The 114,585-nt window shown below is 40.7% G+C and overlaps 6 protein-coding genes across 15 annotated transcripts; 1 reads left to right on the forward strand and 5 right to left on the reverse strand.

Annotated features, from left to right (window-relative positions):
- Positions 1-3,096: 3,096 nt before the first annotated feature.
- On the reverse strand, positions 3,097-35,291 carry ATP6V0A2 (ATPase H+ transporting V0 subunit a2). 2 transcript variants are annotated; one of them, XM_050923510.1, is made up of 20 exons: positions 34,965-35,291; positions 29,362-29,440; positions 27,255-27,352; positions 24,606-24,743; positions 23,982-24,082; positions 22,945-23,071; positions 21,985-22,067; positions 20,592-20,685; positions 18,857-19,069; positions 17,974-18,124; positions 16,907-17,046; positions 13,996-14,153; positions 11,536-11,626; positions 10,885-11,003; positions 9,875-10,085; positions 9,061-9,180; positions 7,669-7,788; positions 6,220-6,337; positions 4,755-4,954; positions 3,097-4,482 (listed from the first exon to the last, which is right to left on the reverse strand). In XM_050923510.1, the coding sequence occupies exons 1-20, from the start codon at positions 35,079-35,081 to the stop codon at positions 4,420-4,422; spliced, it is 2,541 nt and encodes an 846-aa protein (XP_050779467.1). In that variant the 5' UTR covers positions 35,082-35,291; the 3' UTR covers positions 3,097-4,419. The 2 variants fall into 2 exon arrangements, with proteins under 2 accessions (XP_050779467.1, XP_050779466.1); XM_050923509.1 differs by having other exon boundaries at positions 4,755-4,926; positions 34,965-35,290.
- A 2,899-nt stretch (positions 35,292-38,190) lies between these two features.
- On the reverse strand, positions 38,191-55,259 carry TCTN2 (tectonic family member 2). Of its 4 annotated transcripts, XM_050923511.1 has the most exons (18): positions 55,107-55,259; positions 53,647-53,760; positions 52,643-52,716; positions 51,612-51,807; positions 50,915-51,015; positions 50,193-50,389; positions 49,791-49,914; positions 48,950-49,085; positions 47,858-47,923; positions 47,034-47,162; positions 46,441-46,518; positions 45,407-45,484; positions 44,761-44,872; positions 43,465-43,568; positions 42,857-43,013; positions 41,567-41,692; positions 40,538-40,626; positions 38,191-39,007 (listed from the first exon to the last, which is right to left on the reverse strand). In XM_050923511.1, exons 1-18 carry the CDS (start codon positions 55,195-55,197, stop codon positions 38,904-38,906), a joined length of 2,076 nt encoding a protein of 691 aa, XP_050779468.1. In that variant the 5' UTR covers positions 55,198-55,259; the 3' UTR covers positions 38,191-38,903. The 4 variants fall into 4 exon arrangements, with proteins under 4 accessions (XP_050779468.1, XP_050779469.1, XP_050779470.1 ...); XM_050923512.1 differs by lacking the exon at positions 40,538-40,626; XM_050923513.1 differs by lacking the exon at positions 55,107-55,259 and having other exon boundaries at positions 52,648-52,716; positions 53,647-53,741.
- A 2,669-nt stretch (positions 55,260-57,928) lies between these two features.
- Positions 57,929-69,547, reverse strand: GTF2H3 (general transcription factor IIH subunit 3). 3 transcript variants are annotated; one of them, XM_050923545.1, is made up of 13 exons: positions 69,441-69,544; positions 68,357-68,436; positions 66,128-66,234; positions 65,359-65,522; positions 64,614-64,676; positions 64,296-64,325; positions 63,219-63,247; positions 63,055-63,129; positions 62,260-62,313; positions 61,279-61,347; positions 59,483-59,618; positions 59,352-59,388; positions 57,929-59,258 (listed from the first exon to the last, which is right to left on the reverse strand). In XM_050923545.1, exons 1-13 carry the CDS (start codon positions 69,448-69,450, stop codon positions 59,189-59,191), a joined length of 924 nt encoding a protein of 307 aa, XP_050779502.1. In that variant the 5' UTR covers positions 69,451-69,544; the 3' UTR covers positions 57,929-59,188. The 3 variants fall into 3 exon arrangements, with proteins under 3 accessions (XP_050779502.1, XP_050779504.1, XP_050779503.1); XM_050923547.1 differs by lacking the exon at positions 59,483-59,618 and having other exon boundaries at positions 59,352-59,429; positions 69,441-69,547; XM_050923546.1 differs by lacking the exon at positions 59,483-59,618 and having other exon boundaries at positions 69,441-69,546.
- A 62-nt stretch (positions 69,548-69,609) lies between these two features.
- Positions 69,610-78,017, forward strand: EIF2B1 (eukaryotic translation initiation factor 2B subunit alpha). Its single transcript, XM_050923548.1, has 9 exons — positions 69,610-69,731; positions 69,975-70,076; positions 72,114-72,250; positions 72,351-72,467; positions 73,065-73,177; positions 74,668-74,736; positions 76,103-76,178; positions 77,114-77,239; positions 77,844-78,017. The coding sequence occupies exons 1-9, from the start codon at positions 69,719-69,721 to the stop codon at positions 77,997-77,999; spliced, it is 909 nt and encodes a 302-aa protein (XP_050779505.1). The 5' UTR covers positions 69,610-69,718; the 3' UTR covers positions 78,000-78,017.
- A 384-nt stretch (positions 78,018-78,401) lies between these two features.
- Positions 78,402-92,969, reverse strand: DDX55 (DEAD-box helicase 55). 3 transcript variants are annotated; one of them, XM_050923516.1, is made up of 14 exons: positions 92,843-92,969; positions 91,875-91,925; positions 91,698-91,784; positions 90,885-90,976; positions 90,737-90,799; positions 89,294-89,443; positions 87,779-87,968; positions 86,924-87,006; positions 85,345-85,476; positions 84,265-84,357; positions 83,399-83,513; positions 81,593-81,761; positions 79,882-80,174; positions 78,402-78,902 (listed from the first exon to the last, which is right to left on the reverse strand). In XM_050923516.1, exons 1-14 carry the CDS (start codon positions 92,948-92,950, stop codon positions 78,741-78,743), a joined length of 1,788 nt encoding a protein of 595 aa, XP_050779473.1. In that variant the 5' UTR covers positions 92,951-92,969; the 3' UTR covers positions 78,402-78,740. The 3 variants fall into 3 exon arrangements, with proteins under 3 accessions (XP_050779473.1, XP_050779475.1, XP_050779474.1); XM_050923518.1 differs by having other exon boundaries at positions 91,698-91,777; positions 92,843-92,863; XM_050923517.1 differs by lacking the exon at positions 91,875-91,925.
- A 1,951-nt stretch (positions 92,970-94,920) lies between these two features.
- Positions 94,921-105,810, reverse strand: TMED2 (transmembrane p24 trafficking protein 2). Of its 2 annotated transcripts, XM_050923564.1 has the most exons (5): positions 105,582-105,810; positions 102,924-103,116; positions 102,464-102,484; positions 100,209-100,316; positions 94,921-96,441 (listed from the first exon to the last, which is right to left on the reverse strand). In XM_050923564.1, the coding sequence occupies exons 1-5, from the start codon at positions 105,759-105,761 to the stop codon at positions 96,317-96,319; spliced, it is 627 nt and encodes a 208-aa protein (XP_050779521.1). In that variant the 5' UTR covers positions 105,762-105,810; the 3' UTR covers positions 94,921-96,316. The 2 variants fall into 2 exon arrangements, with proteins under 2 accessions (XP_050779521.1, XP_050779522.1); XM_050923565.1 differs by lacking the exon at positions 102,464-102,484 and having other exon boundaries at positions 105,582-105,809.
- Positions 105,811-114,585: the final 8,775 nt, after the last annotated feature.

Raw genomic sequence — 114,585 nt, forward strand, 5'->3', positions numbered from 1 at the left:
GCACCTTCCCCCACTCACCCTCATTCCCACCCCACTGCTCCCAACCAGCACCTTCCCCCACTCACCCTCATTCCTACCCCACTGCTCCCACCCAGCACCTTCCCCCACTCACCCTCATTCCCACCCCACTGCCCCCACCCAGCACCTTCCCCCACTCACCCTCATTCCCACCCCACTGCCCCCACCCAGCACCTTCCCCCGCTCACCCTCACTCCCACCCCACTGCCCCCACCCAGCACCTTCCCCCACTCACCCTCATTCCCACCCCACTGCTCCCACCCAGCACCTTCCCCCACTCACCCTCATTCCTACCCCCCTGCTCCCACCCAGCACCTTCCCCCACTCACCCTCATTCCCACCCCACTGCCCCCACCCAGCACCTTCCCCCACTCACCCTCATTCCCACCTCACTGCCCCCACCCAGCACCTTCCGCCACTCACCCTCATTCCTACCCCACTGCCGCCACCCAGCACCTTCCCCCTCTCAGCCTCATTCCCACCCCCCTGCCCCCACCCAGCACCTTCCCCCACTCACCCTCATTCCCACCCCACTGCTCCCAACCAGCACCTTCCCCCACTCACCCTCATTCCCACCCCCCTGCCCCCACCCAGCACCTTCCCCCACTCACCCTCATTCCTACCCCACTGCTCCCACCCAGCACCTTCCCCCACTCACCCTCATTCCCACCCCACTGCTCCCACCCAGCACCTTCCCCCACTCACCCTCATTCCCATCCCCCCCTGCTGACAGCCAGCACCTTCCCCCACTCACCCTCATTCCCACCCCCACTGCCCCCACCCAGCACCTTCCCCCACTCACCCTCATTCCCACCCCACTGCCCCCACCCAGCACCTTCCCCCACTCACCCTCATTCCCACCCCACTGCCCCCACCCAGCACCTTCCCCCACTCACCCTCATTCCCACCTCCACTACCCCCACCCAGCACCTTCCCCCACTCACCCTCATTCCCACCCCACTGCTCCCACCCAGCACCTTCCCCCACTCACCCTCATTCCCACCCCACTGCTCCCACCCAGCACCTTCCCCCACTCACCCTCATTCCCACCCCACTGCCCCCACCCAGCTCCTTCCCCCACTCACCCTCATTCCCACCCCCCTGCTCCCAGCCAGCACCTTCCCCCACTCACCCTCATTCCCCCCCCCTGCTCCCAGCCAGCACCTTCCCCCACTCACACCCCCAAACCACCTTACCTTCCTCTCCTCCTTGTACTCTCCCTCCTTTTGCTCCCCCCACCCAGGGAAGGCTATCCCATGAGGTTCAGTACAACCCCACTGAACCTAGGGTACCACGAATAGTGCCACTCAGGAGTCAGTTTCAGAGGGTTAGCTGTTTGTATCAGCAAAACACAAATGCTTATGCCCAAATAAATGTGTTAGGCTCTAAGGTGCCATAAGTACTCCTAGTTGTTTTTATTCACAAGTCAGGTTTCCCCGCCCCCCATAACCCTCCCCCACAGCTTTGGGCCTGCCACCAGAGGCAAGGAAGTTTTTATTTTTAAAAAGAAACAGGGCTGAAAGGGCAGAAGCAGCAGTAGTACCTGGAGAGGTGGGGGGCAGGAAGAGTATAGGCAGCAGTACTAATTTTGGCCCATGCAACCTGCACCATGCTGGTGTTCCCTAGCTGACCTGGGGCAGGCTGGCAGCGTGCAGGGGAAGGATAATCCTGTACAGAATCGGCCTCGTTCCTACCAGTCTCTGCAACATTTGTCAGTTGTCGCTTTTAGGGAGTGGGCCACTCCTGGGGGTTATGTTTCTGTGCTGTATGTGCGTGCGCCTAAGAACAGTGATTATTTTTACTTCTGCTCACTCAAGGCCACTGCTCCAACAGAGAACAGCAGCGTTAGAACCAGCCTATTCCCATACAGTACTGGTTTAGTGCCTTCCAAAGCAAGTAGTTAGAAGCAACTGTGCCGGTAGAAGACACAAGATGAGAAGAGAGGAAAGGGGGATGGAAGACAGAAAGCAGCAGCAAAGGGAACAGGACAGTTTATCCCCAATCCAAACCCAACAGCAGGCAGTGTTATCAGTTAAAGTGGATTGACAGTAGCCCCATTACCTACCACAGCATGTTCCAATTTTTTCCCCAGAATCCTCCCTTTTGGAATCTTTTCACACTTTATTAGTAATAAACACTAATTCCTCAAGAAGGATTTTTCCTTCACTGTTTTACTTGGTTCTCAAAACAACCTGAATTAGTACAAAATGTCAACAAAATTCCACATAAAAATATTTTCACTGTACTGGTCTTTAACTGTCAAGTAATTTTTGTTTCATAGCAATAAAGTTTGGGGACGGGGAGTTCATTTTCTAAATTCCAGGTTATGACACTGCATGTTTAGGGAATCTATTAAAAGAATGAAAATGTAAACTAACAATCAGTTACTAACTCCAGAGTGTATTTTCAGGCCTTAATCCAACAAAGAGCTCAGCCTCTCCCGTAAAAGTAACTGGAGTTTGCAGGACTGGGTCCTGACACACACCCTGATGCAGCAAGAACTTTAAATATGTGCTTAACTTCAAGCACTGAGGTCCCATTGAAGTCAAGCAAACTACTCAAACACATATGTAACTTCAAGACTTTAAGTGCCTTGTTGAACCACAGCCAGAATGTTTTCAGATAGGCTGCTCAATGAAAGTTCAGACCCTACAATTCGAGTTAAAGCAAAAATCTTGTGTGGGATTTACCTATGTGATCTTATGTCTCCACTCAAATAATTTTGAATTTAACACAAAAAAAAGTAGATCTTTAGTCAAAAATATGAAAATATTCTCAATTAAAATAAAATTTAGAGATAGAACGTAATGCATATGCAGGCTCTCATTAAGTGAAGCTTTATTCTTGGAAGAGGCCAAGTGGCCTGATTGGGGTTGCACAAGATGTGGTCTAATAGAAGTAAGAAATGAAAAGACTTAAGATTTAGTAACAAATGTAACTTTTTACAATAGTGGGAACCTCTTAAAATATTGTAAACAGGAAATTGAAATATTACATAGGACAAAACTTTAGTGGTATAGTTTAAGAGCTGCAGGAGTTCATTTTAAAGAATTAAATACAACCAAACACGGCAGAATATTAATTCTGCAAATGGCAATTATATTTTATTTGGAATCAGTATGAAAGAAAAATGTAAACGTTAACTTATGCTGTTCTTATGGCACAAATGTCAAACATCCTAATTTTCATTTTGACATAAAAAAATGCAAAAGCACCGTCTCTTCCCCTCACGTATATGCTTTTAAGTAACATTTCTTAACTCAGTATAAACAACTTTGGTTCAGTAACATCAGATAAACCAGTCACTCCAGTCAAGTTATATCCATAAATGTCTTTAAAGCCAAATATATACAGTATACATTTAAGGCCTGATTCTGCACTGGCCATAAAGATACAGTTCTCATTAATGGGAACTTTGCATGTGAAAGGTCTGTAGAATGAGCATTTAATACAATATATTCTGCTATACAATTTGAGTCACCTGTTAAAGACATCATAAAGGCCCTGATCCTGCAAAATGGTTTGGATGAGCAATCCCTGAACCCAATGGAGTTCCACACAAGTATAGGAGTCCACCCACACAGATCATTTAGCAAAATTGGGGCATAAGACTATAAACTCCTCAATGCAGGGAGACAAAAAGAACCATAGTTGGGTTCCCCCATCTGCCCTTAATTTTTCTTTTATCAAATGAAGCTTCAGGATGTGCACTTGCAAAGAGTAAAGTAATAATTCTGGACACAATTCGAAACACAAGGTTTTTTAAAAATTAAAAACAAAAAAAATGTTGGTGTACTTTTAAAAATAGCCCCACAAGAGCATTTTATATTAGTATTTACCGGTTTATACTATTTTTGGTAATCTCCTGGGAACAAGTACTGAAAACATACACTGTTCAATGTTAACTGCTTCCAGATTCCATTAGGTGGTAATTTAAGTTTATGAGGGGGTGTGATCACATGAGTAATATACAGTAATCTTGCTGTGTATTTTATATGACGGAAAGGAAATTAAGGTATTTAAGATCATTTAAAAGTATTCATTAAAGAATATAAACAGTCTCTTCTGGAAATAAAATACCTTTCTTATTTTTAGAACAAACAATAAGATTATTTTTAGAATTATCTTAAAATTAATGTACAACATTAGTTTATTATGAAAAAAACATACATTTGATGCCTATATATATTACAAGAGGCTCCAGATCGGCAATGTATTTGTCTGAAGGAGGTATATATTACAGAATTATTTGGTTACATAAGGCAATCAGTGATAAACATTTTTCTACAAATTGTACATCAGTGAGATCTAATTACATGATTTGCAGACAACTCTGAACACCTCTGCTTATGCCAATAAAATTATGCAATATCATCTTTATTAAAATGTAAAAAAATGTGCTTAAAGGAAAAAGGAGTAAACTTGTAACCTCCACCGGTGTAGAACTTGTTCTGAAATTCCACCCTGTAATGAGGAGAAAAAAAAAATATCCACACATTAATACACAACAACTCAGAGAACAAGACTAGGAGCCAGGAATTAATGAGATCTAATTCTGGCTCTAACACTGATGCTTTTAGGCTAGTTACTTAAATTTTCTGCCAGAGTCATTTGTTTTCAAAATACACATTCTAAATTTTGGGCCTATCCTACCCAATAATGTCCCTTTAACAAACCAATGCACATTTAAAAAAAAAAAAAAAGGCAGTTTTTTTAAATTAAAAGTTAGCACTTACCAATGAAGTCGTACAGCATGTAGAAAAGCCGAAAGACCTTCCATGACCAAAAGAATGAATACTGTTAACACAGCAAAGAAGGCTAAAACTGGAACTAACAGCAAGATTCCATATTCTGCATCCACACGAAGGCCCACTCTCATTATCATTGCCCACAGCACTTCTGATAACTCTACAAAACAAATAGTTTCCAAAATTACCTTTGGAAACATACATGTACCCAGTGAGTCTTTTTAACCAGTCTGCACTCCAGTTTCAATTATGTTACTGTGCTAGAATCTCTGGATCAGAAAATGGAGCAAAAAATATACACTGGATTCCTTCAAAGGGGCACATCACAAGACGCTCAAGGAACTAAACGTTGCACAATAATTAATATTTTTGTAACAAGTGGTAATTTGCATTCACCAGAACACTGAATGACTAGTCTGTTTACTGTATAATCATATGTAATCAGGGCAGAATTATCTGGAGCTGCATAGGCTATTTTGTTCTCTCAGGAAATAGCGTGTTTATAATTATAAACAGTCTCAGAATAAAATCTACTACTTATGACATCTAATTTATTAAAACCACAAATCCACTAACCAATACTTAATAGTTACAATTGCAAGTGAACCCAAGACACAGACCAGTGTTCACTACATTAAGATTTAAGTACTCAGATGCATATTGGTCACATAGTTCGTTTTCTAGCTGCTTTAATTTCACACTGCAGAGCCAGCATACCTTTTCAGACAAGGGTTTTTTAAAAAATGTTTAGAAACAATATCACACTCAATAAGATTTTAATAAGCTCACATGCATACAACACATCACTACTTCATCTGTATTAATTCAGTGTAGCATAAAATACCTATATAATTTGGCTGTGAAACACATTCCTGAAATCTGAACAAGAATATAAAATATGAAAAGGTTGGTGGTTTTTGTGGTAACTCTCTCGTGATCTCTTACTGAATAATTACAGGGAAATGGGCAGTGTTTTTGGAACATAAATGCCCAGGTTCTAATTTAGAATGACACAAATTTAGAAATATACTAGTCCTGATTTAGGAAAGCATCCCTATTCAGGATAGCTCTTAAGCACATACTTAACTTTAAGCCCATACTTAAGTCCATCTGTATTCAGGAGAATATTTAAGTGCTTTCTCAAATCCTGGCCACTAAAGGGGAAGACTTTAAATATCACATGACATAATATCACCATCTACAGAACCATTTTACTAGCTGACAGCCCTTCACATAATCAGGAGTGAACAATGAAGCCATATACTACATGCAGCACTCCAAGTCACAAATCCACTTTTCAGTATAATGTGCTTTTCTATTAGTCCAGGTCAGTTAACTAGGGATTTTTTTTTAAATGACCAATCAGATAATTTCATAGCTAGGATATTCTAAAATGATCAGACAACAAAACCTGCAAACAATATTAAAGTTACATTGGAATATGAAGACTTACGTGCATGAGCAAGACTTAGTGCCCACAGTCTCAGGTATGAAGCAGTATTGGAGATGCATCCTAGACAGTATTCAATGGTATGAATAGTCTGATTCATAAAAACATCTGCAAAGTTAAACTAACAACACATATATGTCAATACACTTGCACACATTAAATCCATACTGTGGTGTGTGACACCGTACAACATGCATTTGCAAATCCACTATAGGCGTCAGATCGTTAAAAAAAAAAAAAATCAATGTAAAGGTCAAATAATTTTTTTATATAATTAAACCAGTGTATAAACTCTAAAAGTTTACTTGCTGATTGCACTGATGATAAATAAATAGTCTAACAATGCAAGTAGGCATGTCAATTACTCTGAATGCATCTTCTATGATCATATAGTTCTGCCATACTATAATGTGGTCTAACGAAGACCTGAGTTCTAATCCCAGCTAGGCTGTTCATTTACTATGTTAAGTTTGGGCAAATCACAAACTCTCTCTGCCTCAGCTTTTCCTGTCTCTAAAAGGGGGATAATTATTACTTTCAACCGTTGTAAAGCACTCTGAAATCCTCAGATGAAGAGAGCTATATAATGGTAAAGGATAATTATTAGTGTAGTAATCTTGAGTTATGTTGGCTAGTACTAACAAACCCAAGATCAGTAATTTTTACTGTAAATCTTGATATCATTTCTCATGAAACTGTGGTACAATTTGTGCAATGTCTTTCAGTAGAGCTCTCCTATTTCCTAGATACATTAGCCCTACAGAGGTTAAGTCTCAAATTTCCCAATGAGATAAGTATTACACTAATTTAGCAGATAAGTAAATTGAGGGACAGAGAGTTTAGGAGTGTTAATCAACTCCTATTAAAGTCAAAAGCACTCAGATAAAGCCTTAAGTGATTTGCCCAAGATTATATTATATCAGTGTCAGGAACTTGGAGTACAGCTCAAGACTCCAGATTTCCAGTTCCCACTAACGACAAGAGCACCTTGCCTTCCCACTGTCAAACTATATAACATACTATTCAAAAAATTACAATCAAGAGCCTTTTCTCTAGAGAAGAATCCAAGATGAAAAGAAAAGGAGAAAGTTAGAGTATATTCTCCTCTTTGTCTTGACTAAAGGCACCCAAAATCAAGTACCCATAAAACTATGCAAGAGAGCTTTGATGTTGCTTGATTAATTGTACTTTAAAAGGAATAATTGTAGTCTCAGACAAAGTGCCTCATGCAGCTATTTCCCATTATATCAAAACCCAGGAACTCTAGTAAGCTGAACTGATACATTTTTGTGATAAGAAATGCAGCGCAGAACAATCACAAATAACAGAATGTAAATTGTATGCAGCCAACCAATCGGGCCAGCTTTATAAAAGTCCCCTAGATGGCATTTTTAGAGATTCCAGGAATTCAACCTGGTTTAGTGTATTACAGATGGTAGCTGAAAGTGTTACCTCTTCTCCACCCCCTTCTCTGTGCCCACTGTCTGAAGGGCTGCTTCCTTCCTCCACATCATGTGATCTCAATAGAGAAAGTTCTTCTTCACTTTCTTTTCGAACAAGTCTGTAGCCACTCTGCACAAAATGGAAACAGTATCAGTGTCAGTCACTAATAAGAATTTTTGATGTCACTATGACAGTTGCAGGTTTTTTTTGTATTTATTTAAAGCAGACATTGCAAAAAAATTAGGACTCTCAGTGTAGTCTATACTGCAATTAAAAGCCCACAGTTGGCCTGTGCCAGCTGACTCAGGCTCCCGAGGCTTGGGCTAGGGAGCAGTTTAATTACAGTACAGACATCTGAGCTTGGCCTAGAGCCCGGCCTCTGGGACTCTGCAAGGCAGGACTCTGTGAGGTGGGTGGGTCCCAGAGCCCAGGACAAGCTCGGAAGTCTACACGGCAATTAAACAGCTCCACAGCTCAAGATCCGCAAGCCTGAGTCTGCGGTCATGGGCCAGCCATGAGTGTCTGTCTGCAGTGTAGATATACCCTCGGGACAATAGAAGCTGAGAAAGCTGAAGTGAAAAGGCCCTATTATGCAAAAATAGACATCAATTTTTCTAATTTGCATGGTCATATCAAGCTATAGGACATTTTAGAGCTCAATGCTTCTAGATACTTTCTTAATCTAAGAGAATTATTTATTTACCCATATTAACAAATTTAAATGTATCTTACATCTAATGTAGTTAAAAGAATTTTGACAAATATAATTTGTGAAAATATCTAATTAGTGAGTTTCCCGCTGTGGTTTTAAAACTTTATTGTACATAATTAGTAAAAGTTTTATTCACACATCTATGACCAAGAAAGTGTTACAGGAACAGCCAACAAATATAGCAACAAAGTGTTTCCTCTACTGATTTTGCAGCAGCAGCTAAGTGCAGTTCCCTGAGCTGCACTAATATCTGCAGTGCAGCTAGCAGACAAACACAGAAAAGGCTCAATTCTGCAAATACTCAGATATCATGCATGTGAGTGTTTGTAGCACTGAGCCTATAGTTTGGAATGACAAATTGCTATGCAAGTTGAAATCGTTGTAGTCCGATTAAATTAACTTTGCTGTTTTTTAAACATTTAGGAAATCTATTTGTTAGAAAGGGAAAGGTGGCAAAAATCATAAGAAAAGAAATTCTATGTTCAGGTTTCTAAAGGCTATTTCAAGCAATGAGTAAAGTGAAACAGTTGCTGGATAATGCCTTTTTAGGGCTTCCCCAGTATAGACGATAATGCTTTTTTTGTTTAATTAATTTTAGCCAAAAGGATTTATAATAAAACACCCTTTAATACAATGCTTGTCAATTTAGAAAACGCATGCTACAGGTATACAGTTCTTTCAATACGTACTCTATACATTCCAATGCCTCGGCCTCCATTGTGCAACCAATACAAATAAAGTGGTTTTCCAAAAAGCATTACAGGAACAGAAAGCAAAGCAACAATAAATAAAAATCTCTGTAAAATAACCTGGTAGTGGGAGGGAAAAAAGAAAAGATATTTAAAGATGAGTTCAGACGACCTCCCCCGAATTACTTAAATCATTTTTTTATTAATGAGGAAGCAGCAACTGATTTCCTTTAAGGCCCTGATTCAGCATTTGAGAAGTCACACCTGATTTCAGTGGATCTTAAAGACATGCTTAAAGTTAAACATGCACCTAGGTGTTTTGCTGATTCAGGACCTTAAATAGCAGTTGTGGGAGCTCATCTTCCAGATTGGCCCCAAAAGGCAGGCAAGCTTGCCAATTTCCAAGTTTAAAAAGATTCTTTTGGTACACAAAATAGCATTAAAAACTAAAAGAGAAGAGAGACTCTGTGCTCTGTTCTGCGTCCCTTTTATTAAAGAGAATCAAAGCTAGCCTAAGCAAGGAGTACAGGATTTTGTTCTAGAAATAGCAAGTGTGTTGGGTTTTTTTAAATCTACACAAAAGCTTAGATGAAGTTTAAGAGCAAAATGCTCAGTCAGTCATGATGGATGTGCTTTTTATTTATTTATCTTTTAAAAGACTCCTGATACAACCTCTTTACTGTCCCCACACTAGAGTCAGACATTAGCTTAATTTAGCATTCAGATAATACTTTTTGCTCAATCACACTATTAAAGAACATGTGATCTTCTGAATTCTATCAACCTCTTTTCAGTTTATAAGAGTAGTACTAACCTGTCCTGTATAAAAGGTGTCCACTCCACTAGTGGGAAATAGAAACATGTTAATAAACTGAATCAGAATGCTGGGAGCAGATCTGGAGTTTTCTGCAGAATAAGCTAGCCATTTAAAGATGATCATAAATACAAGATATCCGAAGATGCACAGCATGAATAAAAGTTCAGGAAGGAAAACCAAATAAACATTGTGCCTCTTCCTGAAATATCTAAAAAAAATAAAAAAGGAAAAAGAATTGATGATGAACAACCTTTACATAGAAAGATCACATATAGTGTCCAATTCTATAAGCTGCTGAGAACCCTTAACACCTGTAGCATCAATGGAAGTTCAGAGTGTTCAGAAATAGAAACTGTATTAGAAATTATGAGCCAAATCCTGATTCTTTGAACTCAATGGAAATTTTACCATGGATGTCAATGGTTTCAGGGCCTTAACAGAGGAAATTAAAGTCTTTTCAATTAAAAGAAAACAAAAAATATTGCAAAATAGGGGCCTGAATCATGCATACACTTATTCAAATACTTAACTTTAAAGAACTGAATCATCAAATTGATTTCAATGAGACTACTCATGCCTTTAGTTCAGCATATGCATATTTGTAGGATTGGGGCCCGAGTAACAAAAAAAAAAATTTATATTTCAAATAAAACCAAGGCATTAACAATGTTACACAGAAGAGGTTAAGAGGGGCCCAAAAGTGGCAGCTACAAACCCATCCTTCTCTAGAAGCACAACACAAAATCTCACTTCTCAAAGGCTGCAGATTTTTCTGTGTAACACTAGCCTTCCTATATTTTTCCAAGGAAATCAGGATCTCAAGCAAAAACTGACTTGTTTTTGTAAAGCAATTTTCATAGTGAATTCACATTGCCTTTGCTCAGTTCTCAAAAACATTCCAATTCCTTCAAATATCAGATAATAAACGATGATCAGAAAAATGTCACATGTATTTGCTTGCATGTGTTTATTGCCACATTCATTTAACTTTAACTTCCCATACTTACAAGTGGTTAAAGACCCCCAAAATAACTCCAAAAGTCATGTGAGTCACTCCAAAAATCACAGACATTTTCATTTTGAAAGAATTTAAAAAACTGAGACGGTTGCTGGCCAGGTTCCAGATCTGAAGGAAAAATAAAAAATAAAAGAGAAATCAGTAAGATTAAATAGACTTTCCTAAAATGACTAGTTTGGGGTGTAACACAATCTCTCCTCAGGAAACCTGCGATATGTCTACATTACAATTAAAAACCTGCAGCTGACTCAGGCTAAGGGGTTACTTAATTGTGGCACAGATGTTTGGGTTTGTCTATACCTCAATTCAACAGCCCCGCAAGCCCAAACCCAAGCCCAGGTCAGCTGACACAGGCCATCCAAGGGTATTTATTTAACTGCTGTGTAGACATACCCCTGGATTCTAATTCCAGCTAAGATCCTAGGCAAAAATGAGTTTGAATAAACTAGTTAAATCTCTCTCTGAATCACTAGAAGAGGATATCATCCTCCCTGGAAAAAGGGGAAATGGACATCTCCACTTACTCATAATATGTCCCCTTATGTTTTGCCTGTATACTACGCAGGTGTCACATTTTTAACTTATGAGCTGTAAAGCACTGATCATCACAAATAGATAAATTTAAAGAAAAAGCACCAACCGGATCTATGCCAAAGGGATAAACTCCATTGAACACTCCAGTAACATTTGGATCCAATGTCAAATATCGATTAGACTTCAAATCATCAAGACTGTGGCAAAAGAAACACAATCAGATCCTGTTGCTTAAAAATAGTAAGCATGTATTGCCTTCACCTCTGCAGAATGTCCTTCCTACTTTCTTGTTTAGCAGAGAGAGAGAAAATAAATGGCTGATCTGAGGGTTGAGGGAAGCATAAAGGGATTTCTAAGCACAATAATAGTAAGATAAACCGTCAACATATTAAACTGTTCCCAGGTAAATTAAGTACTGATGATAGTTGCCAGGATGGCAACCCCTGAAAATGCTTTTCTATTTATTCACAGAACAGATGCAGTATGTGCAGTGTCAGCATAAGCTCCCTCATACAATGTAGGTCAACTCTGACCAGAAAGGACACCACTATAGGTGAGACACAAGTAGTTCAATAACCATTCAGTTCTTGGCTTCTGTTGAAACTGTCAACAAAGCAGCTGGTTGTGGTGGTGGTTGTTTAATATGGCTAAATGTGCCCAAGAAATTTGGCTGAGGCTACCAATTTATTGCACATAACCCTCCAAACAGATATCACACAGCAACAACTTATGATCACTCTCAACCTGAGTGGACTCATACTGGTGATCTAGACAGATTTTATTTCAAATCCCATAGCCATCCGAAGAGGAGAAGACCACAATGATTGTGGCCATATTAGCCTAACCAGTCTCATAGCACTGAAAGACCCTGCCAGCATAAGGTACTTGACAACTCTGTCATTACCGGGCATCTTGACTGCAGTGACAGTTCTAATACCATGTGATTTGAAGACTACAAGAGCTGAAGAGTTCAAACTCCATTTTATCTTAAGCATTTCATTTTCTCCTTTTTCGGTTTTGAAAACAAGGAGACATCCTTGTTTTTTTTTTTTTTCTATTTTAAGTGTGTGAATGTGTGCTGAGTGTATTTATGAATATTAGTACTTTATGAATATTTATTAGAATTTTATGAATATTAACCACATGGTGAGGTGCCGAATAACCCTCAGACTATAGTTACCCTAGATATTCTGCTTTGTAAAAAAAAATCAGAGCCTGCGTGCATTCTTAATTTTGGTAACAGCATTTACAAACTGCCATCTATAATTCTTGCTTATCAAAAGTTGCTGAGTATTGCATATTAGAAGAGAGATGTTGAAGTCTGTGTTCAGAAAGGAAACAGAGCAACCACTGTTGAAGTCTAAAGAAGAAATTCCAATTTACTTTGAGGACATGGCTTAAAAGTAACAGTAATTTGGCTTTGATAACCAAAATATTCAACCTGCTAAACTGACTGCGCTGCCATGGGCAAAATCTTAATTGGGGTTTATAAGGGCTTGTCTACATTACCTGCTGGATTGATGGGCAGCAATTGATCCAGCGGGGGTCAATTTATCGTGTCTAGTCTAGACATAATAAATCGACCGCCGAGCGCTCTCCTGTCAACTCTGGTACTCCACCAGGGCGAGAGGCGCAGGCGGAGTCGGAGTCGACAGGAGAGCATCAGCTGTCAATGTATCGCAGTGAAGACACCGCAGTAAGTAGATGTAAGTACATCGGCTTCAGCTACATTATTCACATAGCTGAAGTTGCGTAACTTAGATCGATTCCCTCCCCCCGCAATGTTTGTCAATTTTTTTCTTTGACCCTATTTTGATCTTAATTTGATCATTGTATTGTTTAATCCTTAGTTTAATAGAGTGTGTAATAGTGTAGCCTTAGTTATGTTTTTGTTGGTTTTAATTTTGTTTGCTTATCGCTTTTAAGAAAATTTTATAAAAAGTATACCAAGCCATATTTCTTTCAATAAACAACCGAGCCAGAACCACTAAAAATCCTAGTGGATCATCTGACCCAAAAGGAGTGTAATCAGCTGCCCACTAAATTACTCTTTGGTTCTTACTGCTGTTTTGTTATTCTGGGGTTACTCATAAATGTTGGGCTGCTGTCATTGGTACAGATGCATGTATTTAAGACAATAAGCATTGATGTATTTTTTCTGAAGGGAAAGAGACCAGTCTCCCAGCAGTTACATAAATTTTGCAAAGAAAGAAAGAGGTGCGATTGGTCAAGAAACATTTTCCAGGAGGGTCATCAACTTGAATGCAGTATAAAATACTGAAATGATCCCAAATGACTAGAATTATTGTTTATACTGCACCATAATTGCGCATGGTGCTTTCCAGACAAAATAATGTCTCTCTGCCCCCAAATAATTTCTCAAGTACTGCTGTTCAAAATAAGCGCATTTTACTCCTTTAGGAAGGATTTGGAACCTTTTAATAACAACATATTATGAAGGAATTAATACAGCCTATTTAAAAAGGCAAAACAGAGGGGAATTAGAGTCTTTTCTAAACATTGTATATTTGTTTTAATGGTATAGTAAACAAAGCATACTACTCACCGCCAGATATTTTGTTCAAACATTGCAGAAATTTTCCATCCAGAACCAAATATATTTATTGACTTTGAAAAACAGTCATTATAAATCAAGCCAGTGTATACAGAAAATAGACCCATCAACAAAATTATGTATCTCCCTTCAAAGAACATTTTCACGATCTGTAAGTATTGAAGTACAGCACTGTTAGCGAGAGCTGTGGACTTTCATTATCTGCACATTTCCAACAGAAGCACAGGATCACATTAAAGTTACTATAAGTTAAAAATCCATATGAACAATTATTACAGGGTATAAAGAAAACTAAGACAAAACCAGGAGAAAAAAAAAATAAGACAATCTAGATTGAAGACATTGTTTTATAAATTAGTGCCTCTCTTTAAAGATACAAACTGTGTATCTCACCTTTCACACCTTTAATATCACATGATAGATTAAAAGAGTTTTGTCACTATCACTACTGAAGATTTTTACAACAAATGTAGTCTGAAAGTCACATTTTTGCTTTAAACTAAACTAAACATGTATATTTGAGGAACCTATATAGACTCATACATAGATTCTAATAGACTCACAGAATAGAAACCTAGACCTTCTCTCTATCCTGGAGTCATAATATACCACCAAATACTCTACTAAGAGCTTAGTTTATTGCTATGACCATTTTTTCAAAATGCTAACGTGTTCATTTTTTGTGGTTGTCATTCATTTAATATCACCCTAAAGGGTCTTGCAGGCCATATCAAGTCCATCCCTTACCCTGAACTAAGTCTGTCTCTGACAAGGCATGCACTCTCCATACACAAAAAAAGTGAGTCAACATTATACATGCAAATTGGCTTCATATTTTTGAGGATAATCTTTTTTTTTTTTAATTAATTAGATTTCAAGTTGACAATCTCTTTAAAACTATCCTGCAGCAAGTTTCATTTATGAGTAATGAAAATTTACAAAAACAATGGAAGAAATTAGCATTTAAAGTTTTCATTCTGCCCTCAAGTCAGCCCATTATGACTAGGTGCTCCAGCACACATTGAGCAAAAATCAACACAACTGAAAGTGACTGCAATTCCACTAAAGACAATGAACTTTTGCACAAGTATAGCAGAGCAGAATTTGACCCATAATATGCTATTTAAAATTTCACAACATTCTACTATGGCTGAGTGAATTAGAGATATAGCAGCAGTCTTTAATTCACAATTTGATTGGCTCAGCTCTTGTCATAAGAACAGCCATACTGGGTGACACCAATGGTCCACTGAGCCCAGTATCCTCTTCCAACAGTGGCCAATGCCAAGTGCTTCAGAGGGAACAAACAGAACAGGCTATCATCAAGCAATCCACCTCGTCGTCCACTCCCAGCTTCTGGCAAACAGAGGCTAGAGACAGAGGATGGTGTTGCATACCTGACCATCCTGGCTAATAGCCATTGATGGACCTATCCTCCATGAAATTATCTAGTCTTCTTTTGAACTCTGTCAGAGTTTTGGTCTTCACATAGCCTGGCAACGAATTCCACAGATTAACTCTGCACTGTGTGAAGTAGTACTTCCTTTTGTTTGTTTTAAACCTGCCTGCCATTGGTTTCATTGGGTATCCCCTAGTTCCTGTATTATGTGAAGAAGTACATAACATTGCCTTATTCACTTTCTTCACATCAGTCAAGATTTTATAGACCTCTATCATATCTCCTCTCAGTTGTCTCTTTTCTAAGCTGAAAAGTCACAGTCGTTAATCTCACCTCATAAGGAAGAGGTTCCATACCTCTAATCCTTTTTGTTGCCCTTCTCTGTACCTTTCCCAATTCTAATACACCTCTACCCTGATATAATGAGGCCTGATATAACATGAATTCGGATATAACATGGTAAAGCAGCCCTCCGGGGGGCTGGGTTGCGCACTCCAGCGGATCAAAGCAAGTTCGATATAACATGGTTTCACCTATAACGCGGTTAAGATTTTTTGGCTCCCGAGGACAGCGTTATAGCGGGGTAGAGGTGTATATGTTTTTTGAAATGAGGGAAACCAGATCTGGACACAGTGTTCAAGATGTGGGCCTACCATGGATTTATATATAGAAGCCTTATATTTTGTGTCTTATTATCTATCCCTTTCCTAACGGCTCCTAACATTGTTAGCTTTTTTGACTGCTGCTGCACATTCAGCGGATGTTTTCAGAGAACTATCCACAGTGACTCCAAGATCTCTTTTTTGAATAGTAACCGCCAATTTAGTTCCAATCATTTTGTACATATAGTTGAGATTATGTTTTCCAGTGTGCACTCCTTTGCGTTTATCAACACTGAATTTCATCTGCCATTTTGTTGCCCAGTCACGCAATTTTGTGAGATCCCTTTGTATCTCTTTGCAATCTGCTTTAGACTTGACTATCTTGATTAATTTTGTACTGTCTGTAAATTTTGGCACCAGTTTACCCCTTTTTCCTGATTATTTATGAATATATCGAACAGTACTGGTCCCAGTACAGACCCCTGGGAGACCCCACTATTTATCTCTCCATTCTGAAAACTGACCATTTATTCCTAGCCTGCAAATTAAAATGTGTTTATTATTTATTTATATTCCATGTAAATAATTATATTTTGAAAAGATATCATATGCCTCTAGAAGGGGATTATCACAACATGCAAGCTAGGAAATCCCAAGACTAATGATCACTACTGCCATCAGTACCACTACACATTTTTAGGAGCTGGTAAACTGTCCTCTTGTAGCTAGTTTCTGTCCAAGTTTCCTTATCCATCTGGACCAGAGTGAATAGTAGCCTTATCAACCAAAATTAGTATCTTATATATGCGCAAAGAACAAAGTTTTCGGAAAGACAATAAATTGTCCTCTTAAAATTATCTAAATACTGTTTTGTTTGGGATGTGGGGGGGGGGAAGCTTACCTCATCTTGTGATCGAGTTAGTCGAGGGTGGTTTTCATAAAGTACCATCAAGAGGGCAAAGATAAACATTAGAAGACCATGTCCAAAGTCTCCAAACATAACAGCAAATAAGAAGGGGAAGGTGATGATGGTGTAGAGGGCTGGAAAAAAATAAAATAAAGCAATACAACAGACTCGGGTCAATTGCAACCATATTTATTGTGATATCACAATTATCTGAATTTTGCCTAATACAGTTATACTAAATTAATAAAGAGGAAGTTACATTCTCTAATGTAATCCTAAAAATGATATGATGGAGTTCTATTTTTATCATCTCACAGTCATTCCATATCAAGTTTGTTGAGTTTACATATTCAAAGATGCTCGAGCTCCCAGCCCTGCACACTTGAACTGGGTTGGTTCTGGCTCATGCTGGACCACACTAATGAGGATTCTGCAATTGGAAATTAGTTAACAATTCTGATTATAATGATGCATGAGCAAGAAGAGACTCCAGCTCTTTCCCCCATTGTTGCATTGACGCTATACTGCTAACACGAGTAAAAAATAAAGATTTATTTTTATCCGTAAAGCTAAAAGAATCTTATCCTCATTGTCATGCCAGAGATGGCTGCAGCAATGCATGCACAGACTCTGTATAGTTATTAAAGTACTTTGGGATCCTTCTGGATGAGCGGCTCCATATTTGTGTAAGATCAATACCATAACTAAGGTTTCCCATTTTCATGATTATCTTTTCTTTCCAATTCTTCTCTCACAAAAGCAAACAAAATCACCAAGACTATGGGTGGAGATACCATAATTAGCTATTGCCATCTTTTGAGGTGCTAAGAGAAAACATTGGAAATCAAATCCTTCCTTGTTCCTCAAAGCACTATTTGCATTCTTGATAAAATACTGAAAATTAAAATTGGCCATTAACAATGGAACGTAGAAGTCCCCATTTCCCCCTTTACTAAGGGCTTGATTCAGCTAGATACTTAAGTACATGCCCTTTTACTGCTGGGAGAAACTAATAAAAAATTAATGCAGTGCAAGATTTCATCAACTGTCAGTGGGCAAACCTGGATTAACTTCTCTGTAGTTCCCAACTCCATAAGCATCAACAATGTTTTGGAACCCTGAAGTGAATTTATTGGTACGTATTAAAGTTGGAGGCGTTTCTGTTGTTGGTATGGTGTTCATGAATGAAGAGATTGCAGCTCCGCTCTTTCTCTAGTTATAAAATGAAATGGGACAAAAAATAAATTATATTAAATCATACTGGACATGTACTTTGCTAACCCAGAAAAGAAATTATTTTGATTTTGACAATGTCCACTGAAACAGAAATTGTAAGGTACTTATCTTCAGAACAGAAACTTACTCTCTTATATCTGAGGTACACTGCAGTTTGAGTAACTTTCAAATCTGCAACAATCTTCTCAAGTGCACTAAGTCTAACACAGGCCTCTCTTTGGACTAGAAATATCTACAATGACCATTTTATACTTAAATCTTTTTAAAGAAAACAAATAGTTACAAAATATGAAATTAGATAAGTAATAGATACTTATAAAACAAAGTCAAGATTTGCTATTACAAATAGTCTAATTTACTGTAACGCCAAGCTTATTCTGACAAAGCTAATTTTATCATTTTTATAGTAGGGCCAAATCAGTGCCTTCTAGGGTGATTTCATATGGCCTTGTGAGCCAACTCATTCCTTGAGCCCAATCCTGCAGTTCATACGCTCGAAAAACTCCCACTGATACCAACAGAGGTTCTACCCAATTACAGTGTTGGAGAGGGGCCATAAGGGCCCTTTAACCTCTGTAGGGAGTTTCCTATGTCCAGCTATTTTCCCTCTCAAGAAACATTGTTTTATTTATTTCCTTATCTTTATTTTTGGCTCAAAACATTCAAAGTTTTGAATTTGTGTGCACATAATCATATAAAATAACTTACTGATCCTTCCTCGAGTGCTCGACGCAAGTTTGGCAGATCAGCTACCGGGCACCAAACCTCAGCAATTAAACACTTATTTGTGACATCAAAACTGCACTGGTTTAGTACATGATGAATGGCTTTCATCTTCTTCACTTGGATAACCCAAGTATAAATGGATTCTGATGCTTTACATAATACTTGTCGTAAGTAATCCTCAGTTTTATGCAGCACCTTTGTCAAAGGAAAAATTAGTGGTAATTGAGAATGTAGATGAAAGTTTGACTACAGGAGGAGCACCGAAACTTTGCTCAACTATGGATCATATTGTTAACTTGCTAGGAGCCCCAAGGACAGACCTAACCTACATAAAGTGGAAGGAATTGCATCTGCCTTGATTTTAATACAGAGATGCAGACCACAGAGACTATAGTTCTTACCGAATAATATGCCATTCATGATACAAGCAATCCATCACTTGGATCAAGATGCAGCATTGCATGGTGGAACTTGTCATCTGCACAAGTCACATTTATGTAAAAGAGGTGACCAGCTGCAAGTCAGAATGGAATTGCTGCTGAAAGTGGTAGTTAATATTATTATGGCTGCCCTTGAACTACAATAAACAGAACCGACAAGATTAAGGTAAATCTGCATGGGTGGGACATTGGTACCCATGTGAAACTTCAGTGAAGTTAGCAGAGCACCAGACTGGCATAACGGTAAGATCGGATAAAGCAGAATACATTAGTGGCGTCTAAGTTTTATTTCCTCAGCCCCCTCGTGCTGAACATTCTGAAAGTGAAGCCCAATTTACAGAAGCTCATGCAAGGCCTTGGAAAAAGTGTTATTTTTCTTTTTCAAGCATGACAACATCAACTCAGTCTTTCACAGTACTACGGAAAGCTAGCTATTTTGCAAAAAAAGAGAGAAGAGAGCCTGAAGAGAGGCTTCATCACTGACCTTTTCTTTACTCCCTTTATTTAACACATCAAAATAAATATGTCACAATGTAATTAATAAATAAAAACAACTCATTACAAAAGAATTAAAAGATAAAGGTTTTTGAAAAGGTAGGTTTAAATCTTGAAGTATATTTGTCATATTTTTAGTCAGAGTCTAGTATTTAAACAGTATTTAAAGTTTGGCAAAGCACTCTGGATATATGCAATTTGCTATCAAACATTTATCAACCATCGAAGCACAGTACAACATTAACTAATTTAATCTCTAACATCCTGTGATAGTACATAAGTATTAACATCTCGATTTTACAGAAAGGGAATTAGATGAAGTGGTTAAGCTTCCTGCCAAACGACACTGCCAGTGCAAGATCATAGATAGGAATTTAGGAACCCCTGGGCTCACAATCCCGTGCTCTAACAACTAGAGCATGTTTCTCCTTCTAGAACCTTGTTACCATCGTCCTTTTTTTTTTAAATAAGGTTTTTACGCAGGTCAACTCAACTCAGGTACAATATCTAGTTTTGAACCAGGTCATGCTTTTCAAGTGACTTGCTCCTGGTCACATCCTACTGTCTCATAGTCCTTTGTTCTGACTGCTTTACCACACAACTACTACATATCTAAAAACCTCCAGTACCTTTTACCAACAAAAGTTTGGGAACTTGAAAAAAAAAGTGCACAGCATCAAGTTATAGATGTATCAACAAAATTAATACAGCAACTATGGGCTAAGTAGTTATCTATGCTCCAATATCTTCAATGAAAAAGTTACTAGTTACTTTTTACTCACAACATGAAGATCCTGAATGCGAACGTTTAGTCCTTCAATAACATCTCTGCGCTCCTCGGTAGTATTGGGATAGGGGTATACATGACAATGATAGCTGAAGGGAAAAAAAATACAGATGCTTGATAAACATCCAAGCACTTGAAAAAGATCTGTACGGTGAAGATCAGCCTTTATGGGTGAGAGTCATACCTCACCAAGAAAACACATGAAAAATATTGAGAAGCCATAGACAGGTGATGAATTAGGTTGCTGTACTCACCACCTTTCCCTTTCACATATCTTGGATCTATCTTGGGTCACAAGAAGTTTGGTCTCAGTCCCCATGTGCACTACAACACATCACCACATAATGTGGCATGATTGGCAGTCACTGCCCAGAAGAGGGTCAGGACTAGAGAAGGACACTGCAGGTAAGGGCTAAGGATTGGTGTGGTTCTGGATCACCCTGCATAGAACTTTGACATGCCATTGTTGTTACTCCCTCCCTCATTCTCAGAATTCACTCCATTCAACTATCCAAATCACCTGAATATTTTCATTAATTTCAGACAATTCACTCAATCTATTTTATTGATGGTTTTAAAACAGCTCTCTGTATTTTTGATTTAATCATAGTCTAGTAGATCATACTCCCAGTCCGGTGAACTGAGATCTAAGTTCTCTTCAGAGCTCTACCTCACACCATGTATGACCTTGGTCAAATCACTAAACCTCGCTTCTGTTTCCATTTTACAGATAGGGAAACTAATGTACTTATCCCTCCCTTGTAAAGTTCTTCGAGAACTACAAATGAAAAAGCATTAGGTATTATTTGTTCCCCTTCTATTGTTATTTGGCCTACTTAAAGGCAGAGATAGATACTGAACCAAAGTACTGCCAGTGAATGGTTTTAAAACTAAAACAGGAAACTTCAAAATTAGTCAAAAGACTGCTGCTTACATTTAACAAAGAAAAAAATAAACAGGATTTGTGAAAACAGAATACAATTTGACCCATTAAAGGCCTAATTCAAATCCCACTGAAGTCAACGGAAAGACTGGCATTTGACCTTAATGGAAGGTGACTGGCTCTAAGTCCTTTAGTCAAAATTCAAACAGGAAACAATAGAAATGTTAGCATATATCCAGTTGATAAGGTCACCCTTTAGTTGCATACTTAAACTAAATACTTGAATAGGGATCTTAGATAGAAGGATTTGGGCATTTCTTTATATATTACATAATTATAAAACTAGATTACAATTGGAAAAATAACAAGCAGAAATAATGAAAACTAAATCTTCAAAAATGTCCTATGAAATCCGCATACACAAGTAATGAAATAGTCACCATAAGCAAAAACTAAACAACATTATTCAATATTCAGTAAAAATGAAATTAATTTTATTTCTCACCAGTCACATATTTTCTTAACCTTCTGGCCAATCTGTTCACCCCAAAAGGATATTAAAAACACAAACCATTTTCTGATTTCACCCTAAAGATAAACAAACACATGGATGTTGTTCATTTTAATTATGATTTGTAATTCCACCACAATTTGACAATATTTGGTTGCCAGTTACTCTTATTGGTTGAAAAGGCAAAATTTTACAAAATTTCTGAAGCAAAATAATGAATTTTGATAACAGGAGAAACACTATTAGCAGCATAAAATTCACATACTCTTAAAAGAGACCTAAAAAGGAAAATGTGTTAGTGCCTTTTTTTAATTCATGTTGGATTAACACACACCTTTTGGGAGGGGATAAAAGAGAAATCAATTTTTTTCTACTCTTTTTCTTATTCACCTTAGAAATACCTGTAGTACAAGAAAAGCTCACCCTTTAAGAATTATAGTGTTACAAATTAGATCCATAACAATATTTTCAATAGAGAAAACAGTACAGCAGTGTGAAACAGTCTTAACTTGCCTAGAATCTTTTAATGTTTAAAGTTTAGAAAAAAAAATCTTTGCAGATGATCAAACATTCCTTTATTATTGTAATAGCAGATAAAATGACTATATAATATTTAAAGTACTGTACGTGACTGGTTAATAAATAGCTAAGTAGTCATTAATGCCATGTACCTTACTCAAGATATCCTGCCATAAAACCCTCACCATTTCACAATAAGACTCCACATATGTCAAGCTGAACTACAGAAACTGCTGATTCTTACTCCTGCAGTGATAACAGGATCAGGACCAACACCTGTTTTGGTTTTTTTTAAATTCACAAGGATATTGAAAACTCATTAACATTCCCTTTTTATCTACTGCTGGACAACTTATGACCCTTCTCCTGAGAATCATCTTATCTAATTGTATGATGAGTAAACATAATGAAATGCTAGCTATGACGTTTACTCACTGTATCTGGATCTTCCAGACATTCATCCAGCTCTGCATAAGTAAGAATGGTATATCCTTTGCAGACTCTCCATAGCATTTTTTCAAATGCTTCAATTTTTGCTTGGTGAACTAAACCAGATATAAATCTATATAAAAACAGACATGTTATAAGAGTAAACCAAAGCCCACAGGAAAAGTCAAAACTTAACAATATAGCTTCTCTAAGACAACTCTAATTATAAGAGTTTAGCATCAGAATTTTTATAGAACAAAATGTCATATCAAACAAATGCTGACCAATTTTCTTTTATTTCCACTCTACAATGTATAATACGCAAGCTTATACCCAAATAAATTTGTTAGTCTTTAAGGTGCCACAAGGATTCCTCGTTGTTTTTACTGATACAGACTAACACAGCAACCTCTCTGAAACCAATACGCAAACAGTACATTCTACATCGGGAAGAAAAATGTAGAGTACTGGTCTGAGCACACATCTCTGAATCAACAAATTCCCTCTGTACCCAGGTGCAAATTACTCAATTGTTCTGCTCCTCATAGATTTTCCATTTGCAAAATGTGATATTACCTACTTCACAGAGGAGAGGTGAGGATTTGTGTTGTATATCACTTTGAAAATATGTATGTGTTAAGTATTAAACATGTTATTATCTTTACAGCTTTCATGTTGTCATTACTAGTTCATTAAAATTCTACCTTGGGATAAAAAAGGCACCACACTAGATCATTACATTCTATTATTATAAGCATACATTGTGCGTAATACAAATGTTTTATCAGTTTAATGAAGATTTTTGGTAGTATTTTGGGGGCAATCCTGCTGCTATTAAGTTGATGTCAAAATCTGGCCCGGTAAGTCTAAGACACAGCTAATATAAATTGGCATTGCTCACTTGAAGTAAATGGAGCTACACCAATTTACACCAGCAGAGGATCTGGCCCAATATTTAGAGTAGTTTTACAACAGAGCATCAAGACTTGATCTGCCACACTTGACCAATAAGACTTCTGTTCACATATTCTATCGTTACCTACCCTAGCTTGGCACCCAGTCTATGCATACAAGTGTAGTCCACCAAAGGGTCATTTTCTAAAGACGGGAATTCCTCATAATTGGCATGTAAACAGGATTCATACTGAGAAACAAAAGATACAGATTCTTTCAGGAAGTTCAATATTTTAGTCAATTTGATATGGTAAAACCAACTAAAAATTCAATGAAAAAATGTCCCATAGAGGATTTCAGACAAGAGGTTTCAGGATCTCAGGTGAATGGTCTTTTGTCAGCATTCAAAAATACTGTTGCAAAGATTCTACGATAGTATTGTAACCGCAACTCGTGTATATAAAAAGTCAAGTCATTCCTTCATCCAATTTCTACTAGGTTGCGCTAAAAGCATTTAAATGACTGGATTCTTAGATGGTTAATTCTTTAGCGCGGGACTGCCTTTTCATTGTGTATGAGTAAACAGAGTCTGGCACAATGGTTTCACAATCCCTGACTGGGATCTACAGGAGCTACACAATAGCAAAAATAATAAAGGACAAGACACTGCATGTTGTTGTAAAGACTGCCAAGTTATATAATGACTAATATTATACTTATAAGACAAAATTTTACATGAAAATACAATCTTCCCTATGTAGTATACACAGTACCTCAACGGGTCTTTTGACAAAGGCTTGTGTGATCCGCAACATGTATGTATACTCTGTCAACTCAAGAAGGTTTTTCTTCAACTTTTCTTTGTTTTTAGTCACCTCCCTCAATTCTGTCTCGAGCTTCTGCAACTGTTCCTAAAAAATGGAAAAAGACACTGTATCCCTTTCCTTCTCCACTGAAAGTTGGGGATTGTTGTTTCTAATTATTTAATGTTTTTTACCAAACATGATCATTTAAATATATATTTTCAGTCTGGTCAAATTAAACAATATACGCATCTAAAATAAGGAATGTTTGACCATTTATTCTGATAATAAACACAGTCTGTTTTTTACAACTTGTTCTAGAATTGACATTTTGGCAGGCCATTTAATTCATTTGAAAGTAAGAGCAAAGGAAACATTCAAAATATTATTTGCTATCGCTTATATATTTTAAATTAAGTAAGAGCTACAATAAATCTTGTAATCTAAATCATCTGTGAAAAATGCTTATTAGTACATTTGGCAGAAGATGATAAGATACTGAAATCAGAATAATTTTCAGCAGAGATGGAAGTTATTTAAATCCTCAAAGAAGAAAGCTATTTTCAGTTGCAGAATAAATACAAAGACACGTCCTTTATTTTCCTTCCTTTTCTCCCACATTCACTATCCACCAGTTTCCAACTTGTTTTCCAACCACTCTTTTGTTTTCATATTACATAGTCTGGGGCTCCTTTTGAAAAAAGTGTCTAATGTTATACTCAGATCCTGTAAATACACCCATGCATAACTTTATTCATGAGTATTCCCATCAAAATCAATGGGACTAACAAAGTGAGTAACATTACATACATGCTTAAATGTTTACAGGATCGGGGCCTTTGTCACTGGAGTCAAGGCCAGCCCTAGACCAAATGGCACCACAGACGAGGCGCGTCTTCAGCTCCTCCACCCCCACCATTTCTTAAACTTCTGAATACCTTATTTTTTATTGCAGTTTTAGACTATTTCACTACTTTGTCTCACAATTTGCATGCATGATTTATCCTGGTCATATACAACACTGACAACAAAAACAGTACCCCAAGCCCAGCACCCAAGGCAGCCTCCTGCCCCTAAATCCAGCCCTGACTGGAGTTACACCGGAAAATCTGACCAGCTATCTTTTTCTAGCCCAGGATCTCTTTTGTTTTGTTTTATCTATACAAAGTACTGAATGCTTTCAATTCCCAGATTTCTCAATGCAAACTCTGCATGTTTAGGCGCTTGCAGAGTCCTAGTTCAATCCCTACTTAGCTTGCAAGGAAAGATAAGACAATCTCATATTTTACTAGCTTTTTTCAGAAAAAGATCTAACATCTATATTCACACAATAAGAAATTTTTGAAACTTGATTAGTTTGCCTCACTGATGCAAGAGATTCCCAATTTTTTAATTATTAAGCACTAAGGTTTGGATCCTTCAGTCTGCCTACACCACTTTGCATTGTGTAAGCTTGATACCCCACTGGCATCAGTACCGTAAATTAGGGCTGCCTCTGTGCATCCTTCGCTTGTACCAGAGCTGGACAGCTCTTAATCAGAATTAGGTCCTAAAAGCTTTTACAGTATGAATGACTGACTTTTGAACGAGACTATAAAACATATACCAGGGGTGGTCAAACTGCAGCTCACAAGCTGCATGCAGCTCTTTTACAGTTAAATTGTGGTTCACAGAGCCCTTTGCCCCTCCCCTCACTTTCTGCCTACCAGACTTGGGGAGGGAGGAGCTCAGGGCTTCTGCCCTGCAGTGGGATGGCAGGGCTTCAGTCCCATGGGGTGCATCTGTGGGGGCTTGGGGCTTCAGCCCCAGCAGGCGCCTCCAGTGGGACTGACACCTCGGGCCCCAGCAGGCTTGCCCCACTCTCAAGCTTCTGAAGATTTTTGTACGTGGCTTGAAAGGCCAGTAAGTTTGGCCACCCCTGACATTCAACTCATCTCTGCATTTTACAAACAATTGTTTCTACCACGATACTGTAAATAGAAATCAATTCAACAGCATCTAAATAAAACAGCTGCCTGCTTTCTGTGCATTCAGTGCCTGCTCAGCTTTTACATTCAGAACTGCCACCGACCACCCCTGGAGTTATATATGCTAAAGGACTGCAATATTGGGTATATTCTCAAAGTGACTTACAAGACTAAAAGATTACAGTCACAGTAGTTAACAGTTTGTTTGGGAATCCTGACAAGCCAGGTAAACCAGCATACTCAGTGTGTCAAAACAAGAGATGTAAACAAGCTCTGAGTTAAAAAGACAAAAAATTAAGAGTTAACTTTAGCTCTGCCACAGAAAAGCCCACATCAATACCACATCTTCACTCCAGTCTCTAGTATATCACGGACTGAAAGAGAAAAAGCCACAGAAGGGAAAGCTTGAGCGCAAAGTAAAGAAATATTTTTTTCTAAGTTATGCCAACCTGAGAGCAGCATTAAGCACAGAACTGTTAGGTTAAAAACAATTAAAGGTCAAATACCAAAAGGCGCTGAGCACCTGCAGCATTCGGTTTAGTAAAGGTGAACAGCAAATTCTCAGGATTTGTTCCAAAATGAAGGAAATCAAAATTCAGTTCCAAGATCCAATCATACCCTTTCATTTCTGTAAAATTATTTAAAGAGTTACCTGGATTTCTAACATGTGTTTAAGATGAGGGGCAGCAGGAGCAGTATCTCCTTCAGGAAGAGGAATATCAGCTTTCTTAATTTCTTGAACTAGAAATCCTGGAGTAAGAACAGAAAAAAAATTGGAAAAAGAATTGTATTATGCAACATTTTTTAAAACATATTGCCTAGATAACTTACTTAAAGGTCAAAACTTGACTGAACACCCCCTGAAAGCTACGGAGTACCCTGTCAGCAGCATTGAGGGTGCTAAGGATATTGCAAAATCAGGCTCTAGAGACCTTATCTTTTTCTGATTCTGATATAGTTTTTTGAGCTATTGAGCACTAAGGACCTTTAAAAGGGATACAAGGTGATGGAGCTATCGGGGGGGGGGAAAGGTCATTTAAAATACAAGGCATATTTTTAAGTATTTGTGGAATTATATATCTTCAGCCATTAAGTCTTTGCAGAAAAAATGTCAGTCACAAGGACCTTGAGAAACTTTTAACATTTCATGATATCTCTTCAGGAGACTCCCTTCCCCTAATCATGCCTTCTGCAAAAACTGATGTCCTGCTCACTGATCCATATGTGCAGTGAAGATCCTTCAAAGTAGGTGGGGCAAGGGTAGCCTTGACAATAAATGCAAAACATGCAGAGCAATGGAAGAGTTGAGACAGCTACAAAAAGAATGTGGGTTTTACATGACCTAAACAAACAGCTCATAAGAGGTTAGCAAAAACATTTCCATAAAGAGAATTCACGATATTTTTCCAACAACATATGGAAGCAAGCTGAAACTCAATTTAAAAAACCAAGTTACCACTAATCCACTAGCACGTGAACATAATTATGGGCACAGAAGGCTATTTTTCAGGAGTGCTTGAAAGTTCAATAGCTGAAGGTCACCTTGTGCACTAATATACTTAATTCCTAAGGAATTCATTCTAGAGAGAAAGTTCCGTTTTCCTAAACAGAATTTATGTTGAAACAGTTGCAGTAATTTACCAGCAATAGGGTTTAGCAACTCTTCTACCACCCCAGGTATTTTATTAAAAATATTTACAGCTGGCCCTCAGTCTCTGGTGGCTTGTCTATATTTAAAATGCTGTAGCACTTCATAGAAGACACTGCATACCCTGACGAGAGATAAACAGACATCACTAAACTAGGGCCAGCACTTGCATTTAGGCGGCTTAGGCAATTGCCTAGGGCACCAGCATTATTAGGGGGCGGCATTTTGCCGGAGGGGGTGGCAGGCGGCTCCGGTGGACTTGCCGCAGTCGTGTCTGCAGAGGATCCGCTGGTCCTGCGCAGCTCCGGTGGACCTCTCGCAGGCATGGCTGTGGTAGCTCCACTGGAGCAGCAGACTAATGGACCTTCCGCAGAAATGGCTGCGGCAGTTCCACCGGAGCTGCGGGAGCGGCGCGCGGGGTGGTGAAATGGCCGTGCGCCTAGGACGCGAGAAACCCTGGCGCCAGTCCTGCACTAAACTCATTATACAGCTGGAGAAATGGAGGCACAGAGAGGTTAAATGACTTGCCCAAGGTAACACAAAGTGTCAACAGCAAAATAAGGCCTGGTTAACACCTAAAAATTAGATTGGCTAGCTATATCACTCAGGCCAGTAAAAAATTTTACACCCTGACCAACATACATAGGTTGACCTAACCCTCAGTGTAGATGTAGCTAGGTCAATAGAAGAACTCTTCTATTGATCTCTCAGAGGGGTGGATTAACTACACCAATGGAAAAAATCCTTCTGCCAATGGAGGAAGCATCTACTACGATACTACAATGGCACAGCTGCAGCACAGTAGCTGTCATCGTAGCAACTGTAGCATAGACTCAGTTTAAGAAACATCTATTTGTTTTCACTCTCAGTACAGTGACCAATTCCCTGAACCCATTCTGATTCCCAAATTTCTAACCATCATAGACGCTACAGAATATATAAAAGAAAGTCTCAGATTTCGAAGTGCTCAGATTCTGTTGTGATCAGCATAATAAAAGAACACAGATAAATAAGATCTCTAATGTAGCTGTACTCTGATAATTAAAGTTTACATAAAGACAATAGCTTAAGAGATTAGTCTGAGAAAGAAAAATATTAAAACAAAGCTTACCAAGTATCCTTTCCATTTCTTCACACTTCTTCACTTCACTCACAAATTTTCTCTGAAATACACTTACACTGGGGTTGAGCTGAGGGTGAAGGAGGAAAAATACTCATTAAATATTTATCACAACTGTAATTCTGCCAAACACAACTGGTTCATCGACTTTAGAGCCCCAATATTACAAACACTTGTGCTCAACAATTTTGCAAACATGAACAATCCAAATGCACTCAACGAAACTAATACCATGTGTAAGAGTTTGCAGGATCAGGGCCCATGAATGCCAACCAGCACTTTCATTTGAAGTCTGTTGTTGTGATACTAAAACTGAATTAGAACCACGGAAGGTAATTCCTCCCAGCAGATGCTCCTCTTCATTTAGGAAGATGTAAAAGGATTTCAAACAACTAAATTCAATTAAAACAGATCAAAACCTTCTGCCTCTTTTTTGGCAGACTGTAGAAATAATTACATCCAATAGAGAAACCATTCCAATTTTTATTTATTTTTTAATTTAGGGCCCTATGACTCCAAATTAAAGAGACAGATTTAGGATTCAACCCTTCACCCACTGCAGTGAATGGGAGTTTTGTCACTGAACTTCAGTAGAATCTGAAAGTGAATTCAAGTACAAAAACTTCATTTTACTACAAAGCTACTCTCCCAATGTTGTAAGTTGTATGTGCAGTGTTCATGAATTTGTATTCAACTTTACGGCTGGAATTATCATCATGGTTTTTGTATTATCGGCTTGAAAATATGTATGTATAGTATTTTCCTTTTCTCTGCAGCACTAAAAATTAAGGGCCTGACAATAATACCCTTAATCATGCAAGCAGTCCTTTCAGGATTGACTTCAATGGTACTACTCACAAAAACAAGAGTTTCAGAATCACACCCTAAAATGGTGTTTCAATGACAGAACACAAGTAGTCTTTAAACACAGTTTTAGTGTTAATAATAATTATTATAAATAATTTTCTTCCTATCTACCATGTTTACTTTCCAGTTTCCCTTCAGAAGTTACATCTAATTAAAAAATCTGAAAGGCAGTTGGAAAAAAAAATTCTGAAGTTTCAGCCATTAAGCAAAGATCACCTAGATAATCACAACAAATCAGACAAACAACAAAACAAAATTTACTATTGACCACCTCTATTTTACATTAGGTAGGGACTTGGTTTCACCTGCTGAAGGAAATTCTGCCTATACCTCCAGAAACAGGTATGCTTTAAAACTGGCAAAAAAAGACCATCTGCAATACTGATGTGATCAGAAAATGAACTCTGCATCTTTTTAAACAGTTTAGATGCTTCCACTGGCCTACCACTTGGATGTGCATTCATAATAATTGAGACCATATACTCCAAGACTGAAGTTCAAGGGGTTCCAAATTGATGTGAGGGTTCACCCACCTAGATCTGATTACAAAATCAAGGCCTAAATGACCTCCAGGCCAGAGTTAGGAAAAAATCTCCCCTGGATGTGTTGACACATACTTTGAAAGGTTTGAGGCATTCCTTTGCTGACCTTCCCTTAGAATTAAATGGGTGTTTCTCATACAGTCACTTTAAAGCAACTGTGGGATGAGGAGAGAGGCATTGGTGGTCCTCACCAATCTAGGTAGTTTTGCCATATGCACAAATTTTCCCTCCAGTGGCAGGGAAATGGAGTGAATTATCTAATCAGTCTTCTCCATCTCTAATTTATGATCTGCCTCAGGAGATTATGGAGCTACTACAGACAATTAAAGAGGAAATTTATCTGCCAGTGTGTGTTGAAATTTCAATGATTAGTTACACCATAAGTGGATCTTTGAGTTGCCACCCAACCCAACATCTCTGAGACTATTCCTATTTTCCAAGCATTATCCCACCTCTTGGAAGCCTATTACGCTAACATTTTATAACGTTCTAACTTGCTGACTCAGGGGTGTGAAAAATTACCCCTCTGAGCGCAACAAGTCTGAGCACTTTAAAGCGCTAGTGTAGACAGGCTCTCAGCGCTCAGAGCTAATCCCCTCATGGACACGGATCATCAGGAGCACTGGGAGAGAGCTCGGGCGCGACCACACTCGCACTTCAAAGCGCTGCCCCAGGAGCATTCCCATAGCAATGCTTGGAAGTTTCTAGTGTAGACATACCCTATGTTGCATGACATTAACAGATAACAATATCTATTTAGAGGCCCATCATCAAATCACAATATGGTTGTCTCTTCTCACAGCAAAAGCATAAAATAAATGTCAGCTGCCCCTCAGTCTCTGGTGGCTTGTGTATACTTAAAATGCTGTAGCACTTCATAGAAGACACCGAATACCATGATGAGAGGGCTTCTCCTGTCAGTGTAGATAATCCACCTCCCTAAGAGGCAGTAGCTAGGTTGACAGAAGAATTTTCCTATCTGCCTAGACCTGTTTTCACCAGGGTAGGTTGGTTTAAGTGTATCGTTCACGGATGTGGATTTTTCACACCCCGGAGTAACTAGAGTTATACTGACTTAATTTCCTAGCGTAGACCAGACCTGAGATTGTTGCTCACATCCTGGTATTTCCAGAATCAGACTCATTTTCTCTGAAAAATCCCATAACCCATAGGGATGGCGCATGAGAAGGAACGGTGGGGAGTCAGGAGTAGTCGTCTTGGGATGAAGGGATAGGGGCAGGAGTCAGGAAGGGAGTCTCAGGGTGAGGGGATGGAGGAGGAGGAGGAATCGGGGGGGATGGGGGCAGGAGTCAGGAGGGGAGTCTCAGGGTGAGGGGATGGGGAGGAGGAGGAGGAATGGGGCAGGAGTCAGGAGGGGAGTCTCAGGGTGAGGGGATGGGGAGGGGGAGGAGGAATGGGGCAGGAGTCAGGAGGGGAGTCTCAGAGTGAGGGGATGGGGAGGGGGAGGAGGGATGGGGAGGGGGAGGAGGAATGGGGTAGGAGTCAGGAGGGGAGTCTCAGGGTGAGGGGATGGGAGAGGAGGAGTAGGAATGGGGGGGAATGAGTCAAGAGGGGAGGAGTGTCAGGGTGAGGGGATGGGGGAGGAGGAGGAATCGGGGGGGAGGAGTCAGGAGGGAAGGAGTGTCAGGGTGAGGGGATGGGGGAGGAGAGGAATCGGGGGGGGGAATGGGGGCAGGAGTCAGGAGTGTCAGGGTGAGGGGATGGGGGAGGAGAGGAATCGGGGGGGAGGAGTCAGGAGGGAAGGAGTGTCAGGGTGAGGGGATGGGGGAGGAGAGGAATCGGGGGGGATGGAGGCAGGAGTCAGGAGTGTCAGGGTGAGGGGATGGGGGAGGAGAGGAATCGGGGGGGATGGAGGCAGGAGGGGAGTCTGGAGGTGAGGGGATGGGGAATGGGGGCAGGAGTCAGAAGGCGAGTCTCGGGGGAGGGGTCGGGGCAGGAAGAGGAATCGGGGGGGATGGAGGCAGGAGTGTCAGGGTGAGGGGATGGGGGAGGAGAGGAATCGGGGGGGATGGAAGCAGGAGTGTCAGGGTGAGGGGATGGGGGAGGAGGAGGAATTGGGGAGTGGGGGCAGGAATCAGGAGGGAAGGAGTGTCAGGGTGAGGGGATGGGAAGGAGAGGAATCCGGGGGGATTGGGGCAGGAGTCAGGAATGTCAGGGTGAGGGGATGGGGAGGAGAGGAATCGGGGGGGATGGAGGCAGGAGTGTCAGGGTGAGGGGATGGGGGAGGAGAGGAATCGGGGGGGATGGGGGCGAGAGTCAGGAGGGGAGTCTGGAGGTGAGGGGATGGGGAATGGGGGCAGGAGTCAGAAGGCGAGTCTCGGGGGAGGGGTCGGGGCAGGAAGAGGAATCGGGGGGGATGGAGGCAGGAGTGTCAGGGTGAGGGGATGGGGGAGGAGAGGAATCGGGGGGGGATGGAAGCAGGAGTGTCAGGGTGAGGGGATGGGGGAGGAGGAGGAATTGGGGAGTGGGGGCAGGAATCAGGAGGGAAGGAGTGTCAGGGTGAGGGGATGGGAAGGAGAGGAATCCGGGGGGATTGGGGCAGGAGTCAGGAATGTCAGGGTGAGGGGATGGGGAGGAGAGGAATCGGGGGGGAATGGGGGCAGGAGTCAGGAGTGTCAGGGTGAGGGGATGGGGGAGGAGAGGAATCGGGGGGGGATGGAAGCAGGAGTGTCAGGGTGAGGGGATGGGGGAGGAGGAGGAATTGGGGAGTGGGGGCAGGAATCAGGAGGGAAGGAGTGTCAGGGTGAGGGGATGGGAAGGAGAGGAATGGGGGGGATTGGGGGCAGGAGTCAGGAGTGTCAGGGTGAGGGGATGGGGAGGAGAGGAATCGGGGGGGATGGAGGCAGGAGTGTCAGGGTGAGGGGATGGGGGAGGAGAGGAATCCGGGGGGATTGAGGCAGGAGTCAGGAATGTCAGGGTGAGGGGATGGGGGAGGAGAGGAATCGGGGGGGATGGAGGCAGGAGTGTCAGGGTGAGGGGATGGGGGAGGAGAGGAATCGGGGGGGGGATGGAAGCAGGAGTGTCAGGGTGAGGGGATGGGAAGGAGAGGAATCCGGGGGGATTGAGGCAGGAGTCAGGAATGTCAGGGTGAGGGGATGGGGGAGGAGAGGAATCGGGGGGGATGGAGGCAGGAGTGTCAGGGTGAGGGGATGGGGGAGGAGAGGAATCGGGGGGGATGGAGGCAGGAGTGTCAGGGTGAGGGGATGGGGGAGGAGAGGAATCGGGGGGGATGGAGGCAGGAATGTCAGGGTGAGGGGATGGGGGAGGAGAGGAATCGGGGGGGATGGAGGCAGGAGTGTCAGGGTGAGGGGATGGGGGAGGAGAGGAATCGGGGGGGATGGAGGCAGGAATGTCAGGGTGAGGGGATGGGGGAGGAGAGGAATCGGGGGGGATGGAGGCAGGAGTGTCAGGGTGAGGGGATGGGGGAGGAGAGGAATCGGGGAGTGGGGGCAGGAATCAGGAGGGAAGGAGTGTCAGGGTGAGGGGATGGGAAGGAGAGGAATCCGGGGGGATTGGGGCAGGAGTCAGGAATGTCAGGGTGAGGGGATGGGGAGGAGAGGAATCGGGGGGGATGGAGGCAGGAGTGTCAGGGTGAGGGGATGGGGAGGAGAGGAATCCGGGGGGATTGGGGCAGGAGTCAGGAATGTCAGGGTGAGGGGATGGGGAGGAGAGGAATCGGGGGGGATGGAGGCAGGAGTGTCAGGGTGAGGGGATGGGGGAGGAGAGGAATCGGGGGGGGGATGGAAGCAGGAGTGTCAGGGTGAGGGGATGGGGAGGAGAGGAATCGGGGGGGATGGAGGCAGGAGTGTCAGGGTGAGGGGATGGGGGAGGAGAGGAATCGGGGGGGATGGGGGCGGGAGTCAGGAATGTCAGGGTGAGGGGATGGGGAGGAGAGGAATCGGGGGGGATGGAGGCAGGAGTGTCAGGGTGAGGGGATGGGGGAGGAGAGGAATCGGGGGGGATGGGGGCGGGAGTCAGGAGGGGAGTCTGGAGGTGAGGGGATGAGGAATGGGGGGGGAATGGGGGCAGGAGTCAGAAGGCGAGTCTCGGGGGCGGGGACGGGGCAGGCAGAGGAATCTGGGGGAGCAGAGGACAGGAAGCGGGGGGTGTCTCGGGCGAGAAGATGGGCAGGAGGGGATAGGAAGTCCCCCCACCCATACTCACGTCTCTGAACTCGGCCAGGCCCCTCTCGCCCAGCTCGCTGAGACACTCATAGGCCGAGCCCGCCTGCAGGAAGAGCTGGGCCAGGCACATCCTTTCGCTGCGGAACAGGGAGCCCATGATGAGCCCTGGGCCGGAGTGGGGTGGAGGCTGCGGCCACCCGGCACCCACACGCCAAAGGGGCTGAAGAGATCACCGGGCCCTGGAGCGCGCCCGCCTCCCGCGGGACTCGGCGGGCTCCCCCATCCCCGGGGCCATGGAGAGAGCTCGGCTCCTGCGTCCGCGAGCAGCAACTCGCGCCGCTTCCGGTGTCTAACCCTTCCCCTCAGCAGGCCGGGCGGCGGCGAACCCGGCGCTCCTCCGCCCCGGGCCGAGCGGCAGAGCGCGCGGGGAAAGGGGCCAGGGCGCCGAGCTAGGGCGGAGGCGCCTCTCAGAGCAGCCCCCAGCCGGGCTCAGGCGAGCGGCCTGCGAAGGAGCACTGCGGGCCGGGGCTCAGGGCTCGCTCGGCGCTTTGGCTGGGGAGCGAGGTGGAGTAATTCGCTACCCAGGCGGGGTGAGGCGTTCAAACGAGTTCACCAGGCCGCCTGCACCACAGAGCGCAGCCAGCTCACCGCCATTCTCCTCCGGGGGCTGATGTCCCTTCGCTACATCCCGCTGAAGACTACTGAGCCTTGGCTCCTTTCAGGGTTTACAGCCACACCCCTGAGCCGGGTCAGTTCTCTCATAAAACCCCAAAGATTTTGGCAGAGAAGAGCGCGCCTTGAAACTGTAGGGGGCCTGCTAACTGTGTGAAAACCACAGCTCCCCTGTCTTCAGCAGGCGTTTATCTTCTATTATCAGAGGGGTAACCCTGGTAGACTGGAGCCGTAAAAAGCAACAAAGAGTCCTGTGGCACCTTATAGACTAAACAGATGTATTGGAGCATGAGCTTTCGTGGGTGAATATCCACTTCGTCAGATGCATGTCAGAAGAAGTGGGTATTCACCCACAAAAGCTCATGCTCCAATACATGTTAGTCTATAAGGTGCCACAGGACTCTTTGTTGCTTTTTATTCTTGTATTAGTTACCTCAAGGTAAGAACACATCTTTTCTCCCTACTAAAGGCACCCTCAATTGAGACAACTTCCATGGAAAGTTTCACTAGACCCCCCCAGGCAGCTTCCATCTGAGTCACATTTTATTCTCTCCCCTTTAAAGGAAGTTCAGATTAACCACTGAAGTTTGGGCCTATTATGTCTAACAAAGAGGGGACTGAAAAATAGCAGCTTGGTTTGGAAAACCTCATTAGCCAGCTTTGGGTTTTGCAAAATGTAAATCAGGGATGGTTGTGGGCTTGACTAATCCCCAAGGATGTGGCAAATGGATCCAGTCCTCAGCAAACTACAAAACACTTTCCTTCACCTCAAAGGGGAGGACTTTGAAACTAGCATTAAAGTAAATCCCCAGGCCCTTTGGAGGGAGATGCAAGGACAGAAAATCTGCTTCAGCAGCAAAGAAATAAACTGCTCCCTTCTTTCCTCATAATCTTGGATTGTCTTTACCTTTCAGGCCTGCTCTAAGTCTCATCCATTGGAGGTAAGGAAACTCCTTAACTGGGAAAATTCAGTCATTTTTAAAGCCTCTCCCTTATGAAAATGAGATTTTAAGACATGTATTTTAATGAGATAATTACTATTTTTATTCATGAGGCATTTACTGTCATATCCATTACTCAATCATTTTTCTTTACAATCTCATTCAAATTGTCCAAGCTTGAAACAGATGCCTCTACCTCTGCCTCTAAAATGATCCAGTAGCTATGACAGATGGCAAAACTTCCATACAAGATCAGATTTAGAAGAGCAAAATATTTTTGCTTAGAAAGAGTGGGGAGAGATTATAAGGACTATATACTTTTAGACAGATGAGATAAGTAAACTGTAATTTTTTATCATGTGCCATAAGATAAGAGCACTTAAATTTTAAATTGTTCCTGGCAATTTTTAATATATCCCACTTAAAAAAAAAAATACCTAGACTTAATTCCTGCTTTTATGCAGTAACTGGATATTTCTAAATGTATCTACTTCAAACCACAACACACAGCACATACATATTTTTGTAAAGAAGTCACCTGTGAAGGGGGGGAGGAGGTGGAATTTATGTCTGCAAGAGGTTTTGGGTGAGAAAACTGTTCTAGCCAGGTGTTAAGTCTAGTCTCTAGAAATCATGTATTGATTTTGTTTTATATGTAACCCTTCTGTTTCCATTATCCTGTTGGTGTCACTAGGCATAAATCTAGGCCTCAGTGAACCAAAGCTCCTCTATGTTGAACTCTACTTGATCTAGAAAGCTAGCAGCTGTGAAATTAAATGTGTAATAGTAAGTTATCAGTTGCAGCACAGCTAAAACCGGTCTAGAGCAGTAGTGATAAGGCCTGTGCACCTTTAGCAGAAGGACAAGATAACTTGTAGAAGGAAAACTTACTAACGAGTTGCCACGGCCAAGATTACTTAATGCACCTGCGCTTACGTAACTGCTACGGGGGAGAAGGGGGGGGGGGGAAGAAAAAGGAAAAAAAAAAACTTATAAAAAGGGAAAAGCCGCTTGTGTAGGTGTGCATGATTTGAGGCGTTCGTCTCCTTGCACCGCTTTGAGATCTCAAATAAACTTTGCTTGCTTCTCTACCCTGGTGTGTTTATTGGCGCTACGCACTCTGGGCAACGAACCACTGTTGCTTGCCTCAGGCACCCTCTGTGCCTGCAACAATCCTTACTCACTATTTCTTGAATCTTGATCTTTGATAATAAATTTATGATTGTTTTCACTACAAATATATCTCAGTGCTGAGGTATTGTACAAGGAGCTGATCCTGAGTTGAATCATTCAAGATGGTGTGTATACTGTTTTCTGGGAGTATTCAGTGCATAAAGGGCTGAACACTACATGGGAACTCTTCAGAGGGGCTTGAGGACTGGAATACACCTAAGATTAACCTGTAAAACAGAGTAAGAGCTAGGATGACTCAGAGAAGATTGTCTGGATGGCTAACAGACTGGTGGTATCAAGGCACTGACCCCCAGTTAAGCACAAGCAAGCCTCTGTCTCACTGGAGGCAATGGGGTAAAAGGTGACTCTCAGTCCCAGGCAAGTTGAGAACATCACATTCCCACACTGGTTATACACAGCATCATCCAGCAAAAGCAAGAAAAACAAGACTTGATCTTAAGAAAATAAAAAAACAGCCAATTCTTTTTTTTTTTTAAATAATTCTTGTTAACATGTACAGAAGGAGAAATGGTTTTCCTTTGCAGATATATTTTTAAACAACAATTAGCATCACAAAGGGAAATAAACACAGTGACTACTACTGTAAATCTGATAAGGCATTTATAGCAACTTTTTAGATGATGCTTTTTAAAATGGGAAACCAACTCCATTGGGATTATTGCTACTATTTCAAATGATTTATTTCCAGAGTGATCCAGCAAACTGGAAAAACTAAATTAACTGTAAAGCTCAATCTTAAATTGCTTAGAGAACACTAGTTGTGTACTTGAATTAATCATTAACTGAAGTTTTTATCTTTAATCGGTAAATACTCAAACGTCTTACAGTTTAAGTATAATTCCACCCAGGCACATTTCTGCACCCATGCAGTGTACCTCCTAAATCAATATCACAGGAATGCACTCTGGCAGATCCATTTACAGAATCTAGCCCTTAATTAACAGATTATCGTTTTTAAAAAAACTAATGCAACCATTTTCTTTATAGAACAGACATTAATTTTACATCTGAGTATTTATATAAAAATATACAAAATCCAAAAATTACTTTTTTCACAAGATTTATAATAAAAATACTACTTATTGAAACATTGGTTGAATACAAAAGTGTAAAAAAACACATTAGTAAAATGGTTCTCTTTATACTCTCAAATTTTAAACTGTAGTATTATTTCACACTTTAAGGATTCTGCTCCAAGGATTACTCAGAACAGCTGCGAGTAGAAAGAAAAATGCCAGTATCAAGCCTTTGGCAAGACGCTGAGAGTATGGTTCTCCTGAAAGAAAAAAAAAATCTAAATAAATATAAGGATTTATTATAGCCTGGCCCTAAAGTTTTATTTTTATACTGAATTAAAAATTAGCTAAAGATAAAAAGCTACAGACTACAACTGAACATGGACCTGAACAAAATAATGTAGTACAAAACAACTTGAGGCCTCAATCTCGTGCTGAGAACAGTAGGGGCAGTCCTCTGTACCCTTGCAGTTCTCATTGCAGGAGCAGTGCCTTAGTGTGCTTTACAAACATCAGCTATTTAATCCTCACAACCCCCTATTAAGCAGATCATACTCATCTTTTACAAGTGGAAAAACTGAAAAGTTAACTGATCTACCAAAATGGCAAAGCCTGGATTGGAACACAGGAGTTCCTAACTCAATTAGCTGAAAGATGCCAAATGCTACAGGCAAAGGCAGAATACAGAGCTTGACAGACTAACAGGCCAGTATTATAGCGCAAGCCATGCATTCTTTTTATAAAGTAGGTTGGCCAGAAAGAAAAGTAAACAGAATGGGGATGTAGCTGGGTAGTCACCCCGCTCCTGCCTTGAGGGGGTTAAAGCAGCCCTGGAGAGGACTATGGTGGAGAAATGCGAGGCTGACTGGAGGAAGCAACCACAGGTGGGGCCATGTCCCAACCAGGCCACAGCTGGCCCTGTAAGACGGCTGAGGGCCACAGACTAAGAAACACACTCTCTCTAGCTCTCTAGAGAGAGAACGACCTGGATGCCTGGGAAGCTGAGGAGGGTACCTAGGGTGGATCATGCTGGGGAAGAGCAGAGGGAGTTAGGGATCCCCAGGCTGCAGGCCGAGTTAAGGGCCCACAAAAGGGTACTAGGGTTCAAAAGGGCAGCCAAGGAATAGGCAGAGACAGCTGATCCAACCCCCCTTGCCAATGATTAGTAGTTTACAGACTGCCATCTGCCCCAGTGAGCGGGGCTAAATGGAGACTGGTGGTAGCCACTCAGGCAAAGTAGGGATAGAGGGTGAGGTTCCCCTGGGAGGGGAGACCCAGAGTGTGGGGCACTGCCAGGGGGCAGCACCCCAAGATAAAGGGGCACCAAGGTCCAAGAGGAACATGAGGGGCCAGTGGCAGGCAAGACACTGGCCTGCAGAGGGTGCTCAGGGCTGCAAGAGTTAATTCCTAGGACAATCAGCAGAAGGCGCTGTGCTGGTGAGTCATCAACCCGCCACAGGGGGATAGAGAGCTTTGAAAGGGGCTAGAAAAGGAACCTTACTCTCCCTAAAACAACATTTAAAAAATAGCAATAAAATCCCAAGTGAACTGACATAGTACTGAGTCTGGTAACTATTCATTTTTTCCCTATTTATCTGCCAAGATGCAATATAAATCCAATCATGGACAGTAAAGAACAATTTAACAAACATACTTTACAGCTTGCAATTTCCAAAAGACAGGAGAACTTCACTTCCCTATTACAAAGCATCATGTAATTTTACTGATTTTTTTTAATATTTGAAGAAATCCTGATAATACATTATACTCCACACACACTACTTTTTTACCTGTGTAATACCATGTCAATGGATAAAAGAGTTGTGGCCAGCAAACTTCATTTCGATTGCAGTCATATTCTGTATAGTTAATCTGAAATCTACAAGCACAAGTTTAAAAAAACCTTAAATTGCAACTATGGTACAACCAGGCACCAGTGCAAATAAAGGGAAAAACAAATTAGAAAGCTGTTTGGATTAAATAATCTTGCAGCTGTTTCTTCATGAAATTATTTTTTCATGAAAGATCAATTAAAACAGGAGCATGAAACCTGAAGACTTCCTTTCTAATCAATATCTCTCATTTTTAGCCATGGGATGATTTAAGGGAATGTTCCTTCTTGTGATGAGCACAGATTTACACCAACAAAGAGGATTCTTTTGGGGGTAGTACTAAGGTTTTAAACCAGAAGAACTGGGATGAAAGAGACAGGAAAATTTAGGTTGAATATAATGGGAAAAAAATTATAGTAGAATTTTTAGTCCATAACATAGTTTCCTGAAAAAGTCTCATCTCTTAAGAAACTTAAAACTAGACTGGACAAAGCAATACACAGTTTACTGTAAGAAACAAGCTTGACTTGCTGTGACTGACCTAACAGACCTTTCCATATATAATTCTATGGTTCTAGTAGCAAGAGAACAAACACTATGCTTTAGAAATAACATAATTGTTTGACTGTATCTACAAAGCAATTGTCAGTTTAGGGGCTGATCCAGCACCCATTATCCATTTGAGAGAATCTCACACAAATAATTCTACTGAGGGACTTGTCACATGAGTAAACGTTGCAGGATGAGGCCCTACATGCTGAGTACTCTTCAACTCCCATTGAGATTCTACTGATTTAGTGGGATTTAAGGCACTTCACAGAAGCTGACACTTAACTGATAAAACAGCTATGATTCAGTGCAGTCTAACCAGGCCTGAAACCTAATGACTATTTTCTGGCAAACCAAATTTACTATTTTATTATTGCTATTTTAATTTGGTATTTCTTCATAGTCAATGTTAGATATCTGATTTCTATAAAAAGTTACCTTGTCATTGGAATGGGTGGTTGAGCTGGTACTTTAATAAACTGGACTGAAGCAGTGATAGGAAGAGAACTGGACTTATTTTCACAGATAATTCCACACTGGAATTGCCATATCACTGTTGAAAAACTGAAAGAAAATTAACATACAGTCAGTGTAATTTATATGGGAAATATCAAATATACTCTTTGACAGTATCTTATATAGGGTTTTTAATAATGTTTACAGTGTATCTATAGCTGTATTCTTGCACTGCACTTTCATAATTTTATTAATTATTCTCTATTTTAATCAGAGCTAGGCAATATCATTCTCCTTGATCCTAATTAAAATTTCAATACACTGAGTTTAATACAAATGCTTTTCATGTTTATATTGTCTTTTCATCATAGCTAACAAAGTATTTAATAAATATTGATGGAAGCCTCACATCACACTGTGATTCAGGTAAGTATCATGCCAATGTCACCTAGCAGTAAACTGAATTGCAGAGAAGTTAAATGGCTTGCCCTCGGTAACTCAGCCAGTCAGTATCAGAGCTATGACCAGTACTCAGAATAGCAGTTAGGTAGGATCCCTAAGCAACAATGCACATTTGCCAGTCCAAACAAATGCTCATTTTGCATGGACAGTGAGTAAATTTTTTTATTTTTATTTTTGCTGACACAACTTTGGCATACATACAATAGAAAATTTTACCTATGAAGATTTATATTATCTTCATCTAATGAGATGGAATGTATAAAACTTACTGCTAACATGAGCTTTTGATATTTGAAACTTATGAGTTTTGGTTATTTTCTTTCAGAGTTTTTCCACTTATCAGGCTACAAATGTGTATCAAGTGATGTTACACAAGTAAAGTTATTTACAAGCAGAGAGAAACATGGCTGCTAATTAAAAAAGACTGTCAGGTTAAAATAATATTTTAAAGTAATACATTTCCTTACTGCTGTTGCTAGCAACACTGGAGGAGACTTTTTTTTTTAATTGTTTCAGTTTTAATAAGTCTATTTTATCTTTCACCAATAATTTACTTTTTGCACATTTCACCTTGGAAATGAAAACAAGCTAACCAGAAAGCAAAACTGATTATGTACTAGAGCATTTGGATTTGGGTTGCAAACACTGTGGAGAAGAGGAAACCCAAACAAAACCCTAGATAATCATGAAAAACCTGTAAGCAATTTTTTTTTTAATCTACATATTTTTGGTCTCATTTACCCAACAGTGTCCAACTATACTTGAACACAATATTAATGAAATATAACAACCACCATGATTCTGATGTACCTGATCTGTACACCGAGTATCTCTTCCTGTGCAATCCCTTCTACTGCACCCACATCAGCAGTGATGATGTGAATATTAAGGTTAGCAGGAATATCTGAGCAGATGCCATTCAAATTTCCAACACTTGCATTTGCACTAGGATTAGGTGGATCTAAACCTATTCAGGAAAACTGAGTTACTTAGATTTGAAAAAAAAATATTAAACACATTTTAAACATTATCACAATGCAGTGAGATACTACTAAATATTGCATAGGAATATAACAAAAATGCCTTTTCATCCTAAAAGAGATGTTCCACATGAAATGCTGAAATTGGCAGTAAAAGGAAAATTTTACCAATCTGTACATGACACAAATTGACATTTTTTATTTCTTCATTGTCAATTTTTTTTCATAGTATCAGTATTTATATTTAATGTGGGGAGGATGGCATTGCATGTACACAGAAAAAGAGGATTTCGCATCACTTGAAATTAAAATAGTTACCATACACCTACCTTTACTATGATTTTATAAGAGAAACTACAATATGATTAGAATATTTTAAAGTAAAACTAAAATATATATAAATCTAAGATACAGATAACAGATGAAGCTTTGACTTACGTATTATTTCCACCAAGTCATTTAGATCACTGTAACTTGAGTTGCCTCTCTTCCCAACATGAGTAGCTTGTATTAATGAATTAAATCTATCAGTTACATCCTCCCTGCAAAACACTCATGTTGTAATACATTACAAATAAACCTATATCTACAGCATTCTGAGCTGTGATTTTATTAGATCTTGTCAGTACTTGTACAGGAGATCCAATATGAAAATCCAAGTGCTGCTGGAATTGATGTGGATGACTCAGGAAGGTGACACTTTCTTTTGAACCAGTAAACTCCATGCCCAGGTATGATGCAATAAGTTGCTATACTACTGGAGGGGCCATTTTCTGAATGAGATGTAAAACAAGGGTATCCAGCATTTGTGGTAATTAAGTACCCATCACTAGAGAGGAAGGCTAGTCCAGTGCTTTGAACATTAATGTGGGACTTTGGAGACCTAGGTTTGACTCCTAACTCTCTCGCAGATTTCCTGTGTGCTTCCATTTCCCATTGGTAAAATGGGGATAAAAGCATTGCCTTAACTCCAAACAGTGTTGTGAGGATAAATACATTCAAGATTGTGGAGTCCTCAGAGATTATAGAAATGGGGCCCCACGGGGATTTTTAACAAGAGATATTTATTCGTAGTTTGAAGTTTTAAAATTCTCAGTGCAGGCACTTAACAAAAAACAAATTTCAGCTATTTGAGTTATTCCAGGGGGGAAAAAAAAATAGGTCTTTTTTTTTTAAATGGAGAAAATTCATTTTATTGACATTCTCCCAACTCCAAAACAACTTTAAAGATTTTGCTGAAACTACTAAAAAATCTCCTTTAAAAAGGCACTAAAAATAGCCATTTTCATAGAATCATAGAGTATCAGGGTTGGAAGGGACCTCAGGAGGTCATCTAGTCCAACCCTCTTCTCAAACCAGGACCAATCCCCCAGACAGATCTTTACTCCAGTTCCCTAAATGGCCCCCTCAAGGACTGAACTCACAACCTTGCATTTAGCAGGCCAATGCTCAAACCACTAAGCTATCCCTCCCCTCGCCCAAAGTTACATACCGGTAATTAGAAAAATATGAACGTATGGATATAAGAGGCTTGTATGGGAACTGTTTTGCACCATGGACTATAGTAAGACAAAACAAAACCCCACCACTATAATAATATCAAGTTTAGTTAAAGTGTATCGGTTTCTTATTTTGAATACTCAGATAAGAGTTCTATAAATATTTAAAGCCACAAATGAATAGGTCGGGTGGGGGTGCGACGACACGGGACAGGACAACCCACATATACCTCACCTTAACTGACCGCAATCTTCATTAATATTCACTTCTAAAATGCATCCAGATAAAGAATTTAATCCAAACAGAACTGGTGTGAAAGTTGCTGATGTACACAAACCATTGCCAGCTACAAAATGAAAACATCCATTTGTGTTTCTCATATCAACTTTTCAGTCTCTAGCTAGCAAATTTGTAGAAAGCTACTTTGATTTAGAATGCTAAAACAGTTTAGCTCAAATACAGTACTGCTAAAATTCTATTTATCTTAAGCGTCCATCCATTTTCATTTGTAGCATCTTAAAAATCACAGATTCTTCAATTCTGTTTTATTGCTTATGTCTTGCACTTCCATATAAATGACAATACTTCATATTACCTGTTAGTACATTTTTCCAGTATTTCAGTAGTGGTCTTTTATTCAAGAGAGCATTATATACAAAATATAATTATGATACAGGAAAATCTGATTTATACTTGTATATTTCATTGTATTTGGAGTTTCTATTATAAATTTATTTAAATTCCAAGAAACATTAGATTACCAACTCAGAGCAGTCTGGGAAGGCCAACATCCAAAAAGATGAAGCAAAACATAATAAAGTTAGAGTATTTTTGGTTTATATTGCAGTTGTGATTAAAACAGCATATCAAAAGGTAGTACCTGGCTGCCAAAGTTTTAGAGTGGTAATAGTATCAGAAGAAATATTTACCGCTCTAACAGGTTTGCCAACTTGGTAACCTAAACACAAAGAGAAACTGTGAAAGTTTTATAAGAATTAATCAGCATTGACAAACATTTTATAATACATAAAACTCCCCAAGTTCTTAAAAGGTGCCATAGTCTAGTGAACGGAGTTCAGAAATGAAGGCTAGGAACTACTGGATTCTAATCTTGGCTCCTTGGCTACTCTGTGACCTTAAGGATAATGATACAGACCTCCTTTGTAAAGCGCTTTGAGATCTACTGCTGAAAAGCACTGTATAAGAGCTAGATATTATTGTTAGTCTCAATTACTCTCTCATCAGACTGTTGTGAGGATTAGTTAGTGTTTGTAAAATGCTTTCTAAAAGTGCCGAGTAGTATAATCATGAAGCCTTCTCATTCTGCTAGAAGTACTGTCTCCTACAGTTCTGTGGAACCTTAATTGACTGATTAGGTACTCAGTTTCACATCTAAACAGAACTTTTCATTACAGCAAGAATGGTGAACTTCAAACAGAGTATTAATGACTTTCAGAAAACAGTAAGAGCCAAATTCTTCCTTGTGTTAGCTGGCTGCACTATGGAAGAGAGGAAAGAGGGCAAAGAAAGCCTCTTCTCTTCTATCCTCCTATGCCGCCACAGAACAAGATTCTAATTCAACATTCAAGGGAGCATTAGGATGAAAACTGCTAATGCATCATTTCAATGGGAATACTCATTGTAGCAAGCACTATACCTGGTAGTGTTTTCAGAATCAGACCCTAATATTTTAGTTCCACAATATCTGATGATACTTTTCAGCATTATCAATATTATCAGTGACAGGGTAGAAAACAGGGAGGCTGTGAGGATCAATATTAGGACAACAATGAGGGGGATCCAGTAAATAGAATTGGGCATAACTGGTTATGGCTATCAATAAAAAAAAGATTCCCCCTTCCCCCCTCCCCACCATCAGCCACTAGAAGCTAAAGTAAAACAGAGTAGTATTACCTGGATTTCCAGATAGTTCTGTTGTATTAGTACTATTGAAGCTTACAAAGTTTACTGAAAATCTCTGTGTCAGTATTTCTATTAAAAGAAGAAAAAGTAAATAATTTCTTAGCAAAAAAAGTAGTCCATTGCAATACTTTTGTTACTTAAAAAAGCAATGCATCAAAAATTGAACTCCTTCCCCGCCACCCTCACAGTCAAAAAAGTCTTTTTAACTGACATATACACATCAACCAGCAGCTGCCATTTAGACCCACACTCTTGGATTGTGCATGCTCATATATGATTTCAGAAGATGATTAACACCTTTTGTGAAGCTTCTCAAATCCAGCAATGCAGGCCACTGACACACCTTTTTGTGTGTAAACAGTACATTGAATATCAACTTCCAATCGTTGATTAAGAAATAATTACCCTAAAATAAATAATATACGAACCAGACACCACCTGGCTCTTCTTAGCCCAATGGAAAATTCTATTTCAAACTGCATTGTCTTCTGATGTTTGATTAAAAGTATTTTTCACAAAACTTGTATGCTGCAAGAAAAAAACTATTTCTGAATAAGCAATTTTGTAGAGATGCATTACAGTACCTCCATCACATAATTTTCCAATGAGGACTGTGACATTTATTTCCTCTATTGTCTTGCCTTTCCATATGAACATGTAATATTCTGCAAAGGTCACATTTATACATAAAACTTCAGTATTCTGAATGTCTTCTGCAAAGAAAAGAAGAGTTCAAATGATGGAAACCATATTAATGAAAGAGGTTATTATGCCTTAAGGAAGCTTTTTTTAAAAAATTGCATTTTATAGAAAATCTATCTTTAACAAAATCTTGGGCATAACAGCCTTCATTCTAACTTTTTTTGAAAAACAAAAACACCTCCGTTTTAGTGTTTAGTTACTATGATACCATACCAGTGCTGAGCATCCATGATGCACTCTTCTAGCCTGGAGATCTTCTACATGAAAGTGTAGATCAACTGGCTGTAAGATGCATTTAATGAGAAAAGATTGGTACTTTGAAAGACCTCCTTACATCTGTATGTGGATGGGGCTCAACTATTATACTTGAGTGTAAACTTTAAATTTGGCCAAATGGATCCTTACATCTTAACTCCATTACAACTGTTCATTTTTTGTTCTATAAAATTACTTTTGCTATTGGCTAAGATGTATAAGGACTAGAGGTCTGATCCAACTCCCACTAAAGTCAATAGACTTCTTTACATAGATTTCAAAGGGAGATGGATAAGACTAAGATTTTTCAATTTGCATAACACAAAAGTTTTTTTGTTTTGTTTTTTAAAGTTTCAGGTAATTGCAAAGATTTCTTTCAACATCTTAACTTAATCATCAACTCCTTGTCTCTTTAAGGATGGTAAGAATAACATGAGTACAGAAAACATACCTGGTTCAGTGATGAAGTTATGTACATCAGTTACATTCCCATAGATCACATTTTGTTGGATGGTGTCTGACAAGAAAAAACAGTAAATGCAGCTGGTCTAACTAGCAAGTGAGACATAGCCTCATACTGTTTCCTCATCCAAAGTAGAGGATTTATTAAACTATAAAAAATGAGTTAGAAAATAAACCAGCAGCTCTCAGTAAAAGACTATACAGTCGTTACACCACAACAGGTTCCTCTGAAAGAGCATGCTTTACATGACTACAAAATAAGCTATTTTTGCTGAGTTGCTCTACTAAGATCCAGAGCAACATAACGGACCCAAGCAATGCCCTCAGATACACAAGCACAACAGGAAGACTGAATTAGGCCCAAACACTTTAAGCCATTAGTTGTACAAATACACAATTCCAGAAGAGCAGTAATGATACTGACACACACTATTTTCTAATTATAATCAGATCTTTCTTATTGAAATGATTAATATACTCCCACAGAAAAGTGCAACATGTGACAAGAAGTGAGGTGGGGTGGAGTGTTTTACAGTGTAAAGAGAATGTCTTACCTTGGGAATTTTATTGGCAAACAACTTAAGATATGTCATCCTCGTGCTGGCACAATGGCCAGGCGGTAATGTAACTCTATATCTGAGACCCAGGAGATAATACTTTCTACACTAGGAGAACAAAGTGTTACAGAGAAGCCACCTATGGCTAACTCTAAAGGGAGGATAGTATCTGCCCTTGGCTGGGAGGGAAAAAGCTCTTACAACACTATGAATACATGAAAGGGATGCTCTCAAGGGAGGAGGGGGGTCAAAATCTGTATTTGGTGGGAGAGGGGACACTGAGGAAGTCATACCCTAAGCTCAAAGTCTCATATCCTGAATCTGGGGACCCTACAGCAGGAGGCTTGCTACAAAAGCCAAATCAGTCAACAGCTGAATGGCTAAAATGCCTTGCAAGGGAGAAGTTGTTAGATCATAACAAAAACAATTCAGGATATCATACTGTCAGTCTTAGGACTTTAAGATCACTATATCTATTCTTAAATCAATATCAGTACATTTTTGTCAAAGCAAACACAACATACCTCCAGTACCACTGTCTATCACCACATTATGAGACAATCCTTCCTTGTAAGCCGCCAGACTAGTAACACATTTAACATCAAAATTCTGAAGGAATGCTACTGGGGCGTTTCCAACACACTGCCCAGCCATGGATCGCTGCATGCAGTTCAACAGAAAAGAATATGAAGATGGAATTTATTCTAGCTCTACTGTTCAAGCTAAAAAGCACACAGCTATTTCATTGCACATGGTGTCTGTACTATGCCCTTATCTCAAAACATGGTGTCTGTACTATGCACTTATCTCAAAACAAGCAAGCTGTTAGAGCAAATGATTTATATGAAAAGAATCAGATTTTAAAACATGGCTTTCAATAATATTACAATATAATTCAAGGTTTCACTCTGATTTGTAGACCAACTACAATCAGTGCCTCTAAAATGAAAATTCTAAAATGTAAAGAAAATTAGAAAAAGACTGGGTAGTTGACGTAACAGAAAACAAACAGTTTTCAGTTAAAGAGCAGGGAATATAAAAAATACAAAAATATGTTAAGAACCCCTAAAAATTTTAAGTTATGCCAAATTTGTTTATATTTCTTGACAGTGTATTTTTCTAAGTTAAATTCAAAATATTAATTTTATATGGGAAAAAATTGACGGTAGAAAGACGATATGTATATATTGATTGTGAATTTTGTGCTAGCTGAAAAGTGTATTTCACCAGTTCAAAACAGCTAGTCACAGAATTGCTTGTATCTGTCTTTGTTCTTATACAGTGAGACAGACAGACAGTGAGACTGACAAATAAGGAAAAGAAAGAAAAAACAAAAGCCAAATACTGCTAACATGAAGCTATTACCTGACGAATTGTAAAATATTCATTCTCTGTTGTCATAATTGGATCTCCTTGTTTGTAACCACTTAAAGGTTTTTCTAGAACAGTTTGCAAAGGAATCTTAAATGAAGAAACTAGAGATGAAGAACTGCAAACAAATTTAAAAAAATAAATGATTAGCGTATCATCTATCAATGCAAATAATTACTCATTATCTCTTTCAAATCTCCCTCTTTCATATTACCTCAAAATCCATACACATAGTTACAATTCACTATACAACTTAAATAATGCATATATTTTAAAATGTTGGTTCTGAATAGTTCCTGTAAAGAACATTATTCACATTACACAAGTGGCATAACTTCTTTGGCATATAATAACTATTTGATACATTCACTATGACTTTTTTTTATTAAAACTTACACAGAGCCATGGTAGAAGTAGCCAAGAAATGGTGTATTGTTAAGAGAAGACTGTACACACAAGAAGGGAAACCAGTCAGGAGCACTGTTCGTTGTCTGAACAGAACACAACTGGTCAAAAGGTGGGTTTATATTCCCACCAAACACTCCAGTAAAACATGATCCACTGAACAACTGCTTCAAATCTGACGTGCATTCCTTGAAATGAAAAAAAGGAAGTCGTTTAACATGACAGGGCTGTTTTTCTGCTTTACCAAGGATGCTCTCTCATGGCAGGTGATGTACATATCAGGGTTATTTAAGAAGTGTCTCCTAGCACAATGAGGAGTTAAGATTAAAATGGAAATACGGACACAAGTGTTGTATTCCATAACACATTTAGCAGAGTCATAACATTTGAGCGGAGTGTGGCCTTTTAAGTGTTTTCACTATATCAAGTTTCCCTTTTTAAAATTCTACCATTAAAAAACAGAGGGCAATAACAGAAACAGTGTTTCCAGTGAAATTTAGTGTCTAGGACACTTCTAGTGACTGAAGTCCCCGATTTATATTGTTTTAAAGTGATGTATTTACTCTTCAAAGACAGACAGTTGATACTAATGTACAATATTTTAATAAATAATTTCTCAGTTATTTTAGGGAAATACAGCAAAGTCCACTAAGAGTACTGGTGACAAAAAATTTTAAAGGGAATAACTTAAAAATTAAATGTGTAATCAGTACCAGATCACAGCAACAACGAATATCACAAATTCCAGCTGTCAAGTTACAAGGACAGGAGCCAAGGGGCTGGAACACTTGGTTAGGGATGACTGTTGCATTTTCTATAAAAGCGGAATATAAAATAAAGTTAGGCCATACAATTAACATTTTCATTTTCATTGCAATCTCATTAACAGATTTATATGACAACATTCTTTTAACAAAGAAAAAAGAGAAAGTAGGCGTTAAAGGTTATTCCTACTTTATACATTTTATTTTTTTAAATACTGACAAATAGTACCAAGGATCTTTTATTGCTGCCCTATCTCTAGTTTTCCAATTACCTTACATTTTGGGCCAAACCCATCAAAACCAAACCCACTAAGAACTCCCCTCTAACAGGCAACTTCACATCTCAGATGTCTAACCTAAAAGATTAGAAGAATCCTGTTTGCATTAAGACTGAACAGATGGAAAGTAACTGCTAAAATAAATCAGACGTTAGATAAACTACGAGGTGAAATGCTGGCTAGTGCAACTGATGTTAATCAGTTTTTTGGTTTGATTTAATCCTTTGTCTATAAATTATAAATACATTAAAGTTTGGGGCAACAAGAGTTAGCACACTGGGAAGTGCCAAGGAACACATACATATATTAAAAAATGAAACTGGAACCAGCCAAGATACTGATTTCTTTTTAACTACCTAAACATTTACCTGACACATTTCCTGTAAAGGAAGAGTTGACATATATTTCAGCTTGAATCAGGAGATTTGCCAACATTGTTGAACCACGGCAAGCAGAAACTCGAAGAGTCTCAACAACGCAAAGTGGCTCCAGGCAGCAATCACTTGCGTTAGACAAACACAACTGCAGGTTTCTCATCAAGGTTAGTGTCACTTTGGAAACATTCTGAAAAATATCAGTTAAAGTTTGACAGCTATTTTTAAATTTACTAAATTATTTTAAATGCAGTAGTTATACCCTGCATCAGCTTTGTGCAAGGCAAGCATCACTGACATTGTAAATTGAAGCCTCTGTATATCATTGTATCAAAAATCATATTTGTATTGGACAAAGGTCTGCACTGAGATTTGGAGGTAAAGAAAGCTGTGAAATGTATGCAGAATTTATTAACATATCTACACAGATGTTTGCTCACACTTAAATGAATTATACTACCTCAAAACTCTCATGCACAAACCTAAAACAAGCAAAAGGATTCATTTTTGGTTTCTTACAGAGTCCTGACAGCTGTGGATTGGACTAATTTTGCTGTCCATCAAGGCCTCAATTTAGAAAAACACTTCTGGCTGACCACAAGCAAAGCAAATCATGGTATCCCACAGAAATTCTAGAATTCGTAAGAATCAATAAAAGTGATAGTCTAGCATTTACATAGCACCGTTTATTCTTATATAATACCTTTCAAAATATCTCAATCCCCATCACAAACTACAAACAGATAGCAAGTGCATCTACTTCTGGGGGAAGGGCAGCAGGCAACCACCATGATAGAGTTGAATTTTGACATAGGATAAATCACCTAAACCGCTACTCTTATGAAAAATGTCATGGGATCTTCAGGGTCCACAAGAATGATTATTCCAAGAATAATCAAGAGATCAAGACAAGAAATCAAACATAGGTATTCTTTACACTATCATTAAATTAGCTTCACATTAACTTTTAATACACCAAACTTCTACTCCCTACCTTTAGAGTGAAGAATCAGTATTTTACATACCATACCATGAGAAACATTCAAACTCCATTCACCATATCTGTTACTCCCATTGCAGTGTAACAGTGGCAACATTCCTAGATTTAAAAGAAAAAAAAAAAAAAGGCAAAATTTGTTTTCCTGCTTTCCGTCATTTTCATCTACCCATGGAGCAAAGTTAAACCCCAATCCTGCAACTGGCTCCATATGACAGGATAGATAAAAATCACAGATCTATTTAAATTGGATTTGTTTTAATTTTGTTATTTAAATTATAATACGTTTTTCTTTTTAAAAATAAACCTTTTTAAAATTAAATCTGAATTCCACACAAAATATCTTAAGGCCTAGACTTATAATCTCTTACAACATTGAAATAAAAAATAAATATGCTGAATCAATGAGCCTCTGCCAAAAACTTTGAGTTAAAGGCTGCTTTTCTCTATAAGGAAATAAGCAGGGGGAAACCATCTAAATTTTGAAAGTCAAGCTTTAAGCAATATATTATTCACCATTTTGTAATGTACTAAAAATGTACAATTAAGAATCTGAAAATATTAAGCCACATAGCTGCTTAAATAAATGTATAAAGTTATACTGTATCCTTTTGTAGGAATCAAAAATGTGTACCAAATCTAGTGTAAAGAATCTATTTAGTTGTAAATCAACATGTTTTTAATGGTTATATGAAACACTAAGAATACATCTTTCTTTAGAAAAGTACTGAACTATAAATGGAAAAGTTGATGAAAATCAGTTATTTAAATTGAGGCTTTTCGCTTGGTGATTTAAATCACCTTCACCTTGCCTCACTGGCAGATTCCCATGTCCACATGAAGCCTCAGTGGAGGCAATGGGGCTCTGTGCAGTGCTGGTTGTAGGATCAAGGCCTTATTTGGTCAGCGCAATTGTAAAACAAAGTATATAATTTTCCTTCCAATCATCTTAGGAATAGAAAGTAAATTAAGATTTCAACTAATACTTGTTTGATTGTAATTTTTAAAAGTAATGATTTTAAGTGATCTCACCTGTCTCAGTGTTCACAGGAATTACATTTACACCCAAAACAACATCTGTTGAATTCCCAACTAAAAATGAACTGACTGTGGGCCCAGACATGTGGATAAAAGAAGGCTGAAAGACTAACAAGAAAACAAATTGGTATTAATATTCAGAACATCCTCAAAATCTTATATTTATTACAAAATGAGGTGGACACGGCTTGATTGTTTTTCCTAGCATTCTAACCTTAATTTAAACCATTAAAAATAAACAAAGATCAATTTCTCATAGAGCCCAAAAGAATAGTAGCCCACCAGATTTTTGGTTCTTTTTACTCAAATCTCCCTGAAGGCATCAACAGGTCATTTAAACTTAGCCCAAAGAAAAAAAGGAGGGCTATTTCTAAATTTCTCTTACTCTTCTGGACACACACGTTGTATTTTATGGAGTCTCATCTGCAGCCTTTAAATACTAAAAAGAAAGTTCTGATATCCTAAAAAAATATGGTTATTCCTCCTACAAAATAAACTTATAGCATCCAGGAACATTTACCAATGTCAACATACTCCAGGCAGCACTAGCACCTTTGGTTTCCACACACTGAAGAGTCACTTCTGAAAGCCAGATTACCATAGTACACCCATAACAAGAGAGAGACCTCTGGTTTTCTCTGACCCTTCCTTGTTGTCCCCCATTCTCTACGACCAAATAGCTCCACACAATCCATCTCAAAAAATCTATAAACACCCACTAGTCATAGGTTAACTCTCACTGCCTCTCCCATGAGCCACAAGACCCTGACCTGTCCAGCACCTGACCCTACAAGCCCCATGCCATAATTAAGAGTTTCCCTCCTCTACGCTTCTCCTATTGGTCTGACTAATCTTCAATCTGTACACCCCACGCCCTAGAGTCTATGTAACCCCACCCCACTGTCCTAATCCTGCCTCCTCAGTGGTCTCTCTGACCCCTCCCCATTGTCCCATCCTCCTAGCTCCCCCACTGGTCTCGGGTCCCTCAATTTCCCCCCCCCCTCCATCGTCTGCCTCCCAAATGGGGCCCTCTGGACTCTCCCCCTACCTCCCTCACAAGGCTCTGGGCCTTCCCACTGCCCCCACTACGGTTGCCAACCCTCCAGGATTGGCCTGGAGTCTCCAGGGATTAAAGATTAATCTTCAATGAATTGTAATGTGAGTAAATCTCTAGGAATAGTCCAACCAAAACTGGCAACCCTACCCCACAACGTGTCCCCTCCCCCACTTCTCACACGGGTCACTGCCTGCCCCTCTCCACCCCCAATAGCCTCTGGGCCTCCTCTCCCACACAGTGTCTGCGCTTCATCCACTGCCTGGCCTGGCCTGCCCAGGGTTTGAACTGAACAGCGCCCCGCAGACCCGAGGGCGGCAGCCAGGCGGGAGACGCCCCGGGCCGCTCCCAAACCTAGACCCCCCTCCCCAATAGTTACCAGGGCCCCACCAGCACCCACCGGGGTTCCCTGGCGAAGCCGGGGTCTGGGCCCGCCCCGTGGGGCGCTCAGACCCCAGCAGCAGCAGCGCCCAGAGAACAGCAGTGATCATGGCGGGCAGTGGCTGCCCGAAAAACGCCGCGGAGGGCGCCTCAGCGCGGCCGCCATCTTGCGGCGGGCCTTGGTCGCTATGGAAACGGTTGCCAGCGGCTCAGAGGGAGGAGGGCGCGGAGGGCGGGGCTGGAAAGGCCATGGAGAGGGGGCTTTAGCCTTCTGCCAGGGTGAGGGCTTGGCGGGCTGCCGCCGCTCTCCCCTGAGCGCCACTCGCTGGTAGCTAGTGCTGTCCCCCTGTCTAGCCCAGGGAACGGCTCGAGGAGCTGTGGCGGCCTGGCTCCCTGCCTGGGCGCTCCACGCTGGCAGCGCACTAGTCAGTCAGGCCAGGGATCTCAAACCTTTTAATGGGGTCACCAAGGCTGGTGTTGGCCCTGGGCCTCAGCAAGCCCGAGTCCCACAGCCCAGGGCTAAGGTTACATGCCCCCTGCCCAGAGCAGCTGCCCAGAGCAGGGCAGCTGGGGGCGGCGCTCAGTCTTTGGCCCCCCCTCCTGGGGGAATTCTGCGTCACTGCGCTTGCGTAGAATTCATTCCCCCCGCAGATTTCTTTGCTTCCCCATAACTTCTGAGGGGGAAGCAAAGGGAAGCCACAAGAGTGGTCATGTGCCGCCTCCCTGGCAGTGCGGACATAGGCACCGACTCCGTGGATGCTCCAGGGCTGGAGCATCCACAGGGAAAAATTAGTGGGTGCTCTGCACCCACGAGCAGCCAGGCTCCCCTCACCCCACCAAGAACACTGCATCCCCGCTCCTCTGCCTACCTCCCACACTTCCAGAAGGGAGAGGGAGAAGCAGGGATGCAGCACCCTGAGGGAAGGAGGTGGGGCAGGGACCTGGGGAAGGGGGTGGAATGGGGGCAAGAAGGGGGTGGGGACTTTGGGGAAGGGGTGGAATGGGAGCAGGGCAAGGGCGATGCAGGGGCAGGGCCTGGATCAGGCACCTACCGGGCACAGTGGAAGTCAGTGCTGATGAGTGCAGGCAGCTTGGTTTGGGCACCATAGCAGCCAGTAGAGATGTAAGTCACCATCAGGGCTGGGCAGTTCTGCATGAGAGAGAGAGAGAGCCACACACGCTCCCTCTGGCTCGCTATTGCAGCACTTTTGGCATGGACAGGCAGGGCTTTGGGGCATTTCTGAAGATGCAGGCATGGGGCAGGCTCTGTTCCTTCAGACAAAGCAGAATGTAGCAGCCTGCCTGCTTAGTGAATTGTTCCCATTGAACTTAATGAATTCCCCCAGGAGCATAAAACCAGTGTAAAAATTTTAAGGCTCCTTTACATTGCCAGAGTGGTGTAAAGGAGCCTTATTGTAAAGAACAGCATGGCTTTATAAATGCTTATGGTGCTTTAGTGATTAGAACTGGTCTAAATTTTTGGACTGAAAAAATTTCCTGTCAAAATGTGCTCCATGAATTTACATTTTTGGAGATAGTCAGTATAAATTGGGAGTTTGGGTCCCCAGCCCTCACTTGCTCTTCAGTTGCCTATGATGTAACATTGAGTATATGGCTGCATATATCTGTTGACTAATAAGTAAAGGATCAATACTGGCTACATTACTATTAAACAGAGGGGTTTGGTGATTTCCTCCAATGCTCGCCACTCCCACATTGTATTGTAGTTTAAATAAATTACCAAAACAATTGAAACCAGCTTGATCATAGTGTTATTTTGACAAAAATATACAGAATCTTGCAGAATTTTAAAATTCTGTGCACAAAATTTTTAATTTTTTGGCACAGAATTCCCAGAGCACTAGGTAGTGTAGTAATTTTTGTTCTCATGGTCCAATGAAGTTTGAAACCCGCTGGTCTAGGCCCAGTGTCTTTTTTTCTGGAATAGCATACACACAGGAGCTATTTTGGCCCAGCTCTTGCAAAACAGCTCCCTCTGCAGTAGCTATTCCAGGCCATGTCCTTGGGGCAGGCAAATGTCTTCACAGCAATGGCCTTGCTAGTGGCTGTTTTGTGCAGTGGTAAAATTAAGTGTCAGGGTATCTAGAGCTCTTGTAAAGGCATCTTTCTTAAATCTAAATAAATACATATTCACTATTACTCTTGGGGGAATTCTGCACCACTGTGCATGTGGAGAATTTATGCCCCCCCAGATTTCTTTGCTTCCCTGCAGAACAGTGACTTTCTGACAGGGAAGCAAAGGGAACCCACAAGAGCGGTCATCTGACCCTCCCCAGCAGTATATTTGGGTGCCCCGGGCAGCCGGCAGAGAGTTAAATCACTGTGGGGCAGGGGGTGGGACTGGGAAAACCTGGCTGGGGTGCTTCTGGGGCAGGCCCGGTCCTTGCGCTGTGTCAGGGTTGGATGCAGCCTCACTGCTGAGTCCGTGTCCCAGGGGGAGCTGCACAGTGATCTCCCACCTCTGTGCAGCCAGTGGCTTGTGCTCCCCTGTGCCATGCTGGAGCCTCCATATTTATTCAATAAATAACATTTGAAGAATTTTAAAATATTGTGCACAGAATTTTAATTTTTTTTTGGCGCAGAATGCCCTCAGGAGTAACAGTATATACCAAGAGTACTTAGAGTTTACAAACCACACCTAATTTTACATTGTAAGGGCCCATATTGCCCTCTTTGTTGCACATGTTTGAGGCTAAAATATTCATCAAGATACTCAGCAGTATGCAAGATGCCTTGTCTGGTGTAGACCTTCATACTAAATTAACCTTTGATGATTTTGCCTTTAAGGTTATAAAAGGGAGGATAAAGGGACAAAAGGCCTTTTTTTTCTTTTTTAAGTCACTTTATTACAAATATTTATATAAAGCAAACTATAAATACAGTATTCATATAAAATTGCATTTAGCTATTAAATGAGCCAGTAAAAGGCTGGCATTTTCAGTAAAATGGGAACATAGGCAAAAACCCGATGAAAATATTATAAATCATCATCTCCTGCATATACCATTAAAAAAAGAATTTACCTACAGTTCTGTTTTCTACCTAGAAAACAATTATTCCCATATTGCCTCTGAGTAATACAACAATTATTAAAACACCAAAAGATACCGTTACGGATTAAAAACAGGGAATGAAAAATAGAGAATTAATTTTTTTGTTTGGTTTAAGCACAATAGGTTTGGAAAACTGAGAACATGCACCGTGCGTTCACCTGCTGAGATACAGAAAAAAAATCAATTATAACAAAGGCCTTCCTACAACATTATCTTTCTCCAGTGCTAGTCAAATCTAAAAAAGAAACTTGCTATCAGAATTCAGATAATTAAACTGTTTTCCAGTTTCAAAATATCGTAAAAACAAATCCCTACATGAGTGAGAAAAAAAAATACACAGATGCTTTTGTTATTGAATTTCAAAAGGAAAATTACTCATCTGTACAACCTCACAATAAAATTATTCACCTGAATAATCTTCAATATATTTGTGTTTTGGGGAGACGATATCAACGTGAGAAAAGAATAAAACACACTTAAAGCAGATAATACCCACTAAAAGGGAATTTAGTAGGGGAAAAAGAAAAAAAAATCAGACTTGCCTCTTCACAAATGAAATTGAACAACAAACCGTGTTGAAAAGAACTACAGAATCCATCCATAACACTACAGCCTGGATCCTGCAAACACATACAGCCATGCTTACCTTTAACATTAACATGTATGCAGGATCAGGGCCTCAGTATTTGCATTCTCTGACTGTAAACTGACTTTGGGATGCTATTATGTTGTTCTATGATGGTAAGTGCACCTTCTGCTTTATACAAGCAGTTTCTGGCTCCTGATAGTCACAAATAGGAGATTTGATTTTAAAATAATACAGAGCATGCACCAATACAACCATTTGTTGCTTACAGGGATGGTGCATATACCATGTGTGATGTTTTGAAATGTTTAGCAACATAGATTTGAACACTTTGAACAATCATTTCTTTCACATCTATTAAAAAACGCCACCTTCTCAACTACATGCAGTTTCATGGAATTACACGCAGGAGGTAACAGTTGGTGTATTTCTATAATGTTGCTATATAGCCAGTTTTAGTTTCTTTTTCTTGGCCTTCATGACAGGTGGTAACGAAATCTTAAAAGCAGTCCTGAAATAATACAAGAAAGAAAAAATAAAATATGCTGAATACATTTCTAAGCTTAGCCTACACAAGCAAACAAAAGTCAGGAAGAGGACTTACTCGCATGTGCTACAAATAGGGCTGAAGTTGCAGAATACTGGAAAATAAAAGAATAGGCAGTTTCATTAAAATAGTCACCTTGAAAGAAGAGACATTAGGTCAGTTCTGTTAAATATATTTGTAAAACTTACTTGACAAACACACAGAGCAAACATAACCTATTTCAATGAGATTTCGATGACAGAAGCAAGCCGCTCGATAGTCAACATGAACTGGGGGTGGAAGGATTAGTTGGGATCTTTGCTCTTGATCAGGAAGAAATACCCACTGTATAAATTTAAAAAAGGGGAGGGTATTTTAGAATCTGGGAGGAAACAGCTGTGTTAAAGGACTTTGCTATATACACCAAAAACTACTGCAGAGAAGAAAGTTACCCTCCCACCTGCCAAAGAAATTCACCTCTATGACTGCATCAGGTCATTAAGTAAATTGAGGAAGAAGGGAATTTTGTCCTCATTCACCTTCCAGGAAATGTTTTGATGCTCACACCGCGATAAATAAAAAATGGCCTTTTTAAAATCAAGTCATTTTAAGACATGACTATTCATTCAACATCAATTTTAAGCATGTGTGAGTTTAGTAGGGGTTAGAGGTGCCAGAATGATAACCCAGGAGACACGTCACAAATTTATCCACAGAATCCATAAAGAACAAAGAACAGTCATGGAAGGTTTGCTGCCCCTCATTCCCTCCTACCATTGTCCCTCATATTCTAACCTGCTACCATCGTCCCTCATATTCTAACAAACACCTCTGCAGGTAAGAACATACTTCGGTCGTCATGGCATAAGAACATAAGAACAGCCATACTGGGTCAAACCAAAGGTCCATCCAGCCCAGTATTTTGTCTGCCGACAGCGGCCAATGCCAGGCGCCCCAGAGGGAGTGAACCTAACAGGTAATGATCAAGTGATCTCTCTCCTGCCGTCCATCACTGCCCTCTGACAAACAGAGGCTAGGGACACCATTCCTTACCCATCCTGGCTAATAGTCATTAATGGACTTAACCTCCATGAATGTATCCAGCTCTCTTTTAAACCCTGTTATAGTCCTGGCCTTCACAACCTCCTCAGGCAAGGAGTTCCACAAGTTAACTGGGAACTGCGAGAATAAGAACTTCCTTTTATTTGTTTTAAACCTGCTGCCCATTAATTTCATTTGATGGCCCCTAGTTCTTATATCATGGGAACAAGTAAACAACTTTTCCTTATTCACTTTCTCCAGACCACTCATGATTTTATATACCTCTATCATATCCCCCCTTAGTCTCCTCTCTTCCAAGCTGAAAAGTCCTAGCCTCTTTAATCTCTCCTCAAACGGGACCCATTCCAAACCCCTAATTCACTCACTGAGCACTATTCAGGTTGCCAGTTGCTGTCAATTTTGGTGGGTTCTGCTTCATAGGCACCTGTCCACTAGGAATTGGACTAGACCAATTCATTTCAAATAGACCAAGGAACAGCCATCAGATAGTAACAACTTTCAGTAGTACAAGCTTATATCATATTGTCATTTTCCTACAAGTCTCCCCAGACAAAATCAATGTTATGCACCAGCACTTCAGGTAAGTGGTATTCTTAGATACTTTGGGAAACTGGACAAGGGGAAATATCTCTCAGTCTTCTTTTAGGATATCCCCTCACCACAGTGAAGCCTCACACGTGACCATGCCAGCCAAGTGTGAAAGCCCTCCTGCAAAGCCTATCCCTTGTGATGCTTGTCCATACCCTCCCATGACCTCTCACTGCAACATCTACTGAAGCATATCAAACAGCTGAATCCCTTTGAGCAGTCAGGGTTCCCAACACACAACTTCCATGTCAGCTCAAAGAGACTGTCTCTGCTCCCAATGAAGTCAAGAGGAATTTTGCAATTGACTTCAATAGGAATAAGAGCAGCCCCCAAATGTTTTTTTAAATTAACTTACCAGCAAATACTGCAAAAGCGATGGCATCCGGGGCACTTTCAAGTATATGCCTCCTGTAATGTCACAAGCCTGGAAAGCACACATTGCAAGCACTTAACACAGGAACAATTTTGACACAAACCTGAACAGAAATAGCTACATGCTACTGAAAGGTTTAAAAAGCCACACATTTTTCAAGTCCCACAGATATCAGATTCTAAAGAAGTTATTTGCCCCAGATATTTCCATCTCTGGCTTTTGAACAGCCTCAGGGGAAACTTAAAAGGGGGAGGATTGTCCATGGAGAGAGATATGAGCAAGAAAGGTCTCCCCTCTCTTTGGTACTGCAGTAAAGGACAGACTTTAGAAATAAGTAGATGTCAATGGACCTCACACTTAGATACAGAGCCAACTTTATTTTTTAAATTAAGTTTCTTAAAACCACAGTTGTTCTTACATTGCTTATACACCGGAGAACTTTTTTTTTTTTTTTTTTTGCTTGATTCCCAGTTGAGATTTTAAAACTGAAAGACTCCCCTCGATCAATAATTTAAATAAAAACAATCCTCTATTGTTTCTTGTACTATCCTACATTAAGATTCTTGATCCGTATATACCACCAAAACCAGTGCCTACTCAACAAATTTTTATCCCTGGAAAGAGGCAATAGTTTCCAGCAATCAGTGTTTGTTAAATAGAGAACAGTTCAGATTCAGGACAGTGTGTTCCAATAATGGGGGAGAGTAACTGATAAAAAAAATTTCTGATGTGACAGAGTATCCAGGAGATAAAGTGGAGAGAGATGGATTTAAGATTTTGTCACATAAAAGGGAGCAAATAGGAGCCAGCACACAAGATTGAGGCTTGATTTGCCCAGTTCTAATCTTTCCATCTCCAAGCAAAGGGAGCAAAAACGTGTCAAACAAGTGATCACAAAATAGCTATTTTCAGTTCTTCATCTAAGAACCAACATGATCAATGAGTAATAAAAGTATATTATACCTGCTGTAAGAGTCCTGAATCAGAGTCCAAAACACAGGCATCAATCAAAATATTCTGAAACAAAAAAGATGAGGCTTACAGAAAATGGAAGTTACAACAGTACAATAAATATAACTCTCCATTACCATTACTGCTGGGATCTATTTTAGCTGCAAGCCCCACAACAAAATTTATATGAACAGACTGCTGAGGCTATTGGCCTTCGGCACCAAAACGAAGTATTTTACTTTAACCATAGCATGTACCACATCATTCACCCTTCCCTGTCCAATAATTGGCAATATGGGAAGGACCACAGATGAAGCTTACCTAATATACAGTATCTAATTCTAAGATGTAGGGGGTAAGGCTCATAGTCATTTTGGGCTGAACTGGTGGCCACTTTATGTTACAGTGTGATGACCTGGATCTACATTTTAACTTAGTTGCCTCCTCCCATGGCAAAAAGATGCTCAGATGACCCCAAGCATCCCTTAATTAAAAGAACAGGAGTACTTGTGGCACCTTAGAGACTAACACATTTATTTCAGCATAAGCTGTCATGGGCTACAGCTCACTTCTTTGTGTGTTCCATTCTATGGATCCGAAGAAGTGAGCTGTAGCCCACGAAAGCTTATGCTGAAATAAATGTGTTAGTCTCTAAGGTGCCACAAGTACTCCTGTTCTTTTTGCGGATACAGACTAACACGGCTGCTACTCTGAAAACTATCCCTTAATTAGAAGCACATACGTAACAGGGATAGACAATCTTTATGTTTACATGTAGATATTGAAATAATAAAACATTAACTTCACCTGTTTCTGTGCTGCAAAGATCACATTCATGAAATTCATATACTGCAAGGCACTGTCTTCTGCAGCTTTTATGACCTAGGTAAAGCAATTGACACCTGTTAGCCTACACAATAGTACTACTGGATACCAAAGCTATTAAGAAAATTTTATACAGAAGCTCTTACCAAAATTCTTGATTTAATTTCTTGGCTGGCTACATATTGGAGACAAAGAAACATGCATTAGTGTTTCACAGTTACTCCATACATTAGCCTCCAATATTTTTTCTTTGAAATTGTGTATGATCATAGACCTCACTTACAGCAGATACAGGAGAGACTGCTTTATCAATATACTGAGAAGACTACATATCATGAAAAGAGCAAGAAAGAAAAATCTGACATATCAGCAGACTTAATTCACCATTGCTGTGAAAGCAGATACCACTATATTCATTCATTCTCAAAAAGCAACTGGGTGGTGAAAAGCAAGGGAATTTCAGTCTCTCATGACGGTTCACTGGTTCAAACACAGACCAGTTCACAAGTGTGTGACAGTCATCATAATGGCCTTCTGGTTGTAATTTCAGTCCAACACATAGATGTCCACATCATAAAACCACCAACACAAATGGATTAGGGTTATTAATTTGCAGTCACAAAGATCAATTTACCTACAGTGTCATGAGGTGATCCCCAAGAGTTCTTTCAGGCCTTAATCACAGACCACAACCACTCCAGGTCTCCTTCACCAACACCAGACTTTACTACAGTCTTTCAGCAGGCCACAGCCTGCAGTATTATTTACATGTATTTAGATTCCACAGCCAGCAGCCCCACTTGCCTCTAGGAAGAGAACAGTACAAGCAGCACCTAGTTCTGTCTTCCTCAGCCCTTCCTTCCTGTCAATGTATATAATCCCACCTGCTGGGGTTGCTTCTGCTTCCATTAGCCTTTCAGTTGTAGAGCTATTCAGTTAACTGACACCCTCTGTCAACTGGCTCTCTTCCAGTTAGGTCCCACTTAACATATACTGGTGGGTATTAGTGACAGGGTGTTGAATTAGCTCCTGACTCAGCACATCCTGCTACACATGTCAACCCCTATATTACTGATCTTCAATCGGTGCTCAAATTGGGTAGTTTAGATGATCAGGACAATCAGTAATGCCCACTGCTGCCAGTTGAAAAAGGGCCAACATTCCCCTCCCACCCCCCAGTTCAAATACTCACGTAAATATTCAAGCAGAAGAAAAGATAGTACCTTTCACTTCCTTGTTCATCCTGTGAATATCTATTACACTTGGCATTCAGGAAACAGATCTATAAACCTTTCAAAACGTGCTAAAATAGACAGGAAATGTACTACCTGCACTAAACAATTTTACCAACACACACTTTACTGAAGTTTCTGATCTGATGGTATTATACTCATAAGTCATAACTTTAGCATAATAAACTGACAATATTCTAACACACAATGCTACCACAGAAGAGTTCAAGATTCCCTACAATGACGGTGTGAACAACATGAGAGAGAGAGAGAGAGATTTTGAAAATTCCAGTATTTTCAAAAGGATACAACAAAGTGCTTTAGCAAGTGATCCTGCCAACAAAGTTTCCATTTGCTGGCCCTTCATGTCAGCTGTAATCCAAAAATACACAGAAATGACTTTTGTGCAAATTAAAAGTATTTGAATACTAAATATTTAATTTGAATTGATTCTTGGGCAAACAACATTAAAACACAGGCTCTAATAAAGGTTCTATAATTCAGTATCCCATTGGTCTCAAATTCTTGCACATTAACAAAATATGGAGTGATGGAGGATAAGCTTCAGAAGACAAATGCAATTCCTAGGGCTCTTTCCAGCTATTTTGTAGTTATTCATATTAAGCTTAGGAATTTCCTTTACTTCATCCAGACCTGTAGAGAGCGATCATATCCTTAGTTCTCTTAGCCAAACCGTCCACATTTACTTATTTCAATCTTTATTAAATCAGCCCCTTAGGTTTTTTGTTTTTCTCTGAATTCCCTCCAGCTTGATTACAGCTTTCTGGTATTGAGCTGCCTAGAATGGGACAAAATATTTCAGGTGTGTTCTAACCAGTTGTACAGTTGTTTTAGCAACCCAGCTCCCAAGTAGATTATAATCATTATAAAGATAAGGAGATTACGTTCCACATTTTACCTAACAGTGTTCTTCTCACATAACATCACAAAGTATTATTTTTCTTACTTTACACAGCACTTAAAAAAAACCTAACAAGACTGTGGCACCAAATTAACCAAGATGGCTATATTCAATAACAAAAAATCATCTTACTTTTTGTCATCAGGTCTTTAATCTCCTCTGTGATTATTTCATTTATTGCAGTTAATAATTCATATTTTCCATCTTTGCTGCCAGAGCAATTAGATTCTACGAAACTACCACCATCTCCAAAGAGATCTGCAAATGCCCAGTGCTTTCCAGGGTACAAGAAACGACTAAAAGTGAGAAACAGCAGCACAGTATTAATCATTTGTTTTTAAGGAAATAGGTGAAGACCCACAAATTCAACCACAGTGACAAAATTTTATTCCAAACAATTCTTAGTACCCAGGACACTAATAACTATGTAAGGAATGTGTTTTAAAAGCCCTAAATGGCATAAGCCCCACCAACATTAAATACTTCCTCTCTGACACTCATCTCGTTGGGAACTGGCATTCAGACACCATCTGCCTTTAAGGAACTCCCCTTCATTTCTTAGCTCAGCAAGCAATCACCCTGTTATTCTGACAATCTCCAGAAAGGGAACTTACCACCTCTTTTGTTAATAGTCGAGATTTAAAAGTCAATATTTTTATTTTTAATTTCAAAAGCTGTTTTTCTTCACCTCTTTCTTCTCACAATCCCTTTCTCTTGTTTCCTTTTGCATTCAATAATCACCAACCCACAATCCCCTCCCCTCACTGTTTTTTAAAAGAGTATCATGTATTTTAACTTTGGTTTGAATTATTCTCTTCAGCACACTGAGCTATTCAAAAGCGGACTATATGAAGGGAAGTTTTATAAATAAAAAGGATACTATATAAGAAAGTTATTGTACCTTTCTTGTGTATGACTTGCTATTACAGCAAGTTTGTTGCTGCGATTCATAAACAGATGTGAATTTCCCATCACCATTACTGCATCCAGGCATTTTGATAATGTAAACTGTTGAAAAAAAAAAAATCAAGAAAGGACACGTGTGAAAAGCTCAGAAAAATAGATGTACCAGAAGAGCCAACAAATTTAAATACACCTCAACCCCGATATAACGCGGTCCTCAGGAGACAAAAAAACTCACTGTGTTATAGGTGAGACCGCGTTACATCACACTTGCTTTAGCCCCCCCGTTCCTTGTTCCCTTACCGCCCCCTCCAGAGACCCCTGCCCCAGGAACCCACCCCCTACCCAACCCCCCTGTCCCGACTGCTCTGATCCCTACCCACCCCCCCATCCCCTGACAGGCACTCACCAGCAGCGGCAGGAAGCAGAGCAACCCAGCCCCAGCCTGCTCCACTACCTCCCAGCCGTGACACTCCACTTCCCGCTGCCGGTGAGTGCGGAGAAGTTGGGGAAAGGATGACCCTCCCGCACTCACCTGCAGCAGGAAGAGGAGCTATGCGGCCCCAGCCTGCTCCGCTTTCCTTGCCCCAGCCCCAGCCGTATTGCTGTGGGGCGGCTGGGGAAAGACCCTGCACTCACCTGCCGAGTGGGAAGTGGAGCGCCACGGCTGGGAGCTGGCAGAGTAGAGCTGGCTGGGGCTGGCCTCTTCACTTCCCTCCGCCGGTGAGTGCAGGGAGCTTGGGGAAAGGACGCCCTCCACATTCACCTGTGGCAGGAAGCAGAGCAACGCAGCCCCAGCCCGCTCCACTCTGCCACCTCCCAGCTGCTGCGCTCCACTTCCCACCGCAGGTGAATACAGGGAGGTTGGGGAAAGGACGCACCCCATACTCACCTGCGGCGAGAAGCGGAGCACCGCGGCTGGGAGCTGGCGGAGTGGGGCCAGGCTGCTACACTTCTGCCGTTGCTGATGAGTGCAGGGGAGGATCCCTTCTCCCAAGCCCCCTCCCTCGAGTGACACAGCTGGGGCCAGGGCGAGGGAAGCAGGGCGGGCTGCTCCCAGCCCCCCTGCTAATCTCCAAAAGTGGCCTCCCACAGCTCCTGCCCCCTAGACCCTGGGAGGGAGGGGGTCCTCACCATCCCCAAGACTCTCGGCCCCTTATCGAACCCCTTGGCCCTGGCCTGGCCCGGCACCCTTAACACGCTGTTCAGAGCAGCGTCTCAGAGCTTAACCGCCTTGTATGCAAACCCGTGTTATATTGGGTTGCGTTATATTGGGGTAGAGGTATAAGAACTTTAAAAAAAATCTGCACATACAAGTAATATTTTCATTAGGGTTTGGAATTTACAAAGGGAATGAACATGAAATTCAAGAGGCAGACAATCCTCTCTGTAGTAGGTTGGAGCGTGTCTGGAAAAGTGTTTTTCCACTTCTGTGTCTGTGCATACAGAGACAGAAATGGAAATTAAAATAAATATTATATATGAGAGACGGACACTCCCCAGAACTGCTAATAATCATTGTCATGCTCCAGAACATGTTTGGCATTGGAATACCATTTATATAGGGTTCAGCATCTTCAAAGCACAGTACAAAGATTAACTAGTTAATCCTTATAAGAACTCTGATGTGGGTATTATCATCCCAGTTTTAAGAATGAGGAAACCAAGGAATAGAGATTTTACAATTTTCAAGTGTCTCGTAATCAAATGTGCGTGTCCAACCTGAGAAACCAACAGCCTGGTTTTCAGAGGTGCTGAGCACCGACAACTTCCACTGATTTCAATTAGAGTTTTGGGTGTTCAACACTTCTAAAAATTAGGCCCAAGATGCCTCAACTTGAGCTCTTAAAATTAGCAGCCAGTTTTGAAAATTTCAGACTAATTTACTTGGCCAAGACTATAGAGCAAGTCAGTGACAACGACTGGGATTAGAACTCAAGAGTACCTGACTCTCCATACTGTATTCAGTCAGACAAGCTGCTGCAGTGCAAACCAATCCAGCATATCATTTTTTTAAAAGGGCATTAGACATGACATGATTAACTATTTTATCATAAGGCAATATTAGCATAATTTGGATTCAAAGAGTATTTCCCAGTTTCTCTCCAGCAAATGCAGTTCAATTTTGATTGTCATGCATTTAAAATAAAACAGATTTGTCAAAAAATTACAGAAAAAGTCTTTTGGAAAACTTCATTGTGATCCCATGCTAGTCAGGAAGCCTTACCTCTGATTCTCCTAGCGCTTTCTTCCCCCACCAGATAGGATTGGTATCAACGATGATGACTAAGAGATTTATCTCATCATCTAAAAAAGCAATAATAATACATATGTTTGAGAACAGACAACACACTGACAATATGGCATCAAGTAGCAGCTTCTTTAGAAATATGGCTAAGCCAAAATTTAAAGATCTATAAGCAAAAATACTATTTGGTTTGATGTCCATTTAGTTGAGTGTGCATATGTGTTTGCAGAATCCGGGCCTCATATTCTACTATTAGACATGTTTTTCTTTAGTAACATGTTTCAGTCTCACAAACAATAGCAACAAAAAATGTTAGCAAGAATGTGTGATCAAACTGTCTTAAGATTCAGCATAACTGCAGTTATTCCATAAGTTTATTACCAAAAATTCCATTAGCACCATAAAACATGGAAGGGGAGTAGAATGTATTATGTTATACATAACGAAGCATTATATATTTTTGAACCCAGACATCGGGGGAGGGAGAGAGGCGGACGACACATTTTAGAGGTGGATCAGGAGCTATTTCCGACCTAAACTAATTCAAGTGTTTTGCTTACACCGGGCTACTTTTCAGGATTTTTATCAGGCTCTCTGAGATTCACAGAGCCCAGCGCAGGAACAATTTTTAAACCAAATGGGGGGAGAGATAGAATTACTGTGGCTACATATGAACGACAAAAGGAAACAAAGGGGTGTTGGCTGCTTACAAACCCCCGCTCCGCATTAGTTCTGCGGCCCCCGATTGCAAACAGGCGGGGACCTCGCAGGCAGCAGTTGCATCCGCTGGGGGGACCAGCCACCCCTTCTCTCCCAGGCGCCGGACAGCGGCGCTTCCCACCCACGGCCGGGCGCGCAGCCCCGGGGCTGTCAGTAGAGGGCTGGGGAAGCAGGAGGGACAGGGCCGAGGGTCCCCAGCGGCAAACCCCGCGGCGGGGAGAAGTGGCAGCAGAGAGAGGCCTCGGTCCGGGCCCTGAGGAGAGCGGAGGGGAGATGACAGCCCCTCCCCCGCTTCCGGCGCGGCCCGCGGGCGACAGGACAGAGGCCCCTGGCCAGGACTCACCTGCGCTCATAGTGCCCAGCCGCAGGCAGGCGGAGAGCAGACACCGGCTAGGCCGTCGCTTCCGGCGCCTGGAGATGATGTCACCGCTCACTGGTCACACTGTGTACGTCACGCGTGACGCCCAAGAGCCGGCCGTGGGGGAAGACGCCGGTGCAGCGGCGCCCGGTGTCACCACGAAAAGGGGCCGGGCGGGGACAGCAGCTCCCTCCGCGTGAGAGGGGGAAACAGACCCGGCTCTTGCTGCTCTCACAGGCCCGGTCCCGCCTGCAGCTGAAGCCATGAACGAAGCAGGTAACGGGGCCGGGGCCCGCGCCCGATCCGGGGGTGGATGATTAACTGGCCCCTCACCCGAGCCGCCCCTGGGCGCAGGTGTGGACATGGCCCTAGCATCCCTCGCGGCCAGGGGCTGCCCCCTGGCGGCGGGGGCGAGGCGAGATCCCGCCGCTCCCCGGGCGGGGGACCAGGCTCGGCCAGCCCGAGGTGGGGGCTTTCCGGGCGGGTCCCTGTGGCTGACGGGCCCCGTTTCCCTTGCAGAGCTGATCGAGGCCTTCAAAGCCCAGATGACGGAGGATCCCGACGTGGCCTCGGCCGTGGCCGCCATCCGCGCGCTGCTGGAGTTCCTGAAGAGAGACAAAGGTACAGGGGCCCTGCCAGCCGCCGGCCCAGCCCGTGCTCCGCTGCAGGGCGAGAGCCAGGCTAGAACCCGCAGACCCTGCTCCGAGCGCACGGGCCCCGGTCCCGGAGCGAAGGGAAGATGGTCACGTAGGACGAGCGGTCCTGAATCCGTCCAGTGGAGGGCAGTGCTAATACACCTCACCGACCACCTTGCAGCAGTGATAGGCTTGGACGGATTCCGTTTCTATAAACCTCGATTTCACCGTCCGCACACAAACCGACAAAAAACATGTTTCCATCGATAATTATCAAGGTTTAAAAATAGGCAAAGTAAGAAAAATGCTGCCTGATCGTTATTGAATGAGGCTCTCAAATAAAAAGAAAAGGAGTACTTGTAACACCTTAGAGATTAACACATTTATTTGAACATAAGCTTTCCTGGCTACAGCCCACTTCTGCACATGCATAGAATGGAACATATATATATACATACAGAACATGAAAAGGTGGAAGTAGCCATATTATCTCTAAGAGGCTAATTAATTAAGATGAGCTCTTAGCAGCAGGAGAAAAAAACTGAAGAAGTTGGCTGTAACCCAGGAAAGTTTATGCTCAAATAAATGTGTTAGGCACTCTAAGGTGCCGCAAGTACTCCTGTTTTTCTTGTGGATACAGACTAAGATGGCTGCTACTCTGAAAGCTCTCTAATAAGTTATTGTCTGACACCCCTATAATTTCCTGCAACTGTGAAAACTGTTAATTGATAAAAACTGAAAGATGCTAAACACCCCAAAATTTCCAGAACTGTGAAATGCAAATCAATAAAAATAAAAAATACTCACAAATAACTATTGATATTATCCATCAAAATTATTTTAAAAAAATCAAATTCTGCCAACCCTAAATATTTAACACACACCTCATCAGATTCATGGTGATTCAGGTGACTGAAATTCAGAGTTGTGTTGCATTTTAGGTGATTATTTAAATTTTGCTTTCTCAAGAAGCAAGCTATACGGCAGTTCATCTCTGGTTCCAAGATCCTGCCTTTTCTTTTTCACAAGCAAAACTAACAGTCCAGTTCCTGCATTGCAGTAAAAGGCAAGCCCAGTGTTTTTAACCTGAATGTCATATTGTTTTTTAAAGTTCAGAGAAGAGTTAAACATGAAGGTCTTTGAGCAAAAAAAAAAGGCAGGCTACACTCCATCCAAAGTTAGAAATAAGAAACTTGTCTGGTAGATGTTGTGCAGAAATGAGCACAAGCTTGAGAAGCATGCATTACTAATCAAAATCAGGGAAACAAATAGTACAAAAAACATTTTCAAAATGTATTTGGTGTTTGTTTCATTAAATATAATCTGCTTCATTGGATCTGTGCTAAGCATTGACTGAGCATGGATGCTGAATTACCTCATTAACGGCAAGAACTTGTTCTTTCAGGTTACAGTCAGAGCACACCGATGGGCAGGCAGGAGCAGTCAACATTGCTGTTGACTATGTAGTAGTGTTTCGTCAGTTTTCATTCTTGGCAGTAATACACATTTCAGGAGTGTTTATATTCTCTTTTTAGATGACTGTTATTCTAGAGAAAGGTGGATGGAGGGCAGGCGGCAGGTAGGGCTTACAAGACTATAGATTTTGTACTCAAACGTATGGGATCAGTTGAAAAATTTTCACATGGTGTAATAAGCTTCCACTGTAATCCCAACACACTGAAGGAGAAATACCAAGTTAGTCATTTGGAAATTTTTAAAATACAACCATTAGTGCCATACCAGAATATACCTAAACTTCTGTCTAGCACAGTAGTTCTCAAACTTTTGTACTGGTGACCCCTTTCACATAGCAAGCCTGTGAGTGCCACGCCCTTTATAAATTAAAAACTTTTTAATATATTTAACGCCATTATAAATGCTGGATGCTAAGCAGGGTTTCGGGTGGAGGCTGACAGCTCGCAACCCCCTGTGGAGTCCTGACCCCCAGCTTGAGAACCCCTGGTCTAGCATGTAATGAGTATTTTGTTTTGAAATGAAGTTTGCATTTCTCTCTCTCTCTCAGGTGAGACCATTCAGGGTTTGAGACTAAATCTCAAAAATGCCATTGAAACTCTATCTGGTGTTGACTCTTCGGTGGCAGTCTCTTCAGGGGGAGAGCTCTTCCTAAGGTTTATCAGTCTCACCTCACTGGAGTACTCGGTGAGTTTGTCACCAAGTGTAATGCTTCCCTCATCCACAAAGTAACATTACTCACAAAGTAATCCTGGGCCTTAATTTTTGTTCTTACTGCTTTTTCCAGGACTATTCAAAGTGTAAAGAAATCATGATCGAACGAGGGGAACTTTTCCTTAGGAGAATCTCTCTTTCAAGAAACAAAATTGCAAAACTCTGCCATACATTTATCAAAGATGGTGCTGTAAGTATGTCAGGACCGATTAATCTGTTCTGGGTGTTCCATTATTTCAAGTGATGGAGGAAATAGGTTTTATCCTCATCTGTTAAGGAGACCCCACATTAGCTGATGTTGGCTTTCCCAAGTAAAGATTTTACTCCTACCTATCACATTTGTTTATGCCACATATTCAAATATTTTCTAAAACTCACTTTTTCTTTCCCCTCCCTCCACCTTTGTTTCCATACAGACTGACATTAAGCCTGTGGCCTGGTTCTAAGTGGTACTGAGCACCCCCAACTACTGACTTAAATGGAAGTTGTGGGTTCCAGCCCCTCTGTGTCAGGGCTTCAGTAATTAAGTGTCTTATAAAATCCAATTTTCATGATGGCTTGACCTCCCATGGTTTGTAAAAATACAAGAGTTTAATATTGGACAGGTCACCAAAAGTATCTACAACTCTTAAAATGTTACATTTTTGTGAAATCTGGGATACCATCTAAAGTAACTGAAGATCATGTTTAAAACACTTGTGCATGGTAAACAATTAAAAGAGATCAAGACAATAACAAAGCTTTCCTGAAACTTGCTAAAGTAGTAAAATGTCTGTTACTTTAACAGCGAATATTAACGCATGCCTATTCGAGAGTGGTGCTCAGAGTGTTAGAGGCAGCTGCTGCATCAAAGAAGCGTTTCAGTGTTTATATTACTGAATCACAGCCCGATCAAGCAGGGCAAGTATATGTCAATTTTGTCTTCTTGATTAGTAAGATACTAATGTCCATTAGTGGAGTCATATTTTAAGAACAGCTTTTACCTATTTTTGAATTATTAAAAGATAACTATTTCATTGCAAACTCATATCCCTCTTGACAGATTGCCTACAGCAACGCCCTTCCAAAGAACCGCTATCAACAGGCAATTCCCTGTATTATGTAAACATATTACAGCATCCCCAAGCTTTCCAGCTAAGGTGTAACAAAACTTTAATGACCAACCACTGCTAGGCAACCCATTTTTTCTCTAAGAATGATTGCTTAAAAGTCAACTTGAAGTATTTTTTTAAAATAAACTAATAGTAGTAAGTGTTACTTGTGACAATACGAGGATAAAAATGTTTACCAAAAATGTGGTGGTTTTTGTGTTTTGGGTTTTTTAAAAAAAAAAGGAGTTCCCTTTAAGACGCTACGAAGTGTATATTAGTGACAGCACTGTCAGTGTCCAGAGGATACAATATAGTTTGAAGGAAGTAAAGGAAAATAGCAAACCATACACGCTGTATAACAGGCAGTTTCATTTCTAATGACAACTGAAATACCTGAATATTGGCAGATAAAGTGTGATTTATCACTTTCACTAAAGTAACATTTCACAGTATACTGTTCATAGTATCTTGTATCTAACACCAAGCAGATGAAAAAGCTGGGTGTTAAATGTACAGTAAACTGTCATTTAATGACATTTGTCTGGGTCTTTTACCTTATATAGTTACAAGTCATACCTATGATTTCTAAACTGAATGATTAGAGGAGGCTCTTCAGTTTTACTCCATCTATTGTCAATTTCACTATTTCTGTGATAGTCAGCTCGTTTCCCCTTTATTTGTGTGTTTCATAAAACAGAGAGAAACCAGAAAAAGGAGTGATTGCAGAACCAGAATTACTAACACGGAGATGTAAACACTGCTGCTTTCAGAGTTGTGTGGCCAGAAAGTGGCAGCTACTGACTGAGGGCCCAGCTCTGCAGGCAGCAGTGAAGAACTAAGGGTGGCAATACCATTCCATGCCATCCTTACTTCTGCGCTGCTGCTGGTGGCGGCTCTGCCTTCAGAGCTGGGCTCCCAGCCAGCAGCCACTGCTCTCCAGCTGCCCAGCTCTGAAGGCAGGGCCACAACCACCAGCAATGCAAAAGGAAGGATAGCAGCACTGCAGCCCCCCCCCCCCCCCCCACAATAACCTTATGCCCACCCCACAACACTTTTTTGGGGTCAGGACCCCTACAATTACAACACCATGAAATTTCAGATTTAAATAGCTGAAATCATGAAATTTACATTTTTTTAAAATCCTATATCAAATGGATTGACCAAAATGGACCATGAATTTGGTAAGGCCCTAATTATCAGGTTTCATTCACATATACTTAAAAAATTTTATCGCATCAATGAATTTCACTGACCTCTTTAAAGAAAGATTTCAAAACTTCATAAACATTATTTTAATAGGCAAAAAATGGCAAAGGCCCTTAGCAAGCTCAACGTTCCTGTGACTGTGATTCTAGATGCTGCAGTTGGGTAAGTAATTAATTACATTCTTAGATGTTAACAAGCCTTTTATTGTCCTTCTGGTTTTCATTTTAACTATAGTATGTATGAATTTTCCAAAAGTTTCTTCAAATTGGAATGGATGGTTTTGCTAATTTAACCTTTCACTGTAGTATCAACTGGCACAGCTACTGTACAAGCTAAATCTTTTGACAGGATAACGTGATTGCCAGAAATCAAGCAGAAGTATTTGATAATGTTTAGATATTAAGTTCAATTATCTTTTTCAATCTACGTAGCATTTAGGGATATGAGGGAGAAAAGGAGCTGAGATGCTATAGCTAAGGGCTCCATTTTGCCTGCCAATATTTTTTTTAAAAAGTCAGATGTTTTATATATACTTAAATGCAGTTACTGGATTTTTTTTTAAAAGCTGGTAATTGCTTACTAGATACCAGAATTTGAGTCCTAAATGCATGAGAATGGAACAGGGATGGTGTCCCTAGCCTGTGTTTTCCAGAAGCTGTGAATGGGCAACAGGGGAGATTGTTCTGTTCATTCTAGGGCACCTGGCATTAGCCACTGTCAGAAGACAGGATACTGGCCTAGATGAACCTTTAGTCTGACCCAATATGGCCGTTCTTATGAACAATGTGTTAGTAAAACTTAATTCTCTATCCAATACAAAATGCCTGAGAGGCAATTGTCAAGAAGATACACACCACTCTAACTTGCTGTATTTTACAAGGTAGTTAACATGAGATCAGTGACTTGACTGATTAAGTTATCTGGCCAGATAACTCTTAGAGACAGAACTGAAAAAATATAACTTCTCTCCTTATGAGCATTTTAGTTGGTGTTGCATTTCCTTCATGCACCAAGACACATGCTATGTTCTTGGATGAGTGGTGCTATATAAAAGTACAAAGTAACTTCTTTCTACCAGTATTCTCCATGAAGGAGAAAACAGATGTGAGGGGGCATTGAAAGAAGGGAAAACATGGGATTAAAGGCATTTGGAATTATTTAAAAGTATATTTTGGTTTTGACCATCTTGAAATGCGGAGCTAAGATAACTTCATAATAGTGTAATATTGAATATCTAAATTTCTATAACTGATTACTAGTAACTGGTAGACTTCAGCCAAAATAGCCTCAGCAACTTTTGAGGTCAATACCTCCAGTACATTTGGAGAAGCCCTGGTTATTTAATATTCCTGTTTGGGAAGATCAAGGAAGGATAATTCCAAGGACATATGAATAGGCCACATGCATGTATCTGGACAGTTGCAAGAATGACTATTCTACTTGAAAAGCAAAATGATCATGAGGTATTAACAAAATTAAGTCACATTTCTAGTACTACACTATATGATTTAACATTTTTCTTAAACAGCTACATCATGGAGAAAGTGAACTTGGTAATAGTTGGTGCTGAAGGCGTGGTTGAAAGCGGAGGAATTATTAACAAGGTAAGAGGTGGTGAATTAGTGATTCTTCATATACCTGGAGCACACTGTGCATGTTGACAGATTTTGAAAATGTGAGCAATGTTTGCATTTTATTTCTAGTAGATTTTTACTCACTATAGCTTAATGGGCTCCTTCTAGATGATGCAGGGGGAGTTATTCAGGAAACTCTGATTGCTGCTAATTATGTGTGCATAACCCATCGATTAGTGTCATGATTAAGACTATTACAGTAAGTTGCCACTTTCTATAGCCCATTGCAATTGAATAGTCTTCATGGTTACAACACACTAAAGTTTAAAATAAAATCAGTTTTGCTTCAGAGTCCTTTCAATTTTACCGAGTTGTCAGCATCAAAGTCTATATCTAAGACAATGGCTTTATTTTGCTTACTCTGCTTTTTAAAAATAACCATATTCTGTTTGCAACTTTCATATTGATATGCAAAATAGAATATAGCCTAAAGAGTAATTAGTTTGCAGACAGAAAGATCTCTCTTTTGGCTTGAAAGAGGAGTACATTAGATATGAAAGCCAGTTAGAATAAACAAAGCTGTAACTTTCCTGACCTGAAAGACACTGGTAGGTAGTACTCTTCATTTATTGGAATAGAGAGTGGAAGTCTGGACTTCTGGCTTCTGTTCCCTTTTGTACTACTGCTTCCTCTATGCATCAGTCCCCTGCTTTGTAAAATTAGGATAATACTCGCCTAGATCACAGGAGTGTTGTGACCCATAATGGCACACAGATAAAACTCTCTTTTAAAAGAGCCTTCTGTTTCTTAAGCTTGGTTTCTATGAAGAGTTCCAGGCTTTTCAGAAGTACTTTCAGTTCAGATGTTAAGTACACTCAAAGTGTCTACTGGTTGGAATCATGGAAGTTTACTGTCACTCTAGTACTGGGAGTATATACTGTTTTCCGTCTAAACTGTCTCTGCAGATTGGTACAAATCAAATGGCTGTGTGTGCCAAAGCTCAGAATAAACCGTTTTATGTGGTAGCAGAAAGCTTCAAGTTTGTAAGACTCTTCCCTCTAAATCAACAGGATGTCCCAGATAAATTTAAGGTAAGGGAAATTCAGAATACTTTGTAACCCACAGAGCTGCACATAAATTGGTTCTGTGAGCAACTAATATTATGGTATTAAGATCTTACCCATGAATTTACACCTAATGCATTGAAAATGTAGTTTACATTTTTCTATCTAGAGTAAGTGAAAGCCACTCCTGACCTGTAATAACATACAGTATAGCTTAAGCAAAAGTGTGTTTGCCAATCTGGATTTTCCCTACTCACTTTACTAGTATTTTATAGTATTGAAAAGCTTCCTGTTCTGTGTACACTAAACCAAACTGCCAGAAGCACCAGCACTTCCCCCCAAGTTCTGCCAACATACTGTTCCTGAAGCAGCTCACTCAGTAACAGAACACACAACTGGCAGCAGAATCGCTGGATCAAGGGAAACTTTGCAGAACTATAAACCTTACATATTACTGTAGATGATGATGGGGCAGTACTAGGTGGCACCAGTCTATGCTGTGGTTAGAGCAGTGGGTTCCTTCAGCTACAGCTAGGATCCATAAAGTTTGGTCAAGCCCATATTATTATTCGAACTCAAAAAAGATGGTCTATTGTTTTGTGGCAACTAATGGTTTTCTTCTCTCCTGCAGTACAAAGCAGACACCCTGAAAACAAACCAAAGTCTAACTGAGGAGCACCCCTGGATTGACTACACCTCACCATCACTAATTACGTTGCTGTTTACAGACTTAGGTGTGTTAACTCCATCAGCTGTCAGCGATGAACTTATTAAACTTTATCTGTAAGGGAGCAGATTCACTGCACAGTGTGCTCTGTTGTTCAATGACCATCCCTTCACAGTTGCAGAGTTTCACAGATATAAACTATCCCAACCTATTATAGAAAGGAAACAGTATAAGGATTTTAGAGTAGCAAGCTGTGCTAGTCTGTATCCGCAAAAAGAACAGGAGTACTTGGGGCACCTTAGAGACTAACAAATTTTAAGGATGGATGAACTCCATTACCAGCAGCCTTCTGATTTTTACAGTGAAGCAGAAAGTTTTTTGATTTCATTTATTACTTGGACCAGTGTGCAAACAGAAATGTAAGTCATTGAGGATCTGAAGATCTAAAATAAATTTTCATAGAGGGGTGCAGCATTCTGAGGATGACACCTAAACTACTTTTCCCCACATATGATCTCTGAACAAGTTTAAAAATTACTTAATGATTCCAGATATGTTAGGTACACATCTGAACAAAAAGAATCCACCAGACACCTGATAACTGAATTCTACATTTCTTACTCAAAGCATTCAGTTTTGGAACCGCAGTCTGATTTAGTTCTGTCTTCAAAGGTGTAGCTATGCTTGTGCCCCCAGTAGAGACTGCAGAGATTCTGCTATATGCACATAGTTACCTATAAAACAGCCTTGGCTTCCATAAGTACTAACAGTGCAGAGCACAGCATGAAGTGGCTTTGTGTAAAAGTACAGCTTTACTAAAATGAGAGGCATCTTCAGGGAGAGACACTTGAAGCAGGATTGTCAGTCTTCAGACTCTGAGTCAAACACAGCTTTGACTTTTCTCTCACTGCTCATCAGCCTCTTCTCAAACTCTTCCTCACTAATTTTACCCTTTTTTAACCTTTTCAAAAGTCGTGTGTCATTCAGCAGCTCCTCCATTTCCTCATCTTCAATATCAGAGCCCTGCAGATAGTTGAAACAGTGATTTACTCCTATACTGAAATGCTTAGTTCTATATATTTGAATACTCTAGAAATAACCATATTAATTTTTTACTGCTGGTGCTTTATTACATGTATTGTGCTGCTGCCATCCATTACGTAGCCATATTAGGTTGGCCCTAGTATGTGCGGCAACACATGAGGCAGTAATAAGGGTTAAAGATGTTTTAGTAACAGAAGGGGACATGGCGAACAGTGGATTCTCTTCTATTAGCATTCAAAATACTATTTAAATCCTCCCTTTTTCCTGCTTTTTCAATCCTGACCCTATTAAAGGAAACCCCCAGATAAAATTAAACTTGCCAACTGAAAGCGAGGGACAAGGTTAAAATTAAAACAAAGAACTTTGCTTTGCTAAAAGTAACATTACATTTTTATAAAACTTGCACGGAATATAGTGAGTTTGAGCCACTTGCAAGGAGAGGGTAGCCTCACATCTTGCTCCAGAGGAGGCTGGCTGAAGAAGGTGCAAACCAATGTATTTCCTACATGCTGCCCATTTTGGACCGTTCTGGCCTCCATAGGTTTCATGGCCCATCTTGACTTTCTGCTACTGGAGGCTTACAGCAGGGTTCTGCTGACAGAAGCCAGGCAAGGAATAGAGTAGTGGGTTGACTGCTCACTTTTTTTCTTAAGCACTCTTTTGAGAATGTAAGAAACTCAGGTACTGCAGCTCCCTTCATTTCAGATTGCTCATACCTCTGAGGAGTGAGACATAAGCAATCACTCACTGGCGGAGGAGGACTGGATGGAACTTGCTTTTGAATTCATCAAGTTCTGTCTTTGGGGGTAGCAGGCAGGCAATGTGGACAAACAGTTCTCCAACTTTCTACCAGACTGAAGTCCTTATACCCGCCCTTGCTTTTGAAGACTGTTGGCATTCTAACCTGGCTGTGACTATACTGAAGTAGTCACATGTGAGTTTGAGGAACTTAATTTACCTCTTCTCTTCTCCTTTTTGTTGTCATTTTCTTTTTCTTCTCCTTTTTGGCTTTCTGCTTTGACCAGGCTTTATTCCTTATAAATTTTCTTTTGCCTTCATTTTCTTGTCTGTCCTTTCTTTGCTGCTCTAACAGCTTTTGCCTTTGTTTTTCTCTGTTTTTATCTTTGAAGGGAATGGAGTCTGTATCAATAGTGACAGGAACAAAGTCTGAAAAACACTTTCCTTTTAGTTCAGGCATCTTTGGCATCCTCAGCAGGGCAAAACCTCGAGCAAAACTAGCGAAGTCCAGATCTGTTAAAATAAGGATTAAGATATCAGCATATGACAAAGTAATAGACCTAATCCACGAAAGTTCTTAAGTATATGAGTAGTTCCACTGATTTCAATGGGACTACTCACGTTTAAGTATTTTGCTGAGTTATGCTGGGTTGTGAAGGAAGGGGTGTGTATCTTAATATTTGCGTAGGCTTAAACACAGACAGCGTGTATATATGTAAAACCCTTTCCTTTCCTTCTTGCTTGCATCCTGATACTCAATTGCTTCTCTATTTAGCAGTTTCTGGAAGTCTGTTCGTATCAGTGGGAAATTGTCCAACAAAATATTTTTTAATCAACAAATGTCAATTTGTCCAAATGAAAATTGTTTACAAGATAGGGCCAGTTTCCACAAATTCAAAATAATGGTAGGGAATAAGTTTTGAAGTTGTCAGAATGTCCCACTACAATGTTTAATAAGTCATGTCAAAAACTAAACGTTTAAAAACTTGTTGATTGACCCAATCAAAAAAATTAATCTTATTGGTTTGCAAAAATTTTCAAGACAAACTTTTCATCCCATTTCAGGACAGGAAAAAGATTCAAAATCTCAAACTCTCGTGAGACAGGAAAATCATTCCTTGCCCAGCTTTACCTCGCAGACCCAGAGAGAAGTTATTCAGTCACCACACTTGTCATAAACAGTCCTTAAAGTCATGCATTTTTCTGCAAAAATCAGTCCACTGTAGATAAAAACGGCCAACCAGCACAGTATCCTGTCTACTGACAGTGACCAATGCCAGGTGTCCCAGAGGGAGTGAACTTAACAGGTAATGATCAAGTGATCTCTCTCCTGCCATCCATCTCTACCCTCTGACAACAGAAGGTGGGGACACCATTCCTTACTGGCTAATACCCATTAATGGACTTAACCTCCATGAATTTATCTAGTTCTCTTTTAAACCCTGTTACAGTCTTAGCTGTCACAGCCTCCTCAGGCAGAGGGTTCCACAGATGTGTTTAGAAAAATCTGTCACCAAGAGGCAATGCATCTTTTACTGTTTTCATTAAGTCAGACAAGGATCTCTGCAAGCACTGGTCAATGTCTCTCTACGATTTGCTTTCTTGCTCCGTCAGAATGGCATGGGCTAGGTTCTGACCTGTAACTTTGACTCTGGCTTTGACCAAATCACTTAGCCTCTGTGCCTCAGTTTATCCCACTGTAAAATAGGATTACGCCTTCCTTCCGCAGCACTTCGAGTCAATAATTTAGATTATATAGAATTTTACATCTTCAAAGTGTGATCAATATTTAACTTAACCGAAAGTAAACTATGTGTATGGGACCTTGGCAGGAGGATGACCCAGTAGTGCTTGTGCAACAACATAACTTTTGCCAAAGTGAATATAGTCTTTGAAGTAAAGTAAAAATAGCAGCTGCTAATGGGAATTACCTTTTATTCGGAAGATAAGATTGCACTCATGTTTGGCATAGGCCTGCACACAAGATACAAATGCTTTCATCCCTTTCTCAAACATGGCTCTGTCAGCCAGAGCCAGAGTCTTCAGTTTTGGAAGAACATCTACCACATTTTTCAGTGGTTTCATTTCCTGCATGGGACACTTAACCAAAAAAAGAAAAAAACATAAGCAACAACTAAACGTAATGGTTTAAAATAAGCATTGGAACTTCAAACACATACTTCAACATTAATTAAGCCTCAATACATGGAGGGATATTTACCTACCTCATGTTTTTTTATTGATGAAGAAACAAAGTTAAGCGGCCTAACCAAAGTTCACACATTGAATCCTGAGAGGATAGGGAACAGGATGCATAAATCCTCACTCAACTCCAATTACTGGCTCTCAGTGCAACTGTCCTACTGCTAATCTGGTGAAATTAAGACCATTATTTTACTTTCAGCCCCAAAAGGAGAAGGATGTCACTAAAAAGGTATACAGATTTTCTATTATATATTACTGTATATACTCAATCATAATCCAGTTCATTTATAAGCTGACCCCACAAAGATGGATAAGTAAAAATGGAAAATTTTTATGACCCACTCATAAGCCAACCCTATAATTCGGGGGTCAGCAAACTTTGGCTCCCGGGCCATCAGGATAAGCCGCTGGCAGCCGAGATGGTTTGTTTACCTCGAGCTTCCGCAGGCATGGAGGTAAACCTAAGTAAACAAAGTGTGCCGGCGTGCCAGCTGCTTATTCTGACAGGCATCAGAGAAGGAGGTCAGCTTATGAGAGGTGGGACACAGCCCCTTCCCCCAACAGACGGAGTAGGGAGAGGCAGCACAGCCAGCGCCTGCTTACCTTGATAGGCCAGGACAGCAACAGGTGGGGATTTTTTTTTTTTGGAGAGTGGGGAAGAGAACCTGGGGGTCAGGGGAGTAACTCCTATGACCACCCCCTACATGACCCCCACACTCTATCTGGGGAAGGCCAGGGGAGAATATCTCTGGTGTGGTTGGACCTGCTCTGGCAGGCCAGACCAGGCAGCATGGCTGCAGCATGTTCCAGCGGGCTGGGCCAGGCATCCATGTGCTCCAGTGCGCCAGGCGGCACGGCTGCAGCCTGCCAGCCCGCTGCAGCTGCATCGGAGGCTGGGGGGAGAACAGCGCGTCCAGAAGCGGAGAGACTCTGGTCCCGCCTCTTCCCTTCTGGCTCTGCTGGCTGTGCTGCCTCTCCTTGCTCCCTCTGTTGGCAGGAGGGGCTGTGTCCCATCTCTCCCGCTCTATACCTGTTCATAAGCCGACCCCCTTCTCTGATGCTTCCCTTTTTTACTAAAAAAAATTCAGCTTATGAATGAGTATATACGGTAAGTAGATACACCTCTGCCTCAACATAACGCTGTCCTCAGGAGCCAAAAAAATCTTACTGTATTATAGGTGAAACCACATTATATCAAACTCGCTTTGATTCATCAGAGCGCGCAGCCCCGCCCCCCCGGAGCACTGCTTTACCACGTTATATCCGAATTTGTGTTGTATCGGGTCGTATTATATCAGGGTAGAGGTGTAATTACACAATGCAGGGACCAATCCTGCTTTCGCAGGGAGATGAATTAGTTTACATAATAAGTGTCTCTCAAGTCTATTTTTTGTTACTCAGCTAGGTTAATATATCTCATATATGTTTTTAAATTTATGAATTCTGATTGGAAAAAAAAACTGGTTTTATGTCCCATGAATTAGTTTTCGTTGTAATTCTTTTCTGCTGTTAGGAAATAAAAGCCAACTCACCTTTTGGTTTATTGAGAGAAAATTTACGTAAGATTCTTCCATGGGAAGCAAAAACACAAGCGCACTGCCTAAATGGCCAATTCGAGCTGTTCGACCGCAGCGATGCACAAAGGCACTAAAAACACAACAGAAAGTTGTTTTAACAGAATGAGATGCTCAATTTGCTTTTAAAGTAATACAAGACAATGAGTGGAATGGCAGGTTTTATGAAACAGATCTAGGGCTACTGTACTCTTGATGTAGGTGAATAACTACCAACAGGTGTTACCTGAATACTGTGCTAGCAGCATATAATCCCACCACCACCCCTCAAATGTTCATGTTAAAAGAAGATTTGTCAAATATTTGAGAGAGAGAGAGATGGATTTTAAAAATTATGACACTGGTACCTGTAAGATAGGGAAATAGTTACTTTAATTAGCTTTATTTTTAACCCTCATTATAGCACTTCCTGAACAGCTCTGCCCTGGCCTACATCTCTGCTCATTTACTTCTTTCATTCCCTGAATGTCTCCCACCTTACGGCCCCTTTGGTATTCTCTTCTGCCACCCCTTATGCTAGGAACTCTTCTCCATACCCTGTAAATGGCCACTACCATTTTATTAATGTTAACCCACCTAACCTATAAGTGTGATCCATAAGTGCTGTTACAAACATCGGTTTTAACAAAAACTGCAGTGTTCCAATCTTGCTTTGGGCATGTGGGACAGCTACATTGTTTTGTCTATCCAATCAGACTAAATCTTGGGCAGGGAGTAGATCTTCCACTGTGTTTTGTACAGTTCTGACCTCATTCTGCACTTAAATAGCTCATTTATATAAAAAGAAGTAGGATTCAAGTTCTGATGAAGAATTTAAGTTGTACCTTGCACTGCTCGGTGGATCATACTGTAAAACCCAGTTTACTTCTGGAATGTCTATGCCACGGGCCATCACATCAGTGCAAACTAAAATGCCACTAGAAAGTTGGAAGAAAATGCAAATTTTTGATTAAATAAATAGTCATTTGAGAAGTGCCAGCCAACAGCTCCCAACTTCTGCTCTGATTTATACATCATGCACCCCCAATCGATGCTGTGGGTGTGCATGTCAAGGCAGAATATTTGGCCTTAAATTTAAAAAAAAATACGAATATCAACATTAGAGAACATACTGCAGGTCAGCTAAAATTCACATTGAATGAAAATTCCACTGAGTATTTAGGAAAAGGAATGTATTTGTATTATATCCTACATACCACTAATTTAAGCTGGATAATCAGCTCTTCCCTTTACAAGTTCCATATTTAAATTTCTTCCCCTGCTTCTAAGTACTATAAGCATATTAAAGAAAGATCAAATGATCTAACTGCAGTTTTTAAACTATCAATAGGAGATGGGGCAAATGATTTCATTGCACATAGAAAGCTAAAACTGAACTCCTAATGCTTAGATTGCAATAACAAGGACATAACGGGGCAAGAATTCCAGCCTTTTTCCAATGAGACACAAATATTGCTGGGCCCTAATGACTGCACATATTACAGAACTGACAAAAGCAGATAACTTTAATGGAAATGAAAAAGCATTTTGTTGGCAATAAACCCACAGTCTTTTGTTCATATACTAATAAATGAATCTCTGGGTTTCAACTCCTTTTATCAGGGGAACTTTCACCATTGCTTCTCTTTCAAATGGGAGTTACCCAAGAGCAGTTTGTGTTATTGTTTTACCAATTTATCTGAATTTTTTCCTCATTCAGTAGACCTATAAACACTTAAAAGTGAGTGTGATTTGTATCATCCACATTATCCCAGCTACTTCAGTAGTCTAGCTAGCAGCCTGCTCAACAGGAAAGCCACATTTCTATAGTCAAGTGGTATGTACTTCCCCAGGCTAAAAGATGAAGTTTTACCTTTCTTAGCATGTACACCTTTGACTGGAGTAGTCTATTCAAACGCTCTTACCTTGGGAGTTTCCGAAACTCGGTAAATATCTTGTTACGTTTATGTTTCATTTTCCCATGAATGCACATTATTTTCACATTTTTAACAAAGGATTCCAGAGCTTTCCCATAATATTCCACACAGGCACAGGTACTGAAGAGAGAATGAAAACCACAAAAAGTCAGCATCAACTTTTGTTTGTAAGCTGCATTTTTAATGTTACAATTGCATGTGGATTTAGTGCTGGTGAAAGGTGTTGCCTCGAAAGCCCTGGAGTGCTCTGCTTAGCCACAGAACAGATACATGATGACAGGACAGTGCAAACTTCCTCCACGATGCCCTGCCAATGTGCCTCAATTCCGACCCATAGGAACCTCCATGGTTCAATCCTTGACCTCTCTGGTGAAGTTACCAATCATGCTTGTGGTATGTGTGATACAGTTATCCATGGGGAACTGGATTGAGACTATCAACCCATTTCACATAGGTCACTGGACAGCCATCAGATAGATGATGAGTTTCCATCATTACCAATTTGTGCTGGATTGTAAGAGCTAAGCTGAAAGCAAATGACATCCCCATTACTGGCACTCTGAGCCATCCAGTCTCTTGCTAGGAAAATTTGTTACTATGAAAAACGGGAATGTAGCTGAAGATCCTTTACAATAAATTTTCTAGACTCAACTATTTCTACTATATTCTTGAGGCGAGATATAGTGTGAGTCTAAAGAAAGGCAATGCAGGATGTTGGACTAAATGGCTTCCTATAGGTCCCTTAAAGCACTAACAGTTCTATTATTCTATAAACTCATCCAAGATATAAAGATGTCTTTAGAACCAGCTTAATTTGTTTTATGCCAGCAAAGGCCTTTCATACAAGACCTAAAATTGAGGTCCTGCCATTTCTGGTCACCAGAGATCCCATGCTGTTTTTCACATGAGTAGGAGCACTGGTTCTCAGTATCCTGGCCAAATTCTAAAAAGGGTTACAATTACATTCTGTCTCACTAAATACTCCCTGAAGTGTCAGACAATATTTTTCATCACTTCCTGTTCTTAACTATCAATTGGTGTTGATGTTAAACACCAGCTATATTCCACCTCATTTTATAAAGTACAAAAATTGCTTTACCTACTACAATTTGCCTGTCAATTTAAAGGTCTGATTCTGAATTCCTTGCACACCCAAAATCACTTTGAATTAATTTTGCATTCGGCGGGAATGTAAGATCTAGCCTTACAGGTGGAAAGGGCTTGAGGATCCTTCTGAAAGAAAGGTGCTATACCAATTGCCTATTACTACTAAAAGTATGAGCATTATTTTAAATGACTAATGTACAGCTGTCTATGATAATACTATATTGTGGTTAAGAAATAAACACTGAAAGTTCACATGGCCTGAGCAGTTCTTTCATTATCACAAAGTATAAGACAATTTTAATGTGAAGCAATGATCCACCCCCTTTTTTGTGCATTGTACTCTACACAGAAAGTAGTTAATGTGCTCTCTAGTAGATCACCTTTAGCATGTGTGTCTCATACAGCACTGAGCACACAAATAATCATTGCACTGTTTTCACAAAGAAACCAGATGAATTACCTGAAAAAGACCAGATGTTTTTCCTGCTTGTGTTGTCGAAGAAAATGCACCAACTGATTAAATTTTTCATCTGCTTTGCATATCTACACAACATCAAAAACATACAGAAAATAAACAGTGGGTTCAAGATGAGCTGATTTGCTTGTTTCTTCCATTCACCTCAGTATAGAGCCTTTGTGATTCATCCATCACTAATATAGGAGGCATTTTACGCAAGTTAATGCTTCTGAGATGTGTTCCACATACATCAGTGTGGGAATACTGTCCTTTATGTATGCTGCTGCTTACTGAACTTAATTAAAAGAAATAAACATTAACACTGGAATTCAGCTATTATTGGAGGTTTCTGAAGCTGAACTATTAACCTAATTACAAATCCTGGTTGAATTTATTTTCTCGGTGAGTAAATAAGGAATGACCTCGGGTTGGGGAGTGTTACATATTATCCCCATTTCAGGGACAGGGAAAAATGAGGCACAGAAAAGTTGAGCATGTTCCCCAAGGTTACAGAAAGTGAATCAGTGGCAGAGCAAGGAATTAAGGCCAGCAATCCTGATTTAGTGTCTCCAATTCAAGCTACTTGACAATCCTGCTTCAGCAGAATTTGAAAGGTCTTTGGCTTGCTTTAGTAGTTGATTTATCTGCATGAATCCTTCTGAGGGAAGCTCCTATTTCAATCTTTGTTTACCGCAATAATGTTACTAGCTGTTTTTGCTGCAGTCTTAGAATATTCACTATTGCATTGTTTCTGAAGGCAACATGATTGTCAAACTGCAATGCACCAGAATGCAACATTCTGAGTTCATCATTGTGTTTAAAACAGAAACAACAAATGTAGGGAGCAGGGAGCCTCACCATGTAGTAATTTTCAAGCCGTGTGGGTGTTTTCTGAGTGCTACTTGCTGCCACTCCCTTCTCTTTCACTGCGATGCGGACAGGATTTCGGAGACCTGCTCTCACCAGGTTCTCTACTTCTTGAGTTTGAGTTGCTGAGAACAGGCCTGTTCGTCTCTGCTTGGGCAAAAAGTCCAGAATGGTATTTAAACTGCAAGTAAACACAATTTAAAAAGAAAATGGCTCCAGATTTCCATCAAGAGTAAGTTTTATAATCAGTTTTTAAACAGAATGATTTTTACAAAAGGGTGCTGTGCACAACACCGGCTATTGCACTACCAATCATGTGTTTGCTTGACTGATTATACCCCATGTGTGTTTGCATCTGAGGTTTTAAATATGAGGTCAGATGAGATTTACTTGAATGTACTATGAATATGAATAACTATGTTTGATTATTAGCCTTGTTATGTTGCCCACTTCCCTTGGCTCTTCTCTTTTTCCTCCAAGAGCTGCAGAGAATGATAAAAACTTACAAGGAAGCTCAAAAAGAAGACAAGATCAGAGAAGAGTGGATCCTTGATGCATACTATAGTTTGATATTTCTCTCTCTTCAGTTTACATTAGTGCAGGGGTCAGTAACCTTTCAGAAGTGGTGTGCTGTGTCTTCATTTAGTCACTCTAATTTAAGGTTTTGCCTGCCAGTCATACATTTTAACATTTTTAGAAGGTCTCTTTCTATAAGTCTATAATATATAACTAAACTATTGTTGTATGTAAAGTAAATAAGGTTTTTAAAATGTTTAAGACGCTTCATTTAAAATTAAATTAAAATGCAGAACCCCCTGGACTGGTGGCCAGGACCTGGGCAGTGTGAGTGCCACTGAAAATCAGCTTTTGTGCAGCCTTCGGCACAGGTGCCATAGGTTGCCTACCCCTGCATTACTGTATGATCAATTTTCATCTCATATTTGAAATACCAAATTATTTAGTGTGATGGTACCATTAAGAGCAGAAGGGTATAAATAAACTTCACATGCATTTCCCAACCCATCATAAAGTTGTGGGGCATTGTGTAGTGGTCAAAATCTGAAGGATCTTGTGGTTAAATCACTTGTCTTGAGACTCAGGAAAAACAGGTTTAATTCCCAGTGTGACAAGTCACTTAGGCCTTGCAAATTCCCTTAACGTAGACAAGGCCTTTAATTTCTTTGTGCCTCAGCTATCCATCTGTAAAAACAGGGACAATACTTCACTACTTGATTGGAGTATTGTAAGGTCACATTCATTGTTTGTGAGGTTCTCATAGACTATCTTGATGAGTATCACAAACACCTAGATAGAAAAATTGGGACCTGGGACTCCTACATTTTAATCTCACTGTGTGACCTTTTACAAGTCATGTAACCTTTCTGTGACTCAGTTCTTCATCTGTAGCATAGGAATAATATTAATGGTTGTAAAATGCTTTGAGAGCCTTAGATGGATAGCATTATAGGAATTACAAGTACTACTAGAATTATGGTTAAAAAATACCTTGCTTCGAATCCCATATCTAGAAGTCTGTCTGCTTCATCCAATACCAGCACATCAAGGGATTTCACACAACTTGCTAAATCCAGCCCATCTGCTTTTCTTCTGAACATATCCTCCAGACGGCCCGGTGTGGCTATAATGATGTTCCCACTATCAGTGATGGAATATACAGTTTAGGTTAGATTTTAATTGTACTTGGATGTCAACACCACCCCCAGCATCTCATACCACAAACCGGCATTCAAAACACAGTCTGGAATCTTCAAGTGGGGACTGACCTGTGCACTTTTGACTGTGGAAGAGAGCTCAGTCCACTAAAGATTTTCCTATTGTCTGTCTTATTAACATATAAAGTGCTCAGATATTATGCTGAAGGGTGAAAGAACAAAACCGTAAAGATATATAACTTGTGCATACAACAGCTCCCCAGCTACTTATATTGATCCTAGAGCTCAAATAGCTATAAAATAGCTGTAAACTGAAATGCATTCTGGATACTGGCATGCAAACAAGACCAGCAAGTATATGCCACTTTATTTCAGAATTTCCACATAAGTATCACCACAAAATGCAGTTTGTTAAAATTACGTATCAAATTTACTTAGACAATAGTCTGGTATTCCCAATTCAGGCCTCCGACAAAGTGCCCAGCAAGAAAGGCTGAGTCGGCACTCTGTTCACAGCAGCTCCAATCAAGCAGGAAAGAATGGGGCTGGCTAAGCAGAGCTGTGCCTAATTTGTGAGTGGGGCATGGCAAAAAGGCTAATTAAGCTATTAGCCAGGAAGGAAGGGCGGGGAGAGAGATTGCTCTCCCCTGCTTGTTATAGGAGCTGTATATGTTATGAATGTAGTGGGAATCCATTTGCAAATAAACTGCACAAGGTGTTGGACCAGCAGAAGGGTCTCAGAGTAGTTTGTAGACGGGAACAGAGGCAGGAGCCAGGAGGCCCTGTTACAAGGCCATAGGTTAAGTGAATGCAGTTTTTGTTTTTGTTTTTTTTAAAACAAAGATCATTCATCTTTTACATACTTTTTTCAACCCCACCCTTCCCAAGCTGAACCACAAGGCTATTTATTTAAGATCCTCTTTAGCACTTACCCCTGCTGTGACATTTTACACTGAGTAAGCCAACTAAAATATCTCTTTAGTAAAAAAAAAATATATATATATTATAATTTATGCTATGCACTAGCTCTCGGTCAGCAACACATTTGGTCCCTTCCTACTGTTTCGTTAGTCCCTCATCATGCGTGTCTAATCAGACAGATCCTGCAAGCACAAATACATAAATAACTTGATTTATAGAAGGCAATGTGTTAAAGACATCCTTAAATATGTGCAGGATTGACACCCTAATTTATAAACTCCTTGGAGCAGGGATTATGCTACATTTCTGCTCTGAGAGGCACCAATAGAAATACATTAATCATCAGTTAACTCACCCATGTTCTTTGAACTTTTCAATATCTTCCACTGGATTCCTACCACCAATCAAAAGAATCTGGCTGAAACAAGGAACATGTCTATCAAAAATTTGCAAACAAAAGACAAAGGAAAGTCTGTTTTCATTACAAAACAAAGCATACCTACCTAAATTGGGGGAAGTGTTTTGTGAAATGTGATAGCACTTCATCAATCTGAACAGCTAACTCTCTTGTGGGTGTGATGACTATGGCTCCAACCTGCTCATTAGAACGAAAGGAAAGACAGAAATAGACAAATGCCCCAAAAGACATTTACTATTTGCTGTGACTATGAAATTATGATGCTAAAGATTCCATGTGCAAACACCATTTTTGTTAAAGTGCTGAGAAATAAACAAGTGATCCAATTCAACCGTCATGTCCTGAAACATGACAAAATGGGATGCATTTTACACAACAGACTGCACAGAACAGTAAAACAAAATCCCTTTGAAATGCCTTTTTTTTTTTAAATTGGGTGCACAAATTTTTTTTTTAAGGCAATACAAAGGTCTTTAGTGACAAGTAGCACGGAAGTGAATTCAAATTTGTTCAGAAATCAAGAGACATTACAATAAAAAACTAAATGATCATACTTGATTTCATTACACTGTGTGTTATATTTTAAGATAACTTGCTCTCTAACAGTTTACAGACATCTTTTGGTCTTGATAAACAAAAAGCAATACACAAGTACAAATTATTACTAATCAATTTCACAAGCTAGTCAGGAATACATTTAAACAAATCTATAAGAAGCAGCACAGTACTTTAAAAATTGTTTTCAATTAATTTCTGGTTATGAATGTAGTAAGGGCCTGATCCTGCAAACCTTTAATCATATGTGTAACTTGACTCTTAAGTAGTCCTATAAATCTTCAATCTTAAATTACAGCTATATATTTATTTATATATTCAAAATCCCTCAATTCAGTCTTACCTGCATTTTCTTTAACTTTTCTTCCCGTCTGAGGAGAATTTCTAATATGGGAATTACAAAAGCTAATGTTTTGCCACTGCCTGTTATCTGCGAACATTGAAGCAAAGTTAGTTTCTTCACGCATGCAAATACTTGTAAGGAAAAACAAACAGTGAATTTAATTCACAAAATACTCACCGCTTCCGCAGCAACATCTTTATTGTTCATAAACAAAGGTATAGTTGCAGACTAAAGGAAACAGAAATATTGTGCACTTACATCCTCACTGGTTTAAACAAATCTTATGTAACTCAATTCACCCAAGGATCAAAAAGTGCTTTACAAACGCACATAAGTGTCATCAACCCCATTTTATAGATGGGGAAATGAATCCCAGAGAGGTTAAGTGATTGCTCTAGGTCACACAGTAAGTGCAGAGGGAAGAGAGATAGGAAGGGAACCTGGGAAGCTGGGGGTAGCATGGATTGCAGATGGGAAGCTTGACAGGCTGGCAATAATTGGAGAAGTCTGTTGGGGGCGGGGGGAGCAGGTCAGAGCAATGACTGACCCAGAAATAGAAAACCCAGGAGTTCTGACTCTCCATCCCCTGTTCTAAGCACCAGCCCCCCATCTAAAGCAGAGGACTTGAACCAACTTGTCATTTCCATCCGCTCACTAGAGCGGCACACACTAGCACCTACTGCCTTCTCAGGTGCTACTCGTGACATAATGGAGCATCTTCCTTTGGGACTTGCCATCCCCTTTGCACGACACACAGCGACAAACTGCACCAGAGGGACCCTCCCCCGTCACATTACAAACAAGGCAGCGCACGCAGGTCACACCATGGACGCTATATGCTGGGCTCTCCTCCGTACTGCCGGGAGGGGCAGGCAAGCACCACAAAATACTCACAAGAGCCTCCACGGCACGGGGGGAGGGCAACGCCGCGAGGGCTCCCTCCTTCCAAAGGGCCCAGCAGGTCCAACTGCAGCGGAGCCGTGAGGGGTCTCACCCGGGGACAGACGGCTGAGCTCCCCCCACACAGCCATTAAAGGGGATGGTGGCGATCACAGGGTCCCCCCCGTACCGAGCACGGACCACACCACAGAGCCGCCCCGCTCCCGAGTCACGGCCCAGCACGCGGGGCTGCTCCCTCCCCCTACCTGCACGGGGGTCATGTGGGGGAAGCCCAGCTCCCGCAGGGTCTGCAGGACGCCCGGGCTGAGCGTGACGGGCAGAGACTCCCACCTCCCCTCCGTCACGCTCTCCATCTTGGACCGGCTCCTTGTGCTTCCGTCCGTCCGTCCGCTCAGGCTGCCCCCCAGCCTGGCTGGGTCCCTTCGTCAATGAGTCCGTGGGAAAACAGCGGCTGGGCGCAGATGCGTTCCGATTTGCAGCAGGCTGCCGGTGTAGCGTGAAGAACTACTCAGCGGCTGCTTCTGTACTAAGCCAAGTCCTTCCAAACTTTATCGAGGCTTTTATTTCACACTCCTTAGGCTAAATGTTTGAGCACCTTCTGAGTTAGCACTTTAGAGGTGATTTCTATCTTCCAGACCTTTCTGGATCACTTGTTGCTCTAGCTCCTTTCATGTCATTCACAATTGCCACAGATAGAAAATGCTGAATTTTCCACCACATAACCTCAAAGTGACAGGAAGGCAGGTATTTCCTCTATTTAAGAGATATGGATCCACTTCTGACCTTCCTTGCACCAGCACTAAGTCAGGAACTCCTCTGTGCAAAATTTATATAAAACAAGAATCAGGTCCTATTCATTTAGGAAGCTCTTCCTTAACATGTACCAAAGCACATCTTACTAGGCAAGCCTAAAGACATGATGGGTATGAGTGGTGAGATATCAGTGAGTTTCTCTGCACTGACTTTGCTTTATTAGGCTAGAGATTTTTTCCTTCTCTCCTTCAGTGAGATAAGTAGAGACCATAGAAAGGTACCTTTCTCAACACAAGTCAAGGTGGGGAGCGGTCAACTTTTGGTTAATAACTGCTCTTCAGTAGCCTCTGAGAAATTCGGAAGTTACAAACTGAAACACATAGCAATTGCTATACAAGTGATCTTCACACTTATCCATTGTTATCTGGTTATGCTGGCTCTTTAGCTAGCTATACCTCTGCTTAACAAAGATGAGGACATTATCAAGGAAGCAATATATTCAATGGACAACTTATGACATCTAGGTCAAAGGCATCAAATTTGAGGTGTTACTGAACACACAATGAGATTACGTTTTAAAGTGATAAGATTTGAATATTCCACATAACAGTCTAGGAGTTTACAGACCAGGCATTTTATAAAATGCACAAGAAATTTATTTGCATTATGAACCAACTGCCAATTATACCCAAATTGCTACTCAACCAAGGACAGACTGTAGATGTGCTATGAAAGCAGCAGCACTAGTTATGTGGATTCTACCTGGATATGCACAGTAAAATTCAGATCTTGATTATGATACAGAAATGTGCTTGTCCGTCCATCACAGTGACCTGAATCAGAAACCACTAGTCAGTAACATCATTGCACAGAAGCTAGAAGATGGACAGCAGGTAATTGTATTGGTGCTTGGAAAACTCATGAAGTGCTTCAGGCACCTGTGTTAATACTGTTTCACAAGCTGTCCGGGTGCTTTCACCTGTACCAGTTTGAAGTAAGAAAGATAAAGATTACCCAGCTCCTCTTCTGCTAGGTCAGACTTCTCAATTTTTAAAGTTGTTTTTATTTAGTTTTACATGAATACTACAGGGTATTAGTGAAATGCTGCTTAAAACCCTGCTGTTTAAAACATAAAAAAGCCTCCCTATAAGAATAAAATAAGCATTTTCCATCAAGCATCTACTCTTTGCTAGAGATCCCATTTTAAACACTTCCTTTACGTGCCCTCAAACACCCAACTCTAATCAAACTGTTTTGCACTTACTGCTAAGGCAACTAGTGCCCAACTAGCTTTCCCTGCAAAAATCAGGCCAAAGAGTTTGTACTCATTTGATTGTATATTTAGTGTAAAAAACTTTCCACACATTGATAAGAAAACTAATAAAATTCAAATACAAGTGTAACTACACGTTATTAGTAAAAGCTATATATTAGTATTGTCCAAAATTCCTTTTCCAGCTAAGGTGTATTTTTCTTTACATTCATTTTTTCTAAAAATATTTTAAAAAGCAAAATCTCAAACATGAAAAGGTAGAGAATGTCCTACTTAACTGTCAAGAGACAAAAACCATTTTTTTAAGAATCTGTTTATTTATTGAACCTGGGTCATATTTAGATTCACAAACAATTTTAAATGTACAACTTAGAATTCAATTTTGAAGTGTTTCACACAAAAATATTGGCACACAACAGTTGCATTAAGGTGTAACAGCCACCCTTTCTGAAGAACTGCTGTAAGTGTTTGCCCAAGGTTGAAAAAATTTACTTGGAACATGAAAACCTGTAACAAATTTTAAATTAATTGTACAAAACTGTTGTGTGTTACTTGTAGATCTTCCCCTCTCTTGAAAAGATCCCCACCCCATCCCCCCAAAAAAGATTACAACTAATATACATCAGTCACAACATAGTCCTGGATCAGCACCCACACCATTTACATTTTTTAAACCCAGCATCAGATACCAAGAAAGGAAAGTAATTGTTTATACAAAAAATGAAATCCACATGTGCCTGAAATAAAGAAAAACACACCAGTACTTAGCATTATGCTAATTAGGACCAGATAATGGCAGAAAATGCCACTTAAATTAAAATAAGGGCTGCATAGCATTGCAATAAACCCCAAGAACTATTAACCCTTTGACATCAGAAATCCAGATTTCCTGAACACTGGTGCATTCTGCAATAGTGCCAACAGTATGAGCTTTGGACCTGCAAGCACTATGGGGTTAATAACTACTGTTTGCCAAGACACTGCACACAACTGGCTTTGATGGTTACAAACCTGTGAAACTAAAACCACATAATTGTTTGGTAATAAAAGGAAAGCATGTATTTTAATATCAATTTTTTAATTAAAAGAATGTAAGGAACAAATCAATGTAATTAAGATCATTACTGTAGATTTTTTTTGTGACCAAGTATGCATACTATATTGGAAATGTCAGCTGTCTTCTATTCATTATCAGTCATGTTAGAATGAAGTTCTGCTTCATTTGCCCTTCTGGGCAGTACATGAAAGTGAAGAGGGGATTATTTTCATTCCATAATGTCTACTGCAGGATTAAAGACGTGAAGAATGCAAATAGTCACTTTAGGACCTTTTACTGTTTTCCTAGACAGAATTGCAATTAATAATGAAAACAGACAAAAGTTAGAAAAAGACAGTAACATTGCTTTTTACTACGTTTGAATTATAGCATTTGCAATCTGTTTAGACCTCGCTTAGCAGAAAGACTAGGCAGATTTCAAGTGAAAAAATTATGCCAATTAAGTGACAAGATATTTTAAACACAGCTTTTGCTACAGAAGATATATAAAAACCATTTTATTTTAACTAGGAACTTAAGCAAATAAGTTTTATAGTTCAGAAATTAGGGTTTAGAAACTAAAATGACATTGTTTTGTGACTAAGATGTTTTGGTAGATAGTAAAGTGAGTGTTTGGGATCATCAGGAAAAGTTTTCTTAAACAACTCTTCGGACTTCAAAAAATCTCTTCAGGTAGTAGATCTGTCCCAGTGTCATGGCAACTAGTACAAGGGCTTCAAAGAATGACCAGAGAACCACTCTGCTGTTTGTGTTGTCATTAACTGTCGGAGAAAAAATAGAAGTATATGACTGCTAAAATATTTAAATAAGTGTGATGTAAGATATTAAATAAGGTCTATATGGTTATGACAACACGCACTATACACATCTATGCATTCATCCATACACCCTTAGAATGCTGGCATACTCTGCATTCTTAGCCAAGTAAGTAGTCTAGGATGACCACATTACTCTCTAAAAGGTTAATAAAGCTGATAGCACACATCACTATAAAGTTACAGCGACAAAAAGGTTATAAGATCTAAAGGTCCAAGCAGAATGCGCCAGTTGCATGTCCATTTTTCCAATCCAAGGGGCAATTTTCCTACTGGAATCAGGGCCAGCTCCGGGCACCAGCACAGCAAACAGGTGCCCGGGGCGGCCAATGTAAAGGGGCGGCACCTTCGGCTCTTCCGCGGCAGGTCCCTCAGTCCCTCTCGGAGGGAAGGACCTGCTGCCTACTTGCCGCTGAAGAATGAAGCAGCACAGTGGAGCTGCCGCTGATCGCGGTTCCCCTCACCACTGCTTGGGGCAGCAAAAACCCTGGAGCTGGCCCTGACTGGAATCATACTTTTTGGACACCAGAAGTTCTTTCAATCTCAATGTCAGTCACAAGTTGCAGTATCTTTCAACGCCCTACCTCATCTCCATGAGAATATCTACTAACCCAGACTCATTTATACAAGTTTGATGGCTGCACTTGGTACCTTACTCCAGATTTACTCCTCTACTTTCTTCCCCCTTAGCGCAACAATTGCATTTCTTAACATCAGAGTCAAGCTAGTACACTCGGTGATGAGCTGCCAAAATCTTAATAACTGGTTCCCTACCAGGTCTTTGGCGGCACTTCGGCGGCGGGGGATCCTTCACTCACTGCAGGTCTTCTGCGGCACTGTCAGTGGCAGGTCCTTCAGTGCCACCAAAGACCCGGAGTGAGTGAAGGACCCGTCACCGAAGTGCCACTGAAGACTCGGAGCGCCGTCCGGTGAGTACAAGCCCCACATGCCTCCCAAAACAGCCTGTTTTCCCTCCCCCTCATCCACATCCTGCCCCGACTGCCCCCCCTCAGAACCCGCAACCCATCAACCTCACCTGCTCTTGTCCCCTGACTGCCCTCTCCCACTTTAACTGACCCCCAGAACCCCACCCCCTGACTGCCACGACCCCATCCACCACCACCCCGACAGACTCCCGGAACTCCTTCACCTACCCATCCCCCACCCATTCCCCGTCCCCTGACCACCCCCTCAGAACCTCCACCCCCTCCAACCGCTCCCTGCCCCTTATCCAACCCCTCCTCCCAGCCCTGGTCCGGTCCCCTTACCAGGCTGCTCAGGGCAGCGTGCATGGATGCCGTGTGACTGGCTGGAGCTCGCAGCCCCACCCCCTTACCATGCCGCTCAAAGCGGCAGGAGCTGCAGAGCTGCCCAGGAACAGTTCAGAGCGCTGGCCCTGGCGGTGTGGCACATTGAGGCTCTGCCAGAGCGGGGAAGGCCGGGGGGTGGGGGAAGAGGGAGCCTTCCCCGACGGAAGCTTAGGCAGGCCAGACAAGATGGTCCTGCGGGCCAGAGTTTGCCCACTCCTTTAACAATCGGTTCTAAACCAGCTTCCAAATTTAACAACTGGTTTGTGCGAACCGGCTCCAGCTCATCACTGGGTATACAAAGTCAGTATTAAGTCTATTAATCCACTGTTCTAGTTTGCAAATACTGCAAAGCATTTTTACTGTAAACATTTAAAGAGTTCACTAGCATGTCAAGAATGAGATGTTACTCTCAGGTAAAATTCTAGAATAGTGCTACTTTGGTAGTAACTGCAGCAAGCTGATTGTTTGCCATTGCATTTAAAGCACTCTTTCCTAGGGCCTAATGTTATAACATCATATCTTCTATATCCTTTAAAAAACAGCATAATGGACACTGTTAAGAAGATAGTAAATGGAAATGGATCTCATAGTTCACAAAGTGTTAGGTTAATTCTTTTGCAGTAATCATTGCCTGAAGAAAGCATGAAGACACATTCTTCCTGGATGTGAAATTATGAACAGGGACCACAACTGCTAGAGCCAGTGGAATAAAAAGCAACAATGGAAGAATTTAATAATTGGATTTTATTTGATGCATGTCCCCTCAGGAATCTGTCTCATTTTCCCCAAGCCTTTGATTATGTTTCTCTCTATGAAAAGCCTATCAAGGTAATTTTGAATCCATTAGGATAAGGAGAAGTTGATGTTAATGTACATTTATAAATTCAGCCCTAAAGGAGTGGAACTTTTTATGTAATTAATTTTTTAAAAATTAAGTTCCTACACAGAAAGTTCTAACGTACAATTATGTGTTTCACAGGAAAATGGATTTCCCCTTTATTTGTACTGGACTTATTCTATCTGCCAATTCTATTTTAAGTGGTGAGGATGTCTTCGATCCTGTTCACCTTCCTCACATGAGTAGCAATAGTTCCACTAACATCCAAAGGCCTCTCTCTGCATAAGGAAGATAAGGTGAATTAGGCCCAACTACAGCATAGTAAGCCAGACTTATTTCTCCAATGAAATAATGCACCCATCTACCACCAGGAAACATATCACTGACCTTGAGACATTCATGAACATACTATTTACTAACTGCAAATAGTTCCTGCTTTATCTTTCAAATTTTACACTGGCAAAAGACAGACAGACATTTTGCATAACAGAATTTTTTAGGGCTTGGCTACACTTTAGAGTTACAGCGCTGGTGGTGGCTTTACAGTGCTGTAACTTACTCCCCGTCCACATTGGCAAGGCACATACAGCGTTGTATCTCCCTGGCCACAGCGCTGGCTGTACTCCACCTCGGCCTGGGGAATAACGACTAGCGCTGCTGTTGCAGCGCTGGGATGCCAGTGTAAACAGTGATTAATCTTACTACGCTGTAACTGACCTCCAGAACCTTCCCATAATGCTTTTTCAGTAAAGATAACACTCTTTGTTTTGTTGCGATGCCTCTCTTTGTTTTGTTGTCAACTTGGGGCTCCCAGAGCTGCTTATCTAAAAAACAAACACAGCTAGTCTTTGCTCGAGCAGAGGCAGGTGGAGGGATCCCTTTGGAATGTTTGCTTCAGGAGAGAAGCAGCCCGGGACGGGGGGAGGGGAGGTCCGTTTTGGAGCAGTTGCTTATCTGGTCTGAAGGCTATTTGCATTTAGTGAATGAGAGAAGGGTGGGGGAAGGGGTCGAAACTTTTAAAATGATTGAAGGTTGGTGCTGTGTATCTTCAAGTCCTTAGAACTTGCAAGGCAGGGAGCTGACAGTGTCAGCTCCAAAAATCCACTCTCTCTTCTGTCTCCCCCACGCGCCCCTTGTCACACTCCACCCCACCCACCTCTTTTGAAAAGCACGTTGCAGCCACTTGAAAACTGGAATCGCTGCCCATAATGCACCACTCCCAACACTGCTGCAAATGCTGCAAAAGTGGCCATACTGCAGCGCTGGTAGCTGTCAGTGTGGCCACACTGCAGTGCTTTCCCTACACAGCTGTACGAAGACAGCTACAACTCCCAGCGCTGTACAGCTGCAAGTGTAGCCAAACCCTTAGTTACACTAGGGACAGCCAGGTTTAAAGAAAGGATCTCAACATCATACTACTTTATTTCTATCATGACAGTAGGACTGAAGAGTTTTAAAATTCTCAAATAACCAAACATAGTTTCTAGATAGTTTCCCTAAAGCTCAAAATATTCTAGCATTTAAGAAAAAAAAAAAAAGCATGCAAGTCAAAGAAAGTCACATACTTGCTCTGTGTATTCTCTCACGAACTTCCATGTACTCCTGTTCATGCTTTACAGCTGTCATGGCCACTGCTAACTCATTAATCATCTCTTCTAGCTTGTTCTGATGAGCTGCAGAACAATTTAAAAAGAGGTAAGAAAGTGTATTATTGACATATCAAAAACAGCTTCTCCTGAAAGTGGATGAATAGTTTATTTAATTCCATACTATGGTTAGTTTTGTAAAATGCAGAGTCTATACAGCTGAAAACTTTTCAACCTTGTAGGAAAAGATTATTCGATAAGTAAATCTGATATTGACAATGATGGGAACGATATTTCTAAGAATCTCAGAGTCAGGTTCACAGGTTTCTTCCTTTACAATTATATTTTACATTTGGGTAGGCCTCCTTCTCCATGGTATCGAACTTGGAGGCCAGGGAAGGGGTGACCAATTTTACAGTCTACACAAACCAGTTACATTCAATATATATACACTTTTCCAGAGAAGCAGCGTGCAAAATTTATCTGAACATATATCAGTACAATATTGTGCTAGAGTCTCTCCTGCTAGGATTATCTTCACTATATGTCCTTCAAACTCAATCTCTGAAATAGTACAGAGCTTTAATGCTAATTTGCCAACAACACAGCAACTGAGAATTTAGTTTAAACTTGTGATGTTAGCTAAACAAGATGAGTTTCTGAAGAGATGTGTTTGGCTACTCCTCCTGTGACCTTCCTTTGCAGTTGACATATGGGATAAAATCAGTTCTGAAGGAAGACACCTCTCTTTCCAGGTACAGGCATGACATGACAGTGGTCTGATAATGGAAGCAGAAAACAACACCGGATGATTATTGTAGAGCAATGGCTTGAGGTGGCTCACCAGATGCCAGGAGCAGAGAGCCAGTATTTAGCAGTTTGGATGCCAATAGAACAGTAGGATACTGTTTACTGCCTTCAATGCTCAGAGCAATGTGCAATCTGTAACATTTAGATTAATAAAGTGTACTTATCAGATTTCTCTAGCACCAAGAACTTCATGTCACTCTCGCAGAGGTTGGCCTCTACTACTAACAGTTCAGATAGCTTGCAGGAATTACCTAGAAGTTCAGAGCAATTCATGGGACATTTAAGGGCAATACTTGGGAGCCACCATACATTATTTTTACATGTAAGTGGCAGATATTTTAGATGCAGCCTTAAATGCTACATGAAGGACTTTTCTCTTTCAGTGAGAAGAGAAAGAACAACGCTGTTTAAAAGCCACACTTCTTTTAGGAAGGAGAAAATAACTCAATGAGTTATGAATTCTGTCACCAAAAAACACCTTTATAGTTGCCTGAGCAATACTGATCTTACCTTACAGATATCAAGATACACCACCCATTCTCATGGACACTGGCTACTGCAATATGGGTAGCTTATTAGTAAGAACAAAGATTACTACTGTATGGATTGTTTAAACATGCTGAAAAGATACTTGCTTTAAGGCAAACATCTGCCTTAAGCTGAAGAAACTAGACTTGTGTCATTATTCTGCATGATAGGTGTGCTATTCACAGACTTCAGAGAATCTTTTAACTATCTCTTACGAATAAGAATTCAGTTAGAAAATTGTTAAATATTTCAAGAAAACGTCAAGCACTCACTTCACACATGGGTTACATATCTGCTATAATAGAAGACAAAAGGTATTACTGTCTTCTTGCTAATTACTGTACTGTTGCATGATTTTCTAAATTTTATGATTCAGTCTGTTTTCCAAAACATTAATTTAATTCTATGGTAAATGACATCTGTTGTAATTTTTCACTTACAGGTTATGTATTAGCTGTAAGATTATATTACAAGGAAGTGGTTCATTCCCCTCCAAAATGCTCTCAATTCCCCATACCCACTTTAATACCAGAAAGCAAAACAACTATGAAATATTTAAAGTTACTAGATGTTCAGTATTTTAAATTGAATTCTACATAACAGAAACTCCTGATTATGTCTCCTGTTAGCCATAAATAACCCCCTGAAGATAAATGTTCATTAACAGTTTAAGTGCCTGATCCTGAGAGATGCTGAGCACCCAGACCTCACAATAGAAGTTGCAGGTGCCCAGCATCGATCAGGATCAGACCTTCATTTTGTGTAGTTTATTAAAAAGACATTCTCATGCTAACAAACAGATGTTAGAGAAGAGGAAAAGCACAAGTTAGATGTTAGTGAATAAACATATGCAAAAGACAAGATGCTAATGAGCTTTCAAAAAGCAGTACACATACCATCCCAGGTATCTCCACCACCTAGGGAAAAGTGTAAGAGATGAACAGGAGTACAGGACAAAAGGCTGCAGATAAACCAGTAATTTACATGGCTAGGAGAAAATTACATATTAGCACACTTATCAAAGAATTAAATTAATACATGTCGTAATCTACATAGTGCTGAGCACCTGAACTGGAAGTGTGAAACTGAGGAAGACTAAAGAATGAAAGCATTAGCGCCTGCAGATGCCAGAGTGATTCCCAGTCATTTTGCATTATGTTGTATAGTAGTGCCTAAAAATATTTAGGCCCAGTTGCAGCTGCTCAAGAAAATGACAAACTAAAGCGACTGAATGAGATAAGAATTCTGAGATTCCTTGTACAGTACTTCAGAAGGATGTGTACAGAGAAAAGCTTCTAAGATTAGTGTTTCAACGTCGCAAATCAGAACCATTTTCCTTTCAGAAGTTCTGCTCACCTTCTGTCTCCATGTCTTGCCCTTTTGGAGCTTCTCCAATATCAATAGTGAACATCACTATCTTAGGAGTCATGGTGGACATTCTGTTGCTAAAGCAAAACTTGTAAGTTCCATCCATGTGAGCAGCAAATGTGTATTTTCCACTGGACTCTCGGTCTCCTTTATAAATCCCTTTATTATCAGGCCCTGTAATCTGAGGGCAAAAAAAGAAAAATTTCACTACTCTGTGCGTCTCTTGAAGTCATGCATTTAGAAAAAGCAAATTTAAACTAAAACTCATGATATTCCAGCTGGACACGGCACTCCTACAATTGATATGCAATACCAACAGAATCTATATAATCTCATCTCCCACAACCAAAAGGCAGTATGACATTTTTCTATCTGCATTAGAACCTTTCAGAAAATACCTCTTTAAGGTGATGCGAAAGGCTTTTAACCTGCCAAGACTTGCATTATCTCTCAGCAGTGAAGATGAACATTAGCATCCAAAAGTAAACATAATATAAACACAGAACCCTAACCTCCATTTCTGGCAGGAAAGTAAATGAGAAACAAACATACTTGTTTTGACATATCACTACCATTTTTAAGTATAAGATTCTGTGCTGCTGCAGGGGCCGTTTTTAGGCTATGACTGAACCAGTGTACTGACCACTTGTGGTCATTAAGATCTTACGGTTCTTTTTCCCAAAAGTAGTGTTGAAACTTGCATCTTGGCCTTGTTTCATTACATTCTGCTGCCCTAGATGTGACTTTAAACTGCATTTAATACTTTTTCTCAATACCTCCCCTACCTATTGTATAATGTCACTGCATAACTGCAGGAGGCATTGAGAAAACGTACTGCTACATCTAGTCACTCCACTCACAAAATCACCCTCAACATTTTTCTTCCTTATTATATCTCAGATCCTCTTGTGAAAGTGCTCCAGATAAGCTTAATAGTTGCCATATTCTACTTCAAAGCTGACTGCATTTGTGCTTGGTGAAGAGATTCCACTTGTAGACTGAAGTGTCTTTGGGATTGAGATGAAGTGTGTACATTATTCTCCTACTGACCTGGATTTCTTTGGGGGAGGAGGGCAAGGGGAGAAGGTGTTAAAAAAATTTAAAGCCCACAATTCATAACATAATATGTCAGTCAAATCCAACAAAGTTAAGTCAAAATTCAAGCATCAAAACTAGGAAACTGCAGTGGGGCCTCCCCAAACTAATCAGCACTATTCTGTAAGAAGCATTCCCCTGCCACATCACCTGCTAATAGAAAGCTTATTTTGAAAACTTTCAAAAGAGGATGTGGGATATAGAAAGGAAGGAAGAAAGATTTTAAGAGGGTGGTTTTGAAAGTGCAGTTACTAGACATAGTAATGCCTTTTCTAGGTGCTTCCTGCAGTTATGTTGACAATAGAGAGCAGTTAGCCTTGGGCAACTTGATCTGCAGAAGTAATTTAGCCTCTTCTGGGGGAATTTGGACATCTCAATTTACCAGCAGCAGAGATCATGGCCTACCATGAGTGTGATAGTGCTTCTGCCAAGTAAGAATTTGGCAGGCAAGCCTGGCATATAAAGAAATGCAAGTTGACAAAGAGAGGGCTATATGAACATTCCAGCCAATTGTGATTAACACATTTCTGTCTTTGGATTTATCACCACCAGGGCAGCCCCTCATCATCACTCTCTCTACCTTCATGGCTCTGAGCTCTCCTCATTACTAGACATTAGGCTACTAACTACTCAGGGTACAATCTCTGCTCCCCCAGAGGCTGTCAGTAGCTTCACATCCATGCTCTCATACACCCCCAACACACACACACACACCCCCCATGGTTACACTCAGAATCCCTCACACCACAATAGGGCGCATGCATACACTGCCCTGACCCTTAAAGGATAAATTTAAAACAAACAAACATATATGAGATATCTACATATATGGAGATCTCATAGAACTGGAAGGGACCCTGAGAGGTCATCGAGTCCAGCCCCCTGCCTTCACCAGCAGGACCAAGTACTAATTTTGCCCCAGATCCCTAAGTGGCCCCCTCAAGGACTGAACTCACAACCCTGGGTTTAGCAGACCAATGCTCAAACCACTGAGCAACCCCCCCAATCCTGCTCTTTCCCTTGATAAGACACAGCCTGACACAGCTCTGCTCCCCAAAGCCAAAAAGCTTCACTTTGCCTGATCAAGGCGATAGTTTATCATCCTCTCTTCAACAGGGGCAAATGGGAGGCTGGGCTGGGCTCTGCTCAGGACATTCCATGCGCCCTGGGGTGAGCCAATACCAGAATCCTCATCCCACCTGAACAATTGTGCCCCCTCCTCCCTAGTCATGGTTAGCCCCCTCTTACGCTTTATCAACCAACAGCCTCCCAAGCTCAAGGCAATAGCGAAAAGCGGCCCCCCCCCGCCATGATCAGAGCCCATCGCTCTCACCTACAGCACGGATCACCCCCTCCATGGCACAGCCTGGCATGCCTCGGCCTACCCTTCCTCCCCCTCCCCCAAGGTCAGCCCACAGCCCCAGCTCCTCCTGCAGATCCGCTCCCCACGTCCCGCTCTCGTTCCCTCCCTCCTCGCCCCCCGGCCCTACTCCTCAGGGGCCGAGACCCGCGGTTTCCCCTCCTCGCTTTACCCGCCCTGCCCCGCCTCACCTCCACATCGATGTCCAGGAAGCCCCCCTCGGCCACCTCGAAGATGAGCCCCATCTTGGTGCCAGACGGGACCCGCTCCAGGAAACACTCCTCCGCGTGCGCGTCGATGCTCACGAAGTAGCCGGCAGCCGGGGCTGAGAGCGCGGCCAGCAGCGCCAGCACCGCCCTCACCGGCGACATGGCGGAGCCAAGGGGGACCGAGCGGCGCGGCAGAAGGGGGGTACTTCCTGCTCACACCCCGCCTCTTCCGGGGCACGGGGCCGCCGCTCATAGGCCAGGACAGACTCACTGCCACGTACAGGATGCACTACGGTGGCCACCGAGGGACACGCCAGGGCGGGCGGTGCAAATCCGCGAGGCGCAGAGTTTGGGGACGGCGAGGGGAATCCGCGCTGCGCAGGGGGCGGGACCGTACCCGACAGGGCCAATCCGCGCTGCGTAGGGAACGGCCGGGGGCCGGAAGGGGACAATCCGCGAGGCGGGATTAGATGGGGTCTGTCAGAGGCCTGTGAGGAGCGAGTCCGGGTGGGGCTGTCAGAGCACAGAGGGACCCGCGGGAGGGGGCAGGATCTAGGAGCCTCCCGGGGGGAGGGGCAGGGCCGGTAAAACACAGAGGGGAGTTCAGCTGCCAGCGCCCGCCGTGGAGCAGGTTGCACTAGCTGCAGGTTCTTGTCACGTGTAACCTCAAGCGGAGCTCGGTCCGGGAGCAGTCTGGAGGTTCAGCGGGTTGGGATCACTGCGGTGAAGAATTGCCATTGCCTCTGGAGCAAGCGTAGGTGGGAGAAAGCGCCACCAGTGTAGCTGCTTCTGCCTGCAAACCAGGCGTAAAAAGGGGGTCCGCTCTCTGATCTGTATCGGGGGCCGGTAGCCGTGTTAGTCTGTATGCACAAAAACGAGGCGCCTTAAAGATTAACATTTATTTGGGCATAAGCTTTTGTGGGTAAAAAAAAAACAAACACACTTCTTCAGATGAATGGCCTGACCTGGTTCTTCTACTGCACCCATCCTCTGGACATGCCTCATAGGCGCCCCCAACCTGGGATCTGTGTTGACAAACACTCCCAGTTGAAGGTGGACCTAGCATTTGTCCAGTCAACTAAATATTTCCTCTTACCTGTCAGTATTATTCCTTGTGTTGGACCAACTTCTGTTGGTGGAAGAGACACGTTTTTGAGCTACAGGGGAGTACAGGACCTGAAGAAGAGCTCAATGTAACCTGAAAGATTTTCCTCTCTCACACAGCTGTTGGGTCAATAAAAGCCAGTCCTTCACCCACCTTGTCTCTCTAATATCTCAGCCCTAACCTGGCCACAACAATGCTACAAAAATATTTGTTCTGTCTTGTTTGGTTTGTGCTTAAGACAATCTCTCACAGCCACTTTTCCTGCTATAATCAGGCAATGCCAGAAAGCAGAAACTGTAGAGTACGAATTTGACAAGTGAGTTCTAAAGCTGAATAACATACACTAATTAATTATACTACTCACCAAAACTGAGACAATGTTTACTTACTTTACTAGGATTTATGTTGATAACTAGCACTTTGAGATTCTTAAGTGAATGGTGCTACATAAATACAAGGTATTATAAGGCCACTAGAAATAGAAGGCCTTATTAGTTGAGCAAGAAAATTAAGCAGTGGGGAACTGTAGAGAGAACATAAATGTAAAATTAGATATCTCAGGCACTGCATGAAAATGTAATGGCTATACATATGATATTGCATAACGTATGTTTCTAGTCAGAGACTGGTGATTTCCATTTGTTAACAGAGACCTCTTTTTGTACACTTTTCAATGCTAATATGGGAGGAAAATAATCGACACTGCCAGTCACAAAAACAAACAGTCATGTTTGATTTAATTTTTGTTGTTGCACCAAACCAACAGAAGAGTTTTTAAAGCTAGTGTAGAAGTTGGGCCTTGTACCCAAATGTTCATAAGCGGAGACTTGCCAAAGAACCATTGTGATTAACTATCATCTGAGGTAAGATGTGTGTGTCAACATCACATGTATTATTTCAGCTACAACTCATAAGTCTAGTTTCACTTGCATTTTGTAACCAGTGTAATAAGAATATTTGCTGCAGGTACAGCTCTACCCCGATATAACACTGTCCTCGGGAGCCAAAAAATCTTACTGCGTCATAGGTGAAACCACATTATATCAAACTTGCTTCGATCTGCCAGAGTGCGCAGTCCCACCCCCCTAGAGGGCTGCTTTACTGCTTTATATCCGAATTCATGTTATATCGGGGTAGAGGTGTAGTTAAAGTTCTGCTATAGCTCACTTGCAACTAATGACAAGTAAGACTCATGCTACATCTCTTTCTTGATTGTCCCTGATTCACAAAAGTAGTCCATTTGAAGTCAGCTGAGCTAGCTGTATTTGTCAGACTTTCAGACTCAGGCTACAAGTACCTATAGAATAACCAAAAAAAAAAAAAAAAAGCTGAATGACAGAAAGATGAAGGAGGAGCTTCCATGCCCCCTGTAATATGTTGATAAGGTAAATTTAAATGGCGTATAAAAGTGAGATTAAGATACATTCATATAGGACTCCTTTAAGTAGTAACTTTTAAAACAGATTCATGCAGAACTCTTTTAAGTATAACTTGGCTGGAAAGTAAAACCATCCAATTTACTATGGTTTATGTTGTGACAGATAGCTCTGGAACAAATCCAAACAGCATAAACTAACATCAATCTCCTTAAATCTGTTAAATAAAACAGTATGATCTCACATCACAAATGGCTGGACTAGCCAACAGAATGGTTGGCCAAAGCATGGCCAAAGCATGGCCCTGATCCTGCAAAGAGAACTGCATAGACCCCTATGTGTGTGCCGAATACCACTGACTTCATTGTTGTCTTTACAGGATCAGAGCCTATGGACAAAGAGAGAAATAGCATTTAACATGAACAACATCATAATTAATTATAATGGTTGAAATTAAATAAAGGCAAAGTGAGCTCAAAACCTTCATTTATTAACAAAAAGGAACGTTATAACTTTCTATATTACAGTCTTGATCATGAATTAGCCTTTTCTGCATTTTAGGAGAACTTGTTGAAATACATACTGGCCACTAAGATTAGATGAGGCTTTGCCAACCCCACTTTTGAACAATGCTATAACAAAATTTAAAGAAGATCTAAGCAATACGGGTAAATTCCCATATTAAATTTGCACTTGACTCTAGTAATCTGTTCTCCTTAAATTAATGGAACTTCAACCACATAGAGAGAGCAGATAATTTCACACAAATGAACATCAGAGTGGGGGGAGGGGCAATTTATTAATAGCTCCTGATTTTTTGAAGACAGAAGCAAAGTATTTCAGGATTGGAGCAATTTCAGTCTCTGAAAGGAGGTGACTTTATATCCTCACATAATTCAGTTTTACTTGTCTGTATGATACTTATACGACTGTACCTTCCATCCAGGGATCTCAAAGTGCTTTGCAAACATTGATAAAACCCCACGACACACCTATAAAGTAGGTATGACAGGTATTATATCCCCATGTTACAGACAGGGAAACTGAGTTACAGAGAGGTTTCATGATGTCTAAAAATCACATAACAAATCAGCATCAGAGCCGGGATTAGAGCTAAAGTAGTGTCCCTTAGATGATAGCTTTGGAATTATACTTGTTTGCTGTTGTTGGCATCAGTAAAATGTTTGTTTGCTTGGGGTTGATTGGTTGTTTTGTCTTGTTTTCAGGGGTGACCAGGTTAATTGCAATCACAGCCAGATAATTTTTTTGGATCTACTGCCAGTTGCAGGACTCCATGCAGGAAAAATTCCCATGGAGGTCATTAAGAGTTTGAGGTATATTAGTGCAGCAGGATCAGGCCATAATTCTTAAATCACTGCTGTACCATAGAAGATATGGAAAATGCTTATTCAATCATTGAGTCCATCCCTTGTGAGGGCAAGATTATGCTGTACAATTCTTTATCTAATCTAATTATGTGCTTCAAGAACCTACTGGTATTTGCATAGGTTAGCCTTGCCAAAGTTGAAAAGATTATTTTAATAATATTTCTTACTCTGAATAAATTCTGAAATGCATTTAATTGAATTTCTGACCCAACTATGAGCAGTGGCCTTTATTTAGAATGTTGGAGACATATGGTTTTGGGGAACTCTTTCAGAAGTGGATTAAAATAATCTACCAAAATCCTATACCACGTATTTGGGGAAAGATCACACAAAAACTGAGCAAATACCATTATACAGGGGAACAAGACAAGGGTGTCCCTTACCATCCTTATTATTTAATTATTGAACCATTAGGAAAAAAAAAATCAGTGACACTGCAGAAATGCAGGGAATAAGTGTATTGGGAATAGAAAACAAAGTTTTATTATACACGGATGACCTTATGCTTTTCATACAAGTTATAAATAAAAGTAGGCCAGTATTTCAAGAAATAGTTGAAGGTTTTGGTCAGGATTTGGAATACAGATTAAACTACTCTAAATCAGCAATACTACACCTTGGCTCCATATGATCCCAATAAATGATATATATCCATGGAAACTAGTGGCATTAATGTATCACCTAAAGTGGGGGAGATGTTTACATTAAATATTGAGCCATTAATGACAATTATTTACAATGACCTAGAAAGTTGGGTATTATTACCAAAGATTTTGATAGGTAGATTTCATGTACTTAAAATTAATGTCCTGCCCAGGTCTTGTATTCTTTTTCCATTATTCCCTTTACACTTCTGAAAAAAATCTTCAAGAAATTAAACAAATTTATTCAGAGATTCCTATGGTCAAATCAGAATCCAAGAATCAAAATGGAATGGCTGGAATGTCCAGTTGAAATGGGAGGCCTGGCCTTATGAAACTTCAAGAGATACTATAAGGAAGCACAAATTAGGCAGGTATTGGAATGGCTCTCTAATACAGAGAGTCCATCATGGATACAGATGCAACAGACACTGACAAACCTAATCTCATTACATAATGATGTGCCAGCTGGATCGTATCCCATTATTCTGGCACCCAGAAATACCACTTGCTACTTAAAAGTGCACTCACTAATTAGGCATACATAAGGCATAAGACCAAACAAAAAGAGCAGATCTCAGTATTATCAACATTGCAAAAATAATTGTGCTTTCAAAGCCCAGCTGAATGATGTTGAGGCAAATATTACTATGATGAATGGAAGGATTTATTTAGGGATGGACAACCCTTCCAACAAACAGATGTAGCTGACATATTACAAAAAGAAAAGTATGCACAATATGAGTTTATACAGATTGTTTAGCTTTTATTTATAAAAAAACACTTTCAGATAAGAAAGGAACAAACAAAACTATCTGTATTTGACAATTGTATATGTGGTCTTCAAATTTCAGCATCAAGATTACGTCTAGAATGTATAATCTCATGACTATGTTTTTAAATAACAAATCACATAAAGCTATTGTCATGGAGTGAAGACTGAATCTGAAACAACAGTAAAATAATAGAATGAAATAATGCAGATGATAAATATTGGCTCTAGTACTAACCAAGTAGTGCAAATTCAGTACTTTTTAGTTTACACAATGTATATTTCTCCATCTCAATATAATAAAATACATAATATTGCCCCAGATATTTGAATTAAATGCAAAACAGCCAGACCCACTTTCACACACAGGATATGCAGCTGTTGGATAGTAAAAAATAACATCAGAAAATCATCTTGAAAGAAATAAAAACAAACAGAGATAGAACTTGAACAGGATTTAAAGACGTATTTTGGGAATTGGACTATTAAAATGGTTCAAACAAGGAATAAGGAAGTTACTCCTATTCTTGCTCTTTATAGCAAAATAAATAAATAAATAAATAAATAATATCTTAAATTTGTGGACACAGGCAACAATTGCTACTTTAGATCACTGGAAAAACTATGAACAGAATATCTTATAAAGGAAGACTTAAATTATGTGAGAACAGTCCCAGACAAATTCTTAAAAAAAAAAAAAAACACGGAAAAAATTAGTAGTATGCCTTGCACAGGAAAACAACAGAAATAATTAAATCCTTGATATGCTTTGACAGAGAGACAATATTCTGAGGATAGTCGAGGCAAATATATGCAGAGGATAATTGAATTACATCTCCTACCCTTTCCTCCATTACCTTTCCTTTGTATTTTCTTGAGACTTGGCCCCCCAATAAATTCAGCTCTCCCTCCCCCCAAAAAAAGGAACAGGAATGATTACACATATACATGAACCATGCTAAGTCTGTGTTTAAGTAGGTTTGGGGGGACAGGAGGAAAATATTAATGGTATAACATGATATGGTCAATATACAATGTTGCTTAAAATGTTAATTTTGTATTCAGATTTGGGTCTATCTGTGTCAAGACAATGTAATTTCTTATTGTTAATTACTCAAAATATCAATAAATAAAATATTTTCCCAAAACAAAACAACTGTTAGCAGTGCTTGTCTTACTAAAACAGTGTGATACTGACAGTATGGGACATTTTGATTAAACATTCAGGTTGCTTATTGTGAGTCCCAAAACACAATGTATGGATGATGCTCATAATGGACAAAATAAATGGAGCTGAACATTTAGAGATCTTTCACTTATTAGCGGAATAGCAGGGGAGGTGTATGCAATCATATTTTACATGCTTTTATAGTAAGAGCTTAAATAGCTTTTAGAATTAAAAGCAGGTTACCTAAGATGAAGGCTCCAAAATGAATTTAAACTGATAGTTAATTTGAATTAGTCAAGAGCAAGAAAACAAAACAGTTAATCCACACATTTTATAAGTCACAAAATAACATTTTCTTCCCACTTTTCAGTAAAGGTTTAATAGCAGAGGCATCCCTGTAGTAAGATCTCATATCACTAAGAATTTGTAACAAAAATTACTATACTATCTTTACAAGTACACTTATGAGTAAAGTTGCCAGGCATCCAGTTTTTGACAAGAATGCCCAGTTGAAAAGGGACCCTGGTGGCTCCGGTCAGCAGCAGGAGGGTGGCTCCCTGCCTGCCCTAGCTCCGCACAGCTCCCGGAATCAGCCACCAGGTCCTTGTGGCCCCTAGGCACACAGGCAGCCAGGGAGGCTTCATGCACTGCCCCTGCTCCTAGTGTCAGCTCCACAGCTCCCATTGGCCAGGAACCACGACCAATGGGAGCTGCGAGGGCAGCACCTGCAGGCACAAGGGCAGTGCACAGAGACTCTTTGACCACCCACGAGCCTAGGGACTGCAGGGAATTGGCAGCTGCTTCTTGGGAGCTGTGGTAAGTGCCACTGGGGCCCTGCATCCTGAACTCCCTCTCACGCCCTAACCCCCTACCCCACCCCAAACTCCTCTCCAGCACCCGAACTCCCTTCCAGAGCCCATACCCCCCAAATACCTGCCCAGGGCTGTCATAATATAATTTCCCAATTCTGGACCTTAGCGTCCAAAATATGGGTATTAGCATTAATTCCCCTAAGCTTAATTACCAACTTAGATTTGATAGGCTGCCACCAATCAGGACTTAGAGCAGAGCGCCTGATCGACTCTAGTCTCCCCCAAAAACCTTCCCTGGGGGTCCCAAGACCCAAATGCCCTGAGTCTCACAACAAAGGGGAATAAACCATTTCCTTCCCCCTCCCTCCTTCCTCCCCAGCTCCTTCCCGCCCTGGGAACACTACGAGATCACCTGATTTAACTCCATGAATTTAAACACAAAGAGGAACTTTACCATTCCCTCCCTCAGGCAATGCAGACTCAAGCTTTTTTGAGCCTTAACTAGGAGAAAACACTCAAACAGGTCTTAAAGCAAAGCTTTTAATAAAAAAAGAAAAAGAAGTAACAGGTTTATCTCTGCACTTTAGATGGTAAAAAGTTATAGGGTCTTTTAACTTATAAACAATAGAAAGAAACTTTCTCCAGCAGAAACACAATTTAAGCTACTTCCAGCAAGTACACATATGCAAATGAAAAAGAAAACAAATTAAAAGCCTATGACTGCCTTTTCTACTTACAATTCTGATCAGATAAGAGACTGTAGCAGGGAGATTGGCAGACACCTGGTTACACCTCTAGCCCCATCCAGGACTCAGAGAGAACAAAGCCAAACCCACAAACAAAGGCTTCCCTCCCACAAGATTTTAAACTATCTTGTCTCCTGATTGATCCTCTGGTCAGGTGTTTGGGGTCCCTGTTTGTTAACCCTTTACAGGTAAGAGAGACATTAACCCTTAACTATCTGTTTATGACAGGGGCCCCCTCCTGCACCCCAACCCCCTCATCCCTGGCCCCAACCCAGAGCCTTAACTCCCAGATGGAGTCCTGACCCTGCACGCACCCCAACCCTCTGCCCTAGCCTGGTGAAAGTGAGGATGGGGCAGAGCAAGTGGTGGACTGGAGGTGTGATGGAGTGAGCAGGGGTGGGGCCTCAAAGGGACAGGGCAAGGGTATTTGGTTTTGTGCCATTACAAAGTTGTCAATCCTACTTATGAAGTATCAGATAATTAAAATGAAGTCACATAATGCATTTTGTGATGAGATAAGCCTTGATTTTTTTAGTTTGTTCACTAATGGTCTGATCCTGCCAATGCTCATGCACCTGCAGGATCAGGACCTAAGGGTCCAATCCTGCAGTATGCCAGACACCTTCAACTTCCAGTGAAAGGGAACACCCAGCTCTTCACAGGATCAGGCCCCTTTACCCTAAGGGCCTGAACAAAATCCATTGAAGTCAATAAAAAAACTCCCAATGGACTTTGGCCAGGCTTTACTTGACACAGTCTCTTCCAATCATTAGGGTGAATTAGTGATGTTCTACCTTATGTCCCTTTACAGCTATCTCCCTACAGCTGTATCTAGTCTTGGGTTTTGCTATCCTAGCCAGTTTATTGTTCTTTTTTCCCCCTTCACGTTTGTATGTAAGGCTGTGCAATTTTTCATGATTGACTCTGTGGTCACTTGGATTCTTTTTTCATCTTTATTTAATCCAGACAAGATATTCA

Source organism: Gopherus flavomarginatus, chromosome 15, assembly GCF_025201925.1.
Source record: "Gopherus flavomarginatus isolate rGopFla2 chromosome 15, rGopFla2.mat.asm, whole genome shotgun sequence".
Lineage (NCBI taxonomy): Eukaryota > Metazoa > Chordata > Testudines > Testudinidae > Gopherus > Gopherus flavomarginatus.

Excerpts from the sequence above, each read along its gene's own strand:
- ATP6V0A2 (XM_050923509.1), bottom strand. The coding sequence starts at position 35,081 with ATGGGCTCCCTGTTCCGCAGCGAAAGGATGTGCCTGGCCCAGCTCTTC. Across the intron at positions 27,353-29,361 it reads AGAAATGGAAAGGATACTTG|GATTTCTAGTTCAAGAAATT; the intron begins GTAAGCTTTGTT and ends TTCTTACTCCAG. Across the intron at positions 22,068-22,944 it reads GTCTGGAAGATCCAGATACA|GGTGAAATCAGAAAATGGTT; the intron begins GTGAGTAAACGT and ends GTTTATCTTTAG.
- TCTN2 (XM_050923511.1), bottom strand. The coding sequence starts at position 55,197 with ATGATCACTGCTGTTCTCTGGGCGCTGCTGCTGCTGGGGTCTGAGCGC. Across the intron at positions 52,717-53,646 it reads TCCTGTGAACACTGAGACAG|GAATGTTGCCACTGTTACAC; the intron begins GTGAGATCACTT and ends TTTTAAATCTAG. Across the intron at positions 43,014-43,464 it reads TGACTTGGTGGAAATAATAC|GTTTAGATCCACCTAATCCT; the intron begins GTAAGTCAAAGC and ends TTTCCTGAATAG.
- GTF2H3 (XM_050923545.1), bottom strand. Across the intron at positions 66,235-68,356 it reads AAGCGCTAGGAGAATCAGAG|TTTACATTATCAAAATGCCT; the intron begins GTAAGGCTTCCT and ends TTTTTTCAACAG. Across the intron at positions 62,314-63,054 it reads TCTTTGCAGCACAGAAACAG|AATATTTTGATTGATGCCTG; the intron begins GTGAAGTTAATG and ends TTTTTGTTTCAG.
- EIF2B1 (XM_050923548.1), top strand. Across the intron at positions 72,251-72,350 it reads TCACCTCACTGGAGTACTCG|GACTATTCAAAGTGTAAAGA; the intron begins GTGAGTTTGTCA and ends TGCTTTTTCCAG. Across the intron at positions 74,737-76,102 it reads ATTCTAGATGCTGCAGTTGG|CTACATCATGGAGAAAGTGA; the intron begins GTAAGTAATTAA and ends TTTCTTAAACAG.
- DDX55 (XM_050923516.1), bottom strand. The coding sequence starts at position 92,950 with ATGGAGAGCGTGACGGAGGGGAGGTGGGAGTCTCTGCCCGTCACGCTC. Across the intron at positions 90,800-90,884 it reads AAACACTTCCCCCAATTTAG|CCAGATTCTTTTGATTGGTG; the intron begins GTAGGTATGCTT and ends TCCTTGTTTCAG. Across the intron at positions 83,514-84,264 it reads GATCCACCGAGCAGTGCAAG|TGCCTTTGTGCATCGCTGCG; the intron begins GTACAACTTAAA and ends TTGTGTTTTTAG.
- TMED2 (XM_050923564.1), bottom strand. The coding sequence starts at position 105,761 with ATGTCGCCGGTGAGGGCGGTGCTGGCGCTGCTGGCCGCGCTCTCAGCC. Across the intron at positions 102,485-102,923 it reads GCAAGACATGGAGACAGAAG|GTGGTGGAGATACCTGGGAT; the intron begins GTGAGCAGAACT and ends ACTTTTCCCTAG. Across the intron at positions 100,317-102,463 it reads TGGTGGAGATACCTGGGATG|CTCATCAGAACAAGCTAGAA; the intron begins GTATGTGTACTG and ends ATTGTTCTGCAG.